This window comes from Podarcis gaigeae (genome assembly GCF_964106915.1).
Source record: "Podarcis gaigeae genome assembly, chromosome: 14".
Classification (NCBI taxonomy): Eukaryota; Metazoa; Chordata; class Lepidosauria; order Squamata; family Lacertidae; genus Podarcis; species Podarcis gaigeae.
In genome coordinates this window covers 44,634,610-44,774,853 of record NC_139690.1, presented here as the reverse complement: position 1 = coordinate 44,774,853, position 140,244 = coordinate 44,634,610, and the positions used below count along the sequence as shown (strand labels likewise).

The window sequence follows — 140,244 nt, the reverse complement described above, 5'->3', positions numbered from 1 at the left end:
GGGGGACTGTGGGAGCCACCTGCCTCCCAGAATGGATGACTTTGGGCAACGGGGGCTTGAGGCAGGAGAGAAGTGGAGGCAGGTCCGTTAGGCACCTTCTCACCAAGTTCAGTCTTCCATCAACCAGACCCCACATGTCTCTCTTTGCTCACAAAAAGGAAATGAGTTTCCTTCAGCTTCGTCTCAACACTGTGCCCTTAAAGCACTTTCTTTCCCTCAAAGAATTTTGGGTATTTTTTTCTTAATAATAATAATAACAGCTAACACCAGTAAAATTACAGTAAAAACATAATGGGGGTGGGTGGGAACTAATTTAAAATACAGGTTAAAATGCAATTTAAATGCAGCCTCACTTTAATAGTAGCCCATAGTTCAAAACCGTAAGGGGAGGGAAACATAAGGGTCAGTCTGAGTCCAAACCAAAGGCCAGGCGGAACAGCTCTGTCTTGCAGGCCCTGAGGAAAGATGTCAAGTCCCACAGGGCCCTGGCCTCTTGTGACAGAGCATTCCACCAAGTTGGGGCCAGTACTGAAAAGGCCCTGGCCCTAGTTAAGGGTCTCTGAGAACTGTAACTCTGTGAGGGGCAAACTACAGTGCCCAGAATTCTCTGAAGGCAAAAATGTGTTCCGGATGTGTTTTCAAGGCACAATCTGTACACATGACTTCAACCTTGCCCTTGTAGAGCTCAGCAGGGAGGAAGATGGCGGACAATACCGGAATTAGTCATCTCCGGCTGTTGTTTTCTGTGGCTCCCCCTGCTGTCTGTCTCCCTGCTTTCAGCCCAATGGGAGCTAGCCGCTGTTGGTGAGATGCCGGGCGTATCCAGCTGGCAAAGTTGCCCAGCCGCTACCCCCGGCAGTGAGCCCAAGTTTGCATGTAGCTTTGGCAAGCAAGACATTACCTCTCTGGCATCATGCAGAGAAGCTTTTGAAAATGTGTGTGTGTGTGTGTTTGGGGGTGTGGGGAACGGCTCTTGCTTTCATAAGTGAGCAGCGCTTTTACGAGAGGACAGCAGGCTGGTACACACATTTGCGATTTGATAACACCCCTGGGCTTATTTGCAAGCCCTTCTCAAGCCAGATCTCTGAGCTGTTCCCTGCCCCAGATGTTAAACGGCTCAGGACCGCAATACCTCAAGGACCGCCTCTTTCCATATGAACCTACCCGGACCCTGAGATCATCTTCTGAGGCCCTCCTTTGTGTGCCTCTTCCTCGAGAGGTCTGGAGGGTGGCAACACGAGAGCGGGGTCTTCTCTGCAGTGGCTCCCTATCTGTGGAATACTCTCCCCAGGGAAGTTCGCCTGGCACCCTCATTATACACCTTTAGGCGCCAGGCAAAAACGTTCCTTTTCAACCAGGCCTTTGGTTGTTTTGTTTGGCATCCTACACCCTTTTAAAATGTGGCTCTTTTGGGGGGGTTGTTATTGGGTTGTTGTTTTTATTCTGATTATATATGTTGTGATCTTTTCTGTGAACCGCCCTGAGACCTCCGGGTATAGGGTTGTATAATGATGATGATGGGAAGCAGGTGGCGCTGTGGGTTAAACCGCAGAGCCTAGGGCTTGCCAATCAGAAGGTCGGTGGTTCGAATCCCTGCGATGGGGTGAGCTCCCGTTGTTCAGTCCCAGCTCCTGCCAACCTAGCAGTTCGAAAGCACAAAGTGCAAGTAGATAAATAGGTACCGTTCCAGCGGGAAGGTAAACAGTGTTTCCATGCACTGCTCTGGTTTGCCAGAAGAAGCTTAGACCTGGAAGTTGTACGCCGGCTCCCTTGGCCAGTAAAGCGAGATGAGCGCCGCAACCCCAGAGTCGGCCACGACTGGACCTAATGGTCAGAGGTCCCTTTACCTTTAATGATGATGATGATGATAATAATTGAATCCAATGCTCGTAAAGCAGTTACCGTATTTTTCGCCCTATAAGACGCACTTTTCGCCCTCCAGAAATGAAGGGTAAATGTGTGTGCGTCTTATGGGGCGAATGCAGGCTCCTTGGCTTCAGCGATAGCAACACGAAGCCTACGAAGCCTGCGCTGCGGAGGCTTCGCGTTGCTTCCGCTGAAGCCAGGAGAGTCTGCTCTTTGAGGCTGGCGGTGGGGAAAGCAGCGCTTCCCCCATCGCCAGCCCCAGAGGATGGGGAGCAGCAGGAAGGCGCGCGACGCCTTCCTGCTACTCTCCAACCCTCCTGCGGGCTTTTGCGGCAGATGGGGGAATTCCCTCACCTCCCGCAAAAGCCGCTCACTCTTTAAAGGGGCTCCGCGGCTTCTGCTGGCTTTTCTACGAGGGGGGGAATTCCCCCACCTCCTAGAAAAGCCCGCAGGAGCTGCACACCCTTTAAAGAGCGCGCCGCTCTTGGGGGCTTTTCCTCAAGGAGGGAGAAGGGACTGACTGGCCGTTTCAGTCCCTTCTCCCTCCTGGTTGAAAAGCCTGCAGGAGTCACGCTGGGCTCCTGTGGGCTTTTGCGGGAGGTGGGGGAATTTCGCCACCTCCCACAAAAGCAGGGAGAAGGTCTTGGAGTAGCGCACAGGCTGCGTGCAGCCTGTCCACTGCTCCCAGAGCTGCGGGGGGGGGGGGATCATATTTTTTTACTTGATTTCCCCCCCCTGAAAACTAGGTGCGTCCTATAGGGCGAAAAATACGGTATATAATGGAACAGTGGCCTGTGGTGTTGGACCCCCGCTTCTTTTTCCTTTTCCTTTCCTTTGTTTCTTTTTCTTTTTACTGTGCCTGCAATAACACGACTTCTCCTCTCCCCGCCAGCTCTTCTGTCCTGATGGCGAATACAACTCTATGGCTGCCGCCTTCTTCAACACGCCAGAGAAGAGTGTCGTCCGTCTTTTTCATGACCCCCCAGGTTGGTTGCTCCCCAACTAGCAGCGTCCAACCATCGCCAGTCGATGGAGGGACGTGTTCTTCCTAATATTCTAAAGCACGGTTGGCTAGCTCCTGTCTCGGGCGCCTAAATCCAGCTCCACAACCAGCAAATCTTATTCCCCCCTCCCAACAAGACCCCACTGATTTTGGTGACAGCATGTTTAGATAGATAGACAGACAAACAATAATTATCTATCTATCATCTATCTATCTATCTATCATCTATCTATCTTCTGAGCACAGTCTTTTCCCCCAAATTATTTTTATTGGTTTTCCAAATTTTTACAAAACAAACCAAATTACCTAATTTAATGCAATTTCTTTTTTAAAAAATCAGGTTTCCTGCTCCTGTTGCAAACATATGTCCATCTTTTCCTCCTGTAGCCACACCAACTCTTCATTAATATCCATTTCATCCTTCACTTCTTGTTGTCCATTCCTATAGCCACCCCTTTTACAGTCTTTATGGGTCAAAACCAGCACTTTGAATTGGGCCTGGAAATTTATGTGATTTACCTTAATTACTGTGAATTGTTTTGGGGGTTTTTTGTATTCGAGGTGCGTTTCATTTGCTTTTAAATTGTATTATTTCCCAACCTGCCTGGCCCTTCCTTGCACGCATCCGAAGAAGGAGAGCTCTCTCCAGCTCTGTGGGAGATGCAACTTGTTCCATCACTTAATCTGCTCCCACAGTTAATGAGTCTCTTCTCCTTCCTCCCGCCCCCTCCAAACGTTTAGCCTAAATGTGCATTCCTGAAATCTAAAACAGGACAGCAGGGGGCTTGCAACAGTCCTTGGCTTTCCTCCTTTCTAAAGGCTTTACCTGATGTTCTTGTGGCAGAGGAGCCGGATGAAGGAATTGAATTTTCTTTTCACAGTACCCTAGAGCCCAGCCTGGGATTTGTTCCCAAGTCCATGATTTGTTTTGCTGCACACAATGTTTTAATTAGGAAAGGCACATAGAGCTGCCCTAGCAAGTATTATGACAGGGAAGGTTAGGGTGATTTGGACCTGTTTTAGATGTATTGTGATACAGTCGTACCTTGCAAGTCAAACGGAATCTGTTCCGGAAGTCCGTTCAACTTCCAAAACGTTCAGAAACCAAAGCACGGCTTCTGATTGGCTGCAGGAAACTCCTACAGCCAATCGGAAGCCACGCCGGACGTTCAGCTTGCGAAAATCATTCGAAAACCGGAACACTCACTCAAACGTTCGGAAGCTGATTTGTTCAAGAGCCAAGGCATTTGAGATCCAAGATATGACTGTATTTTATGCATTGTGACTTGCAGTTATTTTTTATTGATCGTAGTTCAGTAATTATTGTAACTGTTAAGAGTGGATTTCTGTTTAAGTATTATTTGTCGATGTTTTGAGAGTTAATGTCATTGTGTTTCCCAAACTTGGGTCTCAGTTTTGGACTACAGTTCCCATAACCCCTGACCACTGGTCCTACAACTCACTGATGGGAGTTGTAGTCCAAAACCAGCTAGAGACCCATGTTTGGGAAACATGGCTTTAACCTAATTTTGGGAACCAGGAAAAACCCAAAGATGGCTCTTGAGACCTGTTTTTTTGAGGGGATAAAATGCATACCCCCTGTAATAAGGTGGGAGCACCCTGCCCCATTGTTGAGCAAATCTTGCTGCTGGTTCCAGGTTGTGGGGAGTGATGCTCTTTGCTCTCCCTCTTAGGCACGTACGACCCCATGACTTTGGGGCTGTTCACCTTGATGTACTTCTTCCTGGCTTGTTGGACCTATGGGCTAACCGTTTCGGCAGGCGTTTTCATCCCCTCCCTGTTGATCGGGGCCGCCTGGGGCCGCCTGTTTGGCATCTCTCTCTCCTACATGACCAGTGGCTGGGTAAGTTGCCCTCACCTTGTGGCCTCGATCTTCTCCCCGCACCCGCCCACTCCCTTACGGTCTGAAGAACCTTTGCTGAAAACAAGCCCCTGGTTTTCGCGGGTGGGAAGGGAGCTGGGGAGACGGAGGGCGTTTGACCTTAGCTGGGAGGCAGAAGTGGAAGCCTTTCAGCTCCGAGGGCCTTCTGGCAGTTCCCTCACTGTGAGAAGTGAGGTTACAGGGAACCAGGCAAAGCGTCTTCTCAGTAGTGGTCGTCTTCTTCTTATCTGGCAATCCCTCGTAGCCAAGTAAGATTGTCTTCCATGAGCACAGTTTTAAAAGTGAGTCCGTAAGTGACTGTGGAGGCTGATTCTGGATCCACATGTCCTTCCACAGTGGGGACGTAGGTTTCCGGGCGGGAGTCGATTACAGTGAGGGTTTGCCAAGTGTGCTTTCCCCTTTCCTCCTGAGTTTGAGCATCTTCAAAGCACCTTTGGCAAAGGCTGTTCTCCAATCAGAGCGCTCGCAGGCCAGTGTTTCCCGGTTGCCGGTGTTTACACTACATTTTTTGAGAGAGTCTTTGAACCCCTTTTGTTGGCCACCAGCAATTACGCTTTCCATTTTTAAATTCGGAATAGAGCAGTTTCAGCAGTGGTGCCTGCCCCGTGGAATGCCCTCCCATCAGATGTCAAGCCGATAAACAACTACAGTGGTGCCTCGCAAGACGAAATTAATCCGTTCCGTGAGGCTCTTCGTATAGCGGTTTTTTCATCTTGCGAAGCAAGCCCATTGACAGCTTAGCGGATTAGCACTATTAGCGGTTTAGCGGCTTTTAGCGATCAGCTGTTAAGCGGCTTATCGGCTTAGGAAAAGGGGGGGAAGGGGGAAAAACCCGCAGGAACTTGCAAGACATTTTCGTCTTGCGAAGCAAGCCCATAGGGAAATTCGTTTTGCGAAGCGCCTCCAAAACGGAAAACCCTTTCGTCTAGCGGGTTTTCCGTCTTGCGAGGCGTTCGTCTTGCGGGGCACCACTGTATCTGACTTTCAGAGGACATTCTGAAGGCAGCCCTGTACAGAGAGAGTGTTTTTTTAATGCTTGAGGCTTTGTTGTGTTTTTAATATTTTGTTTGGAGCCTCCCACACTGGTTGGGGCAACCCAGTCAGATGGGCGGCAAGGCAGCCTTCTTCTCCTGGGGGTTCCCCAGCTGGTGTCCCTCTCCCTGTCCCCTGCATCCAGTCTGTCCATGACACCTAATCGTCCCCTTGGCCTAGAGATCCACCACCACCGGTCTAGGCAAGTAATAATAAATAATAATTTTTTATTTATACCCCGCCCTTCCCGGTTCAGAAAACCGGGCTCAGGGCGGCTAAGAACAAATTTAAAACACTTAATTGATGCAACAAAAAACAGCATAAAATACAGTATAAAACAATAAATTCAGAATTCAAAAATCAGTTTAGGGGGGAAATCCATCCAATAAACATTAGATGATCCCCAGGGCTAGCTGGCTGTTAGTCCTATTTGGGCCAGCGTGGAGACCAGGGGAGAATTAGCTGTGGGATCCCAGAGCGGGTAATCTTCGTAAAAAGGGGAGGGGAGGGAAGAAAGGAAATAAAAGATCAGGCTAAGTTTAAATTGAAAGTCAGGCAGAATAGCTCTGTCTTACAGGCCCTGCGGAAGGAGGGTAAATCCTGCAGGGCCCTGGTCTCATGGGACAGAGCATTCCACCAGGTCGGAGCCATCACTGAGAAGGCCCTGGCCCTGGTGGAGGATAATCTGACTTCTTTAGGGCCCAGAACCTATAAACTATGATAGTTCATGGACCTTTAGGTCCTCTGTGGGGCATCCCAGGAGAGGCAGTCCCGTAAGTACCAGGGCCCTAAGCCACAAAGGGCTTTAAAGGTCAAAACCAGCACCTTAAACCTGATCTGATACTTCACTGGGAGCTAGTGCAACTGGTAAAGCACTGGGTGAATATGCTCCCATGACAGAGACCCCGTGAAGAGCCTCGCTGCAGCATTCTGCACCTGCTGGAGTTTGTGGGACAGTTTCAAGGGCAGCCCCACGTAGAGTGAATTACAGTAGTCAAGCGTGGAGGTGACCATCGCATGGATCACTGTGGCCAGATCGGGGGGGGGGGAGGAAAGTAGGGGGCAGATGCCATGCCCCAGTTTGTTACTGCTGCTCATGGTGTGAAAGGTCCATTTCTCCAGTGAATGGGGAGGGAGGGGGCCTGGAGCGGAGACCCTCTGACCTCCTGCTTAGTCCCGCTGTCCTAAGCCTTGACTGTTCCTCTCTCTTGGGGCTTTCAGATCTGGGCCGACCCAGGGAAGTATGCCTTGATGGGAGCCGCGGCACAGCTGGGTGAGTGATACACGTCTGGGGCAGGGAGGAGAAAGGGGCACAGCTTATTGGGAAGTGGGAAGGTGGGTCTTGCCCCAGTGGGACAGTGCAGGTTAGGCTTTAACCTAACTTTCTTTCCTGGGCCCCGTCTGCACCATGCATTTAAGCATCCTCATCTTGCTTTGAACAACCATGGCTCCTTCTGCAAATAATAATAATAACCCTGGGAGTTATGGCTTATAAAGGGATGCTTTGTTAGAAGAATCCCCACAGAGCTGTAATTCCCAAGAGTGGTTTAACACTCAGTTCCTCTTCCCAGGGAACTCTGAGACATCTGAATGCAGCCCTGTATAGGAAAGTTTTTAATGTTTGATGTGTTTTAAATATTTTGTTGGGAGCCACCCAGAGTGGCAGGGGCAACCAAGGCCTATTAATAATGAAATTTATATTATATTACCGTATTTTTCCGTGTATGAGACGTCCCCGTGTGTAAAGACGACCCCTATTTTTTGAGCCCCAAATTAAGAAATTTATTTACATATTATTTATATATTTAATTGCAGCATTCCGTGTATAAGTCGACCCCCAATTTTAAACTTAAATTTGGGGGGAAACAGCATTTCCGTGCGCTGTTCTGGTTCGCCAGAAGCGGCTTAATCATGCTGGCCACATGACCCGGAAGCTGTACGCTGGCTCCCTTGGCCAGTAAAGCGAGATGAGCGCCGCAACCCCAGAGTCGTCCGCGACTGGACCTAATGGTCAGGGGTCCCTTTACCTGCCTCAAGAGACAATGGAGTCAAACCACTGCATTAGCAGGTGCAAGGCTGGGCAGTGCCTATGGAGGTCCTGGGCCCATTCTCATGTTGCCACCCTCCGGACCTCTTGAGGAGGAGGCACACAAAGAAGGGTCTCAGAGGATGATCTCAGGGTCCAGGTTGGTTCATATGGGGAGAAGGCAGTCCTTGAGGTCCAACCCAGTCTTGTCCTCCTAGGGGGCATTGTGAGGATGACGCTCAGCTTGACGGTTATCATGATGGAGGCGACAGGCAACGTCACCTACGGCTTCCCTATCATGCTGGTGCTGATGACGGCCAAGATCGTGGGGGATTATTTTGTCGAGGTGAGGGTCTGCCTGCGGCCGCTGGTTCTACCAACCACCTAGAACCTCCCTCTCCAGGGGGACTCTACCACAGAACGCCAGTTGCTGGGGAGCAGCATTCGACGGGGCAGAATTGCCTCCATGTCCTGCAGGTGGGCTTCGTGGAGGCCTGTGACTGGCCGCAGTGGAAAGAGGGTTTCTGGGCTAGATTCCCCTGCCTTGGTCCGACCCAGCAGGGCTGTTCTTGTGACCCAGAGGACAGGACAGGCCTGGAGGTTTTGTATATTCCACTTTTCGTTCTGCATGGCACTGCTTGGTTCAGTGGAAAGTTGGTTAGCCTGGGGGAAAGACCGGATATAATTCTTAACAAATACATTCTGCCCCAGGAAAGGTCAAACTCTGTGAACCAGCTACCGTATTTTCCCGTGTATAACAAGCCCCCGTGTGTAAGACACCCCCTATTTTGGAGGACTCAGATTTAAGAAAATAAATTACCATATAGCATATATTCAACACAAAAAACAGCGGCAATTTGTTGTTGACAAAGGACAGCTGGACATATAAAGGGCCCCATTACTTTCAGTAGCTTGGGGCCTCATCAAACCTAAATCCAGCCCTGGGTAAGGTCACAGCCATCATTCTGCCACTTTAACCTCTAGCTCCGCAAACCAGGGGCATTATGCCCCCAGTAGACTGCCCACTAGGCAATGCAGCCTTCAGGCTGGGAAGGTTTCCTCAGCCTTCTGTACCGTATTGGCCTGAATATAAGCCACACTGTTTTCCCAAATTCCGACCGTGAAAAGTTAAAGTGCAGCTTAAATTCGCAAACTTACAAAAATGGGCTTTTACAATATCGCTGCCGAAACAGACATACGGTGAAACGGAACCAAAAAAATGTTTTATTGTCGAAATTGTGAGTTTAAGACTGTTTATCCCACTTGCGGGTCCTCTCTGGTACCCGTAGGATTTGTTGTTGACAAGGGACAGCTGGGCAGATAAAGGGCCCCATTACCTTCAGTAGCTTAGGGCCTCATCAGACCGAAATCTGGCCCTGCCCACCAGATGTGCCCCAGCTCACAGTTTCTTCTCTTTCCAGGGTTTGTATGACATGCACATCCAGCTTCAGAGTGTCCCGTTTCTCCACTGGGAAGCCCCTGTCACATCCCACTCGTTTACCGCCAGGTAAGCTGACAGGATCAGGCCGCACCAGGGTTTGTACGGGTTCTCGGTGTATGGAAAAACCCGCAAGTGCTGCTGGTGGTTTTACTGTTCTTAAATATATCATCCCACCCTACACCAGCAACAGGGTGGCAACGATTTAAAATCCAGCGTTGAAGCAAATAACAGTCGCAGGAATCGAGTCCCGAAAGCACACAACCCGAATCTGACCCTGACAAATTCAGGGAGACCTCATTCTTTGCATGTTTTAATCTAGGAAGTTGCCTTAGAGAACATTGGACCATTGGATCATTAAACTCACTGAGCTTTCAGGTGGTGGGATCTTTCCCCATCCCTGCCTGGGGAAGCTGGGAACTGAACCTGGGACCTTATGAATGTAAGGCATGAGCTCCAAGACCTTCCCGCAACAGCAAAGTAAGATGCTAGTCCTCATGATGATGAACAAAGGGGCTTGTTTAAAGAGGGAGTGTAGGGAGCCGAGTCAAAAGGCCAGGGTAACAGAGCTGCGTCTTCAGCATTATCCGAAAGCTGTGTACCGGAGAAGCCAGGTGTGCCTCTTTGTGTGTGGAAGGAAATTCCACAACGAAGGGGGCCATCACAGAGAAGGCCTCACAGTCCACACTCCTCCGCTGTTTGGGCTTTTAACTCTGTGTGTTGTTTCGGTTTTCCCCCTCTGCAGAGAAGTGATGAGCACCCCGGTGACCTCCCTCCGAAGGATTGAGAAAGTGGGCGTCATTGTGGACATCCTCAGCGATACATCGTCCAACCACAACGGGTTCCCTGTGGTGGAGAGCATTCCAGGCAGCGATCAGGTAGGGCAGAGGGAAGTGACTTGGGTGCCTTGATGTTCGGAACCCTGTTTCTTGGAGAAAAAGTTAGGAAAGGGCCATGCCTCAGCAGAGGGCACCTGATTCTCATGTAGATGGTTCCAGGTCCAGTCTCCAGGTAGGGATGGAAAAAAACCCCAGTTTGACACCTTTGGAAGGCCATTGTTGCCTGCCAGTGTCGACAGTATTGGGCTAGATGGAGCAAAGGTCCGGCTAAGGCAGACTTCTACGTTTTTTAAGGCCCACTTGAGTAAAATGTGTACGTGTGTTCATAAGATGTATTAGGCACTGTCTTATTTATTACATATATGCACTGCCATTGTGTGGTGGTGCTGTGGGTTAAACCACAGAGCCTAGGACTTGCCAATCAGAAGGTCGGCGGTTTGAATCCCCGTGACAGTGTGAACTCCCGTTGCTCGGTCCCTGCTCCTGCCAACCTAGCAGTTCGAAAGCACGTCAAGTGCAAGTAGATAAATAGGTACTGCTCTGGCAGGAAGGTAAATGGTGTTTCTGTGTGCTGCTCTGGTTCACCAGAAGCAGCTTAGTCATGCTGGCCACATGACACAGAAGCTGTACGCCGGCTCCCTCGGCCAGTAAAGTGAGATGAGCACCACAACCCCAAAGTTGGTCACGAATGGACCTAATGGTCAGGGGTCCCTTTAGCTTTACCTTTTATTGTCTCCCAAGGAGCTCAGTGTCCCATTTTAATCTCCCAACAGCCCTGTGTGGTAGGTTAGGCTGAGAGATGGTGATGGGCCGAAGGTCACACACCCAATGAGCTTCATGGCTGGCTGGCTGGATTCTAACCCTGGTCTCCCAGGTCGTAATGTATTACTCTAACCCCTGCACTACACTGCCTTGCGAAAACAAGCCCCTTCTTTTAGAATCTGTCTCGCGCGCCCACGAGGGCAAGGTAATGACTCTTCAATTTTTTGAGGCACAGGCAGGGTTTGAACTCGTGATCTTTGATTTACCAAATTGATGCCTTAGCACTTACCCATCGCTCGTACAGCGTACTTCCTGGTTTATAATTTTGAGCGAAGAAAACCGCAAAATGACAACAAACTAATTCTGAAATAAGTTCCAGGGGAAACAATAGCAGCAGCCCAGATGTTTAAATGCCTGGTTGTCCTTCCTGGTGTCTAAAATCATGGGGAAAGGATGGGTGGAGAATTGTTGGGGCGGAGAGAGTTCTACACATGAGTAACCCCACTGATAGCCTCTCTCTTTGCAGGCAGCGGGACTGCGAGGCCTGATCCTGCGCTCCCAGCTGATTGTTCTCCTGAAGCACAAGGTGAGGGCCGCAGCTCAGTCACAGAGCATCTCCTCTGGCACGTTTCAGTTTCTTTTGCTGTTAAGTTTAATGTTTTTAACGACTATTACCGATAATTTGAATATATCTCGGAAGCCGCTTGGAGTTCTTCCCTATAATCAAGGGGTATATAAATTTGGTTAAATAAAAACAAACAAACAAAGCACCGCAGGGAATGGGGAACCTGGTCCCCCTCCAGATGTTGTTGGACTACAATTCCCATCAGCACCAGCCAGCGTGGTCAGGATGATGGGAGGTGTAGTCCAGCAACATCTGGATTGGGGCGCAGGTTCCCCACTCCTGCTCTGCTGCCAGACCGGTTGGATTCTCTGGGTTGTATGCGACTTAAAGGCACTGCATGAGTAAAACGATTCTTCTGCTTGTGGTGGCGGAGCTCCCCCCTTTCCTCTGCACACCCCTCGACCCATCTACTCTTGGGGTTCCCCTCAACCCTCCAGAACAGATGGGGGGGTGTGATGTGGGGAGGCAGAAGGGAATATCCAGTGTGCAAACAGAAGTCGCAAGAACATAAGGCAGCCTTTCTGCAAGGCCAGAACTCAGGGATGATGGGAGTTGTAGTCCAACAACATCTGGGGACCCACAGGTTGAGAACCGCTGACGTAAGGGGAGCCCTGTGGATCTGGCCCAAGAGCTCACCTAGTCCAGCATCCTGATCTCACTGTGGTCAACGAGATGCCTGTGGGAAACCCCCGAACACAAGGGCCCTGTCCTCTCCTGCGGTTCCCAGCAAGCAATATTTAGAAGAATTGCTGCCTCCGATTATGGAAACAGAGCTTAGCAGTGATGGGCAGTAGCCTTCCATAGATGTGCCCAGTTTGTTCTTGTTCTTATGTATTTTTGGTGTTTTTATCTTGCCTTTTTATGGAGTGCGCAGCCCCAAGATCTATGGACGAAGGACGGTATGCAAGTTATAATAATAATAATAATAATAATAATAATAATAATAATAATAATAATAATAATATAAAAAACCCATCCACTGTCTCCCTGCGAGAGAGCGTCCCGTAGCTGTAACAACAGCAAACAACAACAACAACTATTATCCGTAGATCTCGGGGCAGTTCACAGCATAAAATTACAATATAAAAAAACACAAAATGCATAATAAAAAAGACCAAAACCAAACAAATAAGCCCCTCTCCCGCAATACATTGACATCTGATGCCCCTTTTTAAATCAGCCCGAGGCCTGGCTGAAGAGGAACGTTTTCGCCTAATCCAACATTCGGTTTCAAGTCGCAGTGCGGTTGGAGTCAACCCTCTCTCCAGGATGGGAGGGACCCCCAGGGAAGAGGGCAGCAAGCAGGGGCTAGCGGGCATCCCCGTCCGTTTGCCCCGTGCCCCACCACCACCACCATGCCTGACCCCTTCTAGGTCTTTGTGGAGAGAGCCAACCTGTCCCTGGTGCAGCGGCGTCTGAAGCTGAAGGACTTCCGGGACGCCTACCCCCGCTTCCCCCCCATCCAGTCGATCCACGTCTCCCAGGACGAGCGCGAGTGCATGATGGACCTGACCGAATTCATGAACCCCTCGCCTTACACCGTGCCCTTGGTAGGACCGGGTTGGGGGCGGCAACGTCTATTAATAATAATAATAATAAATTTTATTTATATCCCGCCCTCCCCAGCCGAAGCCGGGCTCAGGGCTTTGAAGGCGTTTCGAGGGAGGGAGGGAGGGATGCTGCTGGTGACAAGGGCTTCCTCGTCCCATAACAGCACCCTGGGTTGTTTCCATTTTACTGGGGCACGGGGGGGGACTCATTGCCTTCCTCTTGTCTAATACGATTTCCCCCGTTTGCAGGAAGCCACCCTAACGAGGGTTTACAAGTTGTTCCGGGCCCTGGGCTTGCGCCACCTCGTGGTGGTGGATAATCATAACCAGGTGAGTCAGGGGCTGGACTGAGGAGGAATGGTGGAGGCCTCTTCTTAACCTTCCCAAGAACAGTATAGATTTAGAACAGTGGTTTGCAGAAGGGCATAGTTCAGAGGCTGCAGAGCGGAGAAGCTGGGAAATACTGGGAGAGAAACAGCAGGAAGAAGACGAAACAGCAGGGGAGAGGAAGCTGACAGACTCAGTGTCCTTGGAGAGCATTCCTGACCACCACCACCCCTCCCAGGACCAGGCGGGCATTGAGGGTAGTAGAAGAGAAGGCTCAGAGGCAGAAAGCTCAGATTAGCTATCGCAGGGATGACGTAGAATAGGAGAGATGGAGGGGGTGGGACTTTGTTCAGAGCAACACCATTATTTTGGGAGGCTGCATTCCTTTGTATCTCTCTGTGAACTGTATTCTGCTCTGGTCAGACCTCACCTGGAGTACTGTGTCCAGTTCTGGGCACCACAGTTCAAGAAGGACACTGACAAACTGGAACGTGTCCAGAGGAGGGCAACCAAAATGGTCAAAGGCCTGGAAACGATGCCTTATGAGGAACGGCTAAGGGAGCTGGGCATGTTTAGCCTGGAGAAGAGGAGGTTAAGGGGTGATATGATAGCCATGTTCAAATATATAAAAGGTCACATAGAGGAGGGAGAAAGGTGGTTTTCTGCTGCTCCAGAGAAGCGGACATGGAGCAATGGATCCAAACTACAAGAAAGAAGATTCCACCTAAACATTAGGAAGAACTTCCTGACAGTAAGAGCTGTTCGACAGTGGAATTTGCTGCCAAGGAGTGTGGTGAAGTCTCCTTCTTTGGAGGTCTTTAAGCAGAGGCTTGACAACCATATGTCAGGAGTGCTCTGATGGTGTTTCCTGCTTGGCAGGGGGTTGGACTCGATGGCCCTTGTGGTCTCTTCGAACTCTATGATTCTATGAAAACACTGACAGCAGAAACAGACAAAGGAAAAGCCCTTTCCTAAAAGGCAGCCATTTCCCAAAAGCCTGTTGGAATAACAGTCTTCACCTGCCAGGGGAAAGACAGCAAGGAGGGAGACAGTCTAGCTCTTGGGCAGGCAAACTAAGGCCCAGGGGCCGGATCCAATCGCCTTCTAAATCCGGCCCACAGACAGTCCAGGAATCAGCGTGTTTTTACATGAGTAGAATGTGTCCTTTTATTTAAAATGCATCTCTGGGTTATTTGTGGGGCATAGGAATTCGTTCATTTCCCCCCCAAAAATATAGCCCGCCCGCCCCCCCAAGGTCTGAGGGACAGTGGACCGGCCCGTCTGAAAAAGTTTGCTGATGCCTGGTCTAGCTTCTCCAGGGAGGGAGTTCCAAAGTCTGGGAGCAGACTCCCATCAGCCTCAGCAAGCATGGTCACCTGTCAGGGAGAATGTGAGTCCAGCAGCTTCTGAAGCACCTCCATGTTTGGGTACCTCTGGGCTAGAAGCACCTCTTAGGTGGCACTGTGGTCTAAACCACTGAGCCTCTTGGGCTTGCTGATCAGAAGGTCAGCGGTTCGAATCCGTGTGACGCTGGTGAGCTCCCATTGCTCTGTCCCAGCTCCTGCCAACCTAGCAGTTCGAAAGCACACCAGTACAAGTAGATAAATAGGCACCGTTGTGGTGGGAAGGTAAACGGTGTTTCTGTGCGCTCTGGTTTCGATCACAGTGTCCCGTTGCACCAGAAGTGGCTTAGTCCTGCTGGCCACATGACCCGGAAAGCTGTCTGTGGACAAACGCCAGCTCCCTCGGCCTGAAAGCGAGTTGAGCGCCACAACCTCAGAGTCGCTTTTGACTGGACTTAACTGTCCAGGGGTCCTTTACCTTTTTACCTAGAAGCACCTCTTCTCAGGGCCTGGTTCTGCTGCTTCCCAGTGACCTGAAATTCTGCCTTTGTCTCCCTGCAGGTGGTTGGTCTAGTCACACGGAAGGATCTGGCCCGATACCGCCTGGGGAAGGAAGGCTTGGAGGAGCTGCCCCTGGCGCAGACGTGACTTTGCCACTGGGTGCTGCGGACCTTGCTGTGCACCAGACTCTCGCCAGCCTCCCGGCGCCGTTGCCCTTGGGAGACCGCGGACGTGAAGCCAAATCCCGAAACGCCCGGCGTGTGGAGTCCCGCACTTTGCTGTGTCCCCGGCCTCTCCTCCTTGTCGCCATTCTCCTCTTTCTTCAGCCTTGCGCTCCTCTCACCATCCTGACCTTAGGTTCTCCGCACGGGACTGCAGATAGGCTCTGTACATCTGCTTTGGGGTCCCCGGGGCTTCAGGAGGGGCGTCCCCCACAATTGGAGAGAGGCAGGAGTCCCTGTCTCTGTTACAGACCTAGGCTGGGAGGTGTGTGTGTGTGTGTGTCCATTTCTGACCATGCTTTCTTCCTCTGGCCCAGCTCCTGCCAACTGTGCCTTCCGAGACTCGTTACCCCCCCACACCCCTTTTGTCAATCCTGCTGTGCAAATAATGCTGTGATCAATGCTGGACTGGAGACCCTGGCCGGCATTTTCTGGGAACAGTCGCAACGCACCCCCCATGCAGCTAAACGTTGTTGTTTTTAACTTGGGTGTGAAGCCAGGGAGCAGGGACTGAACTGTGGTCCTTCTCCAGGTTGCTGCTGGACCCCCCCATCTCTGTGGCCAGTGATCAGGGCTGGTGGAATCAACAAGAATCTGCTTAGCCACCCCTGATTTAACGTTACCAGGCATGTTGCCAGAATTGAGCAGCGCGAGGGTGGCATTTTCCCAATCCAGCCACTGCGCCAAGAGCTCATCACCCAGCGGTGAAACTCTGGCAGCTGGTTCAACACTCAGCCCTGCTCCCTTACCTTTAGATCTCTCTTCCTCCCAAATCCTTCACACCCCCTCTGGCTTCCCCAGCTCCAGGCTGAGATTGTGGGGAGCCCTCGCGGCGGCGCTCGTTCCCTCTGGGTCTGCAGCTGTGAAGAGCTTGCACCGCTGGGCTTGTGTACAGCCCCTTGTCCTCACCTGCCACTCCCAGGTGGAGAGTCTTCCTGATAGGTTCAGGGGGTCTTTCTCCCCCCGCCCCCTTACAAACAGCAGCCTGCCTTCGTTCATGGTTGTTTGGATCCACTTTCTCTCCCCCACCCCACTCCTAATTCTCACACTGCCTTGCGCCTGTTTGCATTTTTAGCTGCCGGTAGGGAAGATTATAGTGGAGGCCAGTCCGGTAGGGCAAATTGGGCGCTGCCCCGCCAATATCAACCTGCAACCCCCCCTGGGGGGTGGGGGGAAACCGGCGGAACCATGCTTGCCTTCTTACAAGCAATCCTGTCTGTGTTAGCTTCCTCCTCTATGCTCAGCTGGAAGACTTAGCTAGAAATAGCTGGCTCTGCCTCGGTCTGGCCTTGGCGCCACCTACTGTTGGGCTCCCTGCCTTTCGCCCATTGGGCTCCAGCCACCATTGCATAAGAGAAGTGGAACCCAAGCAGCTTGAAGGAACACCCGTATGGGCAGCAAGGGCAGGTGTGCTAGGCGGGTGCCGTTTTGGCAGGAAGCACCCAGTTTAACAAGATGCCGGACCAAACCAATGTGCCCACTTCAACCTGAAGCCGCCTGTCTCTCCCCCAAGGACTGGGGCCTCCTCTTTTCAGCCTCTGTGTACATCTGGACACGCTTGCCCACAGCTTCTAATAGCCTAGGGAGGGGGGGAAAGGAATCCAGGGGAGGATTTAGCAAAGGGCAAACGAGCTTCCCTAAGCTTATAGCAAGGTTTTCTCTAATTTTGGACTACAACTCCCATCATTCCTAGCTAGCAGGACCAGTGGTCAAGGATGATGGGAATTGTAGTCCAAAACCAGCTGGAGAAACCCTGGCTTTACAGCAGTCAGAGGCAAACTCCGACCTTCCAGATGTTTTGTAACTACAATTCCCATCATCTCTAGCTAACAGGACCAGTGGTCAGGATGATGGGAATTGTAGTCTCAAAACATCTGTAGGGCCGGAGTTTGCCTGTGCCTTTCAGTCTTGGTGTGAGGGGTGTTGGCAACCGGCAGGCCCATTTCCTGCCTCCTGGTCCTTTCCCACATCTGGCAGACACCTGTCTCCTCTGCTGTTTTCTATCATGTGGAACACCTGGTGGAAGAGTTCTCTTTTTTGTGCTGAAATTAAAAAGGAAACTATTTATACTTTTGCACGCTCTCTCTCTCTCTCCTGTGTTGTGTTTACTTCCTTATCCTAAAGGACATATGAGGAGCTGGATCAGGCCAGTGGCCCATCTGGTTTAGCATCCTGCTCTCAACAGCTGCCAACCAGATGCCCATTATGGGAAACCCAAGAGGGTAACAGCATTCCCCCCCCTTCTGATTCCTATTGCTGCAATATCTCTGGTATTGAAGAGGTTCTTTGGGCATGGGGGGCCAGGTCCAGCAGAAAAGGCCCTTAATAAACATTTACGTGGTTTGGGGATGGAAACAGAAAGGGTGCCTAGGGTGGGGGAGTTTGGAAGGCACAGTGGTGCCTCGCTAGACGAAAAGAATCCGTTCCGCGATTCTCTTCGTCTAGCGGTTTTTTCGTCTTGCGAAGCAAGCCCATTGACAGCTTAGCGGATTAGCGCTACAGCTGTCAAGCGGCTTCCAGCGATCAGCTGTTAAGCGGCGTATCAGCGGAACAGCTGATTAGCGGCTTAAGAAAAGAGCGGAAAAAACCCGCGGGGGGATGCAAGATTTTTTTCGTCTTGCGAAGCAACCCCATAGGGTAATTCGTTTAGCGAAGCGCCTCCAAAACGGAAAACCCTTTCGTCTAGCGGGTTTTTCGTCTTGCGAGGCGTTCGTCTTGCGGGGCACCGCTGTATAGCGAAAGTTTGGAAGGTATAGCGAAGGTTTCATTAAAACTAAGCAACTCTTCGGCTGTTTTTTATTCTGCTCATTAAATTTGTATGCCGTCCTTCATCCGCAGATCTTGGGGTGGTTCACGACTTAAAAATGCAAAAGAAAACACAAGATACATAAAAATATAATAATATATATCCCTTATACAAACTCGCAACATATGAACAACTTGCCTATAAACGCAGACTTGCCATGGACAAATTCAATGATATTTGGAATCTGTTCTTAAAAATACTGTAATGGGTTAAGATCTGGTGAAGTACAATAACAACCTTGTACAGTGGTACCTCTGGATGCGAACGGGATCCGTTCCGGAGCCCTGTTCGCATCCAGAAGCGAACACAACCCACGTCTGTGCGGGTCGCGATTCGCTGCTTCTGTTCATGTGCGTGACGTCATTTTGACCGTCTGCGCATGTGCGAGCGGCGAAACCCGGAAGTAACATGCTCCAGTTACTTCCGGGTCACCGCAGCGCGCAACCCAAAATTCTTATCTCGAAGCTACTTCAACCTGAGGTATGACTGTAACGTATACAGTTTTGGGTTCACCCCCCTTTATTTTCCCTTCTACACGGGTTCTGTTTCTCTTTTTCTCTCTCTTATTTACGTCTCACCATATTTAGTGCACATATAATTATGTATTTTTGAACTGGTTGCCCCAGCCGCTCTGGGCAGCTAACAACAAAACAAAACAAAAAACCTCACTGCAATAAACAAAAAACAAAACCACAACAACCAATAACACACACACACAAAAGCAAAAAGTCTTGCAATCAAAACAAAACTTTGCAGAAAGGTGGCCCACATAATATGGCAGAGACAATCTCTCCACTTCCACGCTCATCAGCCGCTTATAAGCTGTCCAAGGGAGGAGGCTGGCAGCAGTGGCCAGAGAGACACCATGGGATGTCAGCCACCACTGCCACATGGGATAAGCACCAACTCATGCTCATCGAGCTCAGTGGCAGGGAAAACAGGGACATTCTGGGATCAGATCAGAAGATGGGATGGCTTTAGTAATTCTGGGGTGTTCCCTGGAAAATGGGGACCCTTGGATAGTACGCTGTTTCTTGACGCAAGAGATTTGAGGTTCCAAGCCTACAACGATCTGTGTTGGAGGACGAATCCTTAGCCCCCTGTTAGGAAGGAGCTTGGTTACAAAGGCAGACCACATCTTAGAACTCTTAAAACTATAAAGAATAGTGTCATGAATACGCCAGCTCCAAGCAAAGTTTTGCAGCCAGCTGCAAAAAGCAGCCAGGAACAGAGAGGCTGGGATTTCACTTAGGCAGAGGAGAGCCGACAGCTGCAGGCTTCGCCTCCTTCTGACCTTGAATGGCAAGATGATAAGGCTGTAGTGGAGAGCGGACTGGAATACAGCCAAATCTCTCAGGAAGCACGAACAGCCGCAGAGATGGTTAGCTAGAAAAGGAAAAGGCTGGAGCTAATCCATTAAGTCCGAAGAGTTGGCGAATGGGAGGGCTGCTAGATCGGAAGTAACGAGAGGCAAAGGGCGATGGTTCAGTATATTCTGTAGACACCAGAAGGAGTCTTCAGAAGGGTCATCTTAAGTGATAATGCTGGCAGCTGCATTAGAGCCATCCGGAGCTATCTGTCTGTTTTTGCAATAAATCCTCCTTTTTAATTACGCACAACCCCAGAGTCTGTCAAGACTGGCCCGTACGGGCAGGGGTACCTTTACCTTTTTTTACTGTGTTAGCGGGACGCGGGTGGCGCTGTGGGTTAAACCACAGAGCCTAGGACTTGCTGATCAGAAGGTCGGCGGTTCGAATCCTCATGATGGGGTGAGCTCCCGTTGCTCGGTCCGTGCTCCTGCCAACCTAACAATTCGACAGCACGCCAAAAAGTGCAAGTAGATAAATAGGTACCGCTCCAGCGGGAAGGTAAACAGCATTTCTGTGTGCTGCTCTGGTTCGCCAGAAGTGGCTTAGTCATGCTGGCCACATCACCTGGAAGCTGTACGCCAGCTCCCTCGGCCAGTAAAGCGAGATGAGCGCCACAACCCCAGATTCAGCCACGACTGGACCTAATGGTCAGGGATCCCTTTACCTTTACTGTGTTATCAAGCTGGGAATCTGGACTCCTGACAGATAGCGGCATTAAGGGGAACAAGTTTGATAAATTCTGTCCACCCCGAAAGCATCCCTCTCCACCAGCTTTGAGCCACAAATCAGTCCCTTAGCAACCAGGCCCTGCTGTGATCTTATTGTGACATAACTGAGATGAGAGGCCAACATTTTGTACAGAGACCTGCCCCATCTTTTCTCGGACCGGCAACCTGGCTGTCGCAAAGGTCCCAGCTTGGCTTCCTGGCGCGATGGGGCGGATGTAAAACACACACAAACACCCGCTTGGAATGCGCCCTTGACGCAGCGGTGTGGACCTAGCATGAGACACGCATATGCAGCTTTGGTGCTCAGTTCCCTGCTGTTGGGGAAGAAGCCAAACAGAGATCCTTCCCCCCACAGCGGCAGGATAGTAGTGCGGGAAGACCCAGGCACCCCCTACCAGGAGGGGAACAAGCTGCTGAAATTCCGCAAGTCTTTCTGCTTGCAGCATGGCTTCTGCTGGCTTTCGGACTCGCCCTGGGGCTTCCTCCTGGTGGGATCGGCCGTGCTGCTTCTGTGGCTGGTGCTAAACATCTGGACCTCGTCGGGCCCGGCTTCTTCGCAAGCGAAGCCTCGCAAGGCAACTGTGAGCTCGGTAATGAGATGTTTCTCCTTAAAGCGTCTTCAGTATTTTTGGTCGAGAAAATGACAGTGGTACCTTGGTTCTCAAACTTAATCCATTCCGGAAGTCTGTTCCAAAACCGAGGCACAGTTTCCCATAGAAAGTAATGCAAAACGGGTTACAGTGGTACCTCGGGTTACATACGCTTCAGGTTACAGACTCCACTAACCCAGAAATATTACCTCAGGTTAAGAACTTTGCTTCAAGGTGAGAACAGAAATCGTGCTCTGGCGGCGCAGCAGCAGCAGGAGGCCCCATTAGCTAAAGTGGTGCTTCAGGTTAAGAACAGTTTCAGGTTAAGAATGGACCTCCGGAATGAATTAAGTACTTAACCCGAGGTACCACTGTAATCCATTCCAGACTTTTAAAAACAACCCTTAAAACAGCAATTTGACATGGATTTTACTACCTAATGAGTGAGAGGAGATAGGATAAAAGGTAAAGGTACCCCTGCCCGTACGGGCCAGTCTTGACAGACTCTGCGGTTGTGCGCCCATCTCACTTAAGAGGCCAGGGGCCAGCACTGTCCGGAGACACTTCCGGGTCACGTGGCCAGCGTGACATCGCTGCTCTGGCGAGCCAGAGCTGCACACGGAAACGCCGTTTACCTTCCCGCTAGTAAGCGGTCCCTATTTATCTACTTGCACCCGGAGGTGCTTTCGAACTGCTAGGTTGGCAGGCGCTGGGACCGAACGACGGGAGCGCACCCCGCCGCAGGGATTCGAACCGCCGACCTTTCGATCGGCAAGTCCTAGGCGCTGAGGCTTTAACCCACAGCGCCAGATAGCTATCATCAAATATCTCAGCAGTTCCAGAAGGTAGGACCAGGATTAACAGATTCAAATTACAATAAAGGAGATTCTGACTAAATATTAGAAAGAACTTTCTGATGGTAAGAACTATTCAATGGTGGAACTGTCTCCCTCGGGAGGTGCTGGACTCTCCTTCGTTGAAGGTTTTTAGGCAGAAGTTGGGTGGCCTTCTGTCATGAATTGTTTAGTTGTGATCACTGCATTGCAAGGGGTTGGGCAAGATGACGTAGGAGGACGGCTATCTAAGAGAACTGGAAAGCAGGTAATCTGTTTTTCACTTTACTCACCTGCCTTCACACAGGTGGAAACAATTCCTGAACTAGAGAGAGAAGCAGAGCAGCAAGTAATAGGAAAAAATGGTAAGTTTTTGCAACCTGACTTTCTCCCTTAAACAGTGTTTGAAACTCCCATTGTTCTAGGTGCATTTTGCGACAGGGAATTTCATTAGCACGAGCAGTTTCTGAGCTCTGGGCGCAGTACTGCACCTAAGATTTCAGATTAAAGCTGCAGAGTGGAGGGGGAGGGAGGTAAAGGTAAAGGACCCCTGACAGTTAAGTCCAGTCGCAGACAACTCTCTGGGGTTGCGGCATTCATCTCTCGTTACAGGCCGAGGGAGCCGGCGTTTGTCCGCAGACAGTTTTTCCAGGTCATGTGGCCAGCATGACTAAGCCGCTTCTGGCAAACCAGAGCAGCACACAGAAACACCATTTACCTTCCCGCCGGAGCGGTACCTATTTATCTACTTGCACTTTGACGTGCTTTCGAACTGCTAGGTTGGCAGGAGCAGGGACCGAACAACGGGAGCTCACCCCGTCGTGGGGATTCGAACCACCGACCTTCAGATCAGCAAGCCCAAGAGGCTCAGTGGTTTAGACCACAGCGCCACCCACGTCCCCGAGTGGAAGGAAAGGAGGATCTTTTTCTGCCTCCCCACTTCCAGTTCAGAGAGTAACTGGAAGAAGACTGGAGAAGAGTCCCTCTTAAGAATATTAGGGGGCGGGAAGAACTAGACTATGTGAAAAATGAACATAATATTTTAGCCGCAGTTCATTCATTTCCAGCTTTCTATTCTTGTTATAAAAAGTGTGCCTAGACATTCCACTGTTGCGCCCATAACCTAGGTTGAAGGTGCCATTTAGCTCCTAGATTCCATATCTCAGTTTTTAACGCTGCCCTTAACTTGTTCTTTTCCAAGTCCTGTAATAATTGCATTGTCTCTGCGGAGATCTATACCGTCATTGGTGTGGGACGTCTGTTCTTGGTTTAAAGTGGTGTACGCAACTTCTTATTGCAAGCTGGCAGTTTTATAAATACCTTTATAAAGAAAGTAAAATAAAACATGCTTCGTCATGGCAATGCCAGCGGGACAGTTGTTGATGTGGGAATGGCAATAAAAGAAAAACCCTTCCACAGAGGTGAATGGAGGATAGATAGAGGGGAGCATTTGTGTGGAAACTAAAGGTAAAATTTACATGTGTTGCTCCGCCTACTTTTAATTCGGCCCCACCCACTACTGCCATGTGGCTCTCAGGCCAAAAAGGTTTTCGTATCCCCAAGTCGATGTCATTCATTGATTAAACATTGCAGAGCTATAATAAATCTTCAAAACAAATAATAATATTTTTTTGTCGTAGAATGTCTTTGCGTTTGTGGGACACCGTTAACTTCTTATTTCGAAAGGTAGGTATGTCCTCAGTAAAGGTAAAGGTACCCCTGCCCGTACGGGCCAGTCTTGACAGACTCTGGGGTTGTGCGCCCATCTCACTTAAGAGGCCAGGGGCCAGCGCTGTCCAGAGACACTTCCGGGTCACGTGGCCAGCGTGACAAAGCTGCATCTGGTGAGCCAGCGCAGCACACAGAAACGCCGTTTACCTTCCCGCCAGCAAGCGGTCCCTATTTATCTACTTGCACCTGGGGGTGCTTTCGAACTGCTAGGTTGGCAGGTGCTGGGACCGAGCAATGGGAGCGCACCCCGCCGCGGGGATTCGAACCACCGACCTTTCGATCGGCAAGCCCTAGGCGCTGAGGCTTTAACCCACAGTGCCACCCGCGTCGGCAAAAGGGATTTTTTGGGGCTGTTTTCTAGTGGGTGCCCAGGTGGGGAGTCTTCTGGGAGAAGACTGGTAAGGGCCCTGGGGAGTAAAAGGCAGCCCCTTACGTCCCAGCTGGTGCAAAAGCTAACAAGGGATGAGTGCAAACAAGAAATGCTAACAAGGAATAAATGCAAACAAGAAATACTAACAAAGGGTGAATGCTAACAAGATACGCTAACAAAGGATGAATGCAATCCAGAAAAGCTAACAAGAGATGAATGTGAACAAGAATCAGGCTCGTATCGGGCAGCAGCTTTCCAGGCTTTCAGGTCTTTCCAGGCTGTACTTAAGAGATGCTGGGGACTGAAGCTGGGACTTATTGCATGCAAAGAAGATGCTCTGCCATCCCTGTCCCTCTTTTCCCTCTGTTGCTTTCCTCCAGAGTAGACACAATGACATAGAAGTTAGACCTGCCCACTAAGTTCTGTGGGTCTGCTCTGTATCTCCCTGGCGCTGAATTCCATCCGAAGGCGGTTCCTAAAATGTTTTGTAGGACACAACTCGGTCCCCACTCCCCTCAACACAAAAACATAGTTTTATCTTGCTTTATGCTAACTTGGTACATTCTTTTCCACGCTGCCTTTTCTTTTCTCGTCCTCATGTGATTGCCCAGCCCGATCTTAGAAATTGCGTAGTTTTTAAAAATGTGAACTTTTGGAAATGTTAGGAATTTGGGTGGTGTCCAACGTTAGTCATACTCAGAATAGCCCTCTGGGAAATTAATGGACATGCAATACCCAGGCCCACTAATTTAAATGGATCTATTATTTTAAAGCATTTTTAAACCATACACACACACACTTGATTAAAATTCAGTTGGACCTGACCCTTATTAATGCATCAAATGTATAAAACAACTCTGTTTTGTCTTATTTCTTGCAGTTGTGAGCAGCCTTGTGAAATACACCACTGTTCTCTTGTTCCATGTGAAGATATGGGAAATTGGCATCAAGAGGAGTGTTTATGTCCAAAATATGATGGATTTCCTCCACTGAAGTATGAGGCCATTTTAAGCCATGCTTCCTGCTCTTCCTCGTCCACCTCGTCTTCCTCCTCCTCCTCCTGCCTACCTCATTTAAAATGTCTGGACCTGCATTCGAGTTCTGAAAACTTCCAGGATGCTAGAGATACTTCGTGGACCGTATTAGATTCCTCGGATGTGACGGAGAGCAAAAGCTCCGATTCCTGCTCCAATTCGGAGGAGCCCTGCTTGATAGTGCTGAAGCGTGAACCGTTGGAGGTCCCATTGCTGCCTGAAAAACATATAGAAGTCATAAGAATCCCTTCCTTCCCGCCTATGGCTCCGTTTACACAGATAAATATTCTCCAGAGCGCGACTTATAAAAAAGAAGACCAGGTCATCTTGGTGGAAAAATGCCTCGCAATTCGTATGGGCCCGGCACCATCACATAAGGCCAAGCCACCCTCTCCTCCCAAACTGATGGAGAAAGAGAGTGTTGAAAGTTGCACGGATCAAGAGGAGAGGGAGGAGAAACCTCCAGAATTGTCCTGCTCGGACCAAATGCCACTTCCGTGTATAGATATGGATGTGACCTGCGCACAGGAACATTCTAGCACCTCAGAGGAAAGCTTGCCAAAGCCGTCTTCTCCCACCGGTCAGCGGCCTGCGTCAAAAGCAATCTCCTGCACCAGCTCCCCTCCGCGTGACTCTGAGCTGGCTCCTTTAGTCCTGGAAGAGATGGACAGGGAAATCAGAGGCTCTCTTGAATTTCATGTCAAAAAGAAAATGGTTCAGAGGCGGTGTGGTGTCCCCACCCTCGTCTCCAAGTCTGAATCGTGGTTTCGACCCTGTGCGGATGAATTTTCCGGGCGGCTTGAAAGCAGGCCCCAGAGGCCAAAGAGAAAGACAATTTGTGCCCGAAGCCCCCTGCCTCTTGAGTCTCCACACAGAAACGCCACGTTGTTCTATGCGAAACCTTTACGAGAATCTCCAGGAACCAAGAAGTACTACCTTCTCCAATTGGAGGACCAGCCAAAAGAGAGCGGGAAGCCTTGTTTCCTCACGAAGAGGCCAGGCCATAAAACCGGGACTTCCCCTGGGAAGTATATTCTCCTCTCGATGGAGCCAGAAGACGTGAAGAAGCTCACTTTCCACACGACGGTGAAGATGTTAGAAATGCAGACGGGCGCCTTTCCAGAAATGGTGGAAAAATCCTTCCAACTCTACAAGGTCCTTTCTGCAAATCCTCTGCCCAAGCCGATCCGTTTTGGCAACAAAACCCCAAGACCCAAACACATCTGCCTGCCCTTCGCCACTGGAGAGGCTCCTTGCATCATTGACCTGAACATCGGACACAAATACTTGGCCTACAAGTCGAAACTTCCAACGCCCTATTCAAAGTCGGTGGCGGAGCTGACCTATAGTTCTTCACAGCTGAGCGGGACTGAAACAAGTATCATGAAAAGGGCGCCCCCTGAGCCTTACATACCCAGCATCATTTTGAGGAGGCATCCCAAGGAGGAAACATCTCTTGGCTTGGATCAAATGCTGAGAGTCCCAGAGCCCCCAAAGCCACACAAAATGGGGATGCAGGCAGAGACAGCATCCTCCAGCAAGGTTCTCCGGTTTTCCTTGAGTACAGATGGAGCGTCAGCTGAAAGAGAAGGAGCGGAAAAGGGAGTGGAGGCTGAGGGCAGACAAGGGATCAGAGGCCGTGAATTAAGGCACTTCCAGGAAGAGCTAGCGGGAAGATCATCCTGCGTGATTCTCCCGATTTTCATTGATGAGAGAGGAACAGTGGTCAGTGGAAGAACTGCAATGGCGAAATTCAGGGACCACCAAACGGAGCTGGAGGGAGGGCCAAGCCACGAGGTTCTCGCAATTGCTTTTGATGAGAAAAAGATAGAAGTCAGTGGAAGAACTGGAATGGTGGAATCGAAGGACCAACAAAAGGAGGTAGAGAGAGGACCATGCCGTGAAGTTCTCCCAATTTTCTTTGATGAAAAAGGGATAGAGGTTGGAGGAAGAACCAGAACTGCAGAATCAAAGGACCGCCAAAAGGAGCTGGAGAGAGTGTCACATCACAAGGTTCACGCAATTTCCTTTGATGAGAAAGGAACAGAGATCACTGGAAGAACTGGAATGGTGGAATCAAGAGACCACCAAAAGGAGGTAGGGAGAGGACCATGCCACGAGGTTCTCCCAATTTTCATTGCTGATAAAGGAACAGAGGTCAGAAGAAGAACCAGAACTGCAGAAACAAAGGAACATCAAAAAGAGCTGGAAGGAGGGCCAGCCCACAAGGTTCTTCCAATCTCCTTTGATGAGAAAGGAGCAGTGATCACTGGAAGACCTGGAATGGTGGAATTAAGGGAACACCAAAAGGAGGTGGAGGGAGGTCCACACTACAAGGTTCTCCCAATTTTCCTTGATGAAAAAGGAACAGTGATCACTGGAAGAACTGGAATGGTGGAATCAAGGGACCACCAAAAGGAGGTAGAGGGAGGACCAAGTGACAAGGTTCTCTCAATCTTATTGGATGAGAAAGCAACAGAGGTCGGAGGAAGAACCAGAACTGCAGAAACAAAGGAACTTCAAAAGGAGCTTGAAGGAGGACCAGGTCAAAAGGTTATTCCATTCTCCTTTGATGAGAAAGGAGCAGTGATCACTGGAAGAACTGTAACTATGGAATCAAGGGATCAACAAAAGGAGGTGGAGGGAGGTCCACACTACAAGGTTCTCTCAGTTTTGCTTGATGAAAAAGAAAAAGCAATCAGTGGAAGAATTGGAATTGTGGAATTAAGGGAACACCAAAAGGAGGTGGAGGTGGAGGGAGGTCCACACTACAAGGTTCTCCCAATCTTATTTGATGAGAAAGCAACAGAGGTCGGAGGAAGAACCAGACCTGTAGAAACAAAGGAACTTCAAAAGGAGCTGGAAGAAGGGCCAGGCCACAAGGTTCTTCCAATCTCATTTGATGAGAAAGCAATAGTGACCGCTGGAAGAACTGTAATTGTGGAATCAAGGGAACGACCAAAAGAGGTAGAGGGAGAACCATGCCACAAGGTTCTTGCATTTTCCATTGATGAGAAAGTAACAGAGATGAGTGGAAGCACTGTTATGGTGGAATCAAGGGACAAGCCAAAGGAGGTAGAAGGAGGACCATGCCACAAGGTTCTTGCAATTTCCATTGATGAGAAAGTAACAGAGATGAGTGGAAGCACTGTTATGGTGGAATCAAAGGACCACCAAAAGGAGGTGAAGGAAGGGCCAGACCACAAGGTTCTTCCAATCTCCTTTGATGAGAAAGGAATAGTGATCACTGGGAGAACTGGAATTGTGGAATTAAGGGAACATCAAAAGGAGGTGGCAGTGGAGGGAAGTCCACACTACAAGGCTGTCCCAATTTCCCTTGATGAAAAAGGAACAGGGATCACTGAAAGAACTGGAATTGTGGAATCAAGGGACCAACCAAAGAAGGTAGGGGGAGGACCATGCCACAAGGTTATTGCAATTTCCATTGATGAGAAAATAACAGAGATAAGTGGAAGCACTGTTATGGTAGAATCAAGGGACCAACCAAAAGAGGTAGAGGGAGGACCATGCCACAAGGTTCTTGCCATTTCCATTGATGAGAAAGTAACAAAGATGGGTGGAAGCACTGTTATGGTGGAATCAAAGGACCACCAAAAGGAGGTGAAGGAACGGCCAGACCACAAGGTTCTTCCAATCTCCTTTGATGAGAAAGGAATAGTGATCACTGGGAGAACTGTAACTGTGGAATCAAGGGACCTCCAGAAGGAGGTGGTGGGAGGGATGCACCACAATATTTCCCTTGATGTGAAAGAAAAAGATATTGGTGAAAGAACTGCAACTGCAGAATCAAAGGACCAAAAAATGCACGTGGAAGGCGCGCCAGTTCACAAGGTTACCTTTGTTGAGAAGGGAGCAATGGTCAGTGGAACTACGGTATCAAAGGACCAGTCAAAGGAGCAGGAGACAGGTCCAGTCCAGACGGTTCTCCCAGTTCCCCTTGATAAGAAAGGCACAGAGGTCGGTGGAGGTTCTGGGTCAGCAGAAACAAAGGACAAGCCAAAGGAAGAGGACGGTGCACCAGGCCAGAAGATTCTTCCTGTTCCCCTTGATAATAAAGGAACAGAGGTCGGTGGAAGTCCTGGGGCAGCAGAACCAAAGGAGCAGCCACAGGAGGGGGCTCCAGGCCAGAAGGTTCTCCCGGTTCCCCTTGATAAGAAAGACATAGAGGTCGGTGGAAGTCCTGGGGCTGCAGAGACAAAGGAGCAGCCAAAGGACCAACAGGAAGTGCCAGCCCAAATGGTTCTCCCAGTTTCCCTTGATAAAAAAGGAACAGAGGGCAATGGAAGTTCTGGAGCTGCAGAAACAAAGGACCAGCCAAAGGACCAGCAGGAGGGAGCTCCAGGCCAGAAGGTTCACAAGGTTACCTTTGATGAGAAAGGCATAGAGGTCGGTGGAAGTCCTGGAGCTGCAGAGACAAAGGAGCAGCCTAAGGAGCAGGAGGGAGCTCCAGGCCAGAAGGTTCTCTTAGTTCCCCTTGATAAGAAAGGAACAGAGGTCAATGGAAGTCCTGGAGCTGCAGAAACAAAGGACCAGCAGGAGGGAGCTCCAGGCCAGAAGGTTCTCCTGGTTCCCCTTGATAAGAAAAACACAGAGGTCGGTGGAAGTCCTGGGGCAGCAGAACCAAAGGAGCAGCCTAAGGAGCAGGAGGGAGGGCCAGCCCAGAAGGTTCACAAGGTTACCTTTGATGAGAAAGCAACGATGGTTGGTAGAACTACTGGAACTGTGGAATCAAAGGAGCAGCCAAAGGACCAGCAGGAAGTGCCAGCCCAGAAGGTTCTCCCAGTTCCCCTGGATAACAAAGACACAGAGGTTGGTGGAAGTCCTGGGGCTGCAGAAACAAAGGAGCAGCCAAAGGAGCAGGAGGGAGCTCCAGGCCAGAAGGTTCTCCCAGTTCCCCTTGATAAGAAAGACACAGAGGTTGGTGGAAGTCCTGGGGCTGCAGAAACAAAGGACAAGCCAAAGGAGGAGGATGGAGGGCCAGCCCAGAAGGTTCTCCCGGTTTCCCTGGATAAGGAAGGAACAGAGGTTGGTGGAAGTACTGGAACTACAAAGCAACAGCAAAAGGAGTCGGAAGGGGTACACCGCAGGATTCTCTTGCCTTTCTTTGAAGAGAAGGCGAAAGAGGCTGGCCCAGCTGAGAAAGCAAGGAGTGGGCAAAAGGAACCAGCGACTGAGTCTGGCTCCCTGCTTCCTTCTCCTTCCACTGGTGGAAAGGAGGGAGAAACGGAGAAAGGGGCAGCAGTGGCCGGTGGAAGCAGGCCGGAGATGGAGAAGGCCAGGATCCGGAAGAAGGAGGCCTCCATTATAAGGGCAAGCCTCTTCCTCGAGCTGGACCTGGTGAAAGAGAAACTGAACCTGCACTTGAAGAAAAAAATGGAAGCCCGGCTGCTTCCGTCCCAGGGAGCAGAGCTGCAGGTCCACGTTGGCTTTGACAAAGAGGCGAGAGGAAGGAAAACAAAGAAATCGGCACAGCCGAGCCATTCCGCTGACCCTCAGCCCAAGCCGAGCCGGCCCTTCTGTTACGTCTGCATGTCCCTGGATAAAAGTGGGGTGGCAGTCAAACCTGTTTGCTGGGTCCTTCCAAAGCGGATTTTGAAAATGAACGGGAACCGGGTCCCCCAGGTGGTACGATGGGATAGCAAATCCAAAACTGCTCCAACTAGCTCTGCTCCTTCTGGCTTGGCAAAGGAGGCAAAAGGGGTGCCAAAAAAACCTGCTGTGACAATCCAGCCATCTTAGAGAGAGAAGGGGATTTCTTTAGAAGCAGAAGGGATATTGGGGTGGGGAGGAAGAAACTATTAAAGATATTTGCCTAAAAGCGAAGCCCAGCTGCTGGCCATCTTGTGCTGTTTTATGACAGTTTGCTCCACATCTGCGTATGTTAATGTCGTGGGGAAATTATCCCTCCTAGGGATTGATGCAGGAAAAATTTGGTTCTGTTTGCTACAAAACCCCACACTTTGTGAAGCACTCTGCAAAGCAAAACACAGCGATAGCCTTTGAAATTTGCATTCCGGTTTAATTCTGCAGCGCAGCTCTCCTGACAAGTAATGTGTGCAAAAAATAAAAAATAAAAATGATATATTGGGGTAAAGTGTGCAAATAGATGCATGTACAAGTGAAAATAACATCTAGAGGTTTATTTTATCGGCAGAAACATAAACATTAGGGAAATGCATTGCAAAAATGTGTATATTGGGCGGAGTTTCATACAAAAGATGTATACGGGCAATGACCGTTTTGCAGGGGGGTTGCGTTCCTGACCCCCACACGCATCAGTGGAGTGCATGGAAGTCCACCCTGCCCCGTTATGCCCTCTTCTGTACGACCCCACCCCCTTTTCTGGCCCCATCTGGGTTGCGGCGATGCGCACATGCGTGGTTGCTTGTTCTTTGAACACATGCAAAACAGTTGTTGCCTTCATTAGACATTTGCACTAAAATGCTGGTGGAGTTTCATGAGGACTTTTAAAAATAATAATAAAGTAACTGATGTGGAAATGTGCGGAGAATTTAAAGATGAGGGAAATAAGAAACTGAGAAACTGAAATTAGCAGATTTGCCCACCCCACTCACCACAACCCTGTTGGCAGAGTAACTAAACTGCAGCTGGGAAGCCTGCTCAGAGTGTCTGCACTGGTTGTCCATTTGCTCCTGGGCCAAAGTCAAGGCGTTATTGTTGGCCAACAGAAGCATAGAATTGTTGGAAGGGAACCAATGGTCATGTAGTCCAACCCCTTGCAATGCAGGAATGTCTTTTTTATTTTTAAATAATTTTTTCCCCATAGTTTTATGCATTTTACCATAACCATTTCAAACATTAAAGTACAAGGTTCTTTTGAACCTTCAGGCCTCCTTCCCTCCCTCCATGGGTTCCATGTTTAAGATTGAAAGACCTACCCTGGCTCCCAGTATGTTTCCAAGCACAATTCAAAGTGCTGGTGCTGACCTTTAAAGCCCTAAACAGCCTCGGTCCTGTATACCTGAAGGAGCATCTCCACTCCCATCGTTCAGCCCAGAGACTGAGGTCCAGGTCCGAGGGCCTTCTGGTGGTTCCCTCCCTGCGAGAAGCCAAGTTACAGGGAACCAGGCAGAGGGTCTTCTCGGTAGTGGCACCTGTCCTGTGGAACCTCCTCCCACCAAATGTCAAAGGAAAAAACAACTACCAGATATTTAGAAGACATCTGAAGGCAGCCCTGTTTAGGGAAGCTTTTAATATTTGATGAATTATTATGTTTTAATATTTTGCTGGAGGCCGCCTAGAGTGGCTGGGGAAACCCAGCCAGATGGGCGGGGTATAAATAATAAATTATTATTATTATTGCTGCATCTTTTACCATTATCCATCTATTTTAAATAACCATAATTATCATAAGTAATTGCCACATTACAAGTGTCATTACATCCCAGCCGAAGATTTTAGCCATTTACAGTGATCTTTTAAACAAATTACAAATTTACTGCAGTCTTTAGAAAATTCTTGATCTTCCTAGTTCCAGATCTTTCCCGTCAGTTTCGCCATCTCTGCATAGTCCATGAGTTTCATCTGCCATTCTTCTTTTGTTGGTACTCCTCCTTCCATCTCTGGGCTAGTAGCATTCTCGCTGCTGTCATTGCATACGTAAGAAGTCTTTTATGTAGGAATCTCAACTCAAGCATCCATGACAAGGTGGCCGTCCAACCGTCCGAGGAAGGAGAGTCCACAATCTCCAGAGTCCCGAGAGAGTCTACTCCATTGCTAAACTGTTATTGTCAAAATTTTCTTCCGGATGTTGAGTCAGAATCTCCTTTCTTGTAATAATAATAATAATAAATTTTATTTATATCCCGCCCTCCCCAGCCGAAGCCGGGCTCAGGGCGGCTAACAACAATAAAACAGTACAAAGGTACAGCATAAACAACACTCTAAAATCATTCATTATAAAATTAATTAAATTCAAGCCACTGGCCACCATTGGGCCAGAGCTCCGCGAAGATTGCCGAGGGAGGGAGTCAGGCTGTGCCCTGGCCAAAGGCCTTGCGGAACAGCTCTGTCTTGCAGGCCCTGCGGAAAGATGTCAAGTCCCGCAGGGCCCTAGTCTCTAGTGACAGAGCGTTCCACCAGATTGGAGCCACAGCCGAAAAGGCCCTGGCTCTAGTTGAGGCCAGCCTAACTTCTCTGTGGTCTGGGACCTTTAGGATGTTTTTATTTGAAGACCGTAAGTTTCTCTGTGGGGCATACCAGGAGAGGCGGTCCCGTAGGTACGAGGGTCCTAGGCCGTATAAGGCTTTAAAGGTTAAAACCAGCACCTTAAACCTGATCCTGTACTCCACCGGGAGCCAGTGCAGCTGGTATAGCACCGGGTGAATGTGATCTCGCAGCGAAGACGCCATAAGGAGTCTCGCCGCAGCATTCTGCACCTGCTGGAGTTTCTGGGTCAGTCTCAAGGGCAGCCCCACGTAGAGCGAGTTACAATAATCCAGTCTGGAGGTGACCGTCGCGTGGATCACAGTGGCTAGGTCAGGGCGAGAGAGGGAACTTGAATAGTTTGAGGAAAATCTGGTCTATAGTTACAATCAGGGCCGGATTTAGGTTTGATGAGGCCCTAAGCTACTGAAGGTTATGGGGCCCTTTATATGTCCAGCTGTCCTTTGTCAACAACAAATTATCACCGTTTTTTGTGTTGAATATGTTATATGGTAGTTTATGGACCTAATAGGTATCTAAAGCCATTTGCACATAGCCAAATATGTATTAAAGTAATTGTTGAACTGAAGTACAATTAAGAAGTATATTAATAGTGGCATTTTGGGGGGGGGGCCAAGAGAGTGGGGCCCCAAGCTATAGCTTGTTTAGCTTATATGCAAATCAATGATTAAATTAGCTTACAGTATTACATATAAAACAAGTTTGATAGGTTCATGGGAAAATGGGTGGTGTTTTTATTTTATTTTTGCAATGTTTTGGAATAGTAAGTTCAATGACAGTCTTGTACAACTTTCAATACTGTGTTTGTCCATCGATCTGCCTTAGTGGATCAAAAATTAATTGAAAAGGAAAGAGCAGCTCGCAAACGGAGATTTGGGGTGGGCATGTGCCCGCCTCTCCGCAGGTGTCTTGTCTCGCCCCGGGGCTCTTCTGAGTTGCAAGAACAGGATCGCACCGCCTTTTAGCAACAGACCCAAGACAACACCCAGGCGCATGCGCACTTGGGTGTGTGGAGTTCCAAGGCGTGCACTTCCCACGGCTGCCGCTTGGCGGCGGACAAGGAAAAAAAAAAAAAGGCAAGACAGCGCAGCGAGCGTCGGGGGCGCGCGCCGGCGTCGCCGCCGCCTCGGGAGCGGCGCCAGCCTAGATGGGAGTGAGGCGAGGCTTTCAACGCAGGCGCGGTGGCCAAGTGGTAAGGCGTCGGTCTCGTAAACCGAAGATCACGGGTTCGAACCCCGTCCGTGCCTCGCTAAAACCTCGTGCGGGCCGAATGCCTCTTCCCCTCGCCCCGGTGGGCGCGCCAGAGAGAATGAGAGGGAGGGGCTCATTTTTAGGGCAATTTAAGACCCGAAAGCGAAAGTTTAAAGAAGAAGAAAAAAAAGGGGGAAGGGGAGGAAAGGGGGCGAGGAGCCACACAGGAGGGGAATCTAGCGATCTCAACTCCGTTTCTTTCCCACGTGAGAGCATTCACTCACCAGGGCCCTGCACCTTAACCGTACCAGGTCGGCTTTTGATTTAAGGGTTTTTTTCCCACGATCAGCCTGGTATTTGCCTTGCACTGCTGGGATTGCCGATTTCTTTTCCTAGCTCCTGCGCCTTTTAAGAGCAACCCACTGCGCACCAAGCTTACCCCCAGGAAACAAAGCGAGGGGGAGGAAAGGCAAGGTGTATATTTATTTTTAAAAGCTGCTGACTTGCTCTTGGGAGTAAGTAGGAGTAAAAAAATCTAACAGTGAACTTTGCTTTTATTTATTTATGCCGGCATGTTAATAATCATTGCACGCTCAACACCGCCACTTAAGTGCTTTTGCTGGGCTGAGAATGGCGATACTAATTAAACGCTTTGCATTATAGGAAGATGAGGTTCTAGTCCTCATGAAAGGCGCATCACGGCGCAATTCACAACAGTGGTGAGCAGCATCCAGGAAAAAACAACAACACCTGGAGCCACTAGAGGGCGTTCTTGCAGCACCAGACTTAAATGCGCTTGTAGGTTGTCGGAAAGGAACCGAATTTTAAGAGCAAAAAAGAGTGAGACGTTGGGGGGGGGGGAGCAGCAACTGGCAGCTGCTTTGATTACAATTAGGGAACAGCCAGGCGCAAATGTAAATAAGCCAACCAGTTGCCTATAGTGTAAATATCCCCCCCCCAATTCCTTAGTGCATAAGATGTTATAATGATTTGCATTGTTCTCTGACAGTGAAGGTTGATTCCTCTTCTTCTGGTCAGCCTCCTGCACAGCAGGCAGAAGTTCAACAGGTGACTCTTCATGTCTGTCTCAGAGGCCACAATAACCGCACCTGTTGAAATTCAGGCAGCGCCCTCTTTTGCAACAACTTTTGCTTTTGCAAATCAAAGCTCATGTGTGACCATTGGAGGGCAGCAAATCCACCCTGCTGTTTATTTATTTATCTCAATAAATGATTCCCAGGGCGCATTCCGCGAAGGAAATTAAAAGTGAGCGGCAGCAATAATACTGAACCAAGTAAGGCGAGCCACCAAGAAGTTTCCGCCTTGGTTTCGATTGCCAGGGATTGTTCGGAGTGTGACCTCGGAGGATAAACAAGCAGTTATTGCTAACTGAACTGGCAGAATGGTTCTTTCAAATGACCTGAATGCTGATGAGAAAGAATTGTTTGGCTCAAAAGATAACAGTAAGAAACTGTGTTTATGGGAAGTTTGGGGAAGTTTTGTTTTTAAATTGTGGATTTTAGCATATCCCACTGATGAGCTGCTTAAATGTTACTAAATGCTACTTTTTTACCTAAATGTTATTAAATGCTAGCTTTTGGAAATTGGGGAAGTCAGAACAAAATTGCAATTCTTTGCCCCTCCCTCCCCCCCCCCAAAGTAGAAAGCATTAGTTAATGTATTGGGGGTTTTTCTACGTATTTTCACATTCAACTTGCCTTATTTCAGAGGAAAGATCATATTCAGTGGTCGCTCGCATCTCCACACTTCAGGGAGAGATGCCATCTGAAACCTTGGAGAGCGGCTGCCAGTCAGTGTGGACAGTACTGAGCTAGATGGGACCAATGGTCTGAGCTGGTACAAGGCAGCTTCCTAATATTTTCCACCCACAGCAGCACATGTTATCTGATGTTCCCTGTCCCTTTGCACTGATGATTTTCCTCCCTAGCAGTTGGAATGTTCAAGCGCATTCTGTGACCGTACAGATTGCAGAAGCCACTGTGACATCACAGAATTTCAGCCAATGGGCGTGGAAGCAATGCCTAATGTATGCAAAAGGCTCACTGGGGCTCAGAACTCGTGTTTGCTTTCTTAGAGTCATGCCATAAGATGCAATATTTAAAAAGAGGAGAGTACCTCTGAACATGTACAGTGAGCCTGTTCTATCTGATCGTACCTAGTCCTGAAATGTCTAGGATTTTATCGTGAGTCGCTGAGAAACACAGGCATTTGATACATTTAATAAATCATAATAATGAATAATAATAGGGGTGGAATATCAGCCTATGCTAGGCAGCTTCCAGGCAAGCTGCTGGAGGCTACAGAACCTTTTTTTAAAAAAATTAAATTAATTTTATAAAATTAAAATTATAATTTTTTTTATAAAATTAAGTATTTTTGTTAGATACAATGCAATACAATTAATACAAAATATAATATGTAATTGAACTCAGGTGTGTAAGAAGATAGTAGAACTGTAGAGTTGGAAGGGACCCTGAGGGTCATCCAACCCCCTGCAATGACAGGCGGGATTGTGTTCCTATGCAGCGATTCTGCAGCCACACGACGCAAGTGCAGAAACTAGATGCAAAACACAGCATCCTGGGCATGCACTTTAAAAGTTAAGATTCTAGTCCCTAAGACAGGCGCAGATATGCGTGAACGACTCCTGGTAACAGAAGCAGTCTTCAGAAGTAATATGTTTTGAGATCAGGAGGTGGTGAAGGAGAAGAGGCAAATAGCCATTTTTGCCCTTTCCCCCAGGCAGGAATAAAGTGTGGAAACATCCAAGCTGTGCCTGCGGTCGCTGGTTCCAGCTGCTGTTCCTACAGAACCGTCCGCGAGGCCTTTCTCCTCCAGCTCCGGAGCCCTGTGTAGCGGCGGGTGGGCGTGGTGGCAATTTCAAAATTGCATCTCCTCGTTTGCTTCTCTCCCTGCTGCAGCTGCACGATAACGCAAGAGCCCTGGCTGTCCTGCAAAGTCTCCTCTGCTCTCTTTCTTCCTATACTACACCCCGATCCCCTACCGGAGCATGTTGGACTACAAGCAAGCTGGTCGGCGCAGGGGCCTTACCCGCTTGCCTGTCGCCTCCCTGCGTCCCCCTTGGCAGCTCAGTTGCAGTCGGCAACGTCTGCAAGGGGCGCCGGTTTGGCGAAGCCTGGGAGCCTGTTCCTACGCTCCGGGCGCGCGGTTGCTTGTTGCTTCTTAAAGCAGCAGGGGAATATTGCAAAGCGGAGACGGAGTGTTGGGGGAGCAGCTTTTCCTCTCCCCTCCTCGTTCTTTTTCCTTTAATGCGTGAGCTCCAGGCCTTTGCACAGGCGAGGAAGGGCCCCCGTTGCGCGAGGTCGCGGGGTGCCCACCAACACTCCAACTGCAGAGAGAGAAAGGGGGGACAGAGACACCTCTGGCCAGATGTGGCCCGGAGCGCTTTTTTTGGGGGGGGAGAAAGCAGACAGCTGAATCCCCAAAGACCCCCCAAATCGGCTTTATATGCCACCACCCCACAGCCAGAGCTCTTCTCCCTGCCTGGGCCAGCCTTCCCATGGCTGGCGGGCCACACCCCCCTGTCTCAGCCGACGGGGCGGGCAGAGGAGTCGCTGCCCCGCGGGGCAGCCAGGCAGGCAGGCAACTCGGGGAGACTCCCTCTTGGGCGATCGGCCGCGGTAAGATTTTTTTTTGGGGGGGGTCCCGGCCAAAACACTCCCCCCTCCCCACCGCCACCCGCCTGAGTCACGCTTTCGCCGGGGAGGAGAAGCAGCCAGGCAGCCAAGGAGGGAGGGAGGGGCGGCGGCGGCCACGCCAGGAGGCGCCCGGTCGCCTCTTCCCCCTCCCCGGCCTCGGCCCCAGGCAGGCAGGCAGCCGGGAGATTCCCCGTGCGCAACCCCCCCCGCCCCGCTGGCGGAATCTCTTCTGACACCCCCGCCTGTGCAACGCCGCCGGGTGAGTCCTCTCGGGGGAGCCCCTCTGGGGATTCCCCCGGGTCCCTCCCCCGCGCGGGGATCCTCGCCTGGGCTCCGGACGCCGGCAGGTGTATATGGGGAGGGGGGAAGAGGGGGGGCGGGCGGCACCCCCTCCTTCCTTCCTTCCCTCTCTCCCTTGCCTGTCTCTTGGTGTTTTGCAATCAGAAGTGCGGGGGGGGGGAGAGAGACCCCCCTGGCAGCTCCCCGCCCCCTTTCCCCCCTCCTACCCCGGTGGGCTTTTGTCAGATGGGGGGGCAGGCGGGGGGGGGGAGGCGGAAGCCGCCAGCCAGCCAGACGGAGCACCGGGGTTCCCCCGGGAGCGCGCAGCAGACACTGGCGCCCGCCTGCTCGGCTAGAGAGAGAGAGAGAGAGGAGTGGGGTGGGGGGGACGCGTTGTTGTCCCACCCCCTGGAGCTGGGCTCCTTGCTCTGCCCGAGATGTGGAAGCAGGTGGCTTGGCGGGGTTGGGACACGAGAGCATTTTATTGTTTTATTTTTAAAGGACGGGGCTGCAGAAACCAAGCCCCCCCCCAAAAAAAACCCCACGTGGAGCCCAGGCTCCGCTGGCCTGACTCCCCCACCCGCAATGGCTTGACTGTCTACACGTGGCTGCTTTGCTTTGCAAAATACGGCGCGTCCAGCCTCCTGGAGGACAGCTATGGTGCCAGACATATCCTGCTTTGTACGTGCTCAGACAGTTCCCTTTGGGGGCTTCGTAAGGACATCTCGGAAGGAGACCCTGCTGGATCGGGGGTTGCTGGAGGGTCCCTAAGCCAGGGCGCTTGCTGGCTGGCCGGCTGGATGCAGCCCTTCTCCCTATGGGATGCCTGAAGCTGACAGCCCTGACTACCTGGGATTCAGAGGTAGACTGCACTTCGGTATGGAGGTTCTGCTTATCCAACACAAAGAGGAGCCGTTGATGCATGAATGGGCCTCAACCCCTCCTAAAACCGTAGCGTCTTGTGTCAATGAGTTTCGCACATTAATACATAGCTGTCAACGTTTCCCTTTTTTTAAAGGGAAATTCCCCTATTCCGAATAGGATTCCTTGCAAGAAAAGGGAAAATTGGACAGCTGTGCATTAATAATAACGATAAAGAAGATCAATATTAATAATGCTCTTGGGCAAATAAGAACTTCCTCTTGCCTGCCCATCAGCTGGACTGGGTGTTGCTGAGCTCTCGTTTTATGAGAGAAGCGGAAAAACTTCTCTCTGCTTTCTCCACGTGGTGTATAATTTTAGAAGCCCATAGAATATAGAATGGTAGAGTTGAAAGGGACCACGGGGGTCATCCAGTCCAACCCGCTGCAACGGAGGAATCTTTTGCCCCACGTGGGCCTCGAACCCGTGATCTTGAGGTTAAGAGTCTCATGCTCTACAAACTGAGCTATCTCACTTACCTCCCCCCCTCCCTTGCAGGCTTTGAGGTGGGTGGGTGCATCACTGAAATCTCAGGTGCCGCATCTGGCAAACAAACATGCATGCCTGGCTTTTTATTCCAGAGAACTTTGGTTCCGCCAAGACTCCTGCTCTCAGTTTTGACTTCTGGGTGTAATCTGTGGGTTTTTAGGGTTGTTGGTTTTTTTGCATGCTTTGTCTTTTTTTGTGTGTGTGAAATGGTGCTGCATTGTGACCTTTGCAGGGAGGACGGGAAAAAATATATGGTTTAAATATATTATGCGGCCTGGTGGAACGCTCTGCCTCATGAGACCAGGGCCCTGCAGGATCTGATTTCTTTCCGCAGGGCCTGTAAGACAGAGTTGTTCCGCCTGGCCTTTGGCTTGGAGCCAATTTGATTCCCTCCCTCCCTCTCTCTCTCTCTCTCTCTCTCTCTTTTTCTCCTCTTTCTTTCTTTTCCTTCTCCTGCAATGAGGCTACATTTTAATATTTTAATGTTCCATTATTTCAATGTTGTATTTTATTTTTGTTTTTAAGTTGTAATCATTCATCTTGTTTTTATTATTGCTTGTAAGCCGCTCTGAGCCCGGCCTTGGCTGGGGAGGGCGGGGTATAAATAATAAAATTATTATTATTATTATTAAATAATAGTGAATAGTATTGCAGAAAGTTGCAGGTGCAGAGTATGGGTGTAGCCAGGATTTTTTTGGGGGGTGGGCGGGCAGGCCTTTTATTAGGGGCAGCAGAACCTCAGTTTGCTCTGTATTTTTATTGGATTTCTACTGATTTTTTTGGGGGGGGGCAGTTGCCCCTCGCTGCCCCCCTCCTTGGGCTACACCCATGCTGCTGAGCGTGTTGGGGAGGTGATGGTAAAATGGAAGGAAAACAGCAAAGGTTGGGATGGGGCCTGTCTGAAAGCACATGGTGCACAGATTGCCTCTGAGGTAAGAAGAGGCGGGTTGTTCTGGTCCTTGAGGGATTTCAGGAGAGCCAAATTCAGAGGGCTACTCCGCAGTCGCCGCTGTGAAGCTGCTTTCCTGGTCTGCCACAGGACTGTGGTCTAGTGAATTCCGCAGAGTCTGGGGTGATCTGGATGTTCAAAGTTCCCATCAGATTGTGGCTCTTGCAGCTCATTCCTACCAGAGCTTAACCCCACCCTTGATAACAAGCGTAAATCTGATCCTTCAAAGACTTTGCTATCTGGCCGTGAATGAGAGTCAGCAGACTCTGAGTAAGATCTGCGCTTGGTTGGTGGGGAGATGGGTGTGTGTGTGTCTTTCTGCACAGGGCAGGGAATTTTGCCGTCTCGTCTCAGCTTGTCAGGAGGGTTGGGAAACTCTTGTCAGGGAGAAATCTAGGCAGGGAAAGGATCCAGGGGAGCGCTCTGTGAAATAAAAGTGAACTTTTGGATGCGGTGGTTCCAGAGTCGGGGTTTTGGGGGCGAGATGAGCTTACGTTTTATCCAACTGGCCCACAAAGTCCCTCTTCTGGAGCTCACGTTGGTCTACAAAGGAACCCTGTTTTGCTGTGGCTCAGAGAGCAAAGGATTTTCATGGAGTTTCTACAAAATACCTGTATCTTAACAAAATACCTGCATCTTAACTGACGTAGAAAATCAGCCTTGGGTCACCTGCAGGCAGCCTGTTTCTTGAGCTCTTCTCTTGATTGCTTTGCGCAAATTCCGCTCTTTATTGGGTATTCATTCTAATTTATTTATGGGGAGTTTATATAATGTTGCGCCAAGTCCCTGTTACCCCACACTTTTCCAGTGTGTTTCCCTGCCAATTTCCTTACTGTAAAAATATATATATCCAGGAGTGTTTTTCCTTTTTGGTGGGGTGAGTGGAAACAGTTTTCTTGTGCAAAAGCACCAAATCACCCACAAGTCGAGCAACCTAAATTCCTGATGTAGATAATCACTCACCCCTCGTTCTCTTGCGGGAAGGGAGCGTGGTGGTGTTTTGTGGTTCGCCTCAGGTCTCAAAATGTTTTTGGCCAGCCCTGGTCGTGTGATTTGAAAAATGTCCCTCCGTTTGTCCGGGGGAAATTCCTTGAGAACTCCAGCAGTCCTCATGGCAGGAAATCAGCTGCTAGATTAACATGTGACAGGAAAAGCAGTTTAAAAAAACCGCACGCTTCTAGCAGGCCTTTCCCCATTAACAATACAGGAATTTAATTCATTACGCATTTTTTTTAATAGATTTATTAGTTGCTTTTCTGCAGAAAATGAACTTGGAGCGAATTACGAAAACAAAGATGCAACATAGATTCAAACGTAAAGTGAAACCAACCTAAAACTGAATACTGTAATATATTCAACTGTGCCCCACTTAGAATTGAACTCCAAAGGACTGGGTGAATCGAAATGTTTTCACCTGGCAGCTAAAAATATTGTGAAGAGGCCAGGAATGTCTCATAGCTTTGTGATCACTCCCCGTCCCCATGTGCCCGCTGGCTAGTTATTACCTTGGTCAGGGTCCGCTCAAGACATTTTGACACCTGAGGCAAACCACAAAATGGCACCCCCTCCCCAGCAGGGAGGAAGGGGTGAGTGAATATCTGCATCAGGAACATGGATTGGTGGGTGGGAATAAAGATCTACACCAGGATCTGCTGCCCCTGTGGATCCTGCCGCCTGTTGCAGTCGCCTTACCTCATCTCACAGGTGGGCCGGCCCTGACCTTGGATGGTGTTTATTAGGTAGATCTTGCCAAAAGATTGGCGCGTTCTCATTGCAAAACGTTTTTGCAAGCGTTGCATAGATGCCTCGCTTCCAGTCCCTGTGTGCCTTTTTGACATCTGGAATCTTGTTACGGTTTGTGAAGGAACCGTGTGGTTTTGCTGAATCTGTTAGAAGCAAGCTGAGAAAGTGTCTGAAGTGTCCAAAGTGTGTTGGACGAACTTTTTTTTTTGTGGGGTGCGGAGCAGATGGGAGGGAAAGAACGCCTCTGCTTGCAACAGAATGTAAGGCAAAGGAGTTATGGAAAATGAGCAGGCGCGTCCACAGAACCCTGGATCATCCTTTGAAGGTGTTTTTGACCCTGGAGCAGCCATTCTTTGTGTCCTCCCCTTTTGACTCTCCCAGAGCTGCCCGTCAGCTTCCCTTCTTAGTGGTTATTCGGCCTCAACGGCAGACAGCAGTCTCGTCAGTAGGCGGAGGACATCTCCTGCAGGAGGGGCAAGGCAAACCTGCCTTCTTGCCTTACCTGCTCAGCTATCTTTTGCCAGGACTTCAGTGCCGCCTCTCTGGGTTGCCTGGGAAAAGTACTGCGGGGGGGGGGTTGACGTTGGCAGAAGAATACAGTGGTACCTCGGGTTACAGATGCTTCAGGTTACAGACTCCGCTAACCCAGAAACAGTACCTCAGGTTAAGAACTTTGCTTCAGGATGAGAACAGAAATCGGGCGGAGCGACAGCGGGAGGCCCCATTAGCTAAAGTGGTGTCTCAGGTTAAGAACAGTTTCAGGTTAAGAATGGACCTCCAGAACGAATTAAGTACTTAACCCGAGGTGCCACTGTATATGCGTTTTATGTAGGCTTACTCAAAATGTCATTGCTCGTTTTCATACATAAAAGGCAAATGTTTTCTGAGGTCCCAGGAATTTTCTGGGTCCACTCCTTTGACTCCGAGGACCTTCTTTTTTACCCCAGGCAGGGGCATGATGTAACCCCATACACACACCCCCGAGCCATGGCCACAGAACTGTTTAACGCTCTGCTGTAGGGACAGTACAGTGGTACCTCGGGTTACAGATGCTTCAGGTTACAGACTCCGCTAACCCAGAAATAGTACCTCGGGTTAAGAACTTTGCCTCAGGATGAGAACAGAAATCGTGGCACGGTGGCAGCAGGAGGCCCCACTAGCTAAAGTGGTACCTCAGGTTAAGAACAGTTTCAGGTTAAGAATGGACCTCCAGAACGAATTAAGTTCTTAACCAGAGGTACCACTGTATTATCATCCTGCTCTTGCTCCAGACAGCTGGGTTGCGGTTTGTTTTGGCAAGCAAGACCTCCATTCTCTCTCCCCAAGCAAAGAGCATGGAGTAGGAGGGGGCCTAGGGTCCCGTGGCTTGATCCTTTGTCTATTTATGCCTCTGTCTATGGGCAGAGTACCCAATTAGCTCATGTTCCTCTTCTTCATAAAAAGAAGGAAAATCCCATATCCATGTTGGGGCCTTACCTTTCTTAGGCAACCCAGAATATCACAAAACAGCAACCGCAACAACCACCACAACAACAACCCGTCCATCTGGCTGGGTTTCCCAGGCCACTCTTGACGGCTTCCAGCACATATAAAAACAAAATAAAGCGTCAAACATAAAAAATGTCCTGATACAGAGCTGCTTTCAGATGTCTTCTAAAAGTTGTGTAGTTATTAATCTCCTTCACATCTGATGGCATTCCACAGGGTGGGGCCACTACCAAGAAGGCCCTCGGCCTGGTTCCCTGTAGCTTTGTTATAATAATAATAATTTATTATTTATACCCTGCCCATCTGGCTGGGTTTCCCCAGCCACTCTAGGCGGCCTCCAGCAAAATATTAAAACATAATAATTCATCAAATATTAAAAGCTTCCCTAAACAGATGTCTTCAGATGTCTTCTAAATATCTGGTAGTTGTTTTTTCCTTTGACATCTGGTGGGAGGAGGTTCCACAGGGCAGGTGCCACTACCGAGAAGGCCCTCTGCCTGGTTCCCTGTAACTTGGCTTCTCGCAGTGAGGGAACCGCCAGAAGGCCCTCAGAGCTGGACCTCAGTGTCAGGGCAGAACGATGGGGATGGAGACGCTCCTTCAGGTATACTGGGCCAAGGCCATTTGGGGCTTTAAAGATTAGCACCAACACTTTTAATTGTTCTTGGAAACATACTGGGAGCCAGTGAAGATCCTTTAGGGTCCGTGTTATATGGTCCCGGCGGCCACTCCCTGTCACCAGTCTAGCTGCCACATTCTGGCTTAGTTGTAGTTTCCGAGTTCCCTTCAAAAATAGCCCCCAAGGCATCTGAGCTCCCCAAAACTCTTCATTTTCTTTACCATCTAGCCTGAGGAACTGTCCTGAGGTACTCAGAAGCTTGCATGCTGTTTTGCGACTGTGTGATTGGCCTAAAAAAAGGTATGGACCCGATATGGATTTTGGACGAGGATTTCATGTTTTGAGAGAGAGCCATAATCGTTCTGTGGGAAGGTGGGAGGCTGGATTGATGAAGCCTGACTCTGTTGGGGGTGATAGGCTTCTCTGCACCCCAGATTCTGTCAGCGTGTACATCTAAAAAGGTGTGTGATGAATGTAGCAAGGAATTTTACATACACAACCAGCAATAAGCTCACCTATATGTGTTAAATTGCCTGTAAAGCATGTACAAATGTGTTTGTTCTTTGAAGTACATTGCAAATATGTTGCCATATTGGATGTAAGAGAAATTAGAATCGGTTCCCATATGGAGGCAGACTCTCCTAACTGATACTTTCTGAATCAGTGTGAGAACCAAAACACAGAACCATCCTTCAAAATTCACAGTTCTCTGCAATGCAGTCCTCCAGCCAAGGAAGGGCTGCAGAAATACATACACCAGGGTAAACTGTGCATAAATATGAATACATTAGTGAAAATATCCTGCAAAAAATGCATTATATTTGGGGAAACCACTTTGCAAAAAAAAGAAAAGCATATTAGGCAAAATGCATGCTGTCAGGGGTTCAGGAGCAGAGGCACAGGAGTGGGCGGAGATGGAGAGCGAGGAGGAGGAATCCGAGGGGGGTGGAGGCAGTGACAGCGGTCAGAGGGATTCCATGAGTCTCTCCAGCGAATCGGAAGATTCACAGAAGGAAGCGCCGATGGCCAGGGCAAGGGGGGTGCCAAGGGGGAAACCCCAGAAGGAAGGGGCCAGCGGGGACTCCCAGAGCAGCAGTTGGAAATCAGGACCAGCTTCCCCACCAGAGCGCAGTGGGGGGGAGGAGTCCCAGGAATCGGGACCAGTGTTCTCACTACCAGCGAGAGGAGATGAGTCAGGATTGACCACGCCTCCATTGGAGAGCGGGGAAACGGTCAGGAGGAAGGTTACCGGCTGGGCGCGCGCGCCAAGTTCAAATGTACAGGCGAGCGGCACAGCAGGTAGCCCGGATAGGGAGCCAGGTCCTAAAGCCCGCCGGAAGGAGGGGCAAGACTCAGGGGGGTCAGCGTCAGAAGAGTCCAGAAAGGAGGAAACCCCAGGGGGCAGGAGGACCCAGAGGAGGAAAGAACAACGGAAGAGGTCGAGTAGGGCTAGGATCTTAAACTGGTGCGGAAGGGGTGATGAGTCAGACGGGACTTCGCCAATCTAAGGTTAAGACGTAGGGCTGCACGCTCTGGCGTTGGAATGGAAACCAAACTTCAATAAAGACTTTTGTACATTACATCAACCTGGCGTTGGTCCTCTGTGAGCTGGGACCTAGAGGCAACCCTGACACATGCAAACATGTCTGTTAGGAGAAATTTGCACTCCGATGCTGTCAAATTTTCACGAGGACTTAAAAAAATAAATCACAAACCGACGTGAAAAGGTGGAAAACTGAAGACTGGAAAAATGAAAAACCGAGGGAAGCGAAAACTGGCAAATTTGCCTGTCCCTCCTCTCTTAATGCTGGTTGTATATATTAAATAGGGACCCGCAGTGCGTACAGAATTGTATCCCAATAATTCTGTGTGGCATAGCAGACCTGCTCTGAGAATTGGCATTTGCTTTGGCTCTCTGTTCAATGTCTGTTTGGCGCACAGGGTCAGGGTCATAGATCGGCATGCTGGGGCATGTCCTGAGGCCTCGCGCCCCAATAGCCCCCTCCTCCCGGACAACGAACCTTTCCCCTCCTTTTCACCATTGCGGCTTGCTTGTTTACCTGCCTCTGAAGGGGATAATTGAGCCAATTCCAGCGGTGAGAAAGGCAGAGGAGCGGCTGCCATTGCCTGCTTGCTCATTGGCTTTGTCTGGTATCAAGGCAGAGGAGCCTCAGCAGTTGGCAACGATGGAACTAAGGGAAGCACTTACTCTCTCACCTGAGACCGCCCAGAAACTTGGGAGCCAACATTGCCTTGGTATGAAAACCCGGGTTTATGACAGCAACATGTGAATCGACTCTTGCTCAATGCTTGCCTGTTGTGTTCAAATGGTCGTGGTCTGCCTGACTTTCCTCTGTGTGACGTAGGGTTGTATATCCCACTAAGTGAGATGCAGTGAAACGAATGGACCTAAGGCTGTTTACATACCATGACCCCCTAGTCCATTTTTGGGAACTGTAGTTTACCCCCTCACTGTTCTACAACTCCCAGCACCCTTAAACTACAGTTTCTGGGATATTTTTTTTGAGAACGGGGATGTGCTTTAAACATCTGGCTTGTTCACAGCCTTAGCTAGTCATGTCCATTAATTTAAAGGGGTCTTCTAGCACTGGATCCCAATGCTTTATTTATTAGGGACCTTGCCGAAAACCCACAACTTAAGAATATATACATGGTTAGTAAATATGCCAAGATTCATTTTGTGGTGTAGTGGTTGGTCAGGAAGTCGGACGAGAGCTTTGGGAGACCCAGGCGCAAACCCCCTTTCAGCCATGAAGTTCATTGCGTCATCGTAGGCCCGTTACTCTCTCAGCCTACATCACAAGGTGGTTGTGCAGAGAAAAGGTGGGAGGACAGAGAATTTTTAATTATGTACTGTATTTAATTATGGGGTATCAGAGTTTTTAGGGGGTTAACCAGGCTGGGATGGCCGGCTTGTTGGTTTTTGAATGTCTGGTGTAGATTTTTTCCATTTCGTTGTTATGTATGGGACAATAATAAAGATTATCGTATCGTATCGTAACCTCGCCTGGCACTCGGAGCTCTTTGTACGAGTGTGAAACGTAAACTTATTCACCCAGCACCATCACTGCTCTTCAACGCAGGGAAAATGAGGGACTTTTGGGGGCAGATGTGTTTCTTTTGCACCACCATAATGCCCCTAAAAATCCTTATTGCTCTTGCAGTATCCTTCCGGTTGGCCGGACTCAGGTCGGCCGACTTTTCTCCAAGGCTGGAGCCACCGACGGCTTGGTGTGGAGGAAAACACCTGCAGGCCCACGAAGCTGCGTTTACCTTTGCCTTATTTTTAGCCCTGCCTAAACCCCGCCGAGGAGGACCACCTGTTGATCAACGGGTTTAGTCAGTCGTAAATCCCGGGAAGACGTCTGGAGCGCCACTGGGGGCCTCCCGGGAGCGGCTTGGCAGGGATGGGGTTGTGTTTCGCCAGAGACGGGAGCGGGAGAGCCTTGGGAACGTGTGCTTCTCGTTGGACGGGTCTTGGAGTGAATCCGAGGGCGCAGTCGGGCTGCCCCTACATGTCCCACAGCACCTGACTTACCCGCATCATCCAGGGCTGCTTGCGTCGCCTTTCCACACACCAGAAGGCCATTCAATAGAGCCCTGCAAGCAGTGCTAGAAACTCAGATACAGTTGCCATCAAAATTATTCAACCACCATTGCAAATCAGGTTCATTATCAAAATTTGCAGGCTTTCAGCTGTTTGCCAGGAGCAAATCAAAGTTGGGTTTTCAGCTGAATTTGGGGGAACCGCTTGAGCAGTGCTGGATTTTCGTATAACTTAGCTTAGGGGACCTTCTGCCTGCAAGACGGATGCTCTGCCCGGATAGCTCAGTTGGTTAGAGCATGGTGCTGATAACGCCAAGGTTGCGGGTTCGATGGGACAGCAGAATATTCCTGCCTTGCAGGGGGTTGGACTTGAATGATCCCTCCTAACTCTAAAATCCTACGATTCTATGACCGCTAGGCCATGGTCCTTCCCAGTTTGACAAGGGTTTTGTCCATAGTATTTGTTTCTTTGGCAAAACAGGACTGCTGGGAGTTCCTGGGCGGTTAGTCCTGTCCTGAACTTAGGAAGGGTTGATACCTGCTGGCAAGGTTTCCTTCCCAGAAAGAAAAGCGTAATTAAAAGCAACGCTGTGTGGATTTAAATAAACATTCACACTATCTGTATTAGAAAATGTGTAGAAGATAAAGATTATGGTGTGCTTACTTTTACTTTTATGTTTTTAGGTTTGATGTTATGTTATTAGTAACTTTTTCTGTCAGGAGGTAGCAATTGGGTGAAAGAAGAAATAAACCAGAAGCGGAAGTTGGGGGAAGCCTAGGAGGGGAGGGAGGGAGGACTACATAGTAAATGTTAAGAATTTGAGGTGTATGTAATGAATGAAAAAGAAAAAGGAATAAATTTTTTATAAAAAAATAAAATAAAAGCAACATTGTGAGCAAGGTGCCAGGATTTCTTTTGAGGACCGCTTGCTCGTCAAGCCCAATGCCAACGCCTCGTGCTTTGACTGAAGTGAGCAGATAAATATTTTGGTGTGACAGGTGGGAGGAGACTGATAACCACTCTCCATCTTGGGCTTTGGGAAAAAACAAAAACAGATACGGCAGGGAATTTGGACCTGGTTGTTCGGGCTGTGGGTGGCAGGATCATATCTGTCAACCTTCCCTTTTTTTGGCGGGAAATTCCCTTATTCCAGCGCCATTTCCAACTGCATCCTGCTGCTATCTCGGATTGTTAGATATCCCATTGACTGTCGCCGGGACAGGTGAGGCTGCTGATCACTTATTTTCGAGGCTGCTGATTCTTTATTTTCAAATCTGAAAGTTGACAGCTATGAGCAGGACACACACTGAGATCTGGGATTGTATCTTCCAAGGCAGGGTCCTTGCTGTCACAGGAACAACAGAAGAGGCTTGCAGGATCAGACCAATGGCTCATCCAGAATCCTAGGGAAGTTTGCCTGACGCCTTCATTATACAGTGGTACCTCGGGTTACAGACGCTTCAGGTTACAGACTCCGCTAACCCAGAAATAGTACCTCGGGTTAAGAACTTTGCTTCAGGCTGAGAACAGAAATTTTGCTCCGGCGGCGCAGTAGCAGTGGAAAGCCCCATTAGCTAAAGTGGTGCTTCAGGTTAAGGACAGTTTCAGGTTAAGTACAGACCTCTGGAACGAATTAAGTACTAAACCCGAGGTACCACTGTATGTGCAATGTGAAGAAAAATTTAGTTTTCTCCTCCCTCCCGACCCCACCTTTCAAGAGCTAAGGAGCAAATTTTGAGTTTAGTCCTTAGTGTTCTTGGGCAAGGTCTTCTAAATCCAGAATCCCACTGGGAATGCAGAGGCCCTTAGGCCTGGCTCTGGCATAGCTCAGTTGGTTAGAGCGAGGTACTCATAATGTCAAGGCTGCAGGTTCGATCCCTGTGTGGGACAGCTGCTTAATCCTGCATTCAAGAATTTGGACTAGAAGATCCTCAGTTTCCCTTCTGTAATGGCTGGTGGCTCTTTCTATCCCTTCTGTATTCTCTCAGATGTAGAATAATAATAATAATAATAATAATAATAATAATAATAATAATAATAATAATAATAATTTATTTATACCCTGCCCATCTGGCTGGGTTCCCCCAGCCACTCTGGCTGACTCTCAACTGAATGTTAAAGACACAATACAACACTAAACATTCCCTAAACTTCCCTAAACGGGGCTGCCTTCAGGTGTCTTTTAAAAGTAAGATACAGTGGTACCTCAGGCTACATATGCTTCAGTTTACAGACTCCGCTAACCCAGAAATAGTGCTTCAGGTTAAGAACTTTGCTTCAGGATGAGAACAGAAATCGTGTTCCGGCGGCGTGGCAGCAGCAGGAGGCCCCAGTAGCTAAAGTGGTGCTTCAGGTTAAGAACAGTTTCAGGTTAAGAACGGACCTCCGGAACGAATTAAGTATTTAACTTGAGGTACCATTGTAGTTGCTTATTTCCTTGATATCTGATGGGAGGACGTTCCACAGGGCAGGCGCCACCACCGAGAAGGCCTTCATTGAGGATTGTGTTTCACAAGAAAGAGGGAGACCAGGATTCCAAGATTCCTCCGTGACTCAGAATTAATCAGGAGCTCTAAATATTGTGGCTGAAAACCAGCTTTTGCTCTCCTCCTCCTACCCTCCACCCCATTTTTCTAGTTCGGGGTGTGGCTTCAAATATTTAGGGAGTTGTTGAGCCAGATGGTATTTGACTTGGCCCAAAGTAAGCTGCATTCCCCCCCCCCCCCACACACACTCTATTATTTTAAACTCAAGTTGTCATTTCAAGGCAGTAGTACATTAATCTAGTGGAGGGCTGTTAAAATATTTGACCGTGTTATTTATGGAGCCATATTTCAGCCATGATGGAAGATCACTGCATGGTTATGACTTGCTAACTGCATGCTCTTGACCATGAGGTAAGGTGAGGCAGACCCCCAAGGTGGTGGATTTGGGGCACCATTAAGGACCATTAAAGAGTTGGGAACGGATGGATTTGACCTGTAGGAGGCATCAGTCCTGCAGGTAGAGACCTGACTTCAAGACCTTTCTGTTTGGGATGAGGAGGGATGCATATGGTGTGTGGTTTAGGGATGAGTAAATCTACACAAATTTGGTTTCACTTTCTTATTTTTTCAATCTCGAGCTCAGTTCTACACATTCCTGCATCAGTTTGTTCTGCATTGGCGTTTTAATGCAAATCTATCCATTATACACATTTTTGTATGTAGTTTTGCCTAATGTACATATTTTCCCACCACATATAACTTTTGTATGCTGTTTTCATTAGTACAGTGGTACCTCAGGTTACATACGCTTCAGGTTACATACGCTTCAGCTTACAGACTCCGCTAACCCAGAAATAGTACCTCGGGTTAAGAACTTTGCTTCAGGATGAGAACAGAAATTGTGCTCCGGTGGCGCAGCAGCAGCGGAAAGCCCCATTAGCTAAAGTGGTGCTTCAGGTTAAGAACAGTTTCAAGTTAAGAACAGACCTCCGGAACGAATTAAGTACTTAACCTGAGTTACCACTGTATATGCATTAATATGCAGGCTTTACTCTAGCCAAGGCTTTTAAAATACACATTACTTACTTGGCTGGAGAACTGAATTTCAAAATTTGGAGAAGTGCCAATTTTGAAGGATGCCGGTGTTTTCGTTTGCTATTTGTTTTGGAAAAATGTGTGTTTGGTAAGTTTGTCTTACCACTGAATTGAATTTCTCTCCCCCCCCCATCCCTACTTGTGACGGGGCCTTATCTGTTGTAGCACCCTGTCTTGGGAATGCTTTTCCCAGGGAGGATTGCCTGGTGCCAACTTGGATGCCATTTCAACTCAAAGGCACAGGCCTTTTGATTTGCTCAAGCTCTCCTTTAACTGAGGCCCTCCAGATGATTTGGACTACAACTCCCATCAGCCTCAGGCATCATGACTGTGATGGTAGGGGGCTGATGGGAGTTGTAGTCCAAAACTACTGGACAATTTCGGGTTGGGAAGGCCAGCTTAGGCTATTGTGCTGATTCTGTTCCTTGCATTTTAATATTTTTTCCCTCTGACTTTCATTCTTGTTTCTGCTGGTGGTGCCTTTAAGAACAATGTATAAATAATCAAAATCGGCATGCTTTCTTGCATTGCCCTCCTGGAACGCACTCAAAGCAAGTCTACTTTATCTGTCTTTAGAAAGAAAGTGCTTGAATATGCTGTGTTTGTGTGCATGTGTGTGGCAAGGGTGTGTTTTAAGAGAATGTGTGTACGTAAATTTATTACTCCCCTGTAAAAATGCTTTGTATACCTGGCCAGTCCCTGCAAAACAGCATCTCACTTTTCCTTAGGACGTCCCTATTTTCACTTACGAAACTGCAGGTTATTACAATAATCCTGCTAATGTTTTTATCTGTCTTCAATTCATCTGTAAATATTTGCTTTGTAAATATTCAACAAACCATTTCCATTCTTTTATATAAAAAAGTTTGTTATCTTAATTTCTTATTCTTCTGGTAAGTTTCGCCTTTCCTGCATATTGCATAAGTTTTTGTACCCATTCTTCCTTTGCTGAATGCCCTCCTTATCCAGTGATCAAGCAAGCAGAGGTGTGCAGGCAAAGTCCACAGAGTTAAGAGAGGGCAACAGTTACATAGCGTTTCCACGCGTCCTAAATAATACAGAACCTTCCAGTATTTCAGTGTAAAATCCTATGTCCTGTATTGATTCAATACAGGATGCAGTTTGTCCTTTATTTCCATCCATGGGGCCTCTGTCCGCATCAAGCTGGAGGGTGATGCTGCTGAGGTTTTAAATATATATCCATTGTTTAGGGGTATGTGTACCCCTGCGTACCCTCAGAAAAAAACACTGCTCTTAACAGTCTAGTTCTCGGGACTCTTCTTGATCTCTGTGCACAGATGTTATATGGTGACAAGACCTCACTCCTGTCAGCAATCGTGCTGCAGCATTCTTTGTTAAATAGAAGTTTCTGGGGTGCCTCAGACAGGAGGAGAGGGTTTAAAAACAGCAGCAGCAGCAGCAGCCTTCTCTGTCTTTCACAGATGTCCCAATTCTGATTGGATGCTAATAGCAAAACAGCAATGTTACCTGTAGTTTAGCCTTTGGAAGCCAGAGAACAAGGCTCCAGTGTTGTGAATCTAACGGGAGAAGAAACTTTTTTTTAATAGTTTCTTCTCTAGCATGGTGAATTGTCAGTTCTGTTGCCACCCCAATGGCGGCCTCATTTCCTGTCACGGTGTCTCCTGAGTCTTGGCCAGAAGTGAGCGTTTAATGTGTGAAGTAGGAGTTGGAATTTAGCACGGTGATTGGTCAGTTTCGTTGTTACCACCTCCGATTGTGGCTTCCTTTCCTTTCCCCGTGTAATGCATGTTCTTTGTCCATTTACTATATTTATTTTCCCTGATTTGAACTATAAAATGGTGATTTTCTTAAGTATTTTTTTTTTAAATATATATCCATTGGAGAGCTCAGAAGGAAGCTGGCAGCCTGTAGATTGTGACGGGCAACTGAATGGCCCTGAAGACATTTGGGGAGGTGGAAGACAGTCTTATCTCCCTCGCTCTAGACTTGAGGACTGGGAGATGCGTCAGGCCATAATGACTAATGGCCTTTAGTAAGTTGGTTCCCTCTGGAGAAGGGAACTGATCCCAGCTGGAAGGAGCAGCAGAGTTTAATCCTCCCAGACCTTCCTCTTCCCTTTCACCTACAAACCCGTTCCAGAATTCCTCAGCTCGGGTTGGTTTGCGCAGCATTCCTGCCTCACATCTTTGGCACCCCATCAGTGTGTGATTAATACTCTGGAAGGTGCAGCAATTTCCTGAATATCCAGTGAAGGGCTGAAAAGAATCTCTTTTAAAAAAATGTGTTCTTTCTTTATAAAAAAAAATCTAGATGAAAGCGCCAATGACTTGTGTTTTCATCTTCTTTCTCGCAGCTTGTGATTCATCCCTTTGGAATAAATACCCTGAACATTGCCAGCTTATGCTAGAATCTGAGCATGATTCTGACTGCTTGCCAGAGCAACCAGTTGCCGGTGGCTCCTTTTGCTGTGATCAGTGCTTAAATCAACCATGTGCTGTATCTGCTGGTTGCTACGAGAACTCATAAAGACATCAGAAGCATAGCTGTCAATGTTTCCCTTTTTTAAAGGGAAATTCCCTTATTCTGAATAGGATTCCTCGGAAGAAAAGGGGAAAGTTTACAGCTATGATCAGAAGAGTCCTGCTGGATCAAGGCCAGGGTCCATGTAGTTCAGCTTCCTGTTCCCTTGGTGTCCAACCAGACTCTGCCTGTGAGAAACTCACAAGTAGGACCTGAACACAGGCGCCATCTCCCCTCCTGAGATTTCCAGAAATTGGTATATGGGAGCAATACTGACTCCAGTCGTGGAGGCAGATCAGAGCCATCATGGTTAATAGCCACGGATAACCCTCTCCTCTGTGCATTTGTCTAATAATCCTCTTTTAATCCACTCTATGCTCCCTTGGTCAGACCACACCTGGAACGCTGCATCCAATTCTGGGTACCACAATTTAAGGAGGATGTTGACAAGCCGGAAGAGCATCATATCATACATACTGTTAGAATTCCTGCTCCGTGATTGCAGTCATGGGATTGTTGTCTTTCACATGACGGTGTATGTTTTGACTCCACAGAGTGGGTTGTGACGGAGACAGGATGTTTGTGTTACTGTGAAGTGGGACTATTGTCCTTTGTTCTTTTTCTCTTTGCTGTCTGATGCTAGAGAGAGAGGGAGCCATGTTGCAGTGCTCCATGTGTGTTTATATGTAAATAAAGTAGATTAGCCAAAATGCTGGGTTGCTGAGGTCTGCGAAGACTCTGCAGATCTCTAAGTGTGCCGATGTCTGATGGCATCAGTCGCTGTGATGTTCGTGCTGAAGAAAGCTTTTGAAGCTCCTGAATGATTGACCAGGAGGGAGGGAACATACCAGTCGGGAATGTGTCTCTGCCAGAGTTCTACTCGAGTGTAGGACAAGCTCCTAACAACATCACAGAAGGAGGCGGTCTACAACAGAAATCCTGTCTGCCAGGATTCCTGACAATGGCCAGTGATTGCTTTACTTTGGCAGCCCGGCCATTCTTTTGCGATGGTAAATACAACCATGGGGAGGCTTTCCCATTTCCTTCCTCCTTGCAGAGAAACATTTGAGATCAATTTGGGAGAGTCAAAATGCTCTCCTGTACTATTGCAAACACGTGGTTTATATACTTATGTATGTGGTTGCCTTGTAAATTTATGAACATTTAATTTATATATTTGAGACCCTAAAGTCTTATAACACACCCAAGTTGAATGCCATCAATGCCCCCTGTTTAACTATGCACTGCGTGAAGAAATACTTCCTTTTATCTCTCCCCAATCTTCCAACATTCAGCATCGGCACTGGACGTGTTATGAGAGAGGGAGGAAGACTTTTGTCTGTCTGCTTTTTCTGGAACGCTGCCCTTGTTCTCCTGCACTCCTGGCTCAGTCAGGAGAGAGAGAAGCCCATCCTCTTTGGAAGGCATGGGGATGCAGATCAGAGAGAAAAGCCTGCTTCTCTGGAGTATACTGCGGGGATGAATGAAGCCCTGAATTTTCTCACATGGTTTAGCTGTTGCCCAGAGGACTTGGCTTGCTGCGAGAGGTGGCGATTCCATCAGTGTTGGTGGGATCTGGTGGGGAGAAAGGCAAGGAGGCCAAACGGGAGGTAGAGACGAAGCAGGATGCTGAATTAGATGGGCCCTTTTTCTGATCCAGCCAGCTCTTCTGATGCTCTTGGGAGCCTAAGGTGCAGTTGTGCATTAGGTAAAGGTAAAGGGAGCCCTGACCATTAGGTCCAGTCGTGACCGGCTCTGGGGTTGTGGGGCTCATCTCGCTTTATTGGCCGAGGGTGCTGGCATACAGCTTCCGGGTCATGTGGCCAGCATGACTAAGCCGCTTCTGGCAAACCAGAGCGGTGCACGAAAACGCCATTTACCTTCCCGCTGGAGTGGTACCTATTTATCTACTTGCACTTTGACGTGCTTTTGAACTGCTAGGTTGGCAGGAGCAGGGACTGAGCAACGGGAGCTCATCCCGTCGCACAATACAAAAGCAATAGCATTGGAGGGAGAGCTTGCTAAACAAAAGTGGCAGCTGCACACACCATTTCCCGCAGCGGCGTGTGCTGTGACGCAGCCGCGAAGGAAACTGAGCATAGTCTGAAATGCCAAATGCTCGAGGAGGGTCCTATGGAATGCAGGCATTGTCTAAATGCCTGGCGCATTCATCTTTGCTGCTGTTTGGCGCATTCAGGAACGCCCTGCCCTGGGAGTTTCTGGGTGATGACACCCTCGGGGGAAAACAGGTAGATGGCGAGCAAATCCTCCAAGCAACATCCCAAATGGTCTGGGAGTCTTGGCGTAGCCGAGAGCTGCCAGATATTGAGCTGAGTTGACTGTGGGCCAAAATACATGATGCGTTTTGCTCCGAACCTGACGGCAGGCCTGGGCATACCAGCCTGGGAATAAACACCATCGAACAAGCCGGGACTTTCTTTATAGTGAGTACTGTATGAATGAGTTTATTATTTCGGTCACAGACCAGTTCCAGCTCACATACAATATCAAGGAATCATAAAACACGACATGGATACATTTGAATTTGCAATTAGGTGTAACAGGGACAAAACAGATATAGCAACAGTTAAAAAAATATAAATTAAAACTTAGTCACTAAAATATAACCTAAAATTATCATTTAAGGCCTTAATCATTATGATAGTGCAGTTTGTTCCCTAAGTTTTATGGCAGTCGCACAGAATTTGGCTACCCTTCACGTGATCTCAGGATCCTTGTCCTCTACCAGGGATTTTAGACATTGAAGTACGGATTCATTTGGAGATTTTTGCATAGCAGGGGTAATAAATACTGAGCTTAAATCCCGTAGAAACGGCAGTGTAACAAGGCACCAGAGACAGTTTCTACCTCCATCTACCTCCATTCTTTGCAGTAAGTACTGTATTGGCCTGAATATAAGCTGCACCCACAAATAAGCCACACCTTTAAAATTCTAGGGGGGGGGGAGACTACCCAAAAAGTTACAATTGCTAAAATTGCAAATTGCTATTCAGTTGCTACAATTCCGCAGGCACTCACTCCTTTAAATGGGAAATGTATAAGAAAATCCTACGGGTACCAGAAAGGACCCGCAAGTGGGTTAAACAGTCTTAAGCTCGCAAATCGGCAATAAAACTTTTTAAAGGTCCATTTTACTGCATATTTCAGCAGCAACATCATAAAAGCCAATTTTTTTAAGGTCACGAATTTAAGTTGTACTTTAACTTTCCATGGTCGGAATGTGGGAAAATAGTGCGGCTTATATTCAGGCCAATACGGTAATGTGTACAGCAGGGCTGAGGAAGCTTTCCCAGCCTGAAGGCTGCATTGCCTAGTGGGCAGTCTACTGGGGGCATAATGTCCCTGGTTTGCGGAGCTAGAGGTTAAGGTGGCAGAGCGATGGCTGTGACCTTACCCAGGGCTGGATTTAGGTTTGATGAGGCCCTATGCTCCTGAAGGTAATGGGGCCCTTTATATACCCAGCTGTCGTTTGTCAACAACAAATTGTCACTGTTTTTTGTGTTGAATATATGCTATATGGTAATTTATGGACCTAATAGGTATCTCAAGCCATTTGTACATGTTGCCATGCAACCAGTCCATGCAGAATGTAGGCACCCTATATATAGAAATGAGCAAACCAGTGATAATTTAGGGAGCAGGTTAGCAGGCGGGGCCCATGACTTCCATCATAGGAGCCTACATAACACAAAACACTGTTGCTGTAGGTAGGTTTTATTTTATTTGCTTTTTATCTTCTATTTTGGAAATGTACATCATGTTTTTCCCTTTAATTTTTTTGGGGGCCTCCAAGGGAGAGGGGCCCTAAGCTATAGCTTGTTTAGCCTATACATAAATCTGGCACTGCCCTTACCTTGGCACGGGAATCTGCACTGAAGCCATGTAAAACTTTGAAGGGATAGGGGGGGGGGGCAAGGAATTCAATTCTGTTCTGATTTAAAGATGAGCCATCCTTTGAAAGTCACACAAGTTCTGCAGTGCAGCTCTACAGCCAGGGAATGCTTAAAGGTAAAGGTAAAGGTACCCCTGCCCGTACGGGCCAGTCTTGCCAGACTCTGGGGTTGTGCGCCCATCTCACTTAAGAGGCCAGGGGCCAGCGCTGTGCGGAGACACTTCTGCCAGTGTGACATCGCTGCTCTGGCGAGCCAGAGCCGCACACGGAAACGCCGTTTACCTTCCCGCTGGTAAGCGGTCCCTATTTATCTACTTGCACCCGGGGGTGCTTTCGAACTGCTAGGTTGGCAGGCGCTGGGACCGAGCAGCGGGAGCGCACCCCGCCGCAGGGATTCGAACCGCCGACTTTTCAATCGGCAAGTCCTAGGCGCTGAGGCTTTAACCCACAGCGCCACCTGCGTCCCTCCAGGGAATGCTTACAAGGATGCAAATATTTTGGGGAAAGTGTAAATAGACATGCATGCATCAGTGAAAAGAGCATTTGCATTAGGAGAAACTGCTTGTGTCTTTTTTTGTTGCGCTGTAGTGCAAAGCTGCCCCCGACGTCAGTAATGCAGAAATGGTGCGGGGAACGTTGCAGAAGAAGCAATAAAGCTTAGACGATACATGGACAGCCCAGAATAAATTTACCATTAATGCACTATTATTGCATCTTTGGTCGGGACACGGGTGGCGCTGTGGGTTAAACCACAGAGCCTAGGACTTGCTGATCGGAAGGTCGGCGGTTCAAATCTCCGCGGTGGGGTGCGCTCCTGTTGCTCGGTCCCCGCTCCTGCCAACCTAGCAGTTCGAAAGCACGTCAAAGTACAAGTACAGTAGATAAATAGGTACCGGTCTGACAGGAAGGTAAACGGTGTTTTTGTGCGCTGCTCTGGTTCGCCAGGAGCGGCTTAGTCATGCTGGCCACATGACCCAGAAGCTGTACGCCGGCTCCCTCGGCCAGTAAAGCAAGATGAGCGCCGCAACCCCAGAGTCGTCCGCGACTGGACCTAATGGTCAGGGGTCCCTTTACCTTTACCTTTTATTGCATCTTTGACATGTTGCAGGACACATGCACACACCAGTCTGGAGTAGGGCTAGGTGAGAACTGGTTTTCAACATCATGATATATCACCAACTAAACATCCCGATATACCGATATATCAGGATGCCTGAAATAAGAATGGAGCTATGTAGAGACAGTAGTTGGCTTAATGGTTCTCCCCCCCCATTCTGGTTTTTGCATAGCACACACATGCAAACATATCATGAGTTGGGATATATCGCCAGATAAAAATTTTTGAAACCGATATCACGCTGTGGACTTCAAACTGGTTTGGGACGATTTAACATTATATCGCCCAGCCCTAGTCTGGAGGGACCTTCAGACTTGTAGATCCAGATGTTTTGGGACTACAATTCCCACCATCCCTGACCACTGGTCCTGTTAGCTAGGGATCATGGGAGTTGTAGTCCCAAAACATCTGGAGGGCCAAGTTTGTTTGTGCCTGATCTAGGGAGTCCAGGGTCATGTTCTTCAACCGTGTGCGCCCACATCTTGGTGAACCCCAGCTCCCATCCATCCCAGCCCAGCATGGTCAACAGAGAGGGCTGATGGGAGTTGGAGTCCAGTGACTTCTGGAGGCTGCCTTGCTCCCATTTTAGCAGCTGCATTTTATAGTGGCTACATAGCACAAATAACAAGGCAGACTTCAGACTTTGCTTTGGCTGGCTTTCCGGAGCCCTCCTCTCTCCCCCACTCCCATTTCATTCACTGCTAAGGGCATTGTTGAAAAGGGAAATATTTTCACCCTAATCAGCAGTAAACAAGAGTGATAAGGAACTGTTGCACACTGAGGATTTGGGCACAGTTTGGAAGGGCCCAGCGGCCTTGCTTGTTTGCTTCTAGACTTTGCACCGCACCTCTTCATTTCCACATCCCTGGCACAGCTTACAAACATAGGATACTATTCCATTAAATGATAATACTAAAATAAAATGATAGCAGTAACAATATTAATTACATTCATATCCCAGCCGCCTTCCCAACGGAGCCCTGAGCAGTAAACACATGTGATAAGACAGGCCATCTTTCTGGATAGCTCAGTTGGTAGAACATGAGACTCTTATTGATTTCAGGGTTGTGGGTTCAAATCCCACTTTGGGCAAAAAAATAAAACCCTACATTGCAGGGGGTTGGACTAGGTGACCCTCGTGGTCCCTTCCATCTCTACAATTCTATGATTCTAACTAAAACATCTAAAGAATGCAGAAACAGACCGGGAAAGATATCCATTTACAAAGGCTTGTTGGAGAGGAAGATCTTCAGTAGGTGCTGTAAAGACAGTGGAGGAGACAACACAGTCCTGTCACATGGAAGATGAAGCAGGCTTGTGTTCTCCTGCCCTGGAGGGTAGGATGTAAACCAGTGGCTTCAAGTTACAAGATTTTTGGGACTACAATTCCCACCATCCCTGACCACTGGTCCTGTTAACTAGGGATCATGGGAGTTGTAGGCCAAAACAGCTGGAGGGCCGGGTTTGCCTATGCCTGTTCTGAATCCACTTGGCGGACTCAGTCCCTGCTTGTGGGCCTCCCTAGGGGGCAATCTTGTTGGCCACTGTTAAGAGCAGGATGAGGCCCCCCTGTTTGGCCTGATCCAGCAGGCTCTTCTCACGTTCTTCCAAAAATAAAATTTAAAAATGCCATCTGCTTCAGCTTGTTCTGCATCTTGCCTGGCTTCAGCATCGCCCGATCATCTTCTAATTAACTGTCCTGTTCTGTTCAGCACTCGTAATTACTAACGTAAATTAGCTCCTCCGCTCTGCGGAATGTGGGCGGCGGCGGATAAACGCTTCCAATTCGGGCTGCTGCTTCATAAACCGTTCTTGCCGCGTGCCAAATGGTTGCCTTAAGCATGGGCTGGATCTGTGCACATGCAATACCTAAAAGATAAGTATTGGCAACAGTTTGACTTGGTTGAGAGGTGGATGCCAGCCGTGTCCTCAGGCTCCACCCCCGGCCTTGACTGTCTTTGCCCCGCCTTCTTTATCTCTTCTGTTGTTGTTTTTTAAAAGAGATTTATTAAAGTTAACAATTACAAAAAAAGAAGAACAGACATTAATAATAAAAAAGATTACAATACTTCAAAAATAAAGGAAAATACAATACTAAAAAGAAGAGGAAAAAAAAGAAAAAGAAAAAAGAGAAAACCCAAAAACAATGCAGTTAAACAATAACATTTAAAAACAATAACATCCGGTGTTTTCATATCTTTATCTTTCATTTACTTATTTCCAAGACTTCCTTGCGCCTCTTTTTTTGTATTCTTAATTCATAATTGTTTCAGCAAGTCCTTTCCCTCTTTCTTAGATTTTGTTCCTTAATTTATCTTAACGCAATTTAACCTTATATTTTACACTTTAACCCATTAACAATCCATTTTAACTTAATTCTTTATAACCTTTCTGCTAAGACCACGTAAGTTCATTAATTTTACAATGTTTTTTTAAATATACTTTAAATTTTTTCCAATCTTCTTCCATCGACTCTTCTCCCTGGTCTCGGATTCTGCCAGTCATTCCCGCCATTTCCATGTAGTCCATCAGTTTCATCTGCCATTCTTCTTTACCTCTTCTGGTTCTGGAAGACTGGCAGGGAGGGAAGCTGGTTGCTGCAGAAGGGAGAGACCCATTGACTTCTTCAGCAGCTGGCCTAATCTCTGCCTCTTGGCCCTGCTCCTCCTCTCCAGCCTCCGCTTCTGCCTCGGATTCTGGACTCCTCTCTGCCACAGGCTCTCCCCGCTCACTGAGTCCTGTTACTCCTTCAACTTCTGGCACCTCGCTCTTCCCACTGGAGAGCCAGTGTGGTGTAGTGATTAAGAGTGGTGGACTTGTAATCTGGGGAATGGGGTTCGCTTCCCCTCTCCTCCGCATGCAGCTGCTGGGTGACCTTGGGCCAGTCACACTTCTCTGAAGTCTCTCAGCCCCACTCACCTCACAGAGTGTTTGTTGTGGGGGAGGAAGGGAAAGGAGAATGTTAGCCGCTTTGAGACTCCTTAAAGGGAGTGAAAGGCGGGATATCAAATCCAAACTCTTCTTCTTCTTCTTCTTCCCAGGGTTCTCTCTCTTCTCCCTCTGACCACTTATTGTCATCCCACTCCCAATCCCTGGGCTCTGAGCCTTCTTAGGGCAGTGGTTCTCAACCTGTGGGTCCCCAGATGTTGTTGGACTACAACTCCCATCATCCCTGAGCTCTGGCCTTGCTCGCTAGGGGTGATGGGAGTTGTAGTTCAACAACATCTGGGGACCCACAGGTTGAGAAAGGCTGCCTTAGGGGTTTCTCAGCTGTTCTGGTGGGCTCCAAAAGCCCCCTAACTCCTTGCAGTACTTTTGGGCTGTGCGGCCGGACTCTTTACTTTTTTTAGGGTATGGGAAACTGTGTCCCGAGTACCCAAGTGCCTGGGCCACCGCTGGAGCTTCTGTTTTGGGTTTGTGTGTGCGGGGAACGGAACGTCACTTTTGATTCTAGCCTGGAGCCAGAGCCGTCGGCCTACACAAGGACACTTCTGTCTTCGCTTAAACAAAACCGCCTTTGCAGCAAGGAGCCGTGCAGTTTGCGGTGGGATCCTCTACAGCCAAAACATCTGCTCATCTGGCAGACGTCGAGAGCTGGCCGAGGCCAGAAGCTTTGTAGAACAAATATGCAAGCAAATTCCATATTTATTCTCTCGCTGCCCAGGGGCGGGGAGAACAGGGGAGCCAAGCAGTTTGCCTTTGTCACGGCTCACGGAGAGAGCGCAGCGTTCGGCGGCAGTAAGTAAGGATTTCCTGAAAACCACGACAAAGGCCACAAGCAATGACCCACTGTTTGTCTTATTATTGTGGTGTTGTGTCTCTTAGTCCTTCCAGTTGTGTCTGCATTGAGGAAAGAGATTCCACCGAAACATTAGGAAGACCTTCAACAGATTACGATACCGTCAACAGATAAATGGAATGGATCAAAATTCTAGCTGTAAGCTACCATTGGTAACATATAAACCTACTTCAATGGTGTTTGGAATGAGTCTCCCCAGACTATACAGTGGTACCTCGGGTTACAGATGCTTCAGGTTACAGACGCTTCAGGTTACAGACTCCGCTAACCCAAAAATAGTGCTTCAGGTTAAGAACTTTGCTTCAGGATGAGAACAGAAATCGTGCTCCGCCGGCGCGGCAGCAGCAGGAGGCCCCATTAGCTAAAGTGGTGCTTCAGGTTAAGAACAGTTTCAGGTTAAGAACGGACCTCCGGAACGAATTAAGTACTTAACCCGAGGTACCACTGTATTAAGTTACTGACAATCGTGTATTAGGATAAGAATATACACATCTGTATAAATGGAGGGTAATAGAACAGTATTGTTTTTTTTGTGCATTCTCACTTCCCCCCCTTGCTCGTATCTTTTTATAAATGCAATCCTTGTAATAAAATATTATTAATAACAGATGAGCCTGGGGACCCCCTCTTCCAACTCTACAATTCTATGCCAAGTAGCAGCTGCCCAGGGGTTCAGGAAGGAGCTTCTCAATCCTACCTGGAGACAGATTGAACGTGGAACCTCTGCTGCCGATCTTTGCTCCTTTCCCAGCTTGCTGGGGGCAAAACGGTTGCAAGATGGATCTGGTCATTGCATGGCAGCAAAAGTAAAATAAAATAAAATAAAAGGTAAAGGACCCATGCACGGTTAAGTCCAGTCAAAGGCGACTATGGGGATGTTATTGAGAGACCCAGGCCCCGTCTGCGTGACATCTTTAAAGCAGTGTCACACCGCTTTGAACAGTCCTCCCCAAACGATCCTGGGAGCTGTTAAGGGTGCTGAGAGTTCTTCGGAGAGCCCCCTTCATTTCCCAGAGCTACGTTTTCCACGGTGGTTTTAACAAATCAGCTCTTCTTCCCAGGGAACTCTGGGAACCGTAGCTCTCCTGATAACTCTTAGCACCTTAAAACTACAGTGCCCAGGATTCTCTGGTGGGAAATCATGGTGGTTTGAAGTGGTATGACGCTGCTTTAAGCATGTAAAGGACCCCTGGACGGTCAAGTCCAGTCAAAGGTAACTATGGGGTTGCTGCGCTCAACTCGCTTTCAGTCCGAGGGAGCTGGCGTTTGTCCACAGACAGCTTTCCGGGTCATGCGGCCAGCAGAACTAAACCACTTCTGGTGTAACGGGACACTGTGATGGAAACCAGAGCGCACAGAAACACAGTTTAGCTTCCTGCCGGAGCGGTACCTATTTATCTACTTGCACTGGTGTGCTTTCGAACTGCTAGGTTGGCAGGAGCTGGGACAGAGCAACAGGAGCTTGCCCCGTCGTGAGGATTCGAACTGCCAACCTTCTGATCAGCAAGCCCCAGAGGCTCAATGGCAGCACGTCTTGGAAGAGCGGGGGGGATCCCACCTAATTCCTCTCTGGATGCTGCTAGATTCCAGCTCCCAGAAGCTCAGCCAATCACCATGGAGTCCAGTAACAGTTGGTGGGCTCCATGTGCAGAGACTGTGGAGAGGCGTAAGTTCAGGGCTGGGGACATTTGGCCCTTCATTGGCTACGATCTCCCATCATCCCATTGGCTATGTTGGTTGGGGCTGATGGGAGTTGGGAGTCCAACAACCTCTGGAAACTCAGGGTTCCCTAGCCTTCTGCTAAGTCACTCCAGCTAGCTCAGACCCCTCCCAAGTGGCCATGGATAGTGTGAGCCTACCTTGCGGGGCTCTTTCTCAAACCCACGATTTGAATAAGGCGAATGGGTGATAGAAAAGTTTCAGCACAGTCTTCATCCGAGGTTGCTCTCATTGATCAACAAGCAACTGGAACTTTCTTTTTTTAAAAAATCTGGCTGGGAAAACCTGTTCCCTCCTCTACAGCTTATTAACCCTTGAATGGTTTTGTTGTTTTTTGTTTTTTTGTTTGCAAGGTGGGGGGAACAAGAACATTGCTCTTTTGTAAACCTGCAGAATGTATTTTGTATAGTTTTTTACTTCTATTCTTCAGTACACTGTATTCTTATTTTATTGCTATGGCTAGTGGCTGACGCAAATAAAAGGTTCTCATTTTGATTCAAAATTGTTTTTAAAAAGCACACACAGAGAGACCAAAGTCCTAAGAAAAAAAAAATCTTTAATTTTCACTTTATGGAAATACATTCCCCGCCCCCCCCCATATTCTCATTTCCATGATACAAAAATGTTAAATATCAAACCAAGTTTATGAAATCTACCAAAGCAGATCTTTTGTTTCGTATTTTAAACTAAGGCTGGTTAATGTCGCAGGTTTCCATTTGTACAACCCACAAAGTTAAGGGGAAAAGGGAGCCAGAAAATGATAAACCCCCCCACCTCTATATAACACTCAAATACTTCCCGAACGAATGGTGAGGTTGAGGAAAATAGTGGGTCCCCCCCTAAAAAAAAAACAAGACAAAGGATGTTAATTTAAGGGGCTGGGGGAGGAAAAGGGGTGGGTGGGGGGTGCAGATCCTAGCAAGAGAGGAATGAAAGGGGAGTCAAGTGGCTGAAAGCATTTTGTTACTGGCCAAGGAGCAACAACAAGTGAAAATCTGGACTAAAGACAACTTGCGTATAAACCGCCCCCCCTCCCCCGATGGAGCAGCGGAGCAAAGTTACAACACACACAGGTTCTTCTTTTTGCAAATTTCACAGGGTACATGCCGTTTAAAGGTGATCAATACCAAACACTCAGTCTTCTAACATTTACGACGAGCAAAAAGTAAGATTTCAGGTTAAGCAACAAAACCGACGTGTTACACGCACACATGTACGAAGGAGGGGGAGTGGCGGCAGCAATGATTGTTCTGTAGGGGTTTTTTTAATTAAAAAAAAATGAAACTGATTGCTGAGAGACATCCTGCTTTTTATTTGTGTATATTATATAAATGCCCCCCCACTTCGTTTTAAAATAAAGGGCAGCCCAGCCGAGGTGCGAGGGGCTGCAGATTCTTCCGAACCGGGAGTCTGCTTCACGCTGATGTTGTAGCCGGATGCTACCACGTGTCTGGAACGTCGAAAAGCCGGGTGGGAGGGGCCTGGAGGTCTTCTGGAGGAAAGCACATGACGCAGTGGTTATGGAGAGCATCCTAACAGCTGGGATAGCTCAGCTGGCAAGAGCACGAGATTCTTAATCTCATGGTTGTCAAGTTCGAGTCCTGAGTTCGGAAAAAGATTCCTGTAATGCAGGGAGTTGGACTAGATCAGCCTTTCACAACCTGTGGGTCCCCAGATGTTGTTGAACTACAACTCCCATCACCCCTAGCTAGCAAGACCAGAGAAGAAGAGAAGAGTTTGGATTTGATATCCCGCTTTATCACTACTCGAAGGAGTCTCAAAGCGGCTAACATTCTCCTTTCCCTTCCTCCCCCACAACAAACACTCTGTGAGGTGAGTGAGGCTGAGAGACTTCAGAGAAGTGTGACTGGCCCAAGGTCACCCAGCAGCTGCAGGTGGAGGAGCGGAGACGCGAACCCGGTTCCCCAGATTATGAGACTACCGCTCTTAACCACTACACTGCATTGGCTCAGGGATGATGGGAGTTGTAGTCCAACAACATCTGGGGACCCACAGGTTGAGAACCGCTGGACTAGATGACCCTTGTGGTCCCTTCCAACGACAATTCTATGGTCTCATGTGTCAAAGCGAAAGAGCAGACTGTGCTCATGCCTGTACAGGGATCCCGAGTAAGGACCAAGGCCAGGGAGCTCATGGACTGTCAGAAGACTGTCAAATCTTTGCGCTATAAAATCATAGAATCATAGAGTTGTAAGAGACCACAAGGGCCATCGAGTCCAACCCCCCGCCAAGCAGGAAACACCATCAGAGCACTCCTGACATATGGTTGTCAAGCCTCTGCTTAAAGACCTCCAAAGAAGGAGACTCCACCACACTCCTTGGCAGCAAATTCCACTGTCGAACAGCTCTTACTGTCAGGAAGTTCCTCCTAATGTTTAGGTGGAATCTTCTTTCTTGTAGTTTGGATCCATTGCTCCATGTCCGCTTCTCTGGAGCAGCAGATACTAAGTGGCACTTCGGTTTTCAAACGTAATCTGTTCTGGAAGACCGCTCAATTTCTGAAATGTTTGAAAACCAAGGTGCAAAGGGCAGTTTGCAAATTTAATTGAGAAAAACTCAGCAGAAGCCGTTCAAAAATGGAAGCATTTACTTCCGGGTTTACGGCGTCCAGGTTCCGAAATGTTTGTCAACGGAGACGTTTGAAAACCGAGGTGCCACTCTTTTTTTTTTAGTGCTTACATTGCAAGCTGCTTTGGGAGCCTTGGCAAGCAATTGGTATATAGACCCAATAAATAAATAAAGCTGAGTCTCAAACAACGTAATTTGGAAGGGTGTCGGGGCCTCATTGAGCCAAAAAGCGGCACAGAAATAAACTTTAACGTGAGGTTACGGACCAAGGTTGGCTTTGGCTGTCATGGCCGCTGCCCTTTGGGTGTCAAAAGAAGTCTTCTAGTCAAGGGTGACTTGGGGCACGCAGTGCAGCTATGCAGAGCCTCCATAACTAAAAGCAGCCTTTTCAAACCTGCTGCCCTCCTGGTGTTTTGGGCTACAACTCCCAGCAGCTGGTTGAGTGGGACTGATAGAGCAGAAGACAGGGAGGCCAACAGCAGGTGGCGCTAGAGCCAACAATAGGCAGAACCACTGAATCCTAGTTTTGTCTCCATCGTCCTCCCTGCAGAGTCCTACAGGAGGCAACCCTGAGACTAAGGAGGAGGAGGGTGGTGGTTGTAAGAAGGCAGGCCTGGGTTTGCCAGTTTGACAGGCCTGGAGGGAAGGAAAACACAACGGTGTCGGAACTGCTTCTCAGCCTGTGACAGCATTCAAGTACTTAGTATGTGGGGATGACTGCTCAAATAACTGAGGAGCTGTAGTTTCAAGCACTAATACAACCACATGGTCATTAGCGTTTTTAAAGCGGTGTACATAAAAATAAACCACACGGAGAATAAAACCGTAAAAACTCATCATAACACAGTAATTCCAAACACTACCTGGAGTTAAGGAAGTCGTCATAATGTGCATGAAGCTAAGAGCCCATCTAATCTCGGTCAGGCAAGGGTCACTATGGTGAAAACATGGCTTCTAGTCGATATGAGCTGCATATCTGAGCCATGGGGGACGACCAACAGAGACTGTCCCAATATCTTAGTGACCAGGCAGGGATATAAGGGATCGGCTGGCTCCAAGTTGCTAAGGGCCTTGTCAATAAATACAGGAAACTGAACCTGACCTGGTAACATCTGGACACTCAAGGCAAGCTTGTAAACTCCTGGGTTATGTGCTGGCAATATCCTGTCCCTATCAATAGTCTAGCTTCATCATTTTGTAGCAGCTGGAGCTTCCAGATGTGGTGCAAGGGTAGCCTCACATGGAGCAGAGTGCAATAATTGGGACGTTTACAAGCCCTTCGGTACAAAGAGGCCTGCTATTCAGTCACATGTGGACAGCTTGAATTATTCTCCCATTTACTTGCAGTTTGCTTGTGCATAATGAGAAGCACAAAGGTGTCCTAGGCGACTGCTGGAAATGTGGAGAAAAATCAGGCACTTTCTACCATATGTGGTGGCAATACAAGAAAATTGAGGTGTTTTGGAATTTAGAATTGCAAAAACTGTTAAACATCTTTTCCAATAAAAAACCAGAAGCTTACCTTCTGGGAATTATGGATTTGAAGTTCCCTAAAAAAATAAAGGACATCTTTTTATATGCTACAGTGGCAGCAAGAGTCCTAACTGCTGCCATATGGAAATCTGATAAACTTCCATCTATGCTGGAATGGATCCAAAGAGTGATTGAATATGCGGAACTAGACAGTTTGTCTGAAAAAATAAAGAACAAACCAAAGTAGGTGTTTGTATCTAAATGGAAAGTCTTTAAAATATATTTGAAAAAGATGGAGAAAATTGGAAATTGCAGAGTATGGAGAAAATGAAAGATAAAGTGTGAGACTGGCTACACTATGCTCAGATTAAATAAGTTTTTAAACTTGATAAAAAGTTAGGATTCCAGGTGGAAAAATCGAAGTTGGAAACGGAATTGTTAGAGCCAAAGACTAAGGTACTTTCAAGAATGTATAACTTGCTGTTAAAATGGAACACACAAGATGAAACGGTCAAATCGGCTATGATAAAGTGGGCACAGGACATTGGGTATAATATCATGTTTGAGGACTGGGAAAGGTTGTGGACCACTGGGTTGAATTTCACTGCATGTAATGCTTTGAAAGAAAATGTTATGAAAATGATATATAGATGGTACATGACCCCAGTCAAACTTGCAAAAATATACCATTTGTCTGATAACAAATGTTGGAAATGTAAAGAAAATGAAGGAACGTTCTTTCACCTCTGGTGGACCTGCCCTAGAGTGAAGGCTTTCTGGGAAATGATATATAATGAGCTGAAAAGGGTATTTAAGTATACCTTTCCTAAGAAACCAGAGGCCTTCCTTCTGGGTATTGTCGGCCAGAGGGTGTTAAAGAAGGACCGAACACTTTTTATGTATGCAACAACAGCAGCAAGGATACTCGTTGCCAAGCACTGGAAATCCCAAGATTTACCCACACTGGAAGAATGGCAGATGCAACTGATAGACTATATGGAACTGGCCGAGATGACTGGCAGAATCCGAGACCTGGGAGAGGAGATGGTAGAAGAAGACTGGAAGAAATTCAAGATCTATCTACAAAAATATTGTAAATTGTATGAATGTTAAGAAGGATGCTAGATTATAAATAACTTGGCACCATTAAGCTAGATGAAGTGAAGTATGAAGATAAGCTAAACTTAAGAAAAGACAAATTTTGGATAACTATCAGGCTAAATTTAAATTTTTAAGATTGAACAAACGATATCTAAAATTAGAGACACAACATTGGAAAATTAGATAACAAGATTGGAATTAAGGAGATAAATTGCTGGTTAAATTTTTATAAACTAGGAACGCAGAAGCGGGAGATGTGAGGAAGTCCAAAGAAGTTAAGAAAATATGTTTATGATATGTGTTACTTTGTTTCTTTATTTGTAAAAAAAAGAAAAAACCTTTAATAAAAATTTATAAAAAATAAAAAATAAAATATATTTGAAAAAGTATTATAGTAGCTTAAATTCTGTCGCAGCATTTGATTAACTTCAGTAGTAGCTTCAAGAATGATGTGAGATCTAAGATAAATTAAGATGCAGTTAAAAAAGAGAGAGAGAAGCAGTGCCGCAGTGCTAAGTTGTGAGCAGAAGTGCTGGAGGGCTGACACAAGATACCAGCATCACTGCTCAAAAAATCATAGAATCAGAGAGCTGGAAGGGACCACGAGGGTCATTTAGTCCAACCCCCTGCAATGCAGGAATCTTTCGCCCAACCTGGGGCTCGAACTCACGACCCTCGTGCTCTATCAACTGGGCTACCCAGCTGCCACAAATCAAACCCTTGCCAAGTAGAATCCTGCCGTACCCTAACCCTGTTTTGTGTTAACTAACACTGGCCTAGTCTGACACTAGAATTAAGTAAAGGTAACTTGTGTCTTTACTTTAACAATAAAGTTGGACCATGAAGAAGGCTGATTGCCGAAGAATTGATGCATTTGAATTCTGGTGCTGGAGGAGACTCTTGAGAGTCCCATGGACTGCAAGAAGATCAAACCTATCCATTCTGAAGGAAATCAGCCCTGAGTGCTCACTGGAAGGACAGATCCTGAAGCTGAGGCTCCAATACTTTGGCCACCTCATGAGAAGACTCCCTGGAAAAGACCCTGGGAAAGATTGAGGGCACAAGGCGAAGGGGACAACAGAGGGCGAGATGGTTGGACAGTGTTCTGGAAGCTACCAGCATGAATTTGACGAAACTGGGGGAGGCAGTGGAAGACAGGAGTGCCTGGCGTGCTCCGGTCCATGGGGTCACGAAAAGTCGGACACAACTAAATGACTAAACAACAAACTTGTGCCTTTGCTAAATTACTGATGCTGGCTTATTGTAGTGGCCGGCCACAAATGCATGCAGAGCTGTCAAATGCTGCAACAGACTAAGAAGCAGCTCTAGCACCAGTGTGTTTTTCTCTCCCCCCCCCCCCATCCAGCCTTACCAAACCGGCAGAGCCAAACTCACCCCACAAACACCACCCACTAAACCTAAATCCATGCAGAGCTCAATCAAGCTCTCTGCGGCACCAGACTTGCAGATTTATCAACCCACCTACGTATTCCACCTACCTGCTGAGGCATGTTCCCTTTTGGCTTTCTTGAACTTCTTGGCTTTTTTCTTCCCCTCTTCCAAGGGCTCCGCAAAGGCGTCTGGGGCATCCTCCTGCATTTCGCTCTCTTCCATGTCGTCACAGCCACTCTCCTCTTGAATGGGGCTCATGCTTCTCTTCCCCACAGTGCTGGAAGCTGAAAAACTGGGGAGGGAAAGAGAGAAAAGAGGACATTCTCAGGTTCTCATGCAGAAGTTTGTTTTTGCTATCTCCTCCCCCAACACCCAAATGACTTTTCCTTCTGTTTTGTTTCTTTATATATAATTTTTATTAAATTTTCTGTTTTACAATTTAAAATACTCATTTTACATCCTTAAAATATCAATGACTTTTTCCCCTTCTTCTCTTTCCGTGGTGCATTTTACATACCATAAATCCTTGCATATTTTACAAAAACTATACCATTCAGTATTCCATTATATCAAAAGTTATTTACACTGTTGAATTTATCTTAATGATGCCAGCGTTTTCAGCTATACACAATTACCATATTTTTCGCTCTATAAGATGCACCAGACTATAAGACGCACCTAGTTTTTGGAGGAGGAAAACAAGAAAAAATATATTCTGAATCTCAGAAACCAGAACAGCAAGAGGGATCGCTGCGCAGTGAAAGCAGCAATCCCTCTTGCTGTTCTGGCTTCTAGGGTAGCTGCGCAGCCTGCATTCGCTCCATAAGACGCACACACATTTATCCTTACATTTTAGGAGGGGAAAAGAGTCTTATAGAGCAAAAAATATGGTATTTCCCATATATTCAGTAGATGTTTTCCAGTCTTCTTTAAACGTATGTTTAAATCTGTAGCACGGCTCCTTATATTTTCCAATGATTTCAGTTTGGGTTCCCTCCCTGTAAAGTACAGCAATTCCCTTTTAGGTGCCCACTTGTCTACCCATATTAATTCTCTTAAGTGTAATAGCCTTGACAGGAGATAGCTGTTTTCCTTTCCAGCAGATTTTTATTTTTCTCCCTAAATCCCTTTTCCTTATGTCATGTAAGGACATATTTCTAAGCCATTCTGGGAGCCCTTTCAGCTGAAGAATGGGATGAAAATGTTTAAAATAAAATCAGTGATTCTTGCACAGTATTACCAAATGAACAAGATGGGATGAATTCAATGCACTGGCTTTGAGGTTTTTTTCTCCCTACAGTCAAGCTTTATGAAATAAATAACATAGGAGAATGTTCACATGACCTTTGTTCCAAAACAGCCACGCTGGTTGCTGGTTCATTCACAGGCTTAGTTCAAGGTGCTCACATTAAGTGTTTAAAGCCTTATACGGCTCAGGTCTCAGATATCTGAAAGGTTGCATCCTTCCCTACAGACCGTCTCGGGTATCAAGACTGGCAGAGGGGGACCTCTTGGGAGTTCCAACACCCCTGGAATTTTGGGAGGTGGCGGCTCAGGATAGAACATTCCTCTGTGGGAACCCCTAATCTGCAGAAACCCCGCCCCTGCAGAGGTGTGTCTAGCCTCTTCATTGGACAGCTTCCACTGAGTGCTGAAGACACACCCCTTTACCCAGAAAGCTATACAGTGGTACCTCGGGTTAAGTACTTAATTCGTTTCGGAGGTCTGTTCTTAACCTGAAACTGTTCTTAACCTGGAGCACCACTTTAGCTAATAGGGCCTCCTGCTGCCGCTGCACGATTTCTGTTCTCATCCTGAAGCAAAGTTCTTAACCCGAGGTAATATTTCTGGGTTAGCGGAGTCTGTAACCTGAAGCGTATGTAACCTGAGGTACCACTGTGATGATGATGATGATGATGATAACAACAACAACAACAACAACAACAACAACAACAACAATTTATTTCTACCCCGCCCATCTGGCTGGGTTTCCCCAGCCACTCTGGGCGGCTTTCAACAGAACATTAAAAACAGAATAAAACTTCAAACATTAAAAACTTCCCTAAACAGGGCTGCCTTCAGTTGTCTTCTAAAAGTCAGATAGTTGTTTATTTCCTTGACATCTGATAGAAGGGCACCACCACCGAGAAGGCCCTCTGCCTGGTTCCCTGTAACCTCACTTCTCGCAGTGAGGGAACCGTCAGAAGGCCCTCAGCGCTGGACACCAGCTTAGGCATTTTGCGTCGGGGAACCCGCCTCTCTTGTTCCACGTGAAACAGTTTGACCCATTTTATAACTGCAACAGCTGTATCTGTTTTTATAACATTGTTGTAATCTGCCCTGGGACCTTATCATAGAGGATCATCTAAGTGCAACTGCAGGAGAGCCCATGTCAGATGGCCATCAAACCTCTGCTCAAAATTCTCCAAGGAAGGAGGAAAGCTTGCCACCTCCAGAGGGAATCAAACAGTTCTTACTGCCAGAAAGCTCTCCCTGCTGCTTAATCGGAATCTCCTTTCTTGTAACTTGAAAGCCACGGGTTCGAGTCCTACCCCCCCCGTGCCAAAGGGCGGGTGTGAAATCTTACAAAAGGGAATACCTGAGTATCTTCAAAATGCATGGAAAAGTGATTCTCTCTCACCTGTCTTTTAAAGGCAGTGAAAAAAGTGCCTCTCACCTGTTTGGGTTGTAGTACCGGTTTTGAAGCACATACGGGGCGGCCTGTGTTTTCAGCCGCTTTCCCTCCATCTCCTTCCAACCATCTTCCGTCCATTTCCTCTTGCCCTGCCTCTTCTCCTCGTGTTTCTTCTCCACGTATTCTGCGTAGGTCTGGATTCTGTAGCTTTCGGCGTACTTGCTGGTGTTCACGGCTGCAGGATGCAATGGGACAGATAGTTAGCACTGAAGCAAACTGGAGCCAGGAGAAACCTCTATTCGCCAGCCACATTCTATTTACAGCCGTACCTTGGAAGTCAAAGTCCGTTCGACTTCCAAAATGTTCGAAAACCAAATCGTGGCTTCTGATTGGCTACAGGAAGCGCCAGCAGCCAATCAGAAGCCATGGAAGCCTCGTCGGACATTCGGGGCCCCCAAAAAGTTTGCAAACCGGAACAATCACTTCCGGGTTTGCGGCGTTCGGGAGCCAAAACATCCAAGTTCCAGGGCGTTCCACAACCAAGGTACGAATGTATTTAAATTGTTTCTATACCATTTTACAGGCGTGGGGGGGGGAGGCAAAGGAGGAAATCTCTTAAGAGGTTTACAGCACCTCTGGAAACATTAGAAAGGCAACACTGCAGAATATCTGACTACAGCGGCCCCTTCTCCCAAATATAAGCACTGAAAGAAGGAAGTCATGGTCGGAACAGGACGTTGTAAAGGCGCATCAAATAATAAATAAATACATCAAATAATAAATAAATACAACATTCAAAGAAGCAAAATGAGCAGCAAAACAAAGCAGCCTTTTAAAAGCCGGAAGCACTACGAAGTAAAAAATCAGGTATAAAAATGCCACACTAGAGCAGGGATGGGAAACCTCAGGATGTGATCCAAATGCATCCCTCCAGGGTGCTGGGAACTATAGTTCAGTGAGGGTGTCTTCTAACAAACCCCCAGCATTCCATAACCAACCCTGGATCGTTCATTGCTGTTTCTAGCACTGAGGTCCGCCAGGCTGAAAGGTCTTATTTAAGCGAATTTACTTTTCCTTAACTACAAAAAAGTAATGCAAATTGTGCTATACGGTCTACTGCAGAGCTTTTGAAACTGTGTCGCGACACATTAGTGTTTCGGCTAAAGTGTGTAGTTGTGTGAACGCTCCCTGCGCACTTCCCGGGTCTGGAAGGGGGTTAGTTTAACCTTGCTAGCAAAACTGAATTACTACGTCGCGAAATGATGTGTGTCTAAAAAGTGCGTCACCAACTTGGAAAGTTTGGAAAGCTCTGGTTTATTCAGTTCTGCTCAGATGGAACAACCCCCAGCCCTGTAGCCTAAAGACGATGAGTCTTTTTCTCAATCTGCAGGGAGCATTTGTGAGAAACACCCTCTGAACCAACACCCTTTAAAAATATTTCTTTGTAGCCAACCTTTTCCTTGATTTTCCTCCAGGTCTTGTGGAAACAGAGTTGCCCTCATTGATTCCTGCGTTTTGAATCTTTGGCTAATGACGACACATTTTCAGTTTGCACAGTTTTCTCCACCCCTTTCCACAATAAATCTATGATTTCTTAACAGCTGTGCTAATGTCTTAAGACTTATACCACATCCCACGCCGTATGATGAAAGCACATTTATTCCACTTTGAAGATTCATGGCTTCTTCTTCTTCCCCAGCCCAGAATCCTGGGAACTACCATCTATTACTATATTTATATTTATATTGTTGTTTTTGTTGTTATAACGCTCTTCATCTGAGGACCACAGGGTGGCTTACGATAGAAAAGCAAAAATATGTAACATAGTAACAAAACAAAAAACAATACCTCCATTTAAAATTTCCATAAATCTTTGGCACGGGGGAGCTGTGACTCTTTAAAGTAGAATCCAAGTGCTTTAGAATTATTGAATTGTAGAGTTGTGAGGGACCCCAGGGAACATCCAGTCCACCCCCTGCAGTGCAGGAATCTTTCGTCCAATACAGGACTCGTGCTCTAACCGACTGAGCTATCCCTCACATGTGATGTGGATGTTGGGGCTGGCCCACACATTTTGGCACCTGAGGCGAGCCACAAAATGGCGCCCCCTAGAATGGAAGAAGGTGGGGAGGGAGTGAAGATCAACACAGGGAACAAGGTGGGGGTGGGATCAGATCAACCTTACCCAATGGTTTGTAGGGGAAACGCAGAAGACCGCTGTAATTTTGAGGAGTTAAATGACATGTCTCTTTCCCTTTACACCCCCGGTTTAAAGTTTGCCGATTCACGCTGGCATAACTTGTTTTCCACACACCTGTGTCAGGTGTTTCCTGGGTCTCCTGTGTTATAAGTACTGATTGGCTAAGTGGGGAGGATACCCTGTTGCAGTGAATTGGGTTGGAGACTCTCAGCTGCTCCGCATTCCTGTTGAGTTGCACCTGGTGTCCTGGGCTGATCATGAGTGATGCCTGCTAACCAGGTGCCGTCAATCAAAGTTGGCTAGAAAAGCTGTAGGTTGAAGGGGCTCACAGAGCTGCTTCACAGGTCGAGGTACCAGATGTTGTGAGACTATCGGCGGGGGTCTCTCGCTACTCTACCTGGAGCTCTGGGCAGCTGAAGGGGAGATTGTGTGTGACTTCTGTCTGGTATACTATAATTCATGGATAGGCAAACTTAAGGCCTGGGGCCCGGATGCGGCCCAATTGCCTTCTAAATCCGGCCCACAGACTGTCCTGGAAACAACATGTTTTTACATGAGTAGAATGTCCTTTTCTTTAAAATGCATCTCTGGGTTATTTGTGGGGCCTGCCTGGCGTTTTTACAGGAGTAGAATGTGTGCTTTTATTTAAAATGCATCTCTGGGTTATTTGTGGGGCATAGGAATTCGTTCATTCCCCGCAACACAATATAGTCCGGCTCCCCACAAGGTCTGAGGGTCAGTGGACCAGCCCCCTGCTGAAAAGGGTTGCTGAACCCTGCTATAATTTGCGTTTTGTATGCCTGCTGCTATCTGTTAACCTTACGCAAATAGAGCATTACTTCTTCTTCATCCACTGGTGTGCTAATTGGCTTCAGATCCGGAGAACCCTGCCCTTGGCAGAACACGGTTGAAGTGGGAATCCAAGGCTTGCTCTGAATCATGCTGGGTGGGTGCAGAGCCCATGAGACCGAAGAGGGCAGCTCCCTCCATTTCTTCCCTAGGGGTGGGAGGAGACCAGCAGCACCTCCTGTTCACGAAAAGGTGGCTGTCGAAGAGGCATGGAGGCGGCGGATCTAGGCTCCAAGGAGTGCGCTGCAGCCACTGCCACCACCGTGGCAGAAATAGCGGGTGATGCGCTCCTTGGATCTGCTGCCCCGTGTATCCTGCCGCCCGAAGTGGTCACCTTGCCTTGCCTCATGGGTGGGCCGGCCCTGGCAGATGCGACCCTAATATTCTGAGGACTGGCTGTGCCGACTGGGGCTGCATTCCCCACTCCTGATTTGACCTGTGTGTGTGTGCGTCCAAATTTTTAAAATTCTAGTAACCTTTTGGCTAGCAACTTCCTCCCTCCCTAGGTTAGCAAGAGGTCTGAGGGAACAAGTTGGGACGCATTTTCCAAAGCTTCTGGCAAAATAGACAGGAAAAACACAACTCATCAATGTTGTGCTTCTGTTTTGTGTGTGTGTGGGCTTTTCCTTACAGACTGGTGGCGGTCAGTGGCGTAGCGTGGGGGGTGCAGGGGGGGCCGGCCGCACCGGGCGCAACATCTGGGGGTTAGGGTTAGGGGGCGCAAATCCATGGGTTAGGGGGCGCAAATCCATGGGTTAGGGGGCGCAAATTACTTGCCTTGCCCCGGGTGCTGACAACCCACGCTACGCCACTGGTGGCAGTTCCTTCTTTTGCCTTGCTGGTTTCTCGCAACATCCCAAAGAAGGAGAAAACCTTTCTGTGGGTGTTCCCTCTCTCACGCACGCACACACGCGCTCCCGGAGGTTTCGCCCTTGCAATCCTGCAGCTTCCCTTCAAGTCCCAGCAACTTTGCAAACCCGCTGCCTTTCATCTCCCTGCCAAGCTTGGGCGCAAAGCCAGCCACCTCTCATTGGTGAGTCAGCAAAACCCCTTGGCTGCCAGCTGATGCCCCTTGGCTGTTTCCAGTCCGACTGCTTAGAGGAAAGTGTTACACGGTTGTCCCGTCCCCCTGCCCCCCCCAAGTGTTGTAGGTGGATGAGCTGTTGCTGGAGAGTCACTTCCATGCGCCAAGATGTTCAGCTCCATGCAGCCAACGCCTAAGAGCTGTATCCAACACTAGGCCTACTCAAGAGCAGGCCCACTGAAATGAAATGAAGAGGAAGAAGAAGAAGAGGAGGAGGAGGAGGAAGAAGAAGAAGAAGAATCCCCCACCAATCTGGCTGGCTTCCTCCAGCCACTCTGGGCGGCTTCCTACACATATAAAAACATAACAGGTATACATATAAGAAGAAGGAGAAGGAGAAGAAAAAGCAGAATGCTGCGGTCCTCAGGCTGAGAAGGGTGCCCTACCCCTGTTTTTAAGTGCACTGCATGTTTTAAAATGCGATCATTGCTTTTTAAATTACGCCTCCCCTGCGATGCTCTGGAGATGGGACAAGGCAAAAATCTAAGCCAGCTGACAAGAGGCCGACATTCACGGCTGACACTCTCAAACAGGCCTTTTACCGTCCTGTTTTTCCAGATGACACTTTGGAGATTAGCTTTTACAATGCGTTGTGCATCACTTCCAAGCTACAGCGGCGGCAGAAAATGCACCTCGTTCCCTACGTTGCCCGTGGGACTAACAAAAATAAAAACAAACCGCTCTGAATTATTAACTGAAACACATCAAAACCCAAGATGCAGACAGATAACTGGAGCACAGGAAAACAGCAGATGAGCGAGAGTATCATTACAGGGTATTTGTGAACTACATAAGCCCAAAGGCTGTTCCCCTCCCTTCCTCAAACCCCTTCCCTGAATAATAATAATGATAATGATGATGATGATGATGATAATAATAATAATAATAATAATAATAATAATAATAATAATAATAATATTTATTTATACCCTGCCCTTCCTGGTTCAAAAACTGGGCTCAGGGCAGCTAACAACAAATTTAAAACACTTAATTTTAAAAGCAGCATAAAATACAGGATAAAAACATGAATAACAATAAAATTCAAAAATCAAAAATCAATTTAGGGGAAATAAGCATGTTTTCTCCCTTTCCCCAACCTGCTCAAAGGATTTTTCTCGCACCAAAAGCTATTCCTTTTCACACTATCTCGGCTTCGCCTTTAGACAAATGCTGGGCAGTATCCCACGGGAGACATTAAATCACTGCAAAGGGCATTCTGGAACTTCCTTAAAAGGCAGCAGCTAAGCCACAGATGTCACAGTGAAAAGTTGCTGTTTTCAGCCACCCAGCAATCCTTGCATTCCAATATTGGGCTGATTGGAGTGGGCAAGTCAGGCAGGTGGTTAAAACAGGCTCTCCTCATCAGCTCAGATTCTATAGACAATCGTACTGCAGCTTGGAGCACAATTACTCTTGTGTATATATCCTTATTTATTTATTTAGCTAGCAAAATTTATAGGCCACTTCATTAAAAAAACAACCACACACCTCTAAGCGGCTTACATGCGATGATGTAAAATATTTATTAAAACAGCAATAACCACCAACGTTAAAATCAGCAAATAAAATGATCAAAATATAGATAAAATCTGTATTGTTAGCCATATCCCGACAACGCTGTACAACTTTATGCTTTTCCCAGGTAAAGGTAAAGGGACCCTTGACCATTTGGTCCAGTCGTGACCGACTCTGGGGTTGCGGCGCTCATCTCGCTTTACTGGCCGAGGGAGCCGGCGTACAGCTTCCGGGTCATGTGGCCAGCATGACTAAGCAGCTTCTGGCGAACCAGAGCAGTGCACGGAAACGGCGTTTACCTTCCCGCCGGAGCGGTACCTATTGATCTACTTGCACTTTGATGTGCTTTCGAACTGCTAGGTTGGCAGGAGCAGGGACTGAACAACGGGAGTTCACCCCGTTGTGGGGATTCAAACTGCCGACCTTCTGATCGGCAAGTCCTAGGCTCTGTGGTTTAGCCCACAGCGCCACCCGCGTCCCAGTGGTGTTCCCAGGTTGGACGTCAAAAGACTCACAACTAAATTCTAGCCTCTAGCTGAGGTTATCTTCCCCCTCCATTAGTTTTTGTCACAGGTCTATCTAAAGTCCATCTTTGTCTTGAGGGAATGAGAAATCTAAGCTTTTAAAAGGCTGCTGTTTTTGGTAGCTAGACCCTACTGTTTTATTACATAGTTTTGGTCGATCCTTACCATTTTAATGTATTTTTTTTTAAAAAAAAAAAAAACCTTCGTGAGTTTCACCTGAAAAGTGGTATGTCAGTATCCTGAACAAAAAAAACTAACAGTATATCGTATTGGCCCAAATATAAGCCGCACCTTTAAAATTCAAGGGAAAAAGAAGACAATACCCGAATATAAGCCACTCCCTTAAAATTGGGTTACAGGCTGAAAATCACTGTGGTTGGTACAATTGTAACTCCGAGCCAATTTAAGCCTTTGTTCTTGCGAGCCCCACCCGCAAATGGCAAATGAACAGTCTCAAGCTCGCAAATTGGCAACAAAACATTCTTTTCTTCTGTTTTACCGTATTTCTGTTTCAGCAGCGCTATTGTAAAAGCCAATTTTTGTAAGGTCACAAATTTAAGCCATACTTTCAACTTTTCACGGCTGGAATTTGGGGGAAAAGTGCGGCTTATATTCAGGCCAATACGGTATATCCCACATTATATACCGGATGTTGCTGAACTACAACTCCCATCAGTCCCACCAAGGATGCCCAAAGGCTAGGGATTATGGGAGTCATAGTTCAGCAGCACCTGAAGAGCCAAAGGTTCCCCATATCTATCAGCTTTGCATGCAGAAGGTTGCAGGTTTAATCCTCAGCATTTCTAGGCTTGGCTGGGACAGATTCCCTCTCTGAAATCCTAAAGAGGGGCTGCCAGTCAGAGTAGACAATACTGACCTAGATGGACTCGGTATAGGGCAGCGCTTTCAGTTTTTATGCTGTTCCAGCACCAGAAGGCAAGGGGGAAATGTAGACTCTGGAAAACTGCATCCCTGCATCTGAAATCTGATGGTGTTGTTGGGATGATGCGGAAGACTAATACTTTTAAAGATTATTCAGGTGGTGTTTAACACCACTTGAGGCTGTGTATTGGAAGCGGGTGGGAGGGAGGAGCACATGTCAAATATCACAGCGCAAAGGATTCGTGCGTGGCCTTCTAGGCAAGAACTGGAAGGGCACCCTGCCTGCCTGGGGTTTTATATTCTTGAAGGTTTCTCCAGCCCATTGCAAAAGAATTCAGAGCACGACCTTTGTACGCTGTTAGCGATGGAAATAGAAGCTTGGTGCGTTTTGCGGTGGGGAGGAGCGGAGAGGGGAGATGAAATCCCTGCAGTGAAACAGATAGCTTGAGCCAGCTGGACAGAGAAATCTGCTCAAGGGCTCATTTCTTTCGCAGCCGAATCCTATGAAGGTTTAACTCAGCATTCGGTAAACTGGGCTAGCGCGAAGGTGGTCAGGATCGGAGCCCGAACGGGGACCCTGCTGCGAAAGAAATCTGACGGCCTATGCTGAAAGAACCACGTAAGGGGGTGGGGGGAAATAACACAGCTCCATTCCACATTTGCCTCTACAAGAAATCGTGCAGCGCAAAAAGGGGCAGGCTCCATAGCAGTGCGCCACCTGCACTACATGCGTAAAGGGGATGTGAGTGGCGCTGCGGTCTAAACCACTGAGCCTCTTGGGCTTGCTGATCAGAATGTTGGCAGTTCAAATCCCCACAACGGGGTGAGCTCCCGTTGCTCTGTCCCAGCTCCTGCCAACCTAGAAATTTGAAAGCACGCCAGTGCAAGTAGATAAATAGGTATCACAGTGGCGGGAAGGTAAACAGCGTTTCCGTGTGCTCTGGTTTCTGTCACAGTGTTCTGTTGTGCCAGAAACGGTTTAGCCATGCTGGCCACATGACCCGGAAAGCTGTCTGCGGACAAGCGCAGGCTCCCTTGGCCTGAAAGCTAGTTGAGCGCCACAACCCCATAGTTGCCTTTGACTGGACTTAACTGTCCAGGGGTCCTTTACCAGGGGTCCTGCTTAAAGCAGCGTCATACCACTTCAAACCACCATGATTTCCCACCAGAGAATCCTGGGCACTGTAGTTTTAAGGTGCTAAGAGTTGTCAGGAGAGCTACGGTTCCCAGAGTTCCCTGGGAAGAAGGGCTGATTTGTTAAAACCACCATGGAAAACGTAACTCTGGGAGATGAAGAGGACTCTCCTAAGAACTCTAAGCACCCTTAACAGCTCCCAGGATCGTTTGGGGAGGACTGTTCAAAGCGGTGTGACACTGCTTTAAAGGTGTCGCGCAGACGGGGCCTGGGTCTCTCAAGCTACGAGGCCAGGATCAAGGTACTTATACAGTCGTACCTTGGTTTTCGAACAGCTTAGTTCCCAAACGTTTTGGCTCCCGAACGCCGCAAACCCGCAAGTGAGTGTTCCAATTTGTGAACCTTTTTGGAAGCTGGCTTCCAGTTGCCTGCACGAGCTTCCTGCAGCCAATGAGAAGCCACGCTTTGGCTTACAAATGTTTTGGAAGTCGAACGGATGTCTGGAACGGATTCCGTTCGACTTCCAAGGTATGACTGTATTAATTTCACTTGAAGGAGGCACACAAAGAAGGGCCTCTGATGATGAACGCAGAATCTGGGTCGGTTTATGTCCCGCCAATAAGAACATAAGAATGCTGGATCAGGCCAGCATCCTGTTCTCACAGTGGCAGACTAGACACCTGTAGGAAGCCCAAAAGATGGACAAGAGCGAACCAGCCCTCTGCCCATGACTCCCAGTAGTGGACACTCAGAGGCACACTGGCTGTGACAGAACCTGGGCACCATGCGAGCAAGCCTTGAACCTTGCCAGCTTCTGTTCATTTCAATTGGGGCCTGTGCAGGAGAACTTCCTGGAAGGCATGCCCCGGGGAGGGGGATGAAATTAATTGGGCAGCGTTCAAATGGCAGTGATCAGCACCATTCAAGCCCATTAACAAGATGATACAACCTTAATGCCCAGTTAAGGCACCCTGATCCCCTTCCCTCTCCTGCCGCTATGTAAGCTGACGGGGAGGATTAGCAGAAGCGAGCGAGCGAGCGAGCGAGCGCTCCTTGCAAAAAATAAACCAAAACTCGATACGCTGCACCTGCTCCTGCCCCTGAGGCGCTCTCGGCAAGCATGCCGGCCTTCCAGGATCTGCCTCCCTAGAGAGGAACAGGCCTGCAATGCAGCCCATTTGGCAGGGTATTGTGTGTCATGACGGTAGTGCGTGGAACCACTTAAAACACACACACACATTCAGGGCTTGCCACTACAGTAGTGCAATGTAGCGCAGATCTGGGATGGTGGCTTGTCTTGTCAAGGCAAGCCTAAAAAATTGATTCCCGGTATTCCATGGAACAGCTTGCATTGCAATGGTTGTCCAACACGAAAGACCAGCTCTTTTCCACCCGTTACACTGCAATTAACAGAAAACCAACAGCATTTGCCCTCCCATTTGGGGGGGGGGGTGTGTGTGAGAGAGAGAGAGAGAGAGAGAGCGCGAGAGAGAGAGCACATGCATCTCTCTTGCATAGCGTTTAGAACTTTTCAAAAAACTATTCTGTCCATTGCAAAGCTCTGCTTATCGTCAAGTTTCCCACAGTGTTTTCCCAAGTGACGAAAACTGCCAGGCAGCTAATGGGTGGATGAGCCCCAACTGCCCCTCACTTCCCTCAACGGCACATGCAGAAACTGCTTCCTTGACCACTAGACCCACTATGGGTCTTGTCTGCTCAATCTGCTGGAGCCTGCCTTCGCTTGCAAGGGAAGTCCCTAACACACTGAGGGTTCGAGACCCATCGGCTCCCCTCACCTGGTTTAGCCAGCCAGTCGAAGCCATTTCCCTGAGTGTGGCCGCTGTCTCATGCTGGCAGCTTCTAGGAGCCACAGGTGAGAGCTGAGAGCAGGGTGGGGACCAAAGGTGGACAAACCACTCCAGAAGGAGCATGATGTGTCCCCACCAGAGATACTAAAGGTAAAGGTAAAGGGACCCCTGACCATTAGGTCCAGTCGTGGCTGACTCTGGGGTTGCGGCGCTCATCTCGCTTTATTGGCCGAGGGAGCCGACGTACAGCTTCTGGGTCATGTGGCCAGCATGACTAAGCCACTTCTGGAAAACCAGAGCAGCGCACGGAAACGCTGTTTACCTTCCCGTCAGAGCGGTACCTATTTATCTACTTGCACTTTGAGGTGCTTTCAAACTGCTAGGTTGGCAGGAGCAGGGACCGAGCAACGGGAGCTCACCCTGTCATGGGGATTCAAACCGCCAGCCTTCTGATCAGCAAGCCCTAGGCTCTGTGGTTTAACCCACAGTGCCAGCCGCGTCCCTGCCAGAGATACTACCCCTCCCCTAACACCCCATACACCCTGCCTTACACAAAATTGGAGTATTTACCCACCGAGTCCAGTATTGTTTACTGAATACTTTGCCAGAATTCCAAGCAGAGATGAAATCTTTCCTAACAACCTATCCTTCATTTTCTTTTTTAACGGGAAATACCGATTGAAGGAGACTGTCAAGAGGCAAAGCACATGCTCTATGCCTCTGCTCCATGCCACCCCTTCCTTCGATTTTTGCTTTTAAGCACTGCTTCCTCCTCTTTCTGCGCTGATGGGACTTGGCGTCCAAATCATCTGGGAGGGGACCAAGGTGGCGTCGAAGAGGAGATAGGGACGCTGCCCCACGAGGAGCGAAATTGGCAGGTCTCTAGGCATCTGGCTCCCCTGAACCAGCTCTTTACGAAACCAGCCACCCTCAGACTTTTGGCACGGCCCCCGGGGCACAAACACCCGCTGAAGCAACAGGCGCCGGCTTTCAAACCAGAAAGATTTCGCTACCTGGGATGACGGCAAAGCCTCTCTTGCCCCGACACGAATTATGAAGGAGCACTTCAAAGCGGGTTACTGCCGCTCGGAGCCTCGCAGGGAAGTGTCAATTATGGAGCTATTTATTTCACCATGAAAGGGAGATGAAGATCAGCTGGCAGAGGAGTCGCTGCAACCCTCTTCCCATAACTCATGGGAATTACCTGGAAGAGCACTTTATATGGCGAATAATTACCTTGATAAGAATCTTTTAAAAGATTCCCCCCAACCCCTTTACTGGAAGTAGACTAGAATGCACTGCTACAAAAAAAAATGATGAATGGAATCTACAGAGAGAGGTGGGAGACTTGACGCCATTCCATGTTCGTTGCTGTACTTGTCTGACTGGTCTGCGGCGATTATCTTGTAACAGGCTTCTGAATGAACGTGATAGTCTGCACTTGAGCACAAGGGGCCCATGGAAATGGGGGAAACTGGCTACACCCAGCTACCACCAGACTTCTAGCCTGCTAGTATATTGACCCGTTACAGCCGTACCTTGGAAGTCGAACAGAATCTGTTCCGGAAGCTCCTGCAGCCAATCGGAAGCTGCGCCGGACGTCCGGGTTCCGAAAGAACGTTCGCAAACCGGAGCACTCACTTCTGGGTTTGCGGCGTTCGGGAGCCAAAACGTACAAGTGCCAAAGTGTTAGGCTTCCAAGGTATGACTGTACAGTGGTACCTTGGTTTCCAAACTTAATCCGTTCCGGAAGTCTGTTCCAGAACCAAAGCGTTCTAAAACAAAGGCGTGCTTTCCCATGGCAAGTAGTGCAAAATGGATGAATCCGTTCCAGACTTTTAAAATTAAAAACAACCCCTCAAACAGCAATTTAACATGGATTTTACTATTTAACGAGACCATTGATCCATAAAATGAAAGCAATGATCAATGTACTGTACTATAAAATAAATAAGGCAGTATTGTAGATGATAAAAATTAAGAGCAATTTTTTTTTTCCTTACATGCACTGATGATAGTCATTGTTTGGATGGCGGGCTTTTATCCATTTCTGCAGTTACATAATCAATCAGTAGCTGAGCTGGGTTCCACATAGCACACAGTCACAAAAACAAGTCACAAAAATGAAATTACAAGCCACAGTCACAAAACAAAGTCACAAGCCATAGTCACATGTCAGTCCCATAAAACGAAGAACAAGTCACAGTAAAAAAAACAAAAAAGCCACACAAACGAAAATGCAAAAAAATAGCAAAAACAAGAGCTCCAAATATCACCTCTGTGTTGCGTGGGTGCTCGGGACTCAACAGCCGACAGACTCAACAGGAAGCCTCTGATTAGCAGCAGGGGACTCAATTTACAAACGGAACACACTCAACAGGAAGCGAAACATGTTCCACTTCCAAGGTAAAGTTCACAAACCGGAACACCTGCTTCTGGGTTTGCAGCATTCTATTTCTAAGTTGTTCCTAAACTAAGCTGTTCTAAAACCAAGGTACCACTGTATAGCATTTACACCTTCAAATATTTCAGATAGCAGATTTACTAGAATTCCTTCTAAACTTAGATGCTGTCAGTTCAACCACTCAGAGGTTGAAGTGTTTGTTCACGTGATCTTTTCACTGTAGTTTTCATCAGGGGGTTACAAGAATGCATACTATAACCTTCTATGAGATAATTTCCTGGTCAAGCTTCAGAGGCCCTTCTGAGTGGCCTCACTGAGGAGACCAAATATTTTTTTACTGAGTAGGTGGGGGAATACCTGAATCAGCCGTTGTGTCCCTGAGTCCTGCTACGATTGCTAGACCTTAGCTCAGGCTTCCTCAACCTCGGCCCTCCAGATGTTTTGAGACTACAATTCCCATCATCCCTGACCACTGGTCCTGCTAGCTAGGGATCATGGGAGTTGTAGGCCAAAAACATCTGGAGGGCCGAGGTTGAGGAAGCCTGCCTTAGCCTGTTGTTTTTAAAGAATAATTAGCTGGACTTTGGGTTGCGATTCTGCATTTTATATTTTGTATTCCGTCCCCATTGGTCAATCGGCCACAATACACACCTGGCTGGCTGCTTCTCAGCTAAAAAGCTCGCCCTCATCAAAACTGAAGGGGGTTTAATAGCCAATCCCAGGGAACTCTGGGAATTGTAGCGCTGCAAGAAGAATAAGGGTCTCCTAACAAACCTCCGAACTATGCCCTCCGAATTGTCAAAAAGGAAATGTGGCCTCACCCAGAACAGGGAGACCATCAAGTCCAGGTTGAGCGGCCCTCCTACCTTCAACTTCTCTGTGTTATAAATAACTACGTATGTATTTGGACAACAACAACAACACTTAAATATCCATATACTAGACAAGCATATATGAAATTATAGTGGTTTGCGTATATTATACCTTTCTTTTCTTTTTCTTTCTATGCACTTTTTAATCTTTATTTAATTTTGTTCCAACTGAAATGCTTTCAATAGTAATACAGGAATAATAATAAAACTCTGCTGTGTTGTCTGGATTGAACTTCCCTTCGTCCATCTCTAGCCTTTCCTCCACTGCCCCCTAGGCACCCATACAGAAGAGAGCTGGGTATCAACAGCACAGAGGGAGCTGCCTTACACTGAGTCGCTCCAGCTCAGCTCAGTATTGTCGACTCCTGACTCTCAGTGGTTCTCCAGGGGTTCAGGCAGGGGCTTTCCCCTGCAGGGGTTGAACCTGGGTCCTTCTGAACCATGCAAGGCAGACGCTCTGTCACTGAGCTGTGGGCCTTTGCGGACAACACCTCAAGCCTCAGGATTCCAGAAGCAGTTCCACGCATGCTTATCGTTTGCCTTTTTTCCCTGCCCATCCTTTAGAGGAGCTCAGGGCAGCACGCATGACTCCTCCCCTACCACTACCATGCAACGTAACTTTGCTGAGAGGGAGGCAGCTCCACGACTGAGCGAACCCATAAAATCATAGAATCGTAGAGGTGGGAGGGACCTCAAGGGTGATCTAGTCCAATACAGGAATCACAATTAAATAATCTATGACAGATGGCCATCCAACGTCTGCTTGAAAAACCTCCACCGCCTTCTGAGATACAGTGGTGCCTCGCAAGACGAAATTAATTCGTTCCGCAAGTCTTTTCGTCTTGCGAGTTTTTCGTCTTGCGAAGCACGGTTTCCCATAGGAATGCATTAAAAATCAATTAATGCGTTCCTATGGAAACTGCCTTCAGACCAGGTCCGGGGACAGTCTGTCCCCCGACCTCTTCTGAAGGCCGGTGGGGGGTGAAAGTCTTTGCTCCCCCCCCCGCCTGACTTCCCAGGACAGCGGCGACTTCTCCGCTGTCCCGGGGCGGTCTTAAAATGCTGGCGGGCGGCAGCGAAGCCTTCGCTGCCGTCCCCCAGCATTTTAAAAGCCCCTGGGACAGCGGAGACTTCCCGGGGCGATTTTAAAATGCTGGCGGGCAGCAGCGCTGCCGCCCGCCAGCATTTTAAGATCACCCCAGACAGCGGAGAAGTCCTCCGCTGTCCCGGGGTTTTTAAAATGCTGGTGGGCGGCAGCGAAGGCTTCGCGGGCAGCAGCGCTGCCGCCCGCCAGCATTTTAAGATCACCCCAGACAGCGGAGACTTCTCCGCTCCCGGGGTGATCTTAAAATGCTGGCGGGCGGCAGCGAAGGCTTCGCGGGCAGCAGCGCTGCCGCCCGCCAGCATTTTAAAATCGCCCCGGGAGCGGAGAAGTCTCCGCTGTCTGGGGTGATCTTAAAATGCTGGCGGGCGGCAGCGCTGCTGCCCGCGAAGCCTTCGCTGCCGCCCGCCAGCATTTTAAGATCACCCCAGACAGCGGAGAAGTCCTCCGCTGTCCCGGGGTTTTTAAAATGCTGGTGGGCGGCAGCGAAGGCTTCGCGGGCAGCAGCGCTGCCGCCCGCCAGCATTTTAAGATCACCCCAGACAGCGGAGACTTCTCCGCTCCCGGGGTGATCTTAAAATGCTGGCGGGCGGCAGCGAAGGCTTCGCGGGCAGCAGCGCTGCCGCCCGCCAGCATTTTAAAATCGCCCCGGGAGCGGAGAAGTCTCCGCTGTCTGGGGTGATCTTAAAATGCTGGCGGGCGGCAGCGCTGCTGCCCGCGAAGCCTTCGCTAACACCCACCAGCATTTTAAAAACCCCGGGACAGCGGAGGACTTCTCCGCTGTCTGGGGTGATCTTAAAATGCTGGCGGGCGGCAGCGCTGCTGCCCGCCAGCATTTTAAAATCGCCCCGGGACAGTGGAGGAATTATCCGCTGTCCCGGGGCGATTTAAAAGCCCCCGGGAAGGCAGGCAGGGGGGACAAAGACTTTCGCCCCCCACCGGCCTTCAGAAGAGGTCCTGGACCTCTTCTGAAGGCGGGCGGGGGGCAAAAGTCTTTGTCCCCCCTGCCTGCCTTCCCGGGAGAGCGGAGAAACGCTGCGTTTCTCCGCTCTCCCGGAAGGCAGGCAGGGGGGAGCAAAGACTTTTGCCCCCCGCCCGCCTTCAGAAGAGGTCCAGGACCTCTTCTGAAGGCCAGTGGGGGGCGAAAGTCTTTGCTCCCCCCCCCCGCCGCCTGCCTTCAAAAGCCATCCGGGATAGCGGGAAGCGCTTCCCTGCTATCCCGGACTGCTTTTAAAATGCTGGCGGTGGGGAGCAAAGCCTTTCGGCCCCCGCCGGCCTTCCTGGACCTCTTCTGAAGGCCGGAGGGGGGGGGGGAAAGGCTTTGCTCCCCACCGCTAGCATTTAAAAGAGGTCCCCGGAGATTTCCCTATGGGCTTTCTTCTTGCGAAGCAAGCCCATAGGGAAATTCGTTTTGCGAAGTGCCTCCAAAACGGAAAACCCTTTCGTCTAGCGGGTTTTTCGTCTTGCGAGGCCTTCGTCTTGCGGGGCACCACTGTAGTCCGCTCCACTGTTAAATGGCTCTAGCTATCAGCATCTTTAAAAGCAAAGCAGAGACATCACCTTGCCAACAAAGGTCCGTATAGTTAAAGCCATGGTTTTCCCAGTAGTGATGTATGGAAGTGAGAGCTGGACCATCAAGAAGGCTGATCGCCGAAGAATTGATGCTTTTGAATTCTGGTGCTGGAGGAGACTCTTGAGAGTCCCATGGACTGCAAGAAGATCAAACGTATCCATTCTTAAGGGAATCAGCCCTGAGTGCTCACTGGAAGGACAGATCCTGAAGCTGAGGCTCCAGTACTTTGGCCACCTAATGGAAAGAGAAGACTCCCTGGAAAAGACCCTGATGCTGGGAAAGATGGAGGGCACAAGAAGAAGGGGACGACAGAGGACAACAAGATGGTTGGACAGTGTTCTCAAAGCTACAAACATGAGTCTGACCAAACTGCGGGAGGCAGTGGAAGACAGGAGTGCCTGGCGTGCTCTGGTGCAGGGGGTCACGAAGAGTCGGACACGACTAAACAACAACAACAACAACAACAACAATCAGGAAGTTCTTCCCAAGGTTTAGTCAGAATCTCCTTTTAATTTGGAGCAGCAGAAAACAAGCTTGCTCATCTCCCATGCGGCCCTACTCTTAGTGCAAAGTCGTACCCAACCTGGTGCCCTACTCTCTCCCTAGAGGGACTCCCATCAGTCCCAGCCAGCACAGACAATGATCAGGGACAGTAGGACCACCCAGGCAGAGAAGAGCAACCTTCTCCATCACAATTCAACTCCTTTTTTCCTTCCACTTGGCTGGTGCTTCTTCTCAAAGTCACCAGCCTCTTCTCTCTTCCTCAGCCACCATCTGGCAACCGCTGCAACCTGGCACTTATAAACCTACCAGCGACTGAGAAAATCAGACGCAACTGCTTATTAAACAGAACAGTAATATTAAGCAGTTCACTTGTCATCTTTAATCAGGGCTAATCACTGGCTGCTATTATGCTACCAGGCCCTGTTTTAAGGTTTTGCTATTAGCTTTGTAAAATGATGAACAACCTGGGACCAGGTTACCTCTGGGAATGCCTGAACTTCTATACCTCTTCCCAGTCACGTTAAACCTCAGGAGAGATAGTAGTCCAAACTTTTATGTCCACAAAAAGCAGGGCCTTTAGCATGGTGGCCCCTGCCCCTTGGAATGCGCTTCCAGGCAGTATTAGCATTTATACGTCTGCTTAAACACCATCTGTTCTCCCAGATGTTACCTGATGATCCAGCTGTGTTAGCAAATTAAGCTGATCTACCGATTTGCGACGCCTTTTGCATTCGTTTTTATAAATGTAATTTTACCACTGGATTTTATGCTGATATTTTTTCCTGCAATAAAGGAGGTGCAGGTTCCTGTTCCAACAGGCTTTTTTGGGAATGGGCTGCTTTTTAATGAGAGGGCTGCTGCTGTGCTGCTTTTATTGCAATTACTGGTATGGTTTTAATAGATTTTTAGATATGTATATAGATATCAATTTATATCAATGCTTAGTTGTTTTTTTAGCTGTTCTTATTTTTATCTGTAAGCTGCCTTGGGTCCTGTCAGGGAAAAAGCAGGGTGGTAATAATAATAATAATAATACCACCAATATTTTTGCAAGTAAGTAAGTGAGGGACGCGGGTGGCACTGTGGGTTAAACCACAGAGCCTAGGGCTTGCCGATCAGAAGGTCGGCAGTTCGAATCCCCATGACAGGGTGAGCTCCCGTTGCTCGGTCCCTGCTCCTGCCAACCTAGCAGTTCGAAAGCACGCCAAAAGTGCAAGTAGATAAATAGGTACCGCCCCAGCAGGAAGGTAAACGGCATTTCCGTGCTCTGCTCTGGTTCGCCAGAAGCGGCTTAGTCATGCTGGCCACATGACCCGGAAGCTGTACGCTGGCTCCCTCGGCCAGTAAAGCGAGATGAGTGCACAACCCCAGAGTCGGTCATGACTGGACCTAATGGTTAGGGGTCCCTTTATCTTTAAGTAAGTAAGTAGGTAAGTAAGTAAGTAAGTAAGTAAGTAAATAAATAAATATTAGCAGCAAGTGAGCAGGGAGCCCTTCCTTTGGTCATGTGTCCATTTCACCACAAGTCCACAATCTTTAGGCAACTATACAACAGGCATGGAGAAACTGCAGCCTTCCAGGTGTTGTGATTCCCAACTCACGGGGTCGCAATGGCGAAGGCTGATGTTGTCCAACCACATCTGGGGGCTCACAGTTCCCCTCTCCTCGCTATGCAAGTCTCTGAGATCAATCCCTCAGAAGAACTAGCAAGAAACAAGAAAACCAACCGAGGTCACAAAGAACTCAATAGCAGGCGGCAATCGGCAAGTAAAAACTGGTCTAAAAGGGGCTATAGATACAAGAACCCCTCTCATGTAACCTCCTATCGGTTATGATTCTGCGGAAGTAATGGCGGCCTCTGTGTGTTGGCGCGACAGAGTGGCTCTGTGTAACTTACCAATCTGTACTTGTTCAGGCTGGCTAAGCGACACAAAGGCTGACGTATCATCGATCCAGGAAACCTGAATGTTGCCTGCAAAGAAAAGAAAAGTGTTTGTGAGATGGAAGGGCACAGACCAGGGTTGCCAGCTGCTGTTGGGACTACAACTCCCATCATCCCTAGCTAGCAGGGCCAGGGGTCAGGAATGATGGGAGTTGTAGTCCAACAACAGAGGGGGGGTTAAAGTCTGAGAAACACTGGTATAGCCCATCTTACATTCAGCCATCATTAAGACTGTCAAGAGCGCTATGAAGCAGTGCACTATGGGAAAAGGCAGGCTGGGACAGGAGGGCCTGAGGTCTGATGGTACTGGGAGAAAGCCTTCGCTTCCGAAATCAGAGCAGGTGTGTCTTGACAGCTGGCAGATGGGAGGAGCAATCATGGGGCAAACGTGGTCAAGAAAAGCTGGCTCCTTTTCCACAGAAGCAGGTGGCGTGGCCCCTTCTCTGCTGCTGGGTGTGTGCAAATCCCTCCCCAAAATGTCCCATCCGTCAAGATTGTACTCAGTGTCTTTAGCCTACCCAGCACAAAGGATGGAGCCACTGCTGATAGCCGAGGGTATAATCCTGCCTTTATCAGGGCTGGCTAACCTGTGGCTCCCTCCAAGGGTCTTTGGACTCTAACTCCCATCAGCCCTAGACAGCACAGCCAAAAGTCAGGGATGATGGGATTTGGGAGTACTTTTTTCTCTTAAAGAAATACCCATGCACTCCGATATTTTATATGCTTCCAAAAACACACAAATCACTTAGTGCTCCACCTGGTAGACCTATTGTCTCAGGCAATGACTGTCTCTTGGAACCTTTATGTCAATACATGGAGCACTTTCTGCATCCACTTGCTATCGACACTCCTTCCTACATTTTGGGTACAAAAAAAATTCATTGGACATATTGAAAATATTGCAGTACCACGGGAGACTATGGACTAACATGAACTTATCTCTACTCATAAACTCTTATCTCTAATTCTGTAACTAATTATTGTGTTATACGTATCCTTATGAGTTTGAGTTTGTAATCTCTATTTGAGTTTGTAATCCTTGTCAGAATACAGTGGTACCTCAGGTTACATACGCTTCAGGTTACAGACTCCGCTAACCCAGAAATAGTGCTTCAGGTTAAGAACTTTGCTTCAGGATGAGAACAGAAATCGTGCTCCAGCGGCGCGGCGGCAGCAGAAGGCCCCATTAGCTAAAGTGGTGCTTCAGGTTAAGAACAGTTTCAGGTTAAAAACAGACCTCCGGAACGAATTAAGTACTTAACTTGAGGTACCACTGTACATACTTTTGAATGGATTAGTTTTTGTTACAATTGACTATTGATTTGCGAGTAACGACCACTCCCATTATTGAAACTTATATTGGTCTGAGTTCTTGGTGTGCTTTTTCCTTGGGAGTTGGGAGTCTAGCATCATATGGAGGGCCTTCAGCTATATGCCTGTTCTTTGCCTGTTGCCCTCTCTCCCATGTCTAGTCTGGCAGCCACCAAACCATTCACTGAATACTTGGTTCCATCAGGGCCAAGCGCAGTACAGAACACTGGAAGGACACCATCCCTGCCGCAGGGATCTTACACCCTGTTTCACGTAGACCAGGGTTTCACGAACTTGGATCTCCTACTGTTTTCGGACTACAATTCCCATCATCCCTGACTCCTGGCCCTACTAGCTAGGGATGATGGGAGTTGTAGTCCCAACAACAGCTGGAGACCGAAGTTTGGGAAACCCTGACCCCCGGTGGAGTCACATCCCTACCTTCTCATTTGTTACTTACCAAAAGCACTGAAAAGCTGGTAAAGATCGCTCGTCTTCCACTCTTTGGGAAATGTAACATAAAGAACGTGGTCGCGTTTTGGCTGCACTGAAAGTGAAGGGGGGGGGGAGACGTTTTCAGCTTGTGATTTGTTCATTTATTTTAATACAACCTACTGACTCTCCAGGGACGCAGGTGGCGCTGTGGGTTAAACCACTGAGCCTAGGACTTGCCGATCAGAAGGTTGGCGGTTCGAATCCCCGTGACGGGGTGAGCTCCCGTTGCTCGGTCCCTGCTCCTGCCAACCTAGCAGTTCGAAAGCACGTCAAAGTGCAAGTAGATAAATAGGTACTGCTCTGGTGGGAAGGTAAACGGCGTTTCCGTGTGCTGCTCTGGTTCGCCAGAAGCGGCTTAGTCATGCTGGCCACATGACCTGGAAGCTGGACGCCGGCTCCCTCGGCCAATAAAGCGAGATGAACGCCGCAACTCCAGAGTCGGTCACAACTGGACCTAATGGTCAGGGGTCCCTTTACCTTTACCTTACTGATTCTCCAGCACAAAACGGAGTTCTCAATTTTTGTCACAGGGTGACAGAAAAAGACACCAAATTCAGAAAGTGACCAATTGTGCTTGCAAAGGGAGAATTGGGAGTGGGCTTGGACTACTCTCACAATCTTTCCCCTGCAGCAGCCAAGGCTTGGACATTCTCACACTGGACATCATCTATGGCATTTGGGGTGGAAAGGGGGCATGGCTTGTTGAAAATGGCCTGGCAGGCTTAACTACAAACCTGCAGACTGGAGGTTCCCACCACTGAAATAATTTCTGCCTCAGCCTACAACTGGGCAAGACGAAGTTTGGCACTGGTTCGATTCTATGAAGAGGGAACTTGAAAGATGAAAAGAGCACTTACGGTCTGGTCCTTCCAAGTTGAGATATGGGATGTCCATCACCCGCATCAGAAACAGTCTGAAGTGAAATAAAGAAAGAGAGAGAGATAGATAGAGACACAGAGAGAGAGAGAGAGAGAGAAAGAGAGAGTGTCACTTGCATGATCCAGTTTCCAAGCTCAATTCAAAGTCCTGCTTTTGACCTATAAAGCCGTATGCTGCTCAGGACTCCAATACTTCAAGGACCGCCTCTCCCCATATGATCTGACCTGGACCCTGAGATAATCATTTGAGGCCCTTCTCTTTGTGCCTCCTCCAAGGGAGTTCTGGAGGTTTGCAAAACAAGAACAGGGAAGTCCTAAAAGAACTGCATTGGCTCCCAGCATGTTTCAAAGTGCAATTTAAAGTGTTGGTGCTGACCTTTAAAATGGCCTCGGCCCAGTATACCTGAAGGAGTGTCTCCACCCCCATCATTCAGCCCAGACACTGAGGTCCAGCTCTGAGGGCCATCTGGCAGTTCCCTCATTGCAAGAGGTGAGGTTACAGGAACCAGGAAGAGGGCCTTCTCGGTGGTGGTGCCCTCCCATCAGATGTCAAGGAAATAAACAACTACCTGACTTTTAGAAGACATCTGAATGCAGCCCTGTTTAGGGAAGTTTTTAATGTGTGATGCTGTATTGTGCTTTTACTATTTGGGGGGAAAGCAACTCAGAGTTGCTGGGGCAACCCATCAGATGAGTGGCATATAAATGATAAATTGTTATTGGTTTTGGTCCCCCCCTATAAATTTTATTAAATATTCTGTTTCACATTTTAAAATATTCATTCAAACAACCTTAAAATGTCAATGACTACCCTTCTCTTTCCATGGTTCATTTTGCAAAACATAAATCCCTGCATATTTTATATAAACTGAACCATTCAGTATTCCATTATTACATCTATCAAAACTTATTTGCACTGTTGAATTTATCTTAATGCCGCCCACGTTTCCAAATAAACACAATTTTCCTCCCTATATTCAATAAACATTTCCCAATCTTCTGGTTGTTATTGTTTTAACCAGAGGAGCATCAAAGAACAACAGGTTAAAGTTCAACTCAAAAGCTGGGGTTCTCCTTTGTGTCGTTTTTAAAAAAATTAAAGGTGGTTACTCACTTGTTGAAAAAAGGTTCGATGAGCTTTGATTTGGCAGACACGTGACTTTTTGGGGGGCTGAGAAAGGAACCTAGCAAAGAGAAGATGCCCCACCACAGAAGAATCAGACACAGCTGGCAAAAGGCAGGGATGAACAGACTGCGCAAGATGGAGCAAATGACAAAAAGTACCTAGGAAGTTGGCCATTGAGATGAAGCACAGGCCTGTGATGTAAGCGTCATAACCTGCTTCGTGAAGCTGCTCTGAAGCTGTGTCGTAACTCGGGAATCCCTCTGCGCTTTCTGGGAAAGGAAAAATGGTTTGCTTTTACTTTATTTAAACAATTTATGAAGGACTCAACTACGGTCGTCTCTTAAGTGGTAGACAAGAAACGCAATACAGAAAGGGCAAGTATCGAAACGATGGAAGACCTGAGTGATCAGGCCAGGATAGATTAGGTGGCCCTTGAGTTATTCTGGACGCAAGTTGTTAAGGGGCTTGTAAATTAACACAAGAACCTTGAACCTGGCTCTCACTGCAGGTTATGCTAGTGGGAGGAGGGGTATTTTAGCCACACTGGGATGTGGAGCCCTGTTCGAAAGAACAACAAGTCTCCATTCAAAAAGCCTCATCATTTTGCTGGTTCCGGAACAGCAGACACATAAATGTAGACCCAACAGAGGTACAAAAATCATTGGACCCGGTGCAACTGGAGACAAGCTTGCAGTGACTTTTGCCCACATATACTGGACCAGTAAGATCTCCAGTTCTGTACAGCTTAAGTTTCTCCCCGAGAATTTTCCAGAATAGAAGGGAATCCTTAGATTTTAATCAATCTGTTTCCACCTGTGGTCCAGAACTGGCTGTGCAAAACGCCCTCTGTCGCCTTACCGACTTTTGGAGGGCTGAAGGGAGTCTCCTTTACACGCTTCTCCAGTTCTGCAAGGGATGTGTTGTTAATGATTTCCTGAAAAGCAAAGATCAGTGTGAGCCACAGGTTGTTGATTCCCTCGATCCAAGCAAGTTCAGAGCAAGCACTCAACGTTGCAGCCTTCTCCCAACCTAGTGCCCCCCTCCCCTGATGTTTCAGGAGGCCATGCTGGCTGGGGCTTATGGAAGCTGTAGTCCAAAACATCTGGACGGCAGCATTAATTCCATGGGACCAGGCAAAAGATAGTTGCAACCTCCCAAATTGAAAAAGGTGTGAGATCTACACATCAACCCTATTTTTGAGGGGGTGCCTAAACCACAAGACAACCAAAGTATGAAAACAGCACTGTATCATACTCCAAGAACATATACAGTGGTACCTCGGGTTACATACGCTTCAGGTTACACACTCCACTAAGCCAGAAATAGTGTTTCAGGTAAAGAACTTTGCTTCAGGATAAGAACAGAAATCGGGCTCCGGCGGCGTGGCGGCAGCAGGAGGCCCCATTAGCTAAAGTGGTGCTTCAGGTTAAGAACAGTTTCAGGTTAAGTATGGACCTCCGGAATGAATTAAGTACTTAACCCGAGGTATCACTGTACAGTGGTATCTTGGAAGTCGAACGGAATCCGTTCCAGAAGTTCGTTTGACTTCTAAAATGTTCAGAAATCAAAGCACAGCTTCTGATTGGCTGCAGGAAGCTCCTACAGCCAATCGGAAGACCTGTCGAACGTTCGGCTTCGAAAAATAGTTCGCAAACCGGAACACTCACTTCTGGGTTTGCGGCATTTGGGATCCAAAATATTCGAGAACTAAGCTGTTTGAAAATCAAGGTACAATTGTATATCCAAAAAAATTAATAATGATGCAATTAAGCAAAAAAGTGCAATATATATTAGAAGATGGAAGAGTGGTTGAAATTCCGTTATAACTTATGAGTCGTTTTTCGATCCCATCGACTTAATGGAGCATCCTTGGGAAGGGGGATAATGTATCCAAGTCATTCATGTGAATTACCTGCGAACAGAAGCTATTTTGCCTGCATAGCTACAATTTTGTTGGGGATTGTTAGCTGTAAGCGCAGCCTAGCAGATACTGCCCCCCTTGCAAGTTGATGGGGTGCTTTTCACTATGCAGGGATCTGTACTGAAGAAATGAGCTCGCTATAGCACGACAAGAAATCTTTCCCTAGCTGATGCTGAGCAGGAAACATCCTAGCGGTGATTTTGCTGTGAAAGCAGTACTGTATGTTGCTTTAACAGTTTGTTTCATCAGAGCAATACAGAACTGGGTGCCCAAATCATTCAGGAGGGAGCAGCTAGGGGAAGGCTGAACTAAAGCTATATTTAATTTTAAAAGTGCCATTAGTTATTGCAGATGCTGGTTACCTTGAACGGCTGAGTGCTGGCCATCAACTTAGTGTCCAGTAACCTAGAAATGAAATGAAACAGCAAGGATAAGGCTTCACCATAATTACCAACAATTTTTTAAAAAGGCAAAGGACCCCTGGACGGTTAAGTCCAGTCAAAGGCGACTATGGGACTACAGAGACCATCTCGCTTTCAGGCCGAGGGAGCCGGCGTTTGTCCACAGACAGCTTTCTGGGTCATGTGGCCAGCATGACTAAACTGCTTCTGGCACAACGGGGCACTGTGACGGAAACCAGAGCACACAGAAATGCTGTTTAGCTTTCCGCCGCAGCAGTACCTATTTATCTACTTGCACTGGTGTGCTTTCAAACTGCTAGGTTGGCAAGAGCTGGGACAGAGCAATGGGAGCTCACTCCGTCGCACAGATTCAAACTGCTGACCTTCTGATCAGCAAACCCAAAAGGCTCAGTGGTTTAGACCACAGCGCCACCTGCATCCCTTACCTACAATTGCCAGAACTTTGGACCTGTGATTATGTCACACAGGCATGAGTTTTTGGTTCTGGGAGCTAGTCAGAGCCCATAGTTTATATTTATTGCAAAGTTCCAAGTCTTCAGGGGTGCCAACGGGGGCTTGGAATTCAAGGGTAACAGCTGAGAAGTCAGAGGTTCAGCAGAGCGGGACTCCCACTGGCCGTGGGACTGAGCTTCCATACCCAGGAGAGCTCTTCAGTTCCCCAACCTGGCTCCCGAGCAGCAAAATCAGAATGAGCCATGCATCATCGCGACTCAGTTCCACTTCCCTGCCTCCGATCACAGAATTCAGTTCATCTTGATGTATGCATGGGTGTGAACGCCCCAAGAGTGTAAGCTGACCCTCCTGAAACCAGGAAGCTAGACTATAACGCCTCATTTTCTTGGGAAGAAAATATTTACCTGGGCCAAATTTTTGCTTGCAATTCCCTCTAGGAATGAACTTACGATTTCAGGGCAAAATAAGCCTACCTTGGAAAGACACACGTCGCCAGTTCTTTAAACTCGTTGAGATCCTAAAATTTAAACAGAGCAAGATGATCACCACACAAGGAATAAAGGGATGTACAAATGCGTCAATGCTTATTTATGGTGAATTCCACGCAACAGGCTTATCAAAAATGAACATACCCATATTATGTAATGTCTATGTACAAAGCTGTGTACAACAACACTTGGGTACAGTTCTGCTCACTGTATTTCAAAAATAGATATAGCGGAGGTGGAAAAAAGTCAGAAAAAGACAACAAAAATTATGAGGGAGGTGGTGCAACTCACATGTGAGGAAAATTTACAAGATTTGGGGCCTTTTAGTTTTCAAGAAGGGAGAAAAGGGTGACTAATGGGGAGGGGAGTTACAACATGGTGTGCCAAAAGTGAGGAGAGAAGTTTTTCTACTTTCTTCATGAAGCTAAAACTCTGATTCAAAAATAACTTTTTCATACAACATGACATTAACTTGTGGAACCTTCTGCCTCAAGATGTAGCAATGGCTCCAAGCTCAGATGGCTTTAACAGAGCATTAGACAAGTTCCTGGGGAGGATAGATCTATCAACGACAATTAGCTGTGATAGCAAAACGAGAAACTAAATTCAGAAGTCCACTTTTGAAGATCAGTTAAACTGGGAGCAAAAGTTAGGGAGGCTGTAGTCTTAATTCACTGCTGATGGGCTTTCTGGCTGCTCAGGATGGAAGGCAAGATGCTAGACTAAACAGAGAAGGGAAAGCCAGCGTGGTCTCCTCCAGGTGTTCTTGGACTACAACTCCCATAATCTCTGGCCATTGGCCATGCATGACTAAGGCTGATGGGAATTGTAGTCCAAGAACATCTTGAGGGGGCCACATCTGCTACCCCTGAAAGAAGACCTTTGGCTTCTCTTGCAAGGACAGCAGCACAAGTTCAAGTGAAGAACAGCCTTTGAAATGTTGGCCACACTGCAAGGACCACTCACCTCAGGTAGCGGGCAGTAAAACTGGTGGATGGTATGCATGACGTCCAGTAACATGTTGTGTCCAACCACAAGCTTGCCCTGTGAAGAACCATTCACAAGCCCAAAGGCATGAGTTAAGGGACCGCCCACATGGTCACACAGACACTCGGAGAAAGATCCCACTACAGTGGTACCTCGGGTTACAGATGCTTCAGGTTACAGACTCCGCTAACCCAGAAATAGTACCTCGGGTTAAGAACTTTGCTTCAGGATGAGAACAGAAATCGCGCAGCGGCGGCATGGCGGCAGCGGGAGGCCCCATTAGCTAAAGTGGGGCTTCAGGTTAAGAACAGTTTCAGCTTAAGAATGGACCTCCGTTAAGAATTAAGTTCTTAACCCGAGGTACCACTGTACTGTACTACAGCAGGACTTTTAAGAAACAACAGAGACTTTATTTTACTTGTTAAAAACGTTTCTATCCATCCTTTTTTATCAACGATTCCAAGGTGGTTTGCTAAAATAAAAACATTATTTGCAAAACAAAAACTAAAAAAACCACCCATCCTGCTGATAAAAGTAAAACAATCTAAAATATTTAAGGGCGAATAAATATATATATATCTGGTGCTTAAAAGACAAAGGTAAAAATGGTAAAGGTAAAGGACTGCTGGGTGGTTAAGTCCAGTCAAAGGCGACTATGGGGTTGCGGTGCTCAACTTGCTTTCAGGCCGAGGGAGATGGTGTTTGTCCGCAGGCAGCTTTCTGGGTCATGTGGCTAGCATGACTAAACCGCTTCTGGTGCAACGGAACACCATGACAGAAACCAGAGTGCACGGAAACGCCGTTTACCTTTCTGCCACAGTGGTACCTATTTATCTACTTGCACTGGTGTGCTTTCGAACTGCTAGGTTGGCAGGAGCTGGGACAGAGCAATGGGAGCTCACCCCGTCACAGGGATTCGAACTGCCAACCTTCTGATCGGCAATCCCAAGAGGCTCAGTGGTTTAGACCACAGCGCCACCTACATCCCATGCCTGCTAGGAATATCTTCCTAAGAAGCGCTTTCCATAGCTCAGAGGTGAGGGATTTCAGGCCGAGGGCACCCCAGGCTTCTGTTTGGCCCTTGGGACTCTAAATAGGCATTGCTTCATCTTCCCAGGCCACATCCTTCAGTAGCCGTCCTCAAGTGATTTTTGCCTAGCTGGAAAGGGTCCTTGATCATTCATTCATTTTACGTGCTTGGATGGGAATGAGATGTGTGTGTGTTTGTAAGTTTTTGTGTGGCTGGAAAGTAGCCAACAGTAAGAGGGGCATCAGTTTCTCAGCCCACTTCTGCACCTGGACCTGCCGCTGGCATGCGGCCCCCAAAGGTTTGCTTGTAACAGAATGTGGCCCTTGAGGTCCCCCACCCCTGCTATAGCTGGAGTGTCACTACCAAAGAAACTCCTTGCCTTGTTGCAACACATCTCACCTCCAATGGACATGCTATCTAAAGAAGGGAAACTGATTCTCAAGTTCTCACCTGCAAGTTGGGAAATTGCACCCCCCCCCCCCACCATAGAGGCAAAAAACCACGAAAAGGCAGCAAAACTCACGGAATTTGCAAGAGCGTGAACGACTCGGGAAAACCCCACCGCGTCTTTGAGTTCTTCCTGCAAGCAAGAAATCCCAGCGTGAGCAAAAGAGGGCGAAGGCCCAATGGGCCGCAAGGCTAGTTCTAGCACTCCAAGGTGGTTTGGTCTTGCGATTCTCAAACAGCAGCACCCACAACCGCCCAGATCCCCCGTCCCTTTTGAAACAGAAAGGAGATGCAGCCACAAACCTGCTCCTTCACTCGCTTCTGCTGCTCTCTCCTTTTTCGCTCCTCTTCATCCACTTTGCTAATGATAATGTATCTTTCCTTCTAGTTGGGGAGAAAGGGGCATTACTGCAGGAAGATGTGAGATGGAGCAGAAAACCTACACAGGCTTTAGGGCTATCAAGTCACCTTGGAGGCATTGGTGGGCACACGTGAGGGACTGCCATGGCTACCAACTTCTCTGGTCACTCTGTCCCCCGAGAATCAGTCCCCCCCCCCCACAGACATGAGTGTGCACAGGTACACACTTGGCTCTTCCAAAGCTTCTAGGTAAAACTCAGATCCAGAGGAATTAATCTGAGCCTAGAAAAGCCCATAGAGGTGAAAGAGGAAGTGGGAAAGAACGAAACTCTTCTGACTTCCTACTTCACCTCTATGCACATGTCAAGGGTGGGGGGAAAGGTAACAACCCTCCCCACCTCAGAACCAAGGAGGCTACGAGGGTCTGGAAACCAAGCCTGATGAGGAACGGTTGAAGGAATTGGGTATGTTTTGCCTGGAAAAGAGGAGACTAAGAGGAGATATGACAGCCATCTTCAAATATCTAAAGAGATGCCACACGCAACATGGAGCAAGCTTCTTTTCTCCTGCTCTGGAGGGTAGGACTCGAACCAATGGCTTCACGTTACAAGGAAGGAGATTCCAACTCAACACCTGGAAGAACTTTGTGAGAGAAGGAGCTGTTTGACAGGGGAACGGTCTCCCTCAGAAGGTGGTGGATTCTCCTTCCTTGGAGGTGTTCAAGCAGAGGTTGGCTGGCCATCTGTCATGGATGCTTAAGTTGGGTTTCCTGCACTGCAAGGGGTGGGAATGAATGACCCTTGGGGTCCTTGCAGCACTACGATTCTATGATTCTTGGAGTTTGGGGATCAGTGGCTTTGTGAGCACCAAGTGAAGATCTCAAAGGTGTCGTTGCACCTCCAGGTGCCATGCTAGCCATCCCTGCTCTAGCCTCACAAATCCTTGAGGAGAAACAGCTACAGTGGTGCCCCGCAAGACGAACACCTCGCAAGACGGAAAACCCGCTAGACGAAAGGGTTTTCCGTTTTGGAGGCGCTTCGCAAAACGAATTTCCCTATGGGCTTGTTTTGCAAGACGAAAATGTCTTGCGAGTTCCTGCGGGGGTTTTTCCCTTCCCCCCCTTTTTCTAAGCAGCTAAGCCGCTTATCAGCTGATCCGCTAAGCTGATAAGCCGCTAAAAGCCGCTAATCCGCTAAACTGTCAATGGTCTTAAAAAAAACGCTATACGAAGAGACTCACGGAATGGATTAATTTCGTCTTGCGAGGCACCACTGTAATATGATTTCGGCTTTGCTTCCATGTGTTGTTGGTCTGTCACAACACACACTTGCCTTCTTACCTACAACAACCCTAGAGGTGGCCCTGTCAGTCAGTTTCCTCCTCCTCGGTGTCCATGTTACCCTTGTGGAACTCAGCAGGGAAAAGGATGCTGGTGGTTGGCTTGGTCCAATTATCTATTGCATTGCACATTGCCTTTCTGCCAAGGGGGCTTACAATTTCAAAGGACTAGGGCAAATGATGTAACATGCAAAATGGTGGGCAGCAGGGGAGAAAGGAGGGGAGAGTCCAACTGGAGCGGACCCTGACATCGCCTGCACTTGCCCCCCTTGCCCTCGCCTTGCTCCTCCCGGGGCAGATGGGCTCCTATCCTGCTCTCTCTCCCTGCCTTCCGCCCTGCGGGTCTCACTGAGCACCAGGCGCCGCTGAATCTCACCAAGTCAGTGTGTGCATTAAACGGAGAGATTTCAAAATACGTTCCTACTCACCTTCTCCGTTTCCTGAGTTTCGACATGGATGCCTTTCGGAAACCTACCATGAAAGACAAGAGTTAACATCTGAGTATGGGGGTGGTGGTGTCGGTTTTGCATAAGCGGATAGAATTTAGGGAATGTGCTGGATCAGGAGTCCCTGAGAAGGCAACAACTATATAAAGGCAGCCTGGTGGGAAAGCAAAGGCCACCAGGGCTTACCATTTGAACTGAGCAGGGTGCTAGTCCTCCTGAGTTCACTGATTATCGAAAACAAAATGACCACTTTGTGCCACCTTTCAAAAGTGGTGGCAAATATAGTGCAACCTTGGAAGCCTAACGCCTTTGAACTCAAACGTTTTGGCTCCCGAACAATCGAACACGGAAGTGATTGTTCCAGTTTTCAAACGATTTTCGGAAGCCAAACGTCTGGCACGGCTTTTGTAGCTTCCGATCAGCTGCAGGATGCTCCTGCAGCCAATCAAAAGTCGTGCCTTGGTTTTCGAACTGTTCCAGGAATCAAACAGACTCCTTGAATGGATTAAATTTGAACACCAAGCTATGACTGTACAGCTTTTTATTCAATCTTTTTTTTTTCAATTTTTTTTGTTGATTTTCCACATTTATCATAAAGAAAACATAACAAAACATTCAACAAAGAAAAACACATTACACTACAATAACCTAAACTAAACACAAAAGAAAATTATTACAGTGGTACCTCGGGTTATATACGCTTCAGGTTACAGACTACGTTAACCCAGAAATATTACCTGAGGTTAAGAACTTTGCTTCAGGATGAGAACAGAAATTGTGCAGTGGTGGTGCAGCAGCAGCAGGAGGCCCCATTAGCTAAAGTGGTGCTTCAGGTTAAGAACAGTTTCAGGTTAAGTACAGACCTCTGGGACGAATTAAGTACTTAACCTGAGGTACCACTGTACTTCAACTACCTATATCACTTTACATTGGTAACTGACTTCCTCAAATCCCCACAACTGAATTTCATTGTACAGTGGTGCCCCGCAAGACGAACACCTCGCAAGACAGAAAACGCGCTAGACGAAAGGGTTTTCCGTTTTGGAGGCGCTTCGCAAAACGAATTTCCCTATGGGCTTGCTTCGCAAGACGAAATGTCTTGCGAGTTCCTGAGGGTTTTTCCCCCTTCCCCCCCCTTTTCCTAAGCCCCTAAGCCGCTAATCAGCTGATCCGCTGATAAGCCGCTTATCAGCTGATCCGCTAAAAGCCGCTAAACCGCTAATAGCGCTAATCCGCTAAGCTGTCAATGGGCGTGCTTCGCAAGACGAAAAAACCGCTATACAAAGAGCCTCACGGAACGGATTTATTTCGTCTTGCGAGGCACCACTGTATCGCCTTGTAACAGTTTCCCAAAATCATCTAATAAAATTAGCTTTTTATTCAATCTAGTTCCTCCCCACTGTCCTAACCCCTTCCCTTTTCGCAACCGTTAGCAGCAATGCAACACAAAACCTACTTCCAGCTCAGCGTCTGATAAATTAGTTTCCTCTGGAATCTAGAGAAAGAGAGATAGAGAGATTAAGCTTTCCAGAGGAGGGACTGGCTCCTTATTTTATCTTCTCTCCACCCACCCTGCACCAGGGGCGGGGAACTCCAAATATTGTTGTACAACAACTCTCATCAAACCCAGCCAACGTGACCAACAGCTGGGGGTGCTGGGGGCTACAGCCTGGCAAAGTCTTGAGGGGAAGCTGTTCCTCACCCCTGCCATGAACTCTGTCCAAGACCCCAACTATGTTTTTAGAGGAACTGACCCTGTGCACGGTTCCAGCTCCAAATTTGTGCTCTCTTCCTTCTGCAGGAGGTCTTCTATCCTTTCTCTGAAAAGGGGAGAGAAATATGCTAGGTTCATTTGCATTAGGCTGATGGGAGTTGACTCTGGCTCCCATCATCTCAGACAACTGGCCATGATGGCTGAGGCTGATGGGAGTTTTGAGTTCAGCAGTGAGAGGTACCCAGGTCCCAAGCCACCTGGTGGAATAATAATAATAATAATAATAATAATAATAATAATAATAATAATAATTTATTTATACCCCGCCCATCTGGCTGGGCTTCCCCAGCCACTCTGGGTGGCTTCCAACAAAATATAAAAATACAGTAATGCATCAAACATTAAAAGCTTCCCTAAATAGGTCTGCCTTCAGATGTCTTCTAAAAGTCTGGTAGTTGTTGTTCTCTTTAACATCTGGTGGGAGGGCGTTCCACAGGGCGGGTGCCACCACCGAGAAGGCCCTCTGCCTGGTTCCCTGTAGCTTGGCTTCTTACAGGGAGGGAACCGCCAGAAGGCCCTTGGCACCGGACCTCAGTGTCCGGGTAGAACGATGGGGGTGGAGACGCATTAGTCTTGTTTGAAAGTATTCCGTTAGCTGCTCTGTCCCAAGTTTGGTCAGTGCAGCTTCCTAGTCAACTCTAGCAACAGCCCTCTGAGATCTCAAGCGAAGATTGTCCAATGATGCAATCCCAAAACCCATTTAAGTGGAGAGACTGAGGACTGAGCTGGGGACCTCCAGCATGCAAAGCTTGGCTCCTCTCTCTACAGCAGTGGTTCCCAGCCATTTTTTGGCCGTGTCCCACCTAAGCACCTCTAAAATCCTGATGCTCCCCCCCCCCCGTGACATATAATTATTTCTTACTATTCGAAAAGTGAACTCCTATTCACGTGGAGGAAGCTAAAAGGCCATAAACTCATTCTCTAACTCATTCTCGAATTGCCCCCCTTAAAAATCAAATTGTACCCCTGTGGGCCATGTGCCCCACAGATCAACAGGTTTCAAAACATCAAAGAACCAGTCAGTAAAACTTGACTTGAAAGTGGAGAGAGAGAGGGAGAGAACACATGCGAAAACACACACACACAAACCAACATATCACACACACATATATATCCTGGTATAAATTAATTCAGCCCCTAAAGAGAAACACAGCTTAGTTCAGAAAATCGCTGCTCTGAATCGGTTTCAAAATAGAGAAGTTACTGAGGACATCCAAACTTTTGAGCATCGCTTTTTCCACTTACACTACTTTCTCAATGAACTTCTTCTGGTCCTCTGGAATGCTCACGGGGCACTTCGAAGCATTGGGGGACACGTACGACAAGGCCCCCACTCCGTTGGCTTGGGATCGCCTTTCGTCATATTGCTCCCGTAGCTGCCTTTCCTCCTCTTGATTTAAATAAGGGATTCCTTTAAAAGAGAGAGAAATGGTGATGCTTTTTGCGGCCCAAAGCATGTGTGTATGTATGTGTGAAAGAGAGAAAGCGGGTGAAGACTGCAACTTGGAAACAGACAAGGCCGGTTCTCATGCATCGGTAAACCAATCTTCCCCAACCGACACCTTCCAGATTATTGTTTGATTTTATATTAATGATATAGATTTGATGTTAGTTGCCCTGGGCCCGACTTTGGCCAGGGAGGGTGGGATATAAATAAAAGGTTATTATTATTATTATTATATTATGTAGTGGTTAGACTGTAGACCTGGGAGGCCAGGGTTTAAATCCCCACCGGGTGACCTTGGGCCAGCCAGCATCTCCCAACCTGGTCTACCTTACAGGGCTGTTGTCAGGATAAAATGGAGAGGAGGGGAGCCATTTATGCCACCTGGAGCTCCACGGAGGAAAGGTAGGAGTATATATGTAATATTAAACAAGCAAGCATCTGGAGGGCATCAGCTTGGGAAGGGCAATGCTAAACCATTGTTTAGTGTTACACACACATGCAGGAAGATCCTGAATGAAAACTTGGGCTTACACACACACACACACACACACACACACACACACACAGAGCCCACTTCTTTCCACATGGTCAGAACGACTTACTTCCAGTTTCTCCTAATCCTGGTTTGTGTAATTTTATAGGAACCAGAGCCTGGGTTAAAAAATAATAATAATAATCAGGTCAGTTTCTCAACAAGCCAGCTTCATGGTTTATAGCTGGCTTGGTGAGAAATTGACCAGAGGTCATTCTAAACCACAATCTATGATTCTAACAACAAACTCCGATTAGGGAAAATGAAATAAACACTAGCAAAGTCTTCCTGGCCATGTGGGAGGGAGAGAGCTTTGTTCAGGATCCTTCCTATTCATGCATATAGCACTGTAAACAATGGCTTTGCGTTAACGCATAAGCCAAATCATTGTTTCAGTATATGACCATTGTAACAGATGCATACAGAAGTTGGAAACAGCAATTCTACAGGTGCTGGGTAAATATCCTGGGCAAATATCCTGAAGAAACTCACTGCAATTGAGATGATGCATCAATGGGGAGATGGCAGTAGAAGTTATAGCTATGGAAACATCAGTATTATGAGAGTATACACTTTATGGCAGGTTGAAAAACGAAGCTTACCATTGCGAAAAACTTTATTAAAATCAAATCCCTGGTTTGCTAAAAAGTCTATACTTGAACTCTGGAAGAGAAAACAAGAAAAAGCTTTAAGGTGAACGCATTACTTGAATCCAGTGAAAGTTGACTTTTTTTTTAAGTGGCGAAGAAAGCAAAACATGGGCCCCAGAGCAAGGTTTTGCTTTGAACTGTACCCAACCCCGTTACAGCATCAGAAGGAAGGGGGAAACAGAAAAACGTATGAAGCAAGCTTCTCACTAACCTGACAGACAAACTTCACATCTGGCGACGTTCTATTGAAAGGTTTGGGGAAGATGTAGAAATTAAACGATTTTATAACGTACCTAGGAAAGGCAAAGGATTTGGGAGGTCAGTTGATGGGGCTGTTGCTATCAACATGCTAAGCTTTAAAAGTATCAACAAGTCAAGAAAGCGACGTACTTAGATTCTGTGAGATCGTATTTAAAAGTGCAAAGGCCAAACTGGAACAGCAAGAAATCCATGGAATGCTGGAGGGGACAAGACAAAAATAAGATCTAAACAGTCAGGTTATTCATTCAGAGGAGCCGCAAGAATCCCAGAGCAGAGCGAAACTTAAAGGGTTTGTAGACTACATTTCCCACCAAATTTGGACACTTTGTACAGTCATATCTCAGGTTAAATGTGCTTCAGGTTGAGCATTTTCAGGTTACGGTCTGCAGCGACCCAGAAGTAACAGAGCGCGTTACTTCTGGGTTTCGCTGCTCACGCACGCGCAGACGCTCAAAACGCCGTCACGCGAATGCGCAGAAGCGGCAAATTGCGACCCACGCATGCGCGGGTTGCATTCATTTCAAGATGCGAATGGGGCTCCGGAACGGATTCCGTTCGCATCCAGAGGTACCACTGTACATGAATGCATGAAGTAATCAAGAATTTATCCAGAGTATTCAACGGAATGCCCTCCAGATGCTGTTAGACTTCAGCTCTCTTGCGTCTCAGCCAGCAAGGCCACTGGTCAGAGATGCTGACCAACAAAACCTGGAGGACCGTACTGTGGGTCACTAGAAAAAACAAAACCCCAGGATGTTTCTAAACACAATATAAACAATGCACAGCAGAAATATCTCAAGCTCTCGAAAGATGTAGAGAAAGGGAAGAAGTTTAGGACATTTATTTTCCAGTTAAAGAAACCACGGGAGAACCGGATAAATGCACACATTAGAATGCAAGAAGAGCCTGCTGTTCTCAGTGATCAATCAGAAGTCGGCAAGCAGGGCCTGATTGCAACAGCACTACCACAGGGACCAACACCTAGGGGCCCAGGTTCCTTTGGGTCCTCCAATAAAATATCTGAGGGTGTGGAGACCCCCTCACAAGTTTACAGGTTTACTCACTTCTGTGCAAGTCCCACTGTGTTCAAGGGAGCTTACTCCCAAGTAAATGTGCACAGGATTGTAGCAAGACCAACCCTTCTACCTGACTCAATAAAAGCTTGTGGCCCAAAGAGGACTATTATTCACAGAAGAAAGTCTTCCATTCTGTGCCTGGTTAGCAACATTGAATTTTTATTTATTGAAAATGTTTCCCCGCAGCGCTGTACTTAGCAACAGAAATCTGTCCGGCACACAGATGTCACAACCCCGTGTCCAAAATATTTCATCGAGGAAGCACTGTAACGCAATGATTTAAGATTTTTACCTTTTTAAGTTTTTGATACCTTTCTTCAGGTGTGTCGAAGCCGTTTGTTAATGCGCTAACAGATGGTCCATCGCTAATTCCTAATAAGTATAAAAAGGTTGTTTGAACAAGTCTCTTCGGGATGCATTAGAGCAGCTATTTAATCTGTAATGATTGCAGCGCATGCTTAAATCACACCCTAAATTATTATTTGTGTCCCCAAGTATCTCAAGGAACACCACATACCATATAGACCCACTGAAGTGTTGAGAGTTGCAGGGAAGACGTTGGTGGTAGTTTTGCTGTCCTGTGAAGCTCACAGGGCAGCACTACATGACAGGGCCTTTCCTGTGGTGCCCCCGGATTATAGGATGCCCACCCACAAGTACGTTTGGCCTCATCACTGTATACGTTTCGACGTCAGGCCTTTCTGCAGAGGTCTTTGAGGGTTGGAAGATGTAAAAACATATGGAGAGCCTGCTGGATCAAGCCAATGGTCCAACTAGCCCAGAATCCTGTTCTCATAGTGGCCAACCAGATGTCTATTGGGAAGCATGCAAGCAGTAGCTGTGTGCAACAGCACTCTCCCCTACTGCGATTTCCGGCTACGTAATCCACTGTGGGACCACATGGTGAAGGGAGGGCTACAAATGCCTATAAATCAATAAACACTTCTTTTTTTAAAAAAAAAGAAATCCCCATGTCCCTCATTCCTTTCCCACCCTCTCTAAAAATGTACCACGTTGTATCATTTCTATGTTACACCCAAGAGACAGAACACAGAAAATGTAGGAACATCCCATGATCGGCTTTTACCAATATCCCTTCAGCCTCCCCATAATCAATAAGCGACAATGTTCCAGAGCAGCGATCCGCAAGGAGCTGCAAATTCAGATCTTTACATTATAAGAGAGAATTCCATGAAATATACCATACCTGAAAACTCTCCATCGATAGCCAAAAAGTCTGCATCTTCGATAGCTTCATAAACTTTGCTGAGATTGTCCTTAAAATCTGTAGGCAAGAGGGAGAAAGAAACAGACCATGTCAAGAAATGAAAGTGGGCAAAGCACATATGGTTGCCCCTCTACCTCTGAAGAATCATTCGCAGCTCTGTAATTGAAAGAACACATTCACCAAGCACATTAAGGATCACCTAGCCAGCGGTTCTCAACCTGTGGGTCCCCAGATGTTGTTGGACTACAACTCCCATCATCCCTGAGCTCTAGCCTTGGTAGCTAGGGGTGATGGGAGCTGTAGTTCAACAACATCTGGGGACCCACAGGTTGAGAAAGGCTGACCTAGGCATTTTCATGGGTTGCAGTTAATATGTATTACCACCATTGTCCAATTATGTTCTAGTCGCTTTAAATATCAGCACTCCCATTCCAGCTAGCGTGAGACAGACAATGCAGGGACCATCTTTGCCTACACCAGATGTTCCAGGACCAGAGTCCATCATGATATGACTGGGGACAATTTGACAGTGTGCAATGCCCCACCTCCTGCATTAGCTTCTTATCTGCCCCACCATTCTTTCCTCCAAACACATATTTTTAAAAAGACACTTCTGTTCCATAGTGAAAATGACAAAAACCTTTTCCATTTCACAAAGAAATGCATCTAGGTGATGCCGATAGGATGAAAATAAATCCTTAGCAATTCAATAATAATAATAATAATAATTTATTATTTATTATTTATACCCGGCCCATCTGGCTGGGTTTCCCCAGCCACTCTGGGCAGCTCCCAATCGAGTGTTAAAAACAATACAGCATTAAATATTAAAAACTTTCCTAAACAGGGCTGCCTTCAGATGTCTTTTAAAGATAGGATAGCTGCTTATTTCCTTCACATCTGAAGGCTACTTCAATGGCTACTAATCCTGATGGCTATGTTCTATCTCTACCATCAGACGAAGCAAGGATGGTGGACTAGATGGGCCAATTGCCTGATCCAGTAGCCCAGTGTTTCTCAACCTGTGGGTCCCCAGATGTTTTGTTGGACTACAACTCCCATCATTCCTAGCCAGCATGACCAGTGGTCAGGGATGATGGGAGCTGTAGTCCAACAACATCTGGGGTAGCCTCTTTTTATATTTTTAGATTCACACAGCCCAAACACTCCCTAGCAGGACTCTGATGGAACAGGTCTGAGGGTGGTAGTTGGAAATGTTGTCCATTTACCAAAGCCACCTCTGTTTGTTTGTTTTAATTAAGAATTACAAAGTGCACCTGTGCTATACATAGATACCCTATGGAATGGGGAGGAGACCCACGGGTGAAGCTGAGACAACTGCCCTATGGCATGTAAATTTTACCAGAGAAGATGAAGTAAATGGGAATGCCACACATACCCAAGGCTTCTGTCCCTGTATGCAAGATGCTTCTATATAGGGAGGAGAATTCATTCATTTTTTTTATTAGAATCTTTGTAAATGGACAGAACTGTATGACAAAAATGGTCGTTGGAAGACTAGAAATGTATCCGTTAACGGATGGTTTTATTTCAGTCACTGACCACAGCGTATGTGATAATGGGTGTCATTAAAAAGCAAGGTTGCAATGAAATTGTAAACCCAGTTAACTGATTTTTTTTTTTTAAACCTGTATTTAAACTGCATTTCAGTAGGTAGCCGTGTTGGTCTGCCATAGTCAAAACAAATTTTTTTCCCCCTTCCAGTAGCACCTTAAAGACCAACTAAGTTAGTTCTTAGTATGAGCTTTCGTGTATCTGAAGAAGTGTGCATGCACACGAAAGCTCATACCAAGAACTAACTTAGTTGGTCTTTAAGGTGCTACTGGAAGGAAAAAAAAATTTTGCATTTCAGTAGTTCAGTATTTTTTCTGTCCCGTGCTATGGGCTGCAACATGTGCGGCCAGAGGGGAAAGCTCCAAGCAGAATGCCCCCAAAATTGGGGGGGGGGGGTGAGTGTTGAGACAGCAATACATAAGAGCAGATTGTCCCCAACTGTACAACTAAACCTACACACAGAAGAAGAGTCCTTGTGGAACAGGCCAAAGGCCCATCGAGTCTAGCATCCTGTTTTCACAGTGGCCAGCCCGATGCATTACAGATCAGACAGAAAACGAAACTGATCTTCTCCTGCTTCCATCTTTCTGTTTTCCTCTGCTTCTGATAAATCATATCCTAGCCGGCATACTACAACGTAGAACTGCACCGACAGACCGCAAGCCAGCACGGGGCACGTGGATGGCCACCATGCAAAACAAGCCTGTTGGGAAACGATCTTGCAGATTCTCTCCTTCCGGCATAATCTTCTTTTTTTTAAGCTGATGAAAACAACAGTGTCCCATCCATGACACTGAGCAGAGGCTTTTTGCAGATACGCACACAGTGCTCAGCGTCACAGTTCTCTCAATTTCCTCTCGTATTCTAGCCAGTCGTGTTTTTTAAAAAATAAAATAAAATGGGGGGAATGCAATATATCTATATATCTTTATCTATATCTATATCTATACACACACATCGAATAACCAGTAGAGAAGGAAGGAAACAGACCACCTAAAACACAATATAATACATTAAATGCACTACTAAATGGGGGCAAAGTGGGAAAGCAATTGGCAAAGGGAGAGCCTTTGGGTACGAATGGGGGGGGTGTTGTGGGTTTTTGGTGGGGGGGGCATTATAAAGGATGTGTGGGGAGGGAGGGGGGAAATATCAGCCTGGAGGGATCAGGGGCAGCCTGAGCAGCAGGAGGAAGGGGCAGGATCTGGGCCTCTGCCCACTCCACACCTGTTCTGGGGGGGGGGTCAGGTTTCCTCCTTGGCCTCCCCCCACCCCACCCCCAAGGGAGGAAGTTCAGCCTGCCTTGAGGGGCAGCCAAGAGGAGGGGCGGCGGGAGGCCACTCTGCATATGCTCAGAGGCGCTCTCGTCGCTGACCCTCTCCCCGACCCCAGCCGGACTCACTGTTCCTGGTTATCTCCATCCCTGCGGCTGGCTGGCCGGCTCCGGCTTCAGCGACAGCAGCAGCAGCAGTAGCAGCAGCGAGAGCCGCGGGCCGGGTCAGGCCTCGGCTCAGGCCCAGCAGAAGCGCGGGCACTTCCGGAAACAAACCCCACTCCGGCGACCCCCCTCCCTCCCCTCTGGCCCGGGAGCGTGACGCGACCCACGTGACCACCCCCCCTCCCGGAGAGAAGCGGGCCGTTCGAAGGCTGCTTCCCCAGGCGCGTGCGCAAAGTCGCCTCGCGCATGCCCAGCGGAGTCCCCTGAAGCCTCTCCGCCGCCCTTCCCCTTTCTTGCCCTGATTTGATGGGTTTGCAAGAGAATCTTGGCATCCCGAGAGGTAAAGGCGCCCCAGCTTTTTGGGCACCGCCTGGTCCGACACGTGCACGGGAGAGTTAATGTACGAGCTGTGCGTGTGCACGAGCGGATTCAGCGTTAAAAAATAAATTAAAAATTCCAGCGTTAGTGGATTACATAGAAGCAGGACTCGGGGGTCGAGGCGCCTTCAGTGTAAAGGGGCCCCGATCCTATGGGGAGAGAACAGGCATGGCACCGTCCTTTGCAAAGTTTCCGGCGTCGATGTTTTATTTAGTTTTATTTAGGAGATCTTTGCACCACGAGTGCTCTTCTTAGATCTATACTGTATATCTATAGACCTCCTCTTGTGTAAAATACCAGGGCGGCGTGCAGCAAAGTTTACAAGAGAGGTTTCAAAAATGTAATTAAAAACATACCACGAACGGTCTTGGTTTTCCGACGTTTTAGATTCTGTGCATTATATTTTTTTATAATTTTTGCAAGCCACTTTGAGACACAGGCGAATTTGAGACACAGGCGAAAAGCGGGGTATGATTTCAGGCCCTTGTTAGAAATAAATACTAAAAATGGTAAAATAAGTAAAATGTCCGGGCATCCCGCGGCCAGTTCCTTCCTGGGCTGCCACAAGCGTGGAGCAAGGCAAGGCCGGGCGAATGCCATCCTTAGATCCCCAAAAGACACTTCTGTCTACGGAACTCCCTGCCACGTGGGCGATCTTGCAGCCCGACGACGAGCACGGTCTGCCAACGAGCCTTCCCTGCGCCACATCCTCGGGTGCGACTCTACTCGCGAGTAAACGCGCAACCAAGGTTACCGCGCAGAGGCTAGTCCTCGTGGAGGGATTCGGCTAGCTCCTCCGGGTGGGCAGGCAGAGAAGCCGTCGGAGGGGCGCGACTGGGGCGGATCTCGGCCTCGGCACGCTGGGCCAACCCTCCTCCTCCTCCTCCGCCTCTTGCTCCTGCCTCCCGTGCAACATGGCGGCTGCAGCGACGGTGTCCCGGGCTTGGCAGCAGCTCCGCTATTCAGGTACGATCCTGCGCGCTTCGGTGCGCGCCGTCGGGGCGTTGCAAGAAGTGTTCCGGGGAATGCAAAGCGCCGGCTTTGCAGCTGCACCCGCTGCATCGAGGGGCGTGAAGTGGGCGGGTTGGGGGGGGGTTGCTCCCCGTTCTGCTCCCCTTCCAGCCCACCTTGGCAAGGGTGACTTTGAGACCATTGCTGGGCCTCAGGCCTGCTCGGAAGGCCAGCAGGCAGCCTCGCCTACTCGGAAGCAAGTGCCCCTTAGTTCAGCGAAACTTTGGGGAGCGTCTCAAAGGATTGCAACGTATTTTCTCCATTTCCTTAAAGATAGTTTACATCAAAGTCTGCTCTGAAATCAGCAGGACAACCCCATTAATTGTTTTTTTTTCAAAACCAGTGCAAGGCAGCATCGGCATCTGAGAAATAATAAATTACTATTACTATTACTATTATTATTATTTCTACCCAGCCCATCTGGCCGGGTTTCCCCAGCCACTCGGGGCGGCTTCCAACAGAATATTAAAATACAGTAGTCTGTTAAACATGAAAAGCTTCCCTAAACAGGGCTGCCTTCATATGTCTTCTAAAAGTCTGGTAGTTGTTTTTGTCTTTGACATCTGATGGGAGGGCGTTCCACAGGGTGGTGCCACTACCGAGAAGGCCCTCTGCCTGATTCCCTGTGACTTGGCTTCTCGCAGTGAGGGGACCAGCGAGAAAACAAGCGGATTTTAAGGGAAGGGGCGTTTTGCCTGGGATCAGGGACATCTAATCTGAGGCACAGCCCCCTCCGTGTGTTCTCACTTGGAAGTAAGGCCTCATCTGTCTTGTGCTTTGATTTTGGCATCTGCCTGTCTCTAGAGACAATGGAGTGTGACTGGGAGGGGGTGTTTACGCCTGGGGAGTGTGTAGGGGGGGTCCTGGGCTGACCAGATGACAAGACCCCCCTCTCAGCATCGCTGATGTGGTCCAAAGGAAAGCAGAGCAAGGTGTTTGGCACCAGCTTGGCTGCAGGAATTGCTGGAAGGAGCCCTGCAACTGCCATAGGGACTCCATATTTGTGTAGGGTTTACTCCTTTAGCCTTTTCTTCCCCCCAAAAAATACCCCACAAGGCAGCGGAAGTTTAGGGTCAGAGTCTTCCTTCTAGAGTTTTCTCAGGTGGGTGAGCCCCATCACTTCCTTCTATGGCATGTGCAGGAACGGCCTTCTTGACCGTTGGGCCCACTTTTGGTCTTCTCAAACTGCTGGAGTTTGTCTTCACACGCAGGGGAAGTGGCGAACTCACTGTGGCGATCACACAGGGTCCCCGGACGTTTCACCGTCTATTGATCCCTGTGCCACCACTTTATTTCTCGCTGCCACCACCCAGGCCCTACCTGGTACAATACTGAGTCCAGTCAGGGTTAAATTGGAACATAAACTTCTTTTTATTTATTGCAGTTTAACAAGTGTGTGGTTTCATAAACGGTATCGGTCAATCACATTCATGGGGTGCCTATCCAGACCTATAACTTCCGTTACCTGCTCTCACTCACTAAACCACCTCTCAGATATTTACTCGTCTTCCTAGCCCCTAACTGTTCCTGACTCAGCTTATTTCATCACACTAACTCAACCTCCTCACAGACTCTCCCACTCCAACCACCCAACTCCCAACCATTGCGCTCCCAGAGCTGGTTTTATAGTCCCTCTGACTCCACCCCCTGGGTTCTGATTGGGTAACTTGTTTAACTATTTCACCTCCAGCACTCTCATGTTCACGCCACACTCACCGAGGGTTTGGGCTCAGCTCGCCTGCTTTAGCCGGTCAGTCGAAGCCGTTCCTGGGATTGTGGCCGCTGTCGCATGCTGACAGCTTCTAGTTGCCACAGCTGAGAGCTGAGTGCAGGGTGGGGGCTAAAGATGGACAAACTACCCCAGAAGGATCATGACATGTCCTCCATCAGAGGTACTGCCCCTTCCATATACAGTCATACAACAAGCCTTGCTGTTTGTGTTTTGCTGGTCTGCAGCAGCCAATTCACCAGAAACCATGGTTGGGAGAAGGGAGAGACGAGGGCATTTTTTCCCCTTCCCTGTTTGCATTTTTCATTGTTTCAGAGGGTTTTCCTGGTTTCTTTTGCCATGTTGGGGTCACAATTCAGTGTTCAGCAGGAATCCATGGAAATTGTCAGTTCATTATGTGAACACTTGTTTAAAAAACAACTTCCTGTCAACGCATTGTTGTTGGAAATTGTGATCTGCATGTCTACAAAATAAAGAACATGTCAGTAAATTCTGAATAACAAAAAAATAAACAATACAGAATAAATTCAATATTACAAAAGGAAAACCCATCTAGGGGGGTCTTAAATACATAAAGACAAAGCAAAAGACCAGGTACACAAGATACATTTAAAGCACATTTGAAACACATTCCTCCTTTCAGAGAATTCTGGGCACTGTAGTTTGTTAACGGTTGCTGGGAATTGCAACTCTGAGAAGTAAACTACAGTGCCCAGAATTCTTTGAGGGAAGGAACGTTATTCGGATGTGCTTTATAATTAAAGTGTGCCTTCGTTTCTTCAGCAGCAGCCTGAACCATGTAGAAACCACTTCTGAAAGGAAGTTTGAAAAACTGCTTATGAGAGGAGGAGCAACAGAAAGAATAAAAAAGGCAAGGATTCCTTTCCTAAAATGTTGATTCTTTTCACCCCAAGGCAATGGGCTCTCAGCTGCTGAGCTGCCAGTCTTCTGGGCAATGACAACTGGTAATATTTGGATTCTCCACCCCCCCCCCCAGGTTCTTTACTTCAGTTTCAACATAGCCGAGCTGCTGCCCAGAGACTCGGATGCCCTGCTGTCCAGAGAAGGTCGTTCAGCAACAACAAGATCCTGGTGGAACTGGATGAGGGCACAGGTAAACCCCCTCAGGCTTGCATTTCATAGAAACCATAGAAATGTAGAGTTGAAAGGGTCCCTAAGGATCATCTAGTCCAACCCTCTGCAAGGCAGGAATATGCAGCTGTCCCTTATGGGGATCAAACCTGCAACCGTGGCGTTATCAACACCACACACTAACCAACTGAGCTATCCACATTCTTTTCTGTGGTTCTTTGAAGGAGTGGCGGCGTACGCACCATACATTTAAAGCACATGGCTTCCCGCAAAGAATTATGGGAACTGCATTTTACCCCTCATGGAGCCATAAGCCCCAGCACCCTTCGCAAACTACAGTTCCCAGAATTCTTTGGGAAAGGTTGTGTTGGCTTCCAGCACACAGCATTTCATAGATATATTGCTTCTACACATGCAGGTTCTCTTCAGCTGTCACAGCTGGGAAGCAATAATAGATCCATCCTTTGTGACTTGGTCCAGAAACCTAGGAGAGCAGCTGTTGGTCAGTGTAGACAACATTGAGGTAGGTGGACTTCCTAATCTCTGGCAGCAACTCTTGTTTCCTTGTGTTTCTCGTTCAGGGGTAGCAGTGATGAAGATGAAGAGTCCGCCGGTGAACAGCTTTAGCCTGGAGTTTCTGACGGAGCTTTCCATAAGCCTGGAAAAGCTGGAGAACAACAAAGCGTGCCGCGGTGTCATCCTGACCTCGGTATGGGTGACAAATAGAAAAAATAACAACCATCCATTTGGTTCTGGGTCCTTCTTTGCTGGCTGGTGGGGGCAAGCTATGCTGGGTGGGAGCTTCCATTGCACATGCTGGGATGATGATGATGATTGACAGGTGCCTAACCCTGCCAACCCTTAGCACCGGCCAATCTTGGGTACAAGACCTCTCAAAAGACCTGTTGATGGCATTTTACCATTGTACTGTGGAGAGTGTATTAACTTATGGTCGGTGTGTGTGGTTTGGGAGCTGCACAGTCAGGGAAAAAACAATGCTCTCCAGGGTTGTAAAGACTGCGGAGAGAATTATAGGGTGCACTCTTCCCATCTTGAATAAATCTACTCTTCCAGGTGCCATAAGAAAGCTGCAGAGATAGCGCAGGATAGTGCACACCCCGGAAGTGATCTCTTTCAGCTTCTGCCTTCTGGAAGAAGGTACAGTGGTACCTCGGGTTAAGTACTTAATTCGTTCCGGAGGTCCATACTTAACCTGAAACTTTTCTTAACCTGAAGCACCACTTTTGCTAATGGGGCCTCCTGCTGCTGCCGCACCGCCGGAGCCCGATTTCTGTTCTTATCTTGAAGCAAAGTTCTTAACCTGAAGCACTATTTCTGGCTTAGTGGAGTGTGTAACCTGAAGTGTATATAACTTGAAGTGTATGTAACCCGAGGTACCACTGTACAGGGTTATAAAGATTAGGTCTAGCCGCCTGAGAAACCGTTTCTACCCACATGCGATTTTGGTTTTAAATGCAGTGTAAGGAGTCTCTATGGGAGTATATTGTATTTAAAAATGGGATATCAGAGTTTTTAGGGGGCTAGCCAGGTTGGGATAGCAGGCTTCTTGGTTTTTGAATGTCTTATGTAGATTTTTCAATTTCGTTGTTCTGTATAGGACAATGACAACAAAGGTTATTGTATTGTAAGACCTCTCCTCTTTCTGGGAGCTGGGCGAAAATGGCCCGTAGGACTTTTCAGAGTGAAGCAGCGTGGCGTGAAGCAGGGAAGCACATTGCCAGCTATGACCGATCCTTTTCCTTTCCCCAGGTTGTCCCCAAAATCTTCTCCGGGGGCCTGGACATCACTGAGATGTGTGGGAAGAGTGAGGAGCACTACGCCGAGTTCTGGAAAGCTGTGCAGCAGATGTGGATTACTCTGTACAATTCCAGCCTGGTGACCATTGCAGCTGTCAATGCAAGTTCCATTTATTTACTCCCTATCCTTCCAGAGGAATCACCATAAGCTGGTGGCGGCTGGTGGGGTGGAGGGCAGGGAGGCCGACAGTAGGGGGCGCCAGAGCCAGCCAGTAAGTGGTAAGCAAGAAGGCAGGCAGGTGAGAGCAGAGTGCAGTCAGTAGGGCAGTGCCCCATTTACCCTAAGGCAGTGTTTCCCAACCTTGGGCCTCCAGCTGTTTTTGGACTACAACTCCCATCATCCCTAGCTAGCAAGACCAGTGGTCAGGGATGATGGGAATTGTAGTTCAAAAACAGCTGGAGGCCCAAGGTTGGGAAACAGTGCCCTAAGGGACAAGCCGCTGCTGTTTTTAGCTCTTTGCTCAATGAGCTATTCCAAGCACACCCCAGTACAGTTCAGACATGCATATATAGGTATCATAACGCTGCAGGCTTCGACCTGGGGTGGGTTTAGGAATTAGTGCAATTCAAGCAGCGGTTGTCTTGCAAAGGCAAGGTTATGTCTTTTAAAGTGAGATTCAGAAGCAATACAAAATACCGTATTTTTCGGTCTATAGGACGCACTTTTTCCCCTCCAAAAATAAAGGGGAAATGTGTGTGCATCCTATGGAGCGAATGCAGGTGCCTTGGATACAGCGATAGCAACGCGAAGCCTCCAAAGCGCAGAGGGAGAGCTCCCCCCGCGCTCTGGAGGCTTTGCGTTGCTTTTGCTGAAGCCCCCGGAGTGCAGGGAACTCCCGCTGTGCTCCGGGGGCTTCAGGCGGCTATCCCTAGCTAACAGGACCAGTGGTCAGGGATGATGGGAATTGTAGTCCCAAACACCTGGAGGGCCAGCATTTGCCTATGCCTGATCTAAGTATCTAAACAATTTAAATACCCTAGCTCAGGCTTCCTCAACCTCGGCCCTCCAGATGTTTTGAGCCAGTGAGGGGTGTGACCTGGGGAGAGTTCCAAGGGCCATATAGAGAGACCCAGAGGGCCACCTTTGCTGCCAGGCCCAAGGCTCTCCATCCTTGAACTAAATTTCCTGTCCTCTGCTTTCTCCCAGGGTTCCAGTCCCGCAGGCGGTTGCCTGATGGCAATGTCTTGTGACTACAGGATCATGGCTGACAATCCCAAGTACAGCATTGGGCTGAATGAGACGAAGCTGGGAATCGTTGCCCCTTTCTGGTGAGGTGGCGGAGGAGGAAGAAGAAGAAGAATGGGGGTGCAATTCGCTGTGACTTCTCTAGGGTTTCTCTGAACCCCAGCACAGCCAACCACATTGCAGAGGGCCTTCTCAGCAGTGGCACCCGCCCTGTGGAACGCCCTCCCATCAGATGTCAAGGAAATAAACAACTACCTGACTTTTAGAAGACATCTGAAGGCAGCCCTGTTTAGAGAAGTTTTTAATGTCTGATGTTTTATTTATTATTATTATTATTATCATCATCATCATCATCATAAATTCTGTTGAGAGCCGCCCAGAGTGGCTGGGGAAATCCGGCCAGATGGGCGGGGTATTAATAATAACAACAACAACCACCACCACCAAAGGAAGGGCTCCCTGCTCGCTTGCTGTTAATATTTACTTACTTGCAAAAATATTGGTATTATTATTATTATGTTAAGCACAGCTTAAATTCCTGGCTGCGCTACCTAGCCTGTCGGTCGTTCGTTCCTTCCTGCTTGAATGTCTCTCCTGCCTCCCTGCATTTTACCGCACTTCAATAATGATTGGGGGATTATTTTGCTCTTATTTTTATTAGACATTTTCTGTTTTTTATATATACTGTATTTTACGTTGTGGACCACCCTGAGATCTACAGATGAAGGGCAGTATGCAAATTTAATTAATAATAACGATGTTGGTGACAGGCAGGTAGAGAGGACAAAATGAGAGGAGAGAAAGATTCGTTGTCACAATTGCCAATAGATATGGAAAATACAGGCACTGTGAGTCAGTAATAAAACCCACAGAGAAGAAAAGGCTGTGTAATCTATAAATACTGAAAGAATCCAATGGTCTAAATTGCCATTTTTCCCTCCAGAAGAAAAAGAAGATAAAAAGTAACCTTCAACGGAACTAAATCCCAAAACTCACATAGACCTGTGGGGCCGAGGCTCCTGAACTAACTGTGTTTGTACATAGAATAAAATTAGACTACATGGTGAAGTACTTTGGCCTTTGCACACTTTTGGTTTATGTGAGGGTTGTTGTTTTTCCTCCAGACTGGTGATTTGCCAAGTCTTGGAATACCAATAGTAGAGATTATTCAGATCAAAGGTCTTTCAAAACTTGGTGACAGTGGCCCAGGCTGCTGCCAAAGAACACGCGGTTAGTTCCTTGTTATTCAGAACTCAATCCAAATCTAAAGAATCGGGCAAAGAGAGGGGTGGCTCATTTGTTACACATCAAGGACGGCCTCCCCCCATAGGAACCAACACAGCCCCTGAGATCATCATCTGAATCCCTTCTTTGTGTGCCCCCCTCCAAGAGAGATTTGGAGGGTGGCAACACAAGAAAGGACCTTTTCTGTAGTGGCTCCCCGTTTCTGGAATGCTATTCCCGGGGAGGCTTGCCTGGTGCCTTCAAAATACATTTTTAGGCGCCTTGCAAAAATATTCCTCTTCTCCCATGCCTCTGGTGCCTTTACTACATATCTTTAGGTGCCATTTTAATTAGCCTGTTGCTGATTAAAAAAATCTATGGCCCTTTTAATGTGTATTTAGGCAGCAGGTTATTATTGTTATGTGCTACGCTGTGATCAGATGAAGGGCAATATATAAATTTTAATAAAAATAATTATCAATGAGATCTCAGAAACTGCTTTTGTCCAAGAATGCTTTTCTCTTGGAGCAGCTCCACCACATGTGCTGATAGGTCTCAGTTCTCTCTCTCTCTCTCTCTCTCTCTCTCTCTCTCTCTCTCACTGCCAGGTTTAAAGACACAATGATCAATGCCATTGGCCACAGAGCCACAGACCGGTCCATCCAGCTGGGACTTCTATACCCTGCCGCTGATGCCCTCAAAATTGGCATCGTGGATGAGTTGGCGCCCGAAGAGAATATCCAGAAGGTGGCTGCAGAGGTGATGGCCCAGTGGCTGGCCGTTCCAGGTGAGGCAGCCCACCCCCGCCCCCAGAATCCCGCACCACAAATACGCATTCTAAAACAAATAACGTCCTATAGTGGGGAAGGTTTGTAACAGGCCAGCCCTGCTTTAACTATTACACCACACTGCCTCATACCCTAGTGGTGAAAGAAAGGTGTGTTGGCAGTAATTGAGGGAATTGGCAGCAAGGTGGGGGGCGGGTCAGCTTAATGCAGGCTCCAGGAAAAAAGGCTTCTGATCACATGGGTCAGGAGAAGGTCAGCAATAACTTGCAAGATATCAGTAAACTTAATTCTTTATTCAAATGAACTAGTCTCAGGCCTAGTGAGCACAAAACCTCTTTGCAGTAGGGCTTTCCCTAAGCAGGCAATTGTGGGAACTGAAAAGTCCCTGGTCTCCAAGCCTTCTCCTTCCCAAGCAATCTGAGGCTCAAACACCTTGTCTGTCTTTGCTCCTCCCTCTTCAGGTTCTGGGAGGGGAGCTGGTTGCAGCAGGAGGGAAAGACCCCCTGGCATCTTCAACAGCCTGCCTGATCTCTGCCTCTTGGCCCTGCTCCTCTCTAGCCTCTGCTTCTGCCTCTGCTTCTGGGCCTCTCTCTGCCACAGCCTCTTCCTGCTCACTAAACCCTGTTACCTCTTGAGCTTCTGACACTTCCTCCTTCCAGTTTTCTCCCCCTCATCGTCGTCCCACCAGCAGTTCCCAGGCTCTAAGTCTTCTTCCTTTAAGGGTTCCTTTTGGGGGTTCCCCAGCTGGTGCCTCCCACTCAAGGGAGTCTTTAGCATATGCGTCGCCGGGGTGCAAAGATCCGCCCAGCCCCCCCCAAGTCTGATAAGTGCTGCCGTTGTGAATGACAAGCGCCACCGCATGTGCAGCGCATCTTTGGTAGATGAGCACACAAAGTCGAAAACCCTTTAGTGAAACAGTAGATATACGTTTCGGTAACACCTATATGTATTTTGTTTTTCTAGCTTGATCAAAATTATTTATTATTTCATAACAGGTAGATAGTTAAGGGGACACGGGTGGCGCTGTGGGTTAAACCACAGAGCCTAGGACTTGCTGATCAGAAGGTCGGCGGTTCGAATTCCCGCTACGGGGTGAGCTCCCGTTGCTCAGTCCCTGCTCCTGCCAACCTAGCAGTTCGAAAGCATGTCAAAGTGCAAGTAGATAAATAGGTACCGCTCCGGTGGTAAGGTAAACGGCATTTCTGTGTGCTGCTCTGGTTCATCAGAAGCGGCTTAGTCATGCTGGCCACATGACCTGGAAGCTGTACACCTGCTCCCTCGGCCAATAAAGCGCTGCAACCCAGAATCGGTCATGACTGGACCTAATGGTCAGGGGTCCCTTTACCTTTAGATAGTTAAGAGCTTAGGCGGCTTCAGCGGTGGGCACCTGGCACCCCCCCCCCCCAGAATTTGGCGCCAGGGTGCCCCGCACCCCTTGCACCCTCGGGCAAAGACGGCCCTGCTCCCACCACTTCTATGCGTCCGTGACACCGGGCCGCAATTCAACATGCGCTCTCTCTTTCTCTTTCTCTCTTGCTGCCCAGACCACGCCCGCCAACTCTCCAAATCCTCGATGCGGAAGCCCACAGTGGACCACCTCCTGGCGCACCGTGAAGCCGACATCCAGAACTTTGTGCGCTTCATCTCCAGGGACTCTATCCAGAAATCCCTCCAGATGTACATGCAGATGCTGAAGCAGAAGAAAGCCTGACCTGGGAGCGGAACAGCCTTGATTTCTGTTCCCGTGACCTCATCACTGTTTATCTCAAGCGCCTTTGTTTCCCAGCTGGTGCCTTTTGCACAGAGTTTTGCTCTCGAGGTTTTTTCCTTTGGACGCTGGATCTCAGGTTGTGAGCAAGTGGGTCTGAGGCCCGTTCTGCGAGGGGCACATTAGGCCACAGACTCACTTTTCGGGCACTTGGGAAGAATCAGCTTTGCGCAAAATGTGAATGGTCAATAAATCACTAAAAGAGAGGCTGTGGTTGGTCTCTTCCTAACTGCAGCCATAGGCTTAGGGCCAGGGCTGAGTAACCTTTGGCCCTGCAGATGCCACTGAACTACAAATCCCATCAAACCATCCCGTTGGCTATTCTGGATGGGGATGATGGGAGTTGTAGTCCAGAAGCAGCTGGAAGGCTAATAGGTTCCCCTGGCCCTGGCTTGTGCAACACCTCTGGATCTCCTTCCTGCTGCATGGAATAACACACATACCAGACCTTTGGATTTAGTAAGTAAACTATTTTAAACTTACTTAACAGGGTCTGTGGTCTGTGGAGTCAAAAGTGGTGATTATGCCTTAAAAACAGGAGACTGGGCTTCGTTTATTTTATTTATTATCATGCATCCATGGTCAGGGCGGTTAAAAGAAAGTACTTCTTCACATAGCACATAGTTAAACTATGGAACTCCCACAGGAGGCAGTGATGGACACCAACTTGAGTGGGTGGACTGGACAAATTAATGGAGGAGGAGACGATCAGTGGTTAGTAGCCATGATGAATTTTCTTTGCTTCCACATCTGGAGGCAGGAGTACTTCTGAATACGAGTTGCTGGAAACCACAGGAGGGTAGAGGGCTCTTGTGCCCGGGTCGTCCTTGGGGCATCTGGTGGGCCAAGGTGAGGAGAAGAAGATGCTGGATCAGAGGGGCCATTGGTCTGATCCAGCAGACTCTCCTTGTGTACTTAGGGTTCCCTCCTCTCTTTTATCACAACCAGCACATGAGGTAGGTTAGTCCCAAAGTCATCCAGAGCTCAATGGCCTCGCCAATCCGGTGTGCTAAGTGGGAGTAGCCTGTGGCCTGCCAAATGTTGCTTAGCCAGTGGTCAGAGGTGATGGGGAGCAGTAGCCCAGCAAGGGACATCGATCGATAATCTGCCTTTTAAGGCAGGTACTTCTCTAGGTCAGAATGGTCTGCATGAACTGGTAGGAGTTCTCTGTGATTTCAGCTGAGAAGGTTCTCCCAGCCCGATCTGGAGACACCAGGGATCAAACCTGAGACCTTTTGTATGCAAAGCAGATGCTCTGACACGGAGCTACAGCCCTAACCCCCTAAGCAATGTCTGGTGACCCGCAGGTTTCCCCTCTCTCTCACTGCAACCCACTGAGTCTCTCGAAGGCCTTTTCGTGCCCTCCAGCTCAGCCCAGGTGGAATGCAACACAGGTGGACAATGTCACATAAGTCAATAGGTCAGCAGAAGAACAAGGTTCCAGGTTGAATCCCTGGCAGCAACAGCTCTAGCAAAAACAGGATCTGGAGGACCTGCAGATAATGTTGGACTCCAGTTATCATCCTCTTAATCCACTGGCTCTGCTGGCACTGGGAGTCTAGCAACATCAGGAGAGCCACAGGTTCTCCCACCTATGAGCCACAAAGATCTCAAGGGAAGAGGCTCTCCTTTGCCTATGAGCTCAGGAAGCAGCTAGAGTACCTGTCTGGGACTGGGCAGAGGAGGAATGACCAGCCTGACCCTTCTAGAGAAGAAGAAGACTGGGGTTTGAGGGAGGTCACAGCCCTGAGGCAGATGAGGGGGAAAGCTGGGAAATAATGGGAGAGGAGGAGGAAGAGGAACCACCAGGAGGGCAACAGCTGACGGACGCAGTGTCTTAAGAAAGCATTCCTGAACCCCTTCACCCAGAACATGGCGAGCCTTGAAAGTAGGAGAGCAGAGGGATCAGAAGCAAATGGTCCTCAGCACCATCCGTGGAAGAGGTGATGAATGAGGAAGTGGGAGGAAAAGGGGGTGGAGAGTCACTCAGGACAGCACCATTATTTTGAGAGGCTGCGTTCCAAGCCTCTCTCTGTAAATATTGAATGAAAGCAGATGGTAAGCACTTTTCCTTGTCTGATCCGTTCCTGGCAACCTGCCTTAGGGGTTGTTTCCTTTGCTGGCTGACACTACCAAGCAGAAGAGGCAATACTGGTCTGGATAGACCACAGGTCCATCAAGGCAGCTTTGTACGTCTGTGAGTGAACATGTAGCTGTGGGGTGAGAAGACCCAGGGGTGGCCGGAACCCCTTTTCCAGCACGGGGTGTCAAAACAAGGCTGCGAGGTCGCACGGAGCTTCAGCGAGCTTTCAGCGTCACCTCCACCGGGAAATGGTCACTAATGGCCAGAGCCTGCACGGGAGGAGAGAACAACAGGGAAGCTCAGAACATCTCTTGTCGCCAAAGCCAGAACACATTGTTTTCCCAGCATGCACTGCAAGCCCCAGGAAACCCTGTTTGGACCAATGGCTTAAACACTGAATGTGATTTACCTCCTCTTGGCTCAGCTTGAAGGCGCTCTGGAAGTCAAAGACTTGGGCCGACTTGGGATCGATCCACTTCCTCAGCTTTGAACCGCTCACGACAATCCTAGATGCAAAAAGGAAAGAAATGGAGTGGTCCTCTCCTGGTTTGTTTTTTTTTGGGGGGGGGAGCTGAGGCTGCCCTGGATCCCTTGCTCTGAGATCATCTGACGACTTTCGATGCTGAGTTTCCTTCCAAGAGTGGGAAAGGAGGAGGAGGAGGAGCAGAAAGAGGAGAGGTGGCTTGTTGTGGCAGCTGAGAAGCCTCAGTGGGCCAGTTGTGGCTCTTGGTCAAGAGCTGTAAAAGTAAAGGGACCCATGACCATTAGGTCCAGTCACAGATGACTCTGTGGTTGCGGCGTTCATCTCGCTTTATTGGCCGAGGGAGCCAGCGTACAGTTTCCGGGTCATGTGGCCAGCATGACTAAGCCGCTTCTGGCGAACCGGAGCAGCGCACGGAAACGCCGTTTACCTTCCCGCTGGAGCGGTACCTATTTATCTACTTGCACTTCGTGCTTTCGAACTACTAGGTTGGCGGGAACAGGGACTGAGCAATGGGAGCTCACCCCATTGCAGGGATTCGAACCGCCAAGCTTCTGATCAGCAAGCCCTAGGCTCTGTGGTTTAACCCACAGTGTCACCCGCATCCCTGATGGTCAAGAGCCCTACTGGGGTCTAAAGATCTATCACCTACTTGGCAGCTTGGCCAACCTCACCTGTCATAGGCGCAGTTAGAGTTGCCCACGGTGGTGTCTACAGAGTCTGGGATGAGCCACTTGAAAACCTCGCTGGTGCGCAGGCGGATGGAGGACCAGGCGTTCTTTCCCACGTAACTGCAGTCAGCATTGAAGTCTCCCAGGAACATCATGTTCTACAAAGGGAAGAAGATTTGCTGATGGGAGTCGCAGGTGGGAGAGAGCACGGTTGCACTTGGATCCTGACCGTAGGCTTCCCCACAAGTATCTGGTGGGCCACTGTGGGAACAGAGCTCTGGCTAGGTGGGCCATTGGCCTGATCCAGCAGGGGCCTTCTTATATTCTGAAGGTGGGTCTAATGTCCTGTCTCCAACAGTGGTCAGCAAATTGTGGGATGAGTGGAACAGAACATTCTGTTCAAGTGGCTTGGCTCAGGGGTAGAGCATCTGCTTTGCAGAGGTCCTTGATTCAATCCCTGGCATAACAACAACAACAACAACAACAACAACCTATTAAACATTAAATGCTTCCCTAAACAGGGCTGCCTTCAGATGTCTTCTAAAAGTCTGATAGTTGTTTTTCTCTTGGACATCTGGTGGGAGGGCGTCCCACAGGGCAGGTGCCACCACCGAGAAGGCCCTCTGCCTGGTTCCCTGTAACTTGGCTTCTCGCAGTGAGGGAACCACCAGAAGGCCCTCAAAACTGGACCTCAGTGTCCGGGCAAAACGACGGGGGTGGAGACGCACCTTCAGGTATACTGGACCGAGGTCGCATTTCCCAAACAGAGCTGGGAATGTATCCCATCTGAAACCCCAGACCAGGGTGGTTCAGCCTGTGGCCAGAAGTCCTTTTTTTCCAGACAACATTCAACGAAAAGCATCTTAACTGTTAACAAAAGCACGTACATCCGTCCCCCACTTGTCAATGATCTTCAAGTAGACATCATAGAGGGCATCGATCTCTGCCACGGCGTCATTTGGAGCTGTGTGGAGGGGAATCAGGACCAGCTCGTCGTCTTCTGCAAAAGAACCAGGGTTAGCACAGGGAGCCCTTTCATTCCCTTGCGGGACTCAGGTGCCAGGAATGTTCTCCAGAGCAGTGGCGTGTGGTCAGTGGATTAGGGGAACTAGGGTAGCCCCCTAAATTTTCCCTTGTCACCCTCTTCCCAAAGCCCAGGAAGCTTCTGCCCAGCTTAGGGAGAGAGGTGTGATTCATGTGTGACTTGTGATGTCATGTGCATGATGTAGCCCCCCCCAATCACCCTCGCACTGTTCCCCCAGGAAAAAAAAATCACTGCATGCCACTGCTCCAAAGGCAGATAGGCAAGACCACTGACTTCAAGGCTTTTCTAGAGGAGCAGGATTTGCCAGTCTGGAACCCCTTGCTATCCCATCATCATCATTTATTATTTGTATGCCGCCTGTCTGACTGAGTTGCCGCAAAATATTAAAAACACAATAAAACCGCAAACCTTAAAAAGCTCCCTGCACAAGGCTGGCTTCAGATGTCTTCTAAAAGTCAGATAGATGTTTATTTCCTTGACATCTGATGGGAGGGCGTTCCACAGGGAGGGTGTCACTACCAAGAAGGCCCTCTGCCTAGTTCCCTGTAACCTCACAGTGAGGGAACCACCAGAAGACCCTCAGAGCTGGACCTCAGGGTTGGGGCTGAGCGATGGGGGTGGAGACGCTACTTTTTTTTGTACTTCTGATGATGAACCTCACTTTGCTTCTTTCCTATTCTGCCTGCCCGGAGCATCCATTCGGACCTCCTGCTCCCGATTCTGTTTGCCCACTTGAGTTGTAAGCCAACCTCCAGCCCCTTGAGTTCCCAAGCTACAAATGTCCACCCTTGGCCTCACATGGAGTTTGGGCTATGGGCCTATGAAGTAAGTGTGTGTGGGTGGGGGGATCCCTTCTGTTTTACTCACTGGCGTTGAGAGGCGAGAACTTGACAATGAAAGGCGGTCTGCTGAAGGCATTGTTTTTATCTGAGTACTGGTACTTGTCCACAACAGAGACGCTCTTTGTCCTGGATAGAAAGCAGAGGCAGACGGAGTCGGCAAAGGAACAATGCAGGCACACTCCAGTAGGATTACCAGGTAAGCTGGGAAAGAGACTGCATCCCATTGTCGATAAAGCCCCCTATTGTGAACCCTATCCAGCGAACACAATCTGCAAATGGAACTGTGGTCCTCTATATGCCTGATGTATAGAGGGGGAGATTGTCTACCCCATGCTTGTGTTTGTAACTGCTGTTTCTTTATGCTCTGAGTGCTTAAACGGCTCAGGACCACAATACCTCAAGGACCACCTCTTCCCATATGAGCCTACCTGGACCCTGAGCTCACCTGAGGCCCTCTTTCGTGTGCCTCCTCCTTGAGAGGTCCCGAGGGTGGGAACTTGAGAACAGGGCCTTCTCTGCAGTGGCTCCCTGTCTGTGGAATGCTCTCCCCAGGGAGGTTTGCCTGGCGCCTTCATTATACACCTTTAGGTGCCAGGCAAAAACGTTATTTTTTAACTGGGCCTTTGATTGATCTGATTTACATCCTATGCCCTTTTAAAATATGTTTCTTGGGGGGGGGGCTATTGAGTTGTTTTTATTCTTATTATGTACAGTGGTACCTTGGTCTACGAACAGTCCTGTTAACGAACGATTCGGGCAACCAACTCTGCAAAACTGGAAGTAGGTAGAAGGGCACCGGTGGCGGGAGGCCTCAGTAGGGAAAGTGCACCTTGGTTTAAGAACGCTTTGGTTTAAGAATGGACTTCCAGAACGAATTAAGTTTGTAGACCACTGTATTTTGTGGTTTTATGTTTTGATTTTATTCTGTGAACTGGCCTGAGACCCCTGGGAATAAGGCAGTATATAAATTCATTCATTCATTCAATAATAATAATAATAATAATAATAATAATAATAATAATAATGTTGCTTTTTTTTGCAGATGGGTGTACCCGAATGAGAAAATGTGAATGGGAGAGTACAATTTGAAATGTAGGAATGTACTTGTCCACAAAGCACTGATTTGATACGGCACCTGTAGAGGAAAAGGTACATTTCCCTGTAGTTCTCCCGTCCCAGCGACTCGCTGATTTCGTAGGCGTAATTGTGCTTAGAGGCACTGCGGAGCAAGAAGAGGGAGAGGGAAAATCAAGGAAAGGCAGAGAAGGACGTGTGCAGAACAACAGTTTAAGGACTCTGAATTAGTTAAACAGAGCTGGCTTATAAAACAAGGCAGACGCCCCCCCCATCGCCTGCTATACCCTTTCCCATCCAGCTGTCACATCCTAAGCAATGGCAGCCCAGGTAGGAACACCTGTAGGCCTCTTGAAGAATAGCTGGCCTGCACACTGCATGGCTCTCATAGCAAGAGCAGGATCCTGGATTGGGCCAGGGGCCCGCCTCATCCAACCTCCTGTTCCCGACTAAACATCAGGAATAACTTTCTGATGGTAAGAGCTGTTTGACAGTGGAATGGGTTCTCTCGGGAGATGGTAGACTCTCATTCCTTTTTAAGCAGAGCTTGGACGGCCATCTGAAATATACTCAGAGTCGAGAGTGGATTTCATGCTCTTTATTCAGCTCATAGTGGTGAGGAGGAATGGAAGTTCCCCCAGAATGTCTGCTTTATATACATTATTTACACAATGGGCCCCACGTGATTGGCTAATTCCGGGATTCTCCTGTAGGCCAATCAGGTTGCGGATTCACGTCCACCTGGAGCTGGATTGGGTGGCTCCTGTGGACCAATCAGACTGCTGCATTCTGGGTCCTATTGTTCTAGGACCAATCAGACTGCTGCATTTTGGATCCTATTCAACTCAGTACATAACACCATCTGACATGGATGCTTTGATTGAGATCCCTGCATCAAAGGGGGTTGGACTAGATGACTCTATGAACCCCACAGTGGCCAACCAAGCACCTCCAGGCAGCCCATCGGAAGGGAAGGAGGCTGCAGCGCTCTCCTGCTGCTGTTCTCCAGACACTGACTTTTAGTGGCCCTCTACATCTGACCCTGGAGGTTGTCTCCTCTTGCCTGCTGCTTATTTTTTTAAAGCCTAACAGCACCGACATTACGCGGCTTGGCTGTTCTGCATATATTTCCCGAGAAAGGAAACTGGTCCTCGAGCTCACTCTAATAATAATAATAATAATAATAATAATAATAATAATTATTATTATTATTATTATTATTATTATTATTATTATTTATTTATACCCCGCCCATCTGGCTGGGTTTCCCCAGCCACTCTGGGCGGCTTCCAACAGAATATTAAAATACAATAACCTATTAAACATTAAAAGCTTCCCTAAACAGGGGTGCCTTCAGATGTCTTCTAAAAGTTTGGTAGTTGTTGTTGTTGTTTAGTCGTTTAGTCGTGTCCGACTCTTTGTGACCCCATGGACCAGAGCACGCCAGGCACTCCTGTCTTCCACTGCCTCCCGCAGTTTGGTCAGACTCATGTTTGTAGCTTCGGTTATTTTTCTCTTTGACATCTGGTGGGAGGGCGTTCCACAAGGCAGGTGCCACTACTGAGAAAGCCCTCTGCCTGGTCCCCTGTAACTTGGCTTCTCGCAGCGAGGGAACCTCCAGAAGACCCTTGGAGCTAGACCTCAGTGTCCAGGCAGAACGATGGAGGTGGATACGCTCCCTCAGGTATACTGGACCGAGGCCTGCCCAAAGACTTCGTGGAATCCTACCCCCTGCAATGCAGGAATCTTTTGCCCAAGGCGGGACTCGAACCCACAACCCTGAGATGAAGAGCCCCCATGCTCTGCCAACTTGTCTGCAAAGACTTAGGGCAGTGTTACCTGTTGAGCCGCTCCAGCAATTCACTAACAGCGCTCAGGTCGGCATCCCGCACCTCTTGCACCAAGGCGATGTCGTACCGCGACAGGATCTGAAAGAAGCATGCATGTGTAAGAAGACCAGAAGGCATAGCTGTCAACGTTTCCCGTTTTTAAAGGGAAATTCCCTTATTCCATATAGGATTCCTCGCAAGAAAAGGGAAAAGTTGACAGCTATGCCAGAAGGGCCCTGTTGGATCTGATGGAAGGTCCATCTTGTCCAACTTCTGGCTTCCCATAGTGGTCAACACAACCCATCTCTTCTGCTGCTGCTCGCCACCAACTGCTGTTCAGAGGTAGACTGTCGCTAACATGGAAGCCCCACTAATGTCATGACTAATACCCAGTGACTGGCCTCATCTCATCTTTTCCTTCTGGGACCCTTTTAAAGCCACCTGAGACAGCAGCCATCACCACTTCTTGTGGCAGCAAGTTCCCCAGATCAGTTGTGTAAAGAAGAATTTCATTAGAAAAGCTCTGCTGCATCACGGGAACGTGCAATAAATATGTTGTCTGGAGGAGTCCTCAGGTTGTGTTCATGAATTCAGTGATTCTATTCTGAGTATGGGGATGAGGGTGGTGCTGTGGGTTAAACCACAGAGCCTAGGACTTGCCGATCAGAAGGTCAGCGGTTTGAATCCCTGTAACGGGTTGGGCTCTCGTTGTTCGATCCCTGCTCCTGCCAACTTAGCAGTTCGAAGTGCAAAGTGCAAGTAGATAAATAGGTACCACTCCAGCAGGAAGGTAAACAGCGTTTCCGTGTGCTGCTGTGGTTTGCAAGAAGTGGCTTAGTCATGCTGACCACATGACCCAGAAGCTGTACGCTGGCTCCCTTGGCCAATAAAGTGAGATGAGCGCCACAACCCCAGAGTCGGCCACGACTGGACCTAATGGTCAGGGGTCCCTTTACTTACTGTGAGTATGGGAAACATTAGAGCTGGTGGACAGTGGAACGGACTCCCTAGGGAGGTTGTGGAGATTTTTAAGCAGAGGTTGGATAGCCATCCATCATGGAGATTCCTGCATGATTCTACAATTTGATACCATCATTTGTTTTGAGCTCACAGTCCTTCTGCAGGAAAATCCATTCCTGGTTACCCCATCCTTCCTTCATTTCAGCAGTCTGTTTTGGGAGGATGGGGAGGAAGCCATCTTGTTGCTGCTATTCTTGCACAAGTGGGAGTCAGGAATCCCTGCCAATCTACCTGCCCATCACTCAGAGCTCCTCCAGAAGATCAGGTTTTCCTTCTTCCCAAACCTGTCTGCTGCAGTCGGGCTGGTATTGGGTCTCTCATGTTGGGGATTCTGTCCCTGCAAAACCTTGTTCTCACCTTCACAATAATTTCCGAGATCCCCTCATTAGACAGTTTGCTGTCTCCAAAGCTCTGGATGTTGAACGCGCAGATCTTCAGAGGGGTGGCTGCCTGCATCAGGAAAGCCAGGGCAGAAATGCCCACCCACAGCTTCATGGTAATTCCCCTAAATGGGAGAGACGGGAGGAGAATATTTTAGTTGTGGACTATAAGCACTGAATTAAGTTTGGAAAAATGAGGGTCCGTAATTGACAGATTTGTCCCTCCGTGCCAGCCACAGATTATCATCTTCAAAATGCTGCCCCGTATCTGCCATCCACTTAACCCAGATTTATCTTTTCCAGGGAAACTACAATGAATGAAAGAAAACCTGCTGCCAGAGAGCCATTCGTGATATCTCGGTGACCCATTTGCAAAATTAAGCCCTCAGATGGAACCACACTTATTGGATTTCCCATGGGAAGGTAAATCCGGATTAAAAGTTGGGTGAGTGAAATACACACTGTGGAATTGCAGCTGATAAACTATGGGGACTGCAAAAGAAATTGCTTGCTTGAGGAGAGCTCATCTCACAAAAGAAACGCACCTATCTGGAAGCGCCAAGAATATCCAGTGCACAATAACTTGTTGATAATGCAAGAAGGAAACAATCAAAGCAAAAAATTCAAAAGCAGGTTAATGCAAAATGGCAAAAATCCATCTTTAATCATTCCAAATGTTTCCATATAAACAAGCCTAAAAGCAGGCAGACGGCAGCATAACAATATCCGTGTTTTCAGTCTCAGTGTTGTCCTTGTTGAGCTCAGCAGGGAGGAGGATGGAGGCGAAACTAGAAATAGTTGCCTCTGCCTGTCATGGGCTCTGTCTCTACCTCTGGTTTGGGCTCCCTGGGGAAACCCAGCCAGGTGGGCAGGGTATAAATAATAAATTATTATTATTATATTCTGCCCCACAAGTCTCTATGGACATCAGCTGCCGCTTCCAGCTCTAAATGATAACTCATAGGGTTGCCATAGGTCTGGGAATTCCTGGACATATCCTCTCTTGGGAGTCCTTCATGCCCATCTAGGGGCAATTTTACATTTTAAAGCAAATGCCCTGGATTTTGGGGTTGTTGTTTGTTTGTTTTTTAAGTGCTGGTGGTTCTGGTTCAAGCTCAGGTGATTTGGGCTCTCTGGCTCTGGCATGGCAGAAGGGCGATTGGGAAAAAAACTCAACAACTTTTTGTGTCCGGATTTTGACTTCTTGAAATATGCCATTCCTATGATAGCATAAGAAGAGGGTGCTGGATCAGGCCCATGGCCCATCTAGTCCTGCATCCTGTTCTCACAGGGGCCAACCAATGCCAGAGAGAAGCCCTGGGCAACTGGTCATTAAAGGCATACAGAACCTAACAACCTCGGTTTTGCTAATTCAATCAAAAATGACGGCAGCAATTAGAATGCAATCAAATCAAAATCTCAAACAGGAATGGATATGTGTGGAAGAATACATGACCAAAAGATGCTCCAACAATAATTTATTGATATGTATAGACTGATTTCACAAAGTTAAGTTAAGCTAAACTAATCTAAGCAGATATATAAGATTGAATGTTTAATTATTAAGACACAAAATTACAATCTCAATAATAGTTACATAATAATAACAAGGAAGTCACGCACAGGTGGACGGAAGACACAGGGCAAGAAATAAGAAATGGATAAATGTTGGTACATAATGAAATGTGAAAATGTGAATTTACGAATATAATGTATATGTATCAATATGTAAATATTTCATATATGTATTGCAACATTAATAATAAATAAATTAAGTGCAAAAAAGGAACCTTTTTATCACTTATTATTTGTAAGTGATAAAATGTGAAGAGTTTTATGGTAAAAGTAAGCGTGATAAAAAAATGGTTTAAAATATATATATATGTAAACTGCTAGCTAAAGATGAGGTAAAATGAAAATCAGATAGGGGGGGACTTGGGGAAGCTAACCTAACAATTTTAAGAAAAAATAAGGATAAGACAAGAATTTGTTTGTATTTTTTGTTTTTCTGTTTGTGTTGTTTAGTTGTATTATAAAAAGAATAAAAAAAACTTTTTTGGGGGGGGAAAAAGGATCCCAGTGGCTTGGATGAGCTATGAGCCAGTGACCCGCAGCTGCGTCTTGGTCTTGGCATCCAGGCCTCTGGCTACGGCAGGCATGAAGGTGTTGCCGCATCAGCAGAGATGTTCCCTCAGCTTCTCGAGGTTGCGGGGCTTTGGAATCTCGCCCAGTCGCAGTATCTTCCCAGGCTGAGAGCTTGGCAGGAGTTTGCTTCCCCCAAGGTCTCTGGAGGGAGCAGCTCTCAGCCAGACTCCCAAGGCCGACACCCAGGCCCCGGGCTGTGGTTGCTCACTTTCTCATCATCGGTGTCGCTCAGTGCTCTGAGATGATTGGCACCCTCCAGGAGTGGCTTAGGTATCTGCCAAATCTTTCACCATGCAAGGTGGAATTAGGCTTCTTCAAAGAGGGAGCGATTAGAGCTGCACTTCCACCTCTCTCTTCCACAAACCAAGGGTTAGGTAAAGGTAAAGGGACCCCTGACCATTAAGTCCAGTCGTGGCTGACTCTGGGGTTGCGGCTCTCATCTCGCTTTACTGGCCGAGGGAGCCGGCATACAGCTTCTGGGTCATGTGGCCAGCGTGACTAAGCTGCTTCTGGCAAACCAGAGCAGCGCATGGAAATGCTGTTTACCTTCCCGCCAGAATGGTACCTATTTATCTACTTGCATTGGCATGCTTTCGAACTGCTAGGTTGGCAGGAGCAGGGACCGAGCAACGGGAGCTCACCCCGTCGCGGGGATTCGAACTGCCGACCTTCTAATCAACAAGTCCTAGGCTCTGTTGTTTAACCCACAGCACCGCCTGCATCCCAAGGGTTGTACCTCTCCAAAAAGGTTACTTGATTAAGAAGAGCTGCAGCTCACGGACAGTGTATCAGCTTTGCGTGCAGAAGGTTGCAGGTTCAATCCCTGGCTTCTCCAGGTAAGGCAGGGGGAAAATCCCTGCCTGGCAGCCTGGAACTGTGTTGCTGGTCAGTTTAGACAATACTGAGCTAGATGGACCAATGCCTGACTCCGAATTCTGTCGCCAACTCCTCTCCCTGCTGCTCTGAAGCCTTGCAGGCTGTGTCTTGCTCTGTTCTCTGTGTCTGAGGAAGGTGGCTTAACTCTTCCCACCTGGCAGGTGCATTGCAGGCAGTGGTTCAGCATCCTGGCATCGCTCTGCCGGCAGGAGATTCTCCTGCCAAATGTTTGTTCAGTAAAAAAACAACCACCACCACTATGTGGGTGGAGATTGCAAGTTTATTTTGGTCCAGGCAGGTGCTGTGGGACTTTACCCCTTCATTCCCAGAAATAAGCATTAGACTATAAAACTTTTTTAAAAAATAAATAATCTTTATTAATTTAAATTACACACATATACAAAGAATTAACAATCTCATACTACAAAAAGAAAATTAAAGAAAAATAATTAAGAAACAAGAAAAGAAGAAAATACAGAAAAAAGAAAGAAAAATCAGATCTACGTGCCTAAAAATACTTAATCTTCCTACTTAAATAAAAAAGACTTTTGACAAAACGAGTCTTCCAATCCTTCTCATTGTACTGTTTATACTGTCGGTTTTTTTGCACAGTTTTATATTCTTTAATATTGTTCCTGTCTACTCCATAAATGGTATTTGTTGCGTTTATAAGTATCACTCAAATTCTGCTCATGTGGTGTGGTTGGTACAATATTATCTTATATAATCCTTAAATATTCTCCATTCTCCAAACTTTTTCTGGTTCAATACTCCTCTAACTCTTCCCATGAGTTTTGCTAGTAGTAAATAGAGTATCAAACTTTTTAAAAAAAAAAGCCACTGGACTACCTTGGGGATTATAAAGATCCCATTAAGATTGCTGCTGGAGCAGACCAAAAAACCCCATCTATTCCAACATCCTGATTACTTACAATGATCATTCAGATGCCTTTAGGAAGCCTGCAACCAAGCCCTCTCCACCTGTTTTTTCCCTCAGCAGCTGGTATTTCGAGGTAGACTGCTCCTAACCCTGGAGGTTTCATTTTATCACCTGGGCTATAATTGCTACCTTGTTTTGCTCCTGCCTTTAGGCAGGCTCTACAGAATGTCTCCTCCTCCATGTTATCTCACAACCGCCCTGCCAGGTAGGTAGGGGATGAAAGAATCTGTCCCCATTTTGGCCTTCGCCATTTCTCGTTTTCCCAGTCTTAAAACCTCTTCTCCAAATTTCTATAGCAATTTATGACTATTGTTATTTTTTAAAAAAAAAAACCCTAATGAAAATTCAACAGCATTTTAGGGAGAACCTCTCCTAATAAACACATTCTTGTTTGCGGTTTTGACTAACATACATTGGTTTTTTCCCAAGCAAGTTCTCCAAATGTAATGTATCTTCGTATTTTCGTTCTACTAATATATTCCTTTTTAGGCACACTTCTTCCTAATGTATGCATTTTTGTAAACATCCTTTGTTTGGGGAACTCCATTGCAAAATTTTCGGGAAGTGGGGTTTTTATTTTTATCTATTGAATTTGTATACCACCCCTATAACCACAGATCTCAGGGTGGTTACAACATAAAATCAAAATATAAAAATTTTGAGGTACGAGCTGTGTTTTGGGGTTCCTGCATTCTTTCGGAAAGAGCGAATTGGGTAGGCACACGTGAAAATCCTAACCAAATTGGATTTCTCCTCCCTCCCTAAGCACCACCTATCTTGTGGCAGGGAGTTCCACCAGTTTCTCACGCCCTGTGCCCAGAAGGACTTGTTCTGATCTGCCCCTGATCTGCCAGGAAATCTCTCTCGCTGGATGATCCCAAGTTCTAATATTAGGATAGAGGAAGAAAAAGCCCCTCCAAAAAAAAAGTCCAAGCCCCCCCCCCCAAAAAAAACACAATAAAGTCAAATAGTTTTTTTAAAAATAAAATGAACCAGTTCCTACCGTGTGTTCCACAGGCAGAGGAGAGATGGTTTGGAGGGGTTTCCAGAGCCTCTCCAGTCACTGACGCCCCGTGCGGTGATGCAAAATCTTCCACAACTTTTGGTTCCTCACCAAGTTTTATGGAAATGAAAACCAGTCCCCACCCATCGCCCTGGCGCAACATCCGTCACCTCGCTGCAGTTTCTTTACATGAAATGCAACAAGTTCCCATCCCTGGGCTGGGCGGGGCAGAGATACATTAATAAGCATTTTCTGAGCCTACTTTTTATAAAAACACAAGCCTTGCAGACTCCGCCTTGGGAGAAGCGAGTGCATTGCATAACCTTGGGATGGTAAATAACAAGGTGTCAGGGTGGGATCCATCCGCTCACCAAAACCACAGACATTTCATTTATGTGCCTCCCCCAACTCTCCATGTCCAACAACTGCACAGGAGTTAGAAATCCAACATGTGAAGCTTTTCTGAGGACAAGACATTAAAATTTTTATTTTAAATATATGGAAAAGTTTATACCCAAGGCCAAGTCTCTTTTTACAATAGATAGGCCAGAATAATAATAATAATAATAATAATAATAATAATAATAATAATAATAATAATAATAAATAATAATAATAATAAATAATAATAATAATTTATACTCCGCCCATCAGGCTGGGTTTCCCAGCATTTAAAAATGCTTTAAAAATCTAACCTAAAAGAACAATGGCAAGAGAAGTTGATGAACTATGTAGAAGTGGCAAAAATGACACACTAAGAGAAAAAGACAACAGTGACTTTGAAAAAGAATGGGAACCATTTATATTATACTTGCAGAAACAAAGAAAGTCTATAGACTTGATGGCAGGATTTAAATAAACATTCACATTATTAGTATTAGAAAATGTGTGGAAGACAGAGAAATAATAGGATGTATCCATTGTTATTTTT

At 47.9% G+C, this 140,244-nt stretch overlaps 5 protein-coding genes and 2 long non-coding RNA genes across 17 annotated transcripts in view; 4 read left to right on the top strand and 3 right to left on the bottom strand.

The window, feature by feature from the left end:
• Positions 1–16,600, top strand: part of CLCN7 (chloride voltage-gated channel 7) — a 36,933-nt gene extending 20,333 nt beyond the window's left edge. Inside the window, exons 16-25 of the mRNA XM_083711490.1 lie at positions 2,759–2,852; positions 4,564–4,733; positions 7,026–7,077; positions 8,049–8,176; positions 9,252–9,337; positions 10,014–10,146; positions 11,396–11,455; positions 12,868–13,044; positions 13,294–13,374; positions 15,276–16,600. Coding sequence (XP_083567616.1) covers positions 2,759–2,852; positions 4,564–4,733; positions 7,026–7,077; positions 8,049–8,176; positions 9,252–9,337; positions 10,014–10,146; positions 11,396–11,455; positions 12,868–13,044; positions 13,294–13,374; positions 15,276–15,362 — 1,068 coding nt within the window. The 3' untranslated portion in view covers positions 15,363–16,600. The remainder of the gene's footprint in view (positions 1–2,758; positions 2,853–4,563; positions 4,734–7,025; positions 7,078–8,048; positions 8,177–9,251; positions 9,338–10,013; positions 10,147–11,395; positions 11,456–12,867; positions 13,045–13,293; positions 13,375–15,275) is intronic.
• On the bottom strand, positions 16,332–17,313 carry LOC310831394. Its single transcript, XR_014557847.1, has 2 exons — positions 17,242–17,313; positions 16,332–17,107 (listed from the first exon to the last, which is right to left on the bottom strand). It is a non-coding gene; the product is annotated as an uncharacterized lncRNA (long non-coding RNA).
• Positions 17,314–20,275: 2,962 nt separating this feature from the next.
• On the top strand, positions 20,276–30,742 carry LOC310831439 (uncharacterized protein). Of its 7 annotated transcripts, none has more exons than XM_083711971.1 (6): positions 20,276–20,930; positions 22,071–22,128; positions 23,404–23,449; positions 24,745–27,211; positions 27,320–29,413; positions 29,513–30,742. In XM_083711971.1, exons 1-6 carry the CDS (start codon positions 20,616–20,618, stop codon positions 30,656–30,658), a joined length of 6,126 nt encoding a protein of 2,041 aa, XP_083568097.1. In that variant the 5' UTR covers positions 20,276–20,615; the 3' UTR covers positions 30,659–30,742. The 7 variants fall into 7 exon arrangements, with proteins under 7 accessions (XP_083568097.1, XP_083568099.1, XP_083568096.1 ...); XM_083711973.1 differs by having other exon boundaries at positions 20,277–20,930; positions 24,745–27,781; positions 28,106–29,413; XM_083711970.1 differs by having other exon boundaries at positions 20,277–20,930; positions 24,745–28,984; positions 29,087–29,413.
• Positions 30,743–62,552: 31,810 nt separating this feature from the next.
• LOC310831367 lies at positions 62,553–98,520 on the top strand. Of its 2 annotated transcripts, XR_014557814.1 has the most exons (3): positions 62,553–63,155; positions 63,400–64,141; positions 98,455–98,520. It is a non-coding gene; the product is annotated as an uncharacterized lncRNA (long non-coding RNA). The 2 variants fall into 2 exon arrangements; XR_014557815.1 differs by lacking the exon at positions 98,455–98,520 and having other exon boundaries at positions 63,400–64,920.
• PARN (poly(A)-specific ribonuclease) lies at positions 65,201–114,094 on the bottom strand. 3 transcript variants are annotated; one of them, XM_083711545.1, is made up of 24 exons: positions 113,896–114,094; positions 110,898–110,975; positions 109,983–110,062; positions 108,744–108,811; positions 108,565–108,646; positions 108,306–108,366; positions 106,970–107,135; positions 105,705–105,770; positions 105,407–105,445; positions 103,933–103,975; positions 102,110–102,190; positions 101,883–101,939; positions 100,309–100,386; positions 99,328–99,371; positions 98,342–98,384; positions 96,917–96,992; positions 96,217–96,327; positions 96,047–96,116; positions 94,912–94,967; positions 94,020–94,106; positions 92,204–92,278; positions 73,897–74,089; positions 71,327–71,511; positions 65,201–66,156 (listed from the first exon to the last, which is right to left on the bottom strand). In XM_083711545.1, the coding sequence occupies exons 1-24, from the start codon at positions 113,912–113,914 to the stop codon at positions 66,104–66,106; spliced, it is 1,911 nt and encodes a 636-aa protein (XP_083567671.1). In that variant the 5' UTR covers positions 113,915–114,094; the 3' UTR covers positions 65,201–66,103. The 3 variants fall into 3 exon arrangements, 1 of the variants encoding a protein (XP_083567671.1); XR_014557776.1 differs by lacking the exons at positions 65,201–66,156; positions 71,327–71,511; positions 73,897–74,089 and adding an exon at positions 87,078–87,911 and having other exon boundaries at positions 89,723–92,278; positions 113,896–114,068; XR_014557777.1 differs by lacking the exons at positions 65,201–66,156; positions 71,327–71,511; positions 73,897–74,089 and adding an exon at positions 89,723–89,753 and having other exon boundaries at positions 90,271–92,278; positions 113,896–114,068.
• Positions 114,095–114,215: 121 nt separating this feature from the next.
• On the top strand, positions 114,216–125,130 carry ECI1 (enoyl-CoA delta isomerase 1). Its single transcript, XM_083711811.1, has 7 exons — positions 114,216–115,275; positions 118,047–118,163; positions 118,723–118,850; positions 119,912–120,058; positions 121,106–121,227; positions 122,977–123,155; positions 124,701–125,130. Exons 1-7 carry the CDS (start codon positions 115,224–115,226, stop codon positions 124,865–124,867), a joined length of 912 nt encoding a protein of 303 aa, XP_083567937.1. The 5' UTR covers positions 114,216–115,223; the 3' UTR covers positions 124,868–125,130.
• Positions 125,131–125,472: 342 nt separating this feature from the next.
• DNASE1L2 (deoxyribonuclease 1 like 2) lies at positions 125,473–139,469 on the bottom strand. 2 transcript variants are annotated; one of them, XM_083711785.1, is made up of 9 exons: positions 139,314–139,469; positions 134,327–134,474; positions 132,960–133,048; positions 131,182–131,265; positions 130,072–130,172; positions 129,047–129,159; positions 128,163–128,317; positions 127,417–127,513; positions 125,473–127,276 (listed from the first exon to the last, which is right to left on the bottom strand). In XM_083711785.1, exons 2-9 carry the CDS (start codon positions 134,462–134,464, stop codon positions 127,223–127,225), a joined length of 831 nt encoding a protein of 276 aa, XP_083567911.1. In that variant the 5' UTR covers positions 134,465–134,474; positions 139,314–139,469; the 3' UTR covers positions 125,473–127,222. The 2 variants fall into 2 exon arrangements, with proteins under 2 accessions (XP_083567911.1, XP_083567910.1); XM_083711784.1 differs by having other exon boundaries at positions 125,473–127,513.
• Between the last annotated feature and the right edge of the window lie 775 nt (positions 139,470–140,244).

Excerpts from the sequence above, each read along its gene's own strand:
- LOC310831439 (XM_083711967.1), top strand. The coding sequence starts at position 20,616 with ATGAGACACGCATATGCAGCTTTGGTGCTCAGTTCCCTGCTGTTGGGG. Across the intron at positions 20,931-22,070 it reads GCAAGGCAACTGTGAGCTCG|GTGGAAACAATTCCTGAACT; the intron begins GTAATGAGATGT and ends GCCTTCACACAG. Across the intron at positions 22,129-23,403 it reads GCAAGTAATAGGAAAAAATG|AATGTCTTTGCGTTTGTGGG; the intron begins GTAAGTTTTTGC and ends TTTTTGTCGTAG.
- PARN (XM_083711545.1), bottom strand. Across the intron at positions 107,136-108,305 it reads TAATAAAGTTTTTCGCAATG|GAATCCCTTATTTAAATCAA; the intron begins GTAAGCTTCGTT and ends TCTCTTTTAAAG. Across the intron at positions 105,771-106,969 it reads AAGTTCATTGAGAAAGTAGT|AGAAAGGATAGAAGACCTCC; the intron begins GTAAGTGGAAAA and ends TCCCCTTTTCAG.
- ECI1 (XM_083711811.1), top strand. The coding sequence starts at position 115,224 with ATGGCGGCTGCAGCGACGGTGTCCCGGGCTTGGCAGCAGCTCCGCTAT. Across the intron at positions 115,276-118,046 it reads GCAGCAGCTCCGCTATTCAG|GTTCTTTACTTCAGTTTCAA; the intron begins GTACGATCCTGC and ends CCCCCCCCCCAG. Across the intron at positions 118,851-119,911 it reads GCGGTGTCATCCTGACCTCG|GTTGTCCCCAAAATCTTCTC; the intron begins GTATGGGTGACA and ends TCCTTTCCCCAG.
- DNASE1L2 (XM_083711784.1), bottom strand. The coding sequence starts at position 134,464 with ATGAAGCTGTGGGTGGGCATTTCTGCCCTGGCTTTCCTGATGCAGGCA. Across the intron at positions 128,318-129,046 it reads TTGACAAGTGGGGGACGGAT|AACATGATGTTCCTGGGAGA; the intron begins GTACGTGCTTTT and ends TTCCCTTTGTAG. Across the intron at positions 127,514-128,162 it reads TCTAACTGCGCCTATGACAG|GATTGTCGTGAGCGGTTCAA; the intron begins GTGAGGTTGGCC and ends TTTTGCATCTAG.